Raw genomic sequence first — 144,179 nt, forward strand, 5'->3', positions numbered from 1 at the left:
GCCAGTCGGTGAGATAATCTCATCTTGAATGTATGATTGAGTATTGAAGAAGTATGATGCTAAGCATACTTTCGCTTGCTATGGGGCAGTCGGGCAGCAGTCATATCCCGAGGCAATCGTCCTGTCATGGCACGGCGTAATCGGATTTCGTTCCATAGGAGCGATGTCCGAAAGTACAAAGTACGTCCCACGAAGCGGCCGGCATCCCGGCAACGCGGAAAACCGCTCGCCTTGTCCGTGCACCTACGGTACTCAGCAGCTCCCGACAGTCCCGGGATGCAAATCGTCTCACTTCACAGAAGAAACAGGCACCGTTCCTCCTGAGGCCCGTGCCGTGCCTCCATGGCAAGCGTGTTTTACCACTTTTCAACGAACGAATGGAGATATAAACTAGAAAAAAGTTGCCGTCCGGCGTCGCTAGCAGCACGGTTACCATGGCAACCTCTCAGGCCCAAAATGGAGATCACTATCGGCGCTTCTGACGTCATGCATCTAGATAATTTTACGTCGTGTCGCTACTCTGGCAGCTACGCTGCCATATAGAGTGGCTCTAGTATTGACTCCGCAAGTGACTACGTCACAACATGGCGTATGGGTCCAAACAAACCGTTGCTAAGGACGTTGCTATGGACTAATGCATGGAGACTCCACATAAGGCTAGATGTTTACTTACAAGTAAGTAAGTAATTTTTTGTAAGCAAGCTAACTTCTTTATATCTAATCATGAAGATGTTCGTGTCGTCTCAGTGTCGTATTGCAACGATGGAAGCCATTTCTGAAGTATTACACGCCGCTTTGCTTTGGTAGCAAACGACACGATAGATTTGTTGGCCTCTGTTGCAGCGGGCGTCTTCATTGAATTGCGTCAGTAAACGAGCAACAAAAACAAGTGCATCGCCATGGCCGTAGAGGCCTCCGCAATGTGCGTTCTTTTCTGTGTAGAACCCAGCTTAGTTCACGGGGGTGAAAATGCCGTAAAATCAAACCCCGTCAGGCAAATCAGTTACAACGACGACCTGAAGTGCATTACCGGCGTAGTGCAGGCCAGCATGAGAAACAAATCGTACGCCGTCGAGTGAAGTCGTTTTTTGTTATTATTATTGAGGTTGTCACGTTATTAAAGACTTGCATGTCTATCGAAATTTCGCAGTATTTTGGTTTTTGTTTTTCTTTGGTATACATCAAATTCCGTAAATGTGTTCTTTTGGTGAAGATTATCATCGAACCCGCGATGCGACTACAATCTGTAATAAACTCACCTTATGTTTTTTATCCAGTTCTTTCGTGCTTTGGGGTCTTGCGGAAATCTCAACAAACTGCAAGAATCTTTCTCCACGTGATGGTTACAACCAGCTACGAAGCACCCTTCCATAGCGCGAGGCCGCAAAACAAAATTTGGGATCTCACCCGATCGCCCGAAGTGCTTTTCTCACGGGTGCAATGCGATCTTTTAGCAGATCATCTCAATCGACGCCCCGACTTTCGGTAAAAAAAAAATTTGCATCGCACCCCACTAGAAATTCTTATAAGTGTCTGAAACTTATTATATTTCAAACAAATTCAATATCGGAATATTGTCTCTATTCACACGATTCAGACGCCGGCGCCGGCTTAGCCGGCGGGCGTGTGGCAGACGGCATATTTCTTGCATTCGTCGTCTGCTGCAGGCATCTTGAGGACCGGAAGTTGCAGTCGTAAATATTTCAGAAACAAGCGATTACCGGCATCATATATTACATTCAAGCTTTCTATATCTGTGATTTTTAATGTTTAAATCCTACTCCTGATTTTTGAACGGTCGGAGTTTCGTAGCGAAACCTAGCCACATGTATTTGTGCATAACGACGACCCTAGCAACGGTCTGTTTGGACCCATGACGTCACACTTACGGAGTCAATTCACTGGACGCCATATTTGAGGGCGATGTTTGGAGCGCATGCTCAGAACGAGCTCACATTAATAGCCTGCTAAGACCGGCAACCTTGATGGTGCTAAATTCACGCTCCAAATGGACTGCGGAAGCTCGCCGTCAGCACGCGCTCAGCAGCAGTGCACACGGATATGGGAGCGTACGCGTCTGGATATGGGATGCACTATGAGCCAACAATGGCGACGCGTCGCCGACATCCAATAGAAGCGCCCGCGGAACGACCAAAATATTGCGGTACTTGGATAAGTCAGGATATCCAGCGCTTTACTCTTAGATAGCTATTGCAGACGCCGCGCCGGGAAATGCTCGTTTCTTTCGCTAGAAATACTCGTTAGTAGTGCTCTTCCCGGAAAGATAGCCCCGTGCGTCCAGAATACCACGATGGCAAAACGGCAAACACTGCTTTTCTCCCAGATGCATTACGAGATGCATTTTTGCGAGAAAGAAAAAAGAAGAAAGCCTCCTTTTTTTGCCGTTCCCGACGACGACGACGACGACTGAAACATCGGCTGGCATATTCTTCTGTTACGTTAGCCACATGTCCAAAATCGACATAATTTAACTTTAGAAAGTATTTTAAGGAGTGCTCGCACGCGATATTTACCCGAGGAGCCAGAAAGCACCCGAATCGCAGCTAACGCAAGCGGACGACGCATCTCAGTATCGACAACAGCGCCACTGTTTCATCCTGAACGGCGGCTCCTCTCCACAACCGTGCATATATAGTATTTTGGGGTGTGTATGTTTATACAGCCTAGAACTTAATCTGCCTCAACGGGCAACTTGTCTCACAGCTCTAGATGAGCAATTTAGACAGTGTAGTACAGCCGCTAGCCTGGGGTCTTTAGCGTGCATCACGCAGTAGTGATACACGACCGCACGTCGGTACGATGCTCATGCAGATCGAAACGGGCAGGGGTGATGATTGAGCCCAGAATCCCTGGGTTTTACAGCGCGAGCTTTCGCTCCAAGTGCTCCGAGGTGGTGTGCGTTAGCCCACTCGGCCACCGATCCCCCTAGATAGAGTTTGGTCAATGGGAGGAGCGGGCAGAGCCAGGGCGTGCACCAGATACAGATGGACGAAGCTCTCGGCCAACCAGAAGCCGAAAAGAATCCACTAGCGGTGGTTACGAGGAACGGGTTTAATAAGACCGTAAGGGTCAGAAGTAGTAACTCTTTATGGTTGAAGATATGGTGCACGTGATGTTTTGATTATGATCATGCAAAAATTTTTAAGAAACCGAAGTGCCGCTCAAACTCTGTTTTGCTCGGACAGAGTGCGACCGCTCGGACGGCAGATCCCCGGCCTTCGGCGCCTGGCGTACTGATTATGCCGATCGTTCCGCTAGTTGCGCTCTTCCACCATCATTTTGGATGACCGTGATTGAAACATCACGTGCATCATATTTTCAGTCACCGAGGGTTACTCCGACGCACATATTAATTTCGTTTCTTGCGCCTACCTCCAGTCTATTATTTCCGGCTTCTGGTTGGCCACATTCGAATTTGTGAAGACGCCCTGGAACCAGACTTGTACGTAGTTCAACTACTCTGCTCAAGTTACTGTAGTTTAACTACTTTTCTGAGTAGTTTAGTAGCTTTCAATTACGTCTTTATGTCGGTGATTAGTAGTTTACTCGAATTACTTTTTTCAAGATCTTCTACTCAAATTACAAATTACTTTCAAATGTTAGTGGTAGGTTTGCTTATCAACGAATATTCCTGCACAAAAAGAGATAAGATGTTCGATGATCACATGATATTTCAAAGAGGGGAAAGCATATGGCGCAGGCAGGGAAATAAAAGGGCATAAGAAAATATTATGTTAAAAAAGTACTTGTACTTTATTTTGAAAGAACATTGTATTTATAATACTTTACCTCAATTACATTGCACCTGGAGTACTTACTACTTTAATTGAATTACATAACCTTTCATTTACTTTGTACTCAAACCTCAAAGTAGAAATTATACATACGCAGTACATAATTGGTAAAAAAAAAGTACAAAACAATTAACCACGGAGAAGGAGAACCAGCTATTAAAGCATTTTTTGTGAGAACACAAGCCGCTTTATATTTGGCTAGCAGAATTTCGCTAATGGATCGAAACCTATTTACTTTTTGTTACCATAAAATATATATATAAAAGTTACTTTAAAAGTAATTCGCTAATTTTTCATTGTAACTAGTAATGTACTCAATTACTCTCCATTAGCATAATTTGCACTCAAGTGAAATTACTTTTGAGGACAATACTCAGTAACTTAACTTAATTACTTTTATCTGGTAACTTGTACATGTCTACCTGGAACACGCCTATCCCGCTTTAGGCCAATGGCACCCTCCTGATTTGCCTCCTATACTTCCCAATGAATGGCCAAACTCTCCCTATATACGGCTCTGCATCTCTCGTGAGCCGATGCTAACACCTATCCTTCCAGTAACCGTACCAACCAATGTTGGTACCAACCGTACCACTATCCCAAGCTCTTTGCTTACGGGGTCGGCATAACACATGACGTCCCTAAATGTTCGTATTCGCTACTGATCAGTGCTGCGTCAGTGTATCCTTGGCTGCGTTTAAAAATGTTTTAGTTTTCGTTCCTTTTTCTTTTTTTTTATAATTTCGACTGTAGAAGAGGAGAAAGCAGCTTCTGCCTGTGCACGCGTGAGCGAAGCTGCAGAATTCGGGAGACGCAGACTCATCTCAATCTAGGCTACAGCTATGTTAGAAGGATCCCAGGCGTTCCTAATGCAGTCCCAGAGCGGCGGCCAGGCCTTCGACCGGAACAAGCCCCTGCTCTCCATCCAGAGCATGTACATCTGCGTCGGGGTTGGCGTCATCGTCGGAATCGGCCTCGTCATTGTCATAGGATTCATCCTGGTCCAGAGGCGGGTCATCTTCTAGCCCGGCTCTGAGGTTCCAACTGAAGGCACCCCGCCACGACACAGATCAACCGAGCCCACAGCCCCATGATGATCTCGCCTCCTTCCCGGAGCAGGGGTTGTCACATGGCCTCCCCCACCACCACGGCATCTGGCTTTTCGAGCGAAGACTGACTTCGGTTCCTGGTTAATGTGACCAAGAGAGTAACCATGCTTTACGATTGTATGTGCTCGTTTTGACACCAGGAGTGAACCGCGTAGCGTTTCTTTTTCTGTAGATGAGTTTCTAGCATTAAAGGGTGTGCCAATGATTTTAGTTGACTTGCGCCTTCATGTTCTACGTACAGCGTGCCCCAGAAAAAAAAATGTTGTGGCGATTTTTTTATTGAAAAAATAAATTATATATTGACAAACGCTCATTCTATGTCCAAATATAGCGCTAGAGAAAGGGATCGGTGGCCGAGTGGTCTAGCGCACACCAGTTCGGAGCACGTGGAGCGAAAGCTCGCGCTGCAGAACCCAGGGATCCTGGGTTCGAGTCCCACCCCTGCCCGTTTCGATCTGGATGAGCATCGTACCGGCGTGCGGTCGCGTATCACTACTGCGTGATGCACGTTAAAGACCCCAGGCTAGCGGCTGTACCGCACTGGCTAAATTTCTCATCTACAGCTGGGAGACTTGTCACCCCTGTGAGGCAGACCAAGTTCTAGGTTGTATAAACACACAACCCAGTTTTTTTAGCGCTAGCTTTTTAGCGTGACAAACATGCAAGAGGCAGCCTCGCAAAACAACCACGAGCCGCAGTTTTTCCGGTGCCCTTGTTCTTGTTGTGGTTTGGTTGCTGTGGATTCAACCGACACTATAAAGTGCGAACCAGTCCTATCGTTACTGTCAGACGATAAGTGGGACCTGGCATTGAGCATGCGATTGCGAACGACGCGCTGAAGTATGACGTCCAGTGCCACGTCTACGTGGCTCGCCCGTCACGATATTTCTCTGTGATGGTTGTCATTCTTATGTATTTTTTGTTTCAACGTAGCAGTTAGAACTTAGGTGGTGTATCTATTAGATGAATGCCCGTGGCACGCAGAGACATTAGCAACTTGATCACCAAAAGCCAAACTCAAATTTGTCGGTATATGTTTAGACTCCTTGACGTTAGTGAACATTTGAAGTATGTCGATATTGTTACACGCTGTTGACGAGAGAGAATATGTTTTTTTTTTTCTATTCAAATAGAAAATGCTAGAAGTGGAGCTGTTAGCATCTATAGCGCCACCGACGGCTACTGCAGACCATAGATTGAAATATGATCAACATATATAAGTACCATAATAAAAATATATTTACATATACACAATAAAATAGTCGCATACAATGTACAATGAACCCGGAACCCCACGTCACAACACGACCACCCATCTCCGGTGGGGAAGCACCGTTTTCTGAGCGAGCACTCGTCCTCAATATGAGGCAGTGGACACGTCACTCGGTCGTCCGACCGACTGCTCCGAAGTGATGCCCTGTGTGAGTGAGTGTCTGATCTTTTGTGCGGAAAAGCAACCGCATAGGGAAAAAAGAGAGGAAGGAACCTGGAAGAAGAAGGAGATGGCCGCGAAAACCTGTAATTGAGAGTATTAAACTTTACGTTTGTTTTCTTATTATCTAGAAGAAGTCATGCGACTTAAATATCTAAAAAGATAACGAACATGCATTAAAACTTGGGGTTGGGCTAGTTGGCCCATCACTGAATAAAAGGTTAAAAAGCGCGAACAAACGGTTACAATAAAGAAACACGGACGACAGGACAGGCGCTTCACTCTCAACTGTTTTTTTTATTTACACCATTGTCACCTATACGTACACATTGCCTAAACCACATCGGATTCAATCACCACAATCAGAGCCAACCTTCCAGAAACACCATCTCACTCTGAAGCAAATACAAAGACGGAGCGCTGACGCAGTTGTTTTCTTCTTTTTTTTTATGTAGAATGCCTCTATAATGTCTCATTCCGTTTTTTCCTTTGCCTTTCTTAAAAACTTTGTGCCAGTCAGGTCAGGCGTACACCCACATCACCTACAATGGTCAATGAGATGGCACCCCGCGTTGTTGCGCACACACAAATTACCAGTCTTCCCAATGTAGACTCTGCCACAACTAAACGGAATCTCGTACACCACATTGGTGACGCACGCAGTATATTGCACCGCGTGTTTTCTGGAGTACGGTGCTTTTTTCTGCCTTGTCGAACGTGTAAACTTTCCAGGATACGTCCAATGTTGACAAGGCAAAAAAAGCAGCGTGCTCCCAGAAACACGCGGTGCAATATACTGCGTGCGTCACCAATGTGGTGTACGAGATTCCTTTCAGTTGTGGCATAGTCTACATTGGGCAGACTGGGCGCTTCTTCAATGATAGAGCACGAGAACATAATTTGTCTGTGCGCAACAACGCGGGAACACAAAGCAACAGTAAACTTTCGTCTTGCAAGATGGACCATCGAGCTTTCTGACTACGACTTCAAGATTTGTCATCGTCCAGTCAAGATCAACAAAGCGGACGCCCACTCTCGACTTGAAGATCTGGGCAGAGAGCCGGAGTCTCTGCAACTCAATAAGACTGCGAGCAGTGGAAACTTCATTTGCATGATACTACAGACAGACAACAGTTGCTTACGCGAACACCAAAAAAGATATGAAGATGCCAACGTCTACAACTGACAGACGAGGACAACACAGAGTTTGTACAGAAACACGGCATCCTAGTGAAGTTAAGTACAAACGGAAGTGGCCCCAAGGAAGTGGTACTTGCTGTGTCAAGGGTCACTGTAGGGATGAGCGACGGTTCAAATGAACATATGGATGCAGCGCACCCTAAACCAGTTTCAGAGAAGGTACTGATGGCCTTGCATGTCGCGCCACGTGAGATCCTATGTGCTGTCCTGCCACACATGTCGAAGAGTCAACCAGAGGACCACAATCGCAGAAGGGTCTTTGCAACCAATAACCATCCCAGCTGTACAGAACAGGGTGATTTCGCTCGATCACTTCGGACCTTTAGAGGAATGTCATGTTTACCAACATGTGCTTGTGTGTATTGACCACGCTACACGTTACATCGACGCAGTTCTGGTGCCTTCAACGGCTTTGACGGTCTACCGCGACTTCTTGATGAACCGGGGGGATACCAAGATTCGGTGTTCCCAAAATGGTAGTGACCGATCAAGTGAAAGGTTTTGTCAACAAGAGGACAGCTGCAGTACATCGACGCTTCGGTATCACACATGTAACGACTCCGCCATACTGGCCGCAGGCTAACGGAGTGGTGGAACGGGCCGTTGGAGTACTAAAGAATGTACTTCGAAAGATCATCGAACCACACTCTGCCTGGAGGAAGATGCTTCCCGAAGAAATATTCGCGATTAACGTCACTAGGCAGAAATCGACACAACACACTCCGTTCAAGCTAATGCACGGGAATGATCCACGCCTACCTGGGCAGCTGTGTCTGTCCGACGTCGAGGAAGAGCAAAAACGAAGCATCGAGGCTCTCTGAACTTGCACAAAAATGAGACAGAGCAAGAAAAAACTTGGAAGGGAGTCAGGCATCAGCCGAAGAGCGCTACGACGCCAAGCTCAGGAAGCCTAACTTCTAGATCGGTGACACTGTATACTGCACACTGGGATCTCGTTCATCGACTCGCGACACATTCTTTGATAGTCCATACCGACTATCACTGATTTTGGGAGAAACTATCGTCCAAATGGTGAACATTGACCAGAGCGGCAACCGACGGAACGAGAGAGTAGGAAACGTCGAACAGCTGCGTAGACGCACCACATGAAACATTAGTTGCCCCGAGTTGGCCGACACCACCCTCGGGAGGCACCTTCAGCAGGACCTCGATTACAACTTCGAAACAGTCATCCGAGCCGCTTCAGAATCTTGTTCCATCTGTGAGACATAAGACCCAGAACAGAGTCAGCCACGTCCAGATCACGACTTGGAGGAAATCGAGCCAAGTGGTGACGTCGATTCCGGAAGCCCAACCAGAGATGCCGAAGCGACAGGTGTATTACCCAAACGCCCGTAAAGAACTGTCAAGAACTCGGCGAATCCCTGCTCATTTGAAGGACTTTATCATCTGAGGTCAGAACCAGATTATTTAGGGGCGTGTGACCGATTGTCTGATCTCACGCGGAAAAGCAGCCGCATAGCGAGAGAAGAGAGGAAGAAAGCTGGAAGAACGAGAAGATGGCCGTGGAAGCCTGCGATTGCGAGTATTAAACTTTATGTTGGTTTTCTTATTAATCAAGAAGATAGCTATAACGATAGCTAACACCTGGTTCCTCAGAAATCTGCCGCAACACAGCGACAGTAAGCTATAGGAGAGCTCTACTCATGACAATCATCGTATCAAATAGTTTCACTTAGTTTTGTGTTCCCAAGATAGTCTTCAAGGTATCTAATCTCGTTCTGTTGGGCCCTTAGTGTGCTTCATGAAACTAGAAGTGTTGAAAAAAAAAATGAAGTTGTTTGAGTGTTTATACAGCCTAGAACTTAGTCTTGTATCAAGGGGAGACTTGTCTCCCAGCTGTAGATGAGCCATTTTGCCAGTGGAGTACAATCGCTAGCCTGGGGTCTTTCACGTGCGCCACGCAGTAGTTATACACGACCGCACGCCAGCACGATGCTCATCCAGATCAAAACTGGCAGGCGTTGCAATTTAAGCGTTGAGAGGGACAAACGGCGGTTATAGCCGATTCACACGACGAACCAAATCGCGTTTTTCGTCCGCGGACCGTGTATCATGTGACCGCCACGTCACCGATTCCTGCGATCCGCGCCTCGTCCACGGACGCGCGGACTGATAAATTCGAGGCCTTTTCACTCGCGAATGTTTGGCGGGAAATTGACGTGAAAAGCGTCTAGTCCGGCAACGGTACAATGAGTGCTTGTATTCGTTTTTTTTTTTTTTTTTTTTTTTTTTTTTTTTTTTTCTGGCGAGTAAAACAAAAATGGCGCATCGTTGTGCAGTGCAGCGTTATTGGAGAAAAGCTCAGTTCCGCAGCTCCCTATTGTTGCCTGCAGAGGCGAATGGCCCAGGTGGCGGTCACGAGAACTAGCGGCGCTGCAGTCGGATCTTACTTCCCTGTCTCGCGCGTCGTCTGCTACCATCGCGTTGAGATTCTCTCTTTTTTTTTCTTTTCTTCCTCGTTTTTTGTTTTTTACTTCCATGTGTATAATAGCAACAGAAGATGATGAAGATGAAGTGTAATACACCACAGAGTTGAGAGTTAGCGCAGTGTGAGAGTTCTTTCTTTGAGTGTTTGAAATTTATTTTTGTGTGCGTCTGTTTCCTTGCTCTGTGAAGTGTTAGTATGAATCACCAACTCGCCCAAGCTCAAGTATTGCTATTCAAACTTGGCGGGCTAGACGATCTGGAAGTAAGACTCGACTGCAGCGCTGCTAGTTCTCGTGACCGCCACTGAGCCCACGTCGCAGGCGGGGCTGTGAAACTGAGCTTGCTCCAGTAACGTTGGTGCAGTGTGCGTTCGATGGTCATTTTGTCGCGCGATTCTGGTTCCTCGCGTAAGAAGCTGCGGAAAGTTCGCCTGTCGGACGCGACGCAAGTTCCGGTGCACTCCTCCGGTAGGTATCAAGAAGCTTCCGTCAAAACTTATCTAGCACGCCGCGATAATTCTTGCCGGTCCAATCAGCCTTTCACCGAGCAAGACGTTTCTTGTGGCTTTAGTGTGCATGGGCGCGGTGTGCGTGAAGGCACCTCCAAACGCCTCTTCGCGAGCCCAGAACTTCGTCGTTTCTACGCCGAAGCATTTTCAAGTACGATCATGCCTGTGTTACTGTCATGCCTTGGGTTAGTAAAGCTAGTGGCGCTTCGTGCGAAGCCTATCACGGTGTAAGTACTGTCTTAATTTGTACGCAACAGCGGCTTACGATTCTACATCGTGGTAGTAAATGTCGATTTCTTTCTTGGACAATGGTGACAGGGTGCAACGTTGGAGTTTCGCGGCACTGTGAATTGGCGAACAGGTTCGGTCCGTCCTCGCTGGCGTCTGTTCGTCGTCTCCCTCGTGTGGATGCGCTTGGGAAACGAACGAACCGTGGACATGTCATCACGTGATCAATTCGTCCGCGGATCAGTCCGTCATGTCGATCGGCTATTTTATCGACGGCGGACATTTGTTGTTGAAGATTGTCACGTTCATCTGTATAGCGTCGGCAGCTAATCAGGATGTGTTCTCTGTCTTTTATTTCGTTACATGTAGTTCAAAGTGGTGAAGTAACCTGACGTATTCTATGAAGAAAATGTTTCCGAAAAGAAATATCCAATCGAACGTTGTGTGTCAGGTTTTCACAGGCTCTTGAAATGTGCCGCGGCATCCAAAACTTCATCTCAGGGTAGATCCGTCCATGGTGAGAGTTCTTGGTTTGGAGTACCATACGCCTCCAAGGCAGGTTCACTCACTTATATACGTTGGATTCATAAACAACAATCAAAAACGACATCAACGACCGGGGCACCATTACTTGAGATAGCTTCACGAAGCTACATTCTGCATTGATTGCCACGTTGGGTACAATGAACAGAGGGTAAACATGTCGTTGCTGTCGTTTTGGATGCTCTGAACACAATCAACGCGAGTTTGTGAGCCAGGCTTCAGGTGGAACACTAAAAGCATAGAAAAATCGCTGGCGTTAATAAATCTCCAGCATCACAATTTAATGACGTCATTGCAACATATTTATAGCTAGCTGGCGCTGACGCCATATTTTATGGTATTTTAATAATTTTCTGCTAAATGTGCTAACTACTGCATTAATTTTACACCATGGAAGTGGTACCATGACGTAAGGAATAATAAACATTACCTGCAAGCACACCACAAGTATCTCCACAGCCACGTGCCGGGCTGTGAATTTGCAAGAGAGTTTGTTCGTGAGATGTTATCAAGGATAGTGCAGTTTTTACAGTTCTGTAACCTCGCGCTGCTTCTACAGCACTGGGATTTGTCTTGTGTCTCATTCCGCTAAGGATATACCCGAAACGAAGCTACGCTCTCCCTTAAGCTGCTTGGAGAGCACTGTAGGTTTCATACAGGTCCTTCTTTTTAAGCTGAACAGATTTGTTCAAAAAAGTCGTGAAAGTTATATTTACGAGGTTTTTGCAGGTGAGTTATACGGATAGAGGACGTAGTATAGGGGGCTAATAGTAAGAATCGGTCGGTTAATTAAAGGAGCAATGGAGAGGTTTTTGTACTTTGCGCAAATACTGCTTAGAACAAATCCCTGACGTTAATGATTTGTCGAAAACCCGTTCGTTTTCACCACACGCAATCAAAATCACAAAAAAAGCAAAAAACAAAATATACGAGCAGCGTTTATTCCTTTAACTCGCAGCCAGAACAAGCGGACACGTGATCTGGTGCAGATCTTATGGCGCCAATGATGAATATAGCCACGGGCTCAAGTTGGAAAGACACGCGCTGAATTCCAGATATTGTTGTGGTTCGGCTATTGTCGCCATTGCAGCGATTGGACACGGACTACTACCCGGATGCTTCTTGATCTATCAACTATCACGAGAATAAATCGAGTGCCCACGCAATGCTATAAGGTCCAATCTATGAGCCGCATTCAAATGTCGTAACTGGGCAGTACTGCGACCACCCAGCTATGTTATCAAGTTTTTGCGAGAAAAGATTGAATGAAAACGCTCGCTTTAGTCCTTGAAATTACACCGCAACAAAAGAGTATTTTGGCCAGTGGCGTTGCGTGCGAGTATCCTTCAGTAGTGTCAGTAAGCTCGCTTAAAGTGAAAAACATCCCAATTGAATATCGTTGCACCGCCCCTTTAAGTAACATTTGTTATTGAACGTTTTAATTAGGGAAATAGATATATGGTTTCAATTAAAAACTTACTGAACGACATCGAAGGCCACTAAATCAGTAATTTTTAGAAATACGTTAAGGCGTGAGAAGCGCGCACTAGTGCGCTAAATTTACCACTAGTGCAGCAGGAGCAAGTCTATCAATGCGATAATGCGCCCGTGCGATTTTTCCGTCTTTTATCATAGCCCCAGTCAAGTACCTGTTGCACGAGAGGCACCTTTAGCGCACTATACCCGGCTTCCCGCGCGCTCAAAGTACTTCTAAAATTATTCATTTAGTGGTTTTCGATGAGACTCAAAAACTTTATACTTTAAACCATGTGTCTATTTTTTCACTAACTAAAAATTAATTAATTAAACTTAATTAGACGAGGGATCGTCACGAATAGCCTCCTATACTATGTCCCCATGGCCATAACTCACCTCGACAAACCGCATAAATGTAAATTTCATGGCTTTTATAAAAAAAAACTAATTTGTTAAGCTTAAAATATTACCCTGTATACTCTAATATAGTAGATTATAGTATAGTATCGCAGCCGAAACGGACGGTGTAGAGGAAGAAGCAATGGCGGGCCCCCATCCTCCTCCTCCTTGAAATGCGCCAAAACATGTGGACCCGTGCCTCACGCGTTCCTTTGAAGTAGAATTCCTCGACAAAATTCACGCTTTCAAGTCCGCCGACCATTGCTGGGGGAACGCGCGGGACACCTGCCACGAGCCGGGTGCTCCGCCGCCATTCACTTCCAAGGGCCACTCATTTCAGGTACTGCGCCGCGCCCTTAGCCTCCAAGGGCGTCTCGAGACACGGGCCTCGTGCATTAGCGCATTTGACGCTAGTTGCGAGAGAAACGCAAACACATCGAGAGGCTTTACTTCGAAGCTAAATGGTGGCGCAGCACCGAAACAAATATTTTACTAGGGGGAATACATTACACTCCGCTCATTTGCATTAGACAGAACCCCTACACTCTTAGAAAAAAGGGTATCGATAGTCCTTTCTTAGGGGAGGAACGGCCTTGTAACCTATGTTCCTTTAGAAAGGGAGAAACTTTTGTCCCTGAAGCAGGGGAGCAAATAGTTCCTCCGTCGTCTGCATCGCATTATGGCGGCCCTGAATCGAGCAAATCGAGCTCAATAAGGCTTAATGAGGACGCTTCGTCTCTTGAACGGGACGAGGGGAGCAGCAAATAAAAGCGTAACACTAGCTTTCCGCGAACTGTGTTTATTTCCGAAGCCAGATTCCCCCCAGAGATACGGAACCTTGCGTTTCGAAAGCAGTTACTCAGTCTTCTCGTCGACAGCACTGCGATGTTAAACGGAGACAACCGATACCCAGTAACTTCGCGCACTTTACGAGTTACCTTTGGTGTTCCTCGAGTCACAATTCCTTCTTCAACCGCACATCACGGAGGAATGGCTAACTCCACCCGCGAAACCCAAAAGCCGCTCTGAAAAGAACTCGAAGCCGCTGTTTATCGCGTAGCGTCAAAGAAGGTTAAATCGCTTGCGACCAGGTGGCAGGTTAAGCAGAGTATAATTGCAAATAGATAGGCTAGGTGGCGCTGGGTACCGCCCAATTCATGTTCTACAAAAACATATTTTTATTTATTTAGGTTACCTTTACGCATCGGGATCTTCGGGACCCTCTGCGACCTCTGCTATACACATATAGACACATTACGCATACTACAAGCATCAGGGGAAAATACATTGAGCGCATACACGTACAAAGGCACACTAACCCGAACACTACACTCAAGTCAGCCAGAGTTAGGGGTGTCGCGAACCGGTCGCGGTTCTAGTTCGGCCAGGTTCGACTTTTTCGAACTTTTAGTTAAAAGTTCGGCGAACCTTGCATTGAGGTTCGACTCGTGTGCGCATGCGCGACAGGCTGACCAGTTGGCTTCGGATTGGATGGTGATGGCTAAGTGATGAATCAAGGGCAGCCCTGATTGGTTCTTTCAGTTAATTCAGTACAAAAAATTAAGTTATTAACTTCTTCAGTGATAAAAATTGATTTCTTTTAATTGCAACTGTTCATAAAATAAAATAACCCATTGGATACAAAAAAAGTTCTCCAAACCTAGACATGCTTGTATCAAGGTCTGGCCACAGTGCCCACAAAATCGAACCGGTCGAATCTGGTGAAAAGGTCGAAGGTTCGTCGAACCGGTTCGAACCCCGAAAGTTCGACCTAAAAATCTGGTTCGACAAAAGTTCGTGACACCCCTAGCCAGAGTCTTGAGAGAAGGAAATCAAACGAAGTGTTGCTGAGCCGGAAGCTCAATATGTCACCTTTAAATACACTCAAGCTCAGCGTTTTTGTATTTTATACTGGTCGTTTTGAACGTACGGAATTTCTCGGTGACCTCCTAAACAATAAAAAATATTCACAGCATGTTCATTTTTTTCCAGCAATGTCATACCTCTGAGAATATTTCGAATGGCCCAGGGGACGATTCTCTTATTAAATTGTAAACGCTCGATAATGCCGTAATTATTTGAAAGCCAATAAATCAAGCGGTTCCAATGCGGTTCGAAGCCATGAGTTTGTTTTCCCACACGGCACGTCGTAGCCTGTATTTCTATTGTAGTGTTTGTTTTTCTATTTGTGCTGTTCGCGCAAGGCTGCAATCGCCGTCTTGAATTAATCTCTGTAGAGCCGATATTCACTCAGCTGGAAGTGATGCTTCACGGGCTGAGAAATCGCTTTTCGATCAACTTGAATGCAGTCAAAGCCGTGACTTGCGGCAGGTGTTAAGTGTACGGAGCTACGCCGTGGCGAGCTCGAAAACTTCTACCGCTGATCCCAGCGCGCCACTTGGAGGGCAGTGTTTCCAGGAACCGTAGTATATTTAAACAGCAAAATAAAGGGTAGCTTTTTTTTTTACGATTTTACCTACTATTCGCTTTTAATGCTAAAATTCCACACTGTAAATATACGTACTTCCCGTCACGATTTCGTACTGTTCAGTCTTTTCCCCAGAGCGCAATCGCTCTCGGGGACGAGACAACCGACAGTCACATTGGTCACTCTACGATAGGAGCTTACTGTTCAGACCAGCGTTCCAACATGACTATCCACACGCCGATCGATTGCACCTAATCCCTCAAATGGTATTAAACCTTTTAGTGTAAAGCGGAATGTCAACCTGCGACACCCCACCCCCTCCGATCACGGTCCGACCAGCGGCATCAATGCCCGACAGTTTACGTCATCTCATCTTGTTGTTACATCACTGATACGCGAACGCTCGGTCACATCGGCGATAATTCCAGGCTTCTGCTCACAACCCACAACACTGCTATCATGATGTTGCTGCTATGTTGCTGACACGCACAAATACAGAACCATGTTGAACGCCGGTTGCACTCGGCATCGAAAAACAGAACCGAACTTAGCACGGAAGGCACCCAGGCAGCCGGCAGCAAAACCTGCCTGTCTTGGACGGTTCCTGCGATTTCCGTAACGTCGACAAGGTCGACACAGTTCCGCGTGGTTTCGCTACTGCAATTTCGCATGAGTCCCGCAATTCGGAGACGGCCATCTTACCCAGTGTACGTGGCGCTGCTGGTACTGCTCCGAAACTTCGCTGTTTCTAGCGGCTTCGTTTGCTCGTTTGATAAAATTAGTGATAAAAAAACGTCAATGCAACCAAAATGTTCTGCACGTTTGGACTAGAAGACGGAAGTACAGGCGGCTTTCGCTGCCGCTGAAGCTCAATCAACTCAACAACATTTATTAAACAACTTGCGCGACCTGCTCGAAAAACGAAACCGAAAGAAGATGAGTCGGGAGGGCGAAAGCTTTCCCGTCTGCCTCGAGAAGGAGAAAAACGTTTCGTTCCTCCCCTTTTTTCGTGTCCGCTTGGGGGCGCGTCAGTGGAAGGGAGGAAGACGCGCGCTTGCTACTTTTTTCCTCCATTTTTTCTTAGAGTGTACAGCGCCAAATCCAGCCCTGACGGAGGGGAGGTCCGCTTCAGTCCACGCGCATGGGCATGTGGATGTTCGCGGCGGCCGCGGCGGTGTCGTCTCCGATTCCAACTAAAGCCCCTTCATGTTTTAAAAGCATAGCGCAAGGTGCGTTGATGCACGAGGCACGTGCACCGTGCGCATGTTATTTCACCGATGTGCGTCACTAGTATGGTGTAGTTTTGGAATAGACCAATGTCGTTAAGCGTTCGGCGCATGCGTGACGCCGCCATAACTTTAGTTCACAGAAGGCAGACGGCCGTGCATGCGAGGGCTTGTGCCGTCTCGTGCTCTACACGCGCAGAGCTCCAGCGTGGTTGCCGCACGTGCAGAAAGACTAAAGTTCCCCCGATGCATTGCGTCAGCGGTAACGTGGTCAAACTAGGGTAGGTCAAACTGGCTGGTGAGATCGGTTTATTTGTATTCTATAAAAGAGGAAACACTAGGGAGTTTTAGAATAAGGTACGCAATTTTAGCGCACGCTAGCGCTAAAGTTAGCGCTTGTATTAGCGCACGCGGCGCAGGGAAGTTTTAGAATAGCGTGTCTCCGCCGCGACGCAAAAGCCCAAGCATCTCGCGCTTGCGACGCCACCAAGATACAGTCAAATTTTTATTTCACACACGAAATGATGTAACTTTAAAAGAAAACGAGTTTTTTGGTCCAGAGTAGCATTTTAATGTGTTCAAACATGAGAACACGACGCGAGCGGTTCACCGGTCGTGTCCGCCTGCGTCGCCTCGGCAAGAGAGGTCTCGTATACTGACCTTCGCACATCGTTCCTTCGCCGTGAAATGTTCGCGCGTCGCAAGCATCAAGTTGCCGGTGATCGCTGCCAAACCGAGTACAATGTCGTCCCGTATTGAAAATTGCAGTCGCGAGGATGCCGCCGACGTCGTACTCACGACGCCGCCGAAGCAGCCGCCGACATAATCCTGGAAGCCGCCATTTTTTTTAACTGTGCTCGTCTTGGCTTTAGCCAACTTCTCATCACGAATCCTCCTTGGAGAAGCGCAAAAACTCTTTGCGTACGCACGCTATTTCCGAGAAATAGCGCGCGCTAAAATTGCGCACGCAAAGCGCAAAACCTGGTTTGCGTTCGGAGCATGCGCAGTGGCGACGACGCTATTCTTTGCGTACGCAAAGCTTTAGCGTGCGCTATTCTAAAACTCCCTACTATTGCTCTATTTTTAAGGTGCTACCGGCTGTTGGTCAGCAAAGCATTTTGTCTTTAGTCTTTAGTCCGCAGCACCGCGGAAAGGCAGCAGCTCGTATTATGGAGGCCCGCGGTGCCGCGTCTAGTGTACATGATAATGTGATGAGTATATATGTGCGTAATGACGACGACATGGATTGTGGTATTGGGGAGGATGGCAGTCCGATTCGCAGAAGTCCAGATTTCGTGGAGGCGGGTTGGGCGGGTCAGCAGCAAGCCATGGGGATCTGGCACGCCGTTCGATCGGTGCATGAAGGAGCCCCAGGAACATGTGGCACTGTTGCTCACTGGGGTCCACTGCGGTCGAAGCATCAGGTTTTAAGGAGGTAGCCCAGTCAAAGTAGAAGCTGCCGCCTCCGAAGAACCGAGGCCCAGGGCTCAGATTCAGGCACCGTCGTCACCCGGTGTGTCGTCCTCTCAACGTCGTCATCGTTGTGTTCTTAATTTATACGCGTATATATGTTTATATAAAATAAGATATATAAAAAGTCACAATCTAACGGCCAGCGGCGCGCGCACCGGGCGCTGCCTTTGAAGGAAAAAGCCAGCCTCAATATCAAGAACCATTATCATCATCAATTACCGCCCGGTAGCCGAGACCTCCCCAACGATAGATGGCTCTTGCGAAGTCCAGAAAACCTGTCCGCGCCGAGGCTATCGTATTTTCGAGGAGTAAAATGTATTCCCCCTAGTAAAGTCTTTGACCGAAATGTACCGCACCGGGAAGCGAATGGCGAAGCAGCACTCGCTCGAGGCACCGGCTTGGCACGTTCGCGCAACAGTGCTTGTGGCAGGCACTGGGAACATACGCGAAGCGTGAATTTCATCGAATTATGGCGAATAGACCCTTTCAGAAATTCAGTGCCATCTGGTGGTTCGTAAACCAGTTTAGGTTTTGCCCTATCAATGGCGGAAATGAACTTGTATCGGCACCGTCACTTTCGCAAGTCGACGGCACGCGAGGAATTGTTCAGTGTGAGTTCTTTCTCGATCACTTTCAGGTCGATGGTGACCAAGAACGTGCATTCAGAACAAAGCTCCAACCCACTGAGATGCCTCGAGAAAATTCTATACACCAAAGTGCTTTAAAGCCGATTGTGTGCCACGACAGATTGACTGAATCTGAGCAATTAGAAATAAACGCTTACGTAGCTCTTGTGTTCCAGCCCTACTTCGCTTCGTACTGACCCCCGAACGTACAGGCCTCGCAATATCCGCTTAGGAGCATCTTCAACGTCTTCCTTTATCAGTCACTAGAAGGCCGCCATTCGTAGGGCACAGATGCCGTTCCACAGATGATGCTAGTGATCAAAGTGGCCAGACTGAATTTCGGAAAGGGTCTATTCCACGGGGCGTTTTGGAGCGCGCCTGGATCAGTTGACCAGATCCAGACTGGAGCACACGATCCGAACGGGGTCGCGCCGCCTACGGATCCCCAGTGGAACATGACCACTGCTCCGGGATCGGCGGATGCCTTCCCGTCATTCAACTTCCCGGTAATCCCCTTTCCGCGGCCGCCGCGGTCGTTTCGAAGGCATTTTCGCAATTGCGGCGCTAACACGTGTTCGACGCACGAGCGGCAGGAATGGCTCAGGCGCTTCTAGCAAAGATTGCCGGAATACCCGTAGCGCCGGCAAATACCTTCTCTTCTCCTTCCTGGAAAACGAACCGGCTGTCGAGCCAAGGGGTAAGCAAGCGGCCATTACGGATTCTTCTGATGTCGAGACAATCTAGGAGCCCAGTCCGCGACGTGCTTCTTCTTCTTCTGAGGCGAGATGGGCGAGATCAGGCGAGATGCCCCACGAGAAAGGAATTGTCACGTGTGTGTGCCGAGGGCTGGCCCGGCTGGCTTCCGGTTGAATCTCCCGAAATCGTCGGAGCGACTTTTCTCGGATCCAGATCGAGATCTGGAGCGGGAGCTAATCCAAAACGACCCGTGAAACACGTCGGTCTCGATCCCGATCGCCCAGTGAAATAGGCTCGCTCCAAAAACGTCGATCCCGGCGAGCTCCAAAACGACCAGTGAATTCGCCTTTAGATTCGATGCGCTACAGCCGTATTTACGTAAAAGCAGCCTTCTAGGCAACTTTACGGGAAAAAGCTACACGATCTACGGAAGGCGACTACGTGTAATACGATAGCAACATGCACTTTTCGAAGTGATCAAATCACGGCTTCTAAAAGTTCCCGAGTGCCACAGCTGCAATGAAAAGTGCCGGGTGCCTGTCCTCGACCTCCAGCGTGGACACTCGCGTATCGCTCGATGGCTCGTAGGCAGCCGCGAATAGACAAACACACGTGCACTCACTGAAGCCGCGGCCACTATACGAATGCGTCGAACAACATACTTTTTGCAGACACCGTCTGACGCGTGGTATTTATTTGTACGACGGGCCTCTGACATTGGTCATGCAAAGACTATCTGCAGAGGTGTTCGTAACATACATACAGATATCTAAAACAAATATGCTTCGAACATGCTTCAGACATGTCCGCAGATGACTTTGTCATCATTTTTACAGTGAACACTGTTTTTATATAATGTATTAGCGATCCGACTGTGGCCTAAAGATTTAATCCGAGCATCACCAGTAGGTTTATGTCGAGGCATGTAATTAAACGACAATTCGAAAAAAAAAAAGCAACGACGGGGCCTTGCCATGTTACTTTTTGAAGAGACACCAACACTTTATTCGAGGTTATTCATATCAAACGCTGAACAAGCAGTTTGAAATCTTCCTAACATTCGACGCCGTCTTCCTATGACTGGGAATTTTCCCTCGGTGTTATGTTCTCTCGTAAACTAGTCTGCAAAGTGACCTTAGTTTGACGGATGGCCAGCACGAGTAGGTAGACCTGGAGGTCACATACCGCACGCAACGTGGCCTTTTTGGAGGGCTTTGGCCTCGCGCTGTAGCCTTTGCTTCGTTCTACACCTAGATAAAACTAAAAGGTAGTTAAGTTACACGGACGGAGCGTTGTTGCTCACTGGCGCTATAGTGATATTTCGAAAGTGCATTTCTATTCCTTTCAGTTTTCGAATGTGGCCGGGCCGCCGCCAGTCCGAACCCCAAACGTTTAAGCCAGAATCTCACTGCTCGTACATCAGACGAAATGCACACGGTGTTATTGACTGCAGACACGATGACAAAAATTATCGGCGTACACACCGCACGCGTGCTCGAAGAATGTTTTTTCGTACTTCTGCATCCTGCGAACACGTCTGCAGAGGCACTTTTTGTTTGACTAATGTCTACCGACTGACTTTTGTACAATGTATAAGCAGTGTGACCGCGCTTTTACACTACTATTGGCTTATCTCCTCTTCGATGTAGATTTACTTCTGCCAGCTCACAGAAACAACAATTTTATCGTTCTCACTTGCATTTATTTAAATGTAATCGCACCTCAAAAAAAAATTATTTTTCGTATTAAGTAAAGGTGTTTTAAACTCTATGAAGCTTGAGACGTTTTTGTGTTTGTCCCCCTCTTCGGCAGTCGCCTCCGTTTTATATATTTTTTAATATGTGTTACATGAACGAGCTTGCATGTTTACTATCTCTTTCTTTAATCTATGAAACTGTTGAGTGTTCAAAATAAATCGGTAAGATTAATATCCAATGCACACGAAGATGTGTCTTCCCACTAATTAACAGTATACAGTTCGAATCTTCTTTTCAGGGAATAAAATTTGACTGTTGTTATCAAATATCTAAGGGACGAGGTATATTATAAAATACACTATTAGCTTTTCTCGCGGATATCGAACGCTGCCCTCCCACGTGTTAACAGCGGTCGCCGAGTCTCTACTCAAAGATATTAAGAGCAGGCGTGAAGAAGAGGCCAACAACAAAAAGAGAAGGGAAAGAAGAAAGATTGTTGTCATTTTATACACGGCTTGGCCCACACCCTAATACGGATTGCAGGCAGGTGTGACGTCAGCGTTTTACTCTGTGCTTCAGTGTTGTGCCGCAGCTTTTACTCCTCTTCGAGGGAGGTCACGGCTTGCGACACGAGGCACCGGGATCGCTTCTTCGCGTTTTCTGAGGGGGTTGTTTATTCTCTCCCTCTGACGTTTGGCGAGCGTTACGTTGTCCAGACGGGCCGCGGTCTCAATTGCAAGTTAAGAGAGCACGCCTACAGTGTCTCCACATCCGTGTCTGGTCATCTGGGTATTCACTGCCGCGACCGTCGTTGCCTACCCGACTTCAACGGTGTGAGGTTGTTAAGCGTCATAGGGACCAGCTTACTTGTGAAATTCTGGAGGCTGCTGAGATAGCGAGGTCCTTCTGTGGCCTTATCAGGCAAAGAGATGAATTTTCCTGAGTTGCTCGTTTTTTAACACGTGGTCTGTACGGCTGCGTCATGGCTCCTTTTTTTCTTTTTTTTTTCTTTTTTTTGTGGTGATGTATCACGTGGGCTGAATTCCTCTTTTGGGCTTTTTTCTTCTTTTTTGTTCGCGACAACGCAAGTATATATTGCAAAATTGCGATCAATAAGCTCCACAGAACAGAGACGATCGACGGCTCGCTTCGAGCGGGTTACGAAGTTCGGGCGGTCTTTTCTTTCCGTTTTGCAGAAGAGTTTTCGTGTACAGTGTTGCGTCGTCAAGCGTCGTCAAGCGCATCACCGGGGCGGTTTTTCTTCGTACCGGAGCTAGCAGATTGTCTGACGACGGACAATCCCTGCACCACTGAGCGGCGGGACCGGCTGACAAGCATGGCGGCCACTTCGGGGGGCGCCCGTTCAAGCCCCAGCCCCATGGATGAGGACCAAGGCCCACCGGCTACACCAGGTCGGCTATATCGGAAAAGGGACCGCGACTTCAGCCCCACTTCGGCATCGAATGCGCCAGTAGCATCCTTTTCCTCCAAGGCTGAGTCTGCACTGGAAGACGGGACGAACGTACATGCCAGCAACAAGGGCGAAGGGGACGACGGCTTCACCCTCGTAGGTCCGAAGAAAAGTCGACGGGACTCGACCAACAGCGGCGACACAGTAGTCTCCAAGGAATCGCGACTGGCTGCCAGGAACACTGAAGCCCGGCTCACAGTACTGTTCTGGCCTACAGAGAAAGCAAACGTCCGGAAGCTCAACAGGGTAGGACTAAACGCTCACTTCGACGTCATCGCTCCTCACCAAGTGAAGGAGATACGGGTCAACGGCCGAAAGAACGTGATAGCGGTCGACGTTCACATGAAAGAGGCTGTGCCTAAACTTCTACTCGTCAGGAAGCTCGGCGGCATACCGGTTGAGGCCCGCGTACCATGGACGACACATCATATCGCAGGAGTTGTTCGAGACGTAGATCAAGGCTTGTCTGAGGAAGACATCTACAACAGCATGCGGGCCCCAGTTAACATCCTCGGCGTGCGGCGCCTGGGGAAGTCGACGACTGTCAGGGTCACCTTCGAAGGCAAGGACCTTCCGCAATATGTCCACATGGGATACGTGCGTCACCCGGTTGCACTCTTCGTGGCTCGTCCTCTGCAGTGTTTCCGGTGCAATAGGATGGGCCACATCGCCGCGGTCTGTGAGAGAGAACGAACGTGCGCGAAATGTACAGGAAATCACGAAACATCGACGTGCGAAAGCGAGACCGTTCGATGCGTCAACTGTCGACGGGACCACGCCGCCACTTCGTCGGAGTGTCCAGTCCTGAGGAAAGAGAGGAAAGTGTGCAAGCAGCGCGCCAGGTCGGCCTCCACCCACGCGGAAGCGAGAGCAGCGGTACGAAAGCAAAACACGGACAAGGTAGCCAGCCGGCGTGGCGCACATCCTACAGCAACCTCAGAAGCTGCGAGTGCAAAAGGACGGGCAAGACTGCCAGAAGACTATTTCCCGCCGCTAGTAGCGCGACAATCTGGGGCGAAGCAGATGGCGGGGCACAAAGACGCAACCCGCTCTGAACCAACGGAAAGTAACCGAGCACGCGAACCAGAAGGCACTGCGCAGGTGGAGAGGCGCCGGTCTTTTGCCCATGTGGCACGAGATGGACGCCACAAGACCCATTTGACGGGAGAGGCTACAGACGCCGCCCTACTAAGAATGGTTTCACGGCTCTTCAGGGCGGTGCGACAACTGGCACAAGCACGACGCCACACACCAGAAGCGAAATTCGCACTCGAGGTACTAGATGCTGTCGGGGAGAGTCTCGAAGGAATCATCACACAGAATGCTTAAGCCGGGTATCGTGAGTCCACAGAAGCAAGAAAACTCGACAAGCACCCCAACTTTGAAGGAAGGGCGACAGCCGAGCCATAGGACGGGGGGACGGGACGTCCCAACCGTGCTACAGTGGAATTGCCGTGGACTTACGGCCAGACACAGCGAACTAACCCTGCGTCTGCAACGCTACCCAAGCCCAGTGCTGGCACTCGTAGAAGCCGGCCTTCCGGGAAAGCGGACACTACCTGGGTACGTGAAGCTTACTACGCAATCCATCCCCAGTTTTCCCCATGGAAGTGCGGCGCTTTTTATACGGCAAGGAGTGCCCTACTTTCAAGTGGACACCAGTCAGTTGTGTACCCTGTCGGCGGAGTTTGTGGCCGCAAGAGTCAGCATCGGCAAAAAAACTTTCCATGTGCTCGTGGGTTACGTTCGGCCGGATGGCACGGAGTGGCCGACAGATGATCTTCTGACATGGTGCAAGAACATCGACGGGGACCTGCTTCTGTGTGGTGACCTCAATGCGCACAGTGAAGCATGGGGCAGTCGGAAAACGGACAAACGGGGGGACGCAGTCACGAAAATGCTGGAGGAGCTGCACTTGGTCGTGGCAAACGACGGAGGGCCCACCTTTTTCAGGCCTCCCAGCACCTATAGCGCCATCGATGTCATGGCGCATACACCAATACTCGAGCTGGCATGGGCAACTGCCCCGGACACCAGAGGGAGCGATCATTTCCCTATCCACATCACAGTCAAGGGGTGCCAGACGGCCAGGAAGGTTGTGCGGTCATGCACAAACTGGGACGTTTTCCGTGCAGCTTTGAACACAAGCCGTGCAGACATTGCGACAGCCATCGTTCAGGCTCTGCAGGAGGCAACACACACGACGAGCATCTCTGAATGGCTGCCAAACCCCGACCTCACCTTCCTAAACCTGCAGGCGGCGCGAACAAGGGCCCAACGAAAGTATCGACGCACGAAGAACCCGGAGGACAAGACCCAATTTAACAGAGTGTCGGCAAAGTTACGAAGACACGCCAAGGCGCTGGTGAGAGCTCGATGGAAGCTGACGTGCAGGAACATCAACGCTCACTCATCGCTGCCCCAACTCTGGAGAGTCCTAGGTGCAATGACTGGGAGCTGCAGAACAAGGCATGCGCTGCAGGTGTTAGCACTTTCAGCCAACATAACAGAGCAGCTGGCAGCAGAAAGATTATGTGCTCTATACGCCCCTGCCGAAGCGCCAGAAAAACCGGGAACTCCAAATCTATCCCCGGGGCCCCTAGACGCACCCTTTACCGTCCAGGAACTTGAGAGTGCTCTCCGCAGATGCCGAAAAAAGAGTGCAGCGGGACCCGATGGAATCCCATACCAGGCACTCACGAACCTTCCGGATGACGCACAAGAAGCCCTCGTCGCCTGGTTCAACACCATATGGGACTCTGGCGACGTACCCGACGGGTGGAAACTGGCAACCGTAGTGCCCCTACTCAAGGCAGGAAAGCCCCCCGGCAAGGCGGAGTCCTACCGCCCGGTGTCGCTAACGTCATGCGTAAGCAAAGTGTTCGAGAGAATGGTGCAAGCACGCCTTCGCTGGTACCTGTATGCACACTGTCTCCTCCCGAGTGCATGACTGGTTTCAGGAGAGGTCTGTCAGCCCAGGACAGTATATTGGACCTTACGAGTGACCTGGAAGAAAACAAGAATAAGCGAAGAAACACGGTGGCAGTTTTCCTCGACGTGGAGCGGGCTTACGACGGCGTCCCGCTTGCCGCCATCCTCTGCAGACTGACCGAGGCGGGGATCACAGGCAAAATCCAAGCCTTCCTGGCGAACTTCCTGACGGGGCGAAAAATACAAGTTTGCTCTGGACGGACAGTATCGTCACCAAGGGTGCTCCACAGAGGGTTGCCTCAGGGAAGTGTGCTGAGTCCGGTGATCTTTAACATCGTGATGGCCCAGCTACCGTGCTCCATCCCACCAACGCCCCTGCCGGTGCATGTATCGCTGTACGCAGACGACGTATGTCTCTGGGTATCGGGCATTTACACCACGCAGATCCATCGGAGCATACAGGACGCCATCCATGCTGTGGACAAATTTCTGACCAATTCAGGGCTGAACCTCTCCAGAGATAAGACAGCCTGGATGTCCATACGGGGGAACGGACGCCACTTTCGCCCACCAGACATCAAGTTGGCAGGAGAAAGAATCACACCCGTAACAAGGCAGCGGTTCTTAGGAATCATCCTCACAGACAGACTGCGATGGGCACAAGCCGCGGAGGCGACCATCACAACCTGCAGGCCGGCCACGAATGCTGTCCGCCGCATGACTGGGGCCACATGGGGCTGTACAGAACGAACCATCCTGGCCGCCCATACAGCGCTCGTCACGTCAAGGATACTGTACAGGCTGCCCTACATGTCCCCATCCCCGACGGACCTGGAGAGGTTGGAACAACTGCACCGCCAGGGCCTTCGCACGGCGTTGGGGATCCCGAAGGCTGCCAAGAACAACCTGGTCCTCCAAGAAGCGGGGTTAGAGTCGCTCGAGAGGCAGTCTTGGGAACGAAGCCTCTTCCAACTGGCACGACTGTTGACAACCCACCCAGGTAGATGGTTCCTGCGTAGAATTCAGGGCCGGACGACAGCGTCATGGAGCAAGGTGGTGGAAGTTTTCTTTCGAGTCGCGGACCCCCTAACGATGCCACAGAGCGAGTCAAGGGCACCACCATGGGAAGTGCCGAAGATAACTAGTGAGGTGCGGATTAAGTACCTGCGCTCCAAACAAGACAAGCCACCCCTTGTCATCAAAAAAATAGTGGAGGCCCACCTCGAAGAACGTCACAGCGGAAAGCTGCAGATATACACTGACGGGTCGGTAAACCACTCACGAACCTCCAGCACGGCGGCTTATCACATACCGAAACTAAGTCTGGAGTGGAGTGGCAGACTCCACAAACCCACGTCGTCAACAACGGCCGAGCTGGTGGCCGTGGAAAAAGCTCTCCTAGAGGCCGCCAAGTTACCGCCCCAACCGATGGTCCTTCTCACGGACTCCCGGTGCGCCATCCAAAAGATAGCAAATGCCGAGACCGGAGACCCTGCAACGGCCGCTGCAAGGAAGGCCCTGGCTATCTTGGAAGCGCATGGCTCTTCAGTCTGTTTCCAATGGATCCCAGGGCACGTCGGCATCCAGGGAAATGAACGCGCGGATGACCTCGCCGCGGAAGCACATCAGTTTCCCCCCCAGGTCCCCACACCTGCACACCCGCAACAGGCAGCTCTCGGTGTCCGCTGGCATCTCCTGCGGGAGAAGCCGGAGAAATCTTTACCCAAAGGCACCTTGACCGGTCTCTCCCGGGCAGCGGAGACACTGGTGCGACGACTACGGACAAATACGGCATACACAAACGAATTCCTTGCTAAAATGGGAAAACGGCAGAGCTCAAGCTGTCTTCAATAAATGCCGCTGATGCCGGTCCGTTCCCCTGGCTCTGGCAAGCTAGATAATTTTCCTTTTCTTACCAAATCGGCTTACACTCAAAAATACTTTTGGCGATTGCCCGATTCATTTATCTCTCGATCGGCTTTAAGTCTGCAATGCTCACGCGGGTGCAGACGGGGAACTTTTATTTTCCTTTGATTTACAATCCCCACCCCAATTCTGTCTTCAATGCAGGGCAGAAGAGACGATCCACCACATCCTCTGCGTCTGCCCGGCATACGAGACCCAACGGGAAGCGCTGCGTCAACGGGTTAAGGAGGGCACCCAGATGACAACAGACAGCTTGCTCTTTCCCGACGGGCCCAGACGAAAGTGCCGGAGGATTTTCAAGGCATTGTTGGCGTTCCTACGACACACAGAACTGACTGAGCGCCCAGGCTCATGTATTTTTCTTAATGCATTACCCTCGTTTTTTTTTTTATTTTTTTTTTAGCTCTATTGGAGTTTGTCACCTGCCCAGGCCAGCACATCAGAGCTAGGCTAACCCAGGAGACGTTAGACCCAACAAACTACCACCACCACCACCACCAATAAGCTCAGTTGAAAGTGAGCGCTGCGTCCGTGTCACCTCTTCGTCCGGTCCTCGCCTCTTTGCGCTGTTTTTAATTCCGAACCTACTCGGGCCTAAGCCTCAACTTTCGAATCCTTTTGCCAAGTTCTTACAGAGCTAGTACTCATTATATTGCTTACGTACACGCGTACGTTTCTGCTTGGCGTTCTGTTCCGCTTGATCAAAACTCGCCACATCTTTTTTTTTTTAATATACAAGATTGACATTAAAAAATAAAACAGAATATGATACCGGGCAGCTTAGAGTTTGACCGCTCTGGGTATAAAGCACGCACTACCCGTGAGGGCAGTGCACGCTCCAGAATCTGGATGATGATGAAGGTGCGCAGATGTCCGTATAGTGCCCTTACGATTATGGTATACATGTCTCTAGACTTTAACCCGTGTATCGTCCCTTCTTTATCGGTTGTTAGTTGTCCTCGTGAACTGACGTTTCGCTTCTCACTCCGTAACGATCTTCATTTGAGATAAGCAGTACTATTACAATGAACTTAGAAAAATATATCACCGATAACCGATGTTGCTCACGCTGTTAAAAAGGTTAGCTGATAGTCGGACAAGTGTGGCGATGCCATAAGCAATAAAGCAACCAACACCGCTCTCCAACATAACAAAAAAAAATTTCGGTGACAAAAACAACAAAAATACAATGAAAAATTTAGTTCTTTATCGCTTGTACTTTACATTCAGTGCAAAAAAAAAACTCTTGTTAACAACTTGACAAGTTTTATTCGCGTCACGTCTGAAGGCAGTGGTTTGTAAGTTTTTCACTTAGTAAGAGTAGTTATTAAAGCCCCGGACGTCTTCAAAAACGTCGGACGTGGCTGCCCATTCTCATTCCACTTCTTTATTCATTATAACGCGTTCTTATCGACTAATCTCACAACTGATTGGCTGCAGTGCGATAATCATGTGATCGGGATTTACCACGCCCTACGTTTCTCAAGCTCTCAGTAACTATAAGAAATAAACAAAAAGCAAACAGCAAAAAAAAAAAAAAAAAATTAAACCGTTACCTTTTGTGTTCCTCTCCCGTAGCATCTCTTCGAGGAAGGAAAAGAAAGGGACACAGGGACCATTCTTGTTTGTTTTCATGTGAGAAAAATTGATTTGTTAAAGATCTTTCAAAATACATACATTCTATCGTTCTTCTATTGCAGCCGTGCGGAAGAAATAGCGTCATTTTTTTAGTATTTTTGGGGTATTTTGTTTTTGATAAAAGTATGGACTCTAGCGTGCCAAGTGCACGTGAAAGGAAGAAAGAAATGTAAGCCTTCCTCGGTGCGAAATTGCTCAGATAGTTCTAGGTAGTATTACTTTAAGAAATGCTCAAGAACCTCTGGTAATCCCGGGAGAGATTGCCATTGGCAATGGTGTGTGTGTGTGTCTCAATGAAGGCACTGAATGTGTAAGTGTAAACGGTCGTGTGCGCTCAAACAAAAAAAAAAAAAAAAAGTCACGCGTTTACCGCCATATCATATGTCATATGAAGAACGAATCCAGGAAGAAAGTATGTAACTATATTGCTATATCTTTTAACCGCTGGTGTAATATTATTAATATGACCTTTGGTTAGCGCCACGTTTGAAGAGCTTCAGCATGACATTGTCTTTTACGCTTATCCTAACAATCGGGACACCTTTTGCCTACCAAGTGCGCCTATAATATATTGATACATAATGCCATCTACACTGTGATGATATTAAAGTTTATTGTATTCTATAAACTATAGTACGCATAACAATACCGGCTAACCTGTGCTTGTTGCGCGTTAATGATAAAAGAAACTATACAAGAGAAATAGCCTGTCTCATATATTCTATGCACGAATATAACACTATAATATAATTGCACCTCTGTGTAAATATATTTGTATGGGTAATTAAACAGTTTCAACCCGAAGTTCAACGTTGTAAATGCACCTCACATTGAAAGTTTGACTAGAGATAATTTCATGACCATACTTCCTGTTTTGGCGTACAACATTAACTCAGATCTTAGGGAAGCAACAGGACTACAGAATTTCAGTTTTGGAAAGTACCAATGGCACTGTGTCCTCGACATCCTATTCACACCACATCCATTAGGATGGTTCAAGAAATCGCTGCCAGGAATAATAGAGAATCGAAAGTCCAGGCTTCTCAAGGTTAAGGAAGTGCACACATAGACAATGAAACGTCTAGAGACTGGCTACGAACGTCACATTAAAGACAACGTCACATGAACGAGGAATGACAACGGACACGCGTTTTGTTTTAATATATTTTTTCAGTATTCTTTTACTTATGGCTAAAAGGACAGTACTCAGAAGCGGGCGTTACACGGTGGGCATCTGAATGTTAGGGTTACGTCTTGGAAATATAGTTCATTGAAATTCCACAAAGTTGTGACATACTGACGGATCAATAAGGTCAGAGTTTTAAGTAAGCTTTAATTAGGAATGAACAATAAATACTAAATTTAGTACGCACAATGTTTTTATGTATAACATAGCCAGATGCTCATACTATGCATGTCGAAATTACACCGCGATAAACCGATTGTCTGTGAACTCAAAACAAATGGAGAACAATACCAGCCTGTGCGAAGTGATCTGACTTAAAAACGGAAAAGAAGGGCGTCCTCAGCACAAAGCAAGTAACTATGAAGATATAGCGGGACACGGTTGGAGGACGAGAATGGGAAGTGCTTTAACAGGAATGTCTACATGTAGTACGCACTGCTGAATTAACTTTTCATGCACGTTTTGTACTTGTGGTGACTCTAAGTGATCCTAGGCATCACGGGAGCATCCGCATTCACGCATTCAAACATTGATCCCATTTCAAAGGACCGTGTGCTTGGGTTGGCCTTTGACGATTCTCTATTTCCCTGGCTTTCAGGTTGTATTAATTGCATTCATCCATATGCTACTTGACTAACGTTCACTGAGTAGTGTTAAAAAGGAGCAATTTTAAATATCATAACTAATACGCCAGAGGTTTATGACGACTGCTCCTATAATTTCTTGTTCTTAAGAATCTTCACAGAGCAGAGCTTCCTAACCCTTATGCTTTTAAAATGTATTAATTCATAGTTATACACCATAGTATATATAATATATCTCCAACGAGTGAGACGGTTTAACTTGAAATTTCAGGTGCCTATTGCGTTGACCTCAGTAAAATTGGGCTTCATGCGCACCCGACACCAAACAAAGTACGACAAGTTTTGAGATACCTTCTAGTAAAAGATTCAATGTTGTTAGCACGATAACCGGAAAATATGTTATAATTTTGTGAATAAGTGGACTAAAATATACGCTTTATGCGCAAGTGGCACCGAAAGCAAAGCATGATGAACTAACACCACTGCTTCTCTGCCCTTCCTGCGTTTGAAAATTGTGCAGTCAACGAAAAACTTCATGACTGAAGGCCGGCATAACTTGAAGCCATCATACGCTTTGTCTTGATATCTCTTGCCCTGCAGCATTATTGGCTAGGTAAGCAAACTTTGTGGATGCGAAAATAGAGCTCCAACAGTGTCTTACTCTAAAACGTGCCTGGGGTGCGTCCGACACTTCATGTGTTTCGTCCTATTTTCCGCTGCAATGTGTGCGGGTATATTAATAAAGAACTCATAAAAAGCCCCCGGTCCCCTGCATTTTTTTAAACCTTTGTATACTACTGGTATTTTCTTAAGTAACAAAAGTGTACTGACAAACTGGTTCAATGGCAACATTTTTATTAACCCTGAGACTGGGGAAAATAGGGTACTTGTCTATTTTTGCTTCTCTGTTAAGTCTTGATCTCCTTAAACATTTTTGTTCACAGTCAAAAAAAGAAAAATATTAAAGCAATTTTTTAAGTGACTTATTTTGACCTTTTGCTGTGTCGCTTATTTTTGTGATATGAAAATACGAAGAATCAAGTCAGGCACCGACAATGAAGCAACTCAGAAGCAGGGTGGAGGGTGAATTGCACGTGTGGGTTCTCCGCCTGAATAATTTCGAAACCGAGGAAGGCACTACATGCGGACTAGTGACAATTATCGTAGCGCTAGGGCAAACTCCAGATGTGTTCAGTATCAGGTATAGATATCGCTACGCTGTCTCCTTTATCCTGCACGGCCGGAATGACCTCCTGTCCGTCTCCCTCGCCCTCACTCATGTGCAGCGCCGTCACGTTTTTCGAGGCCCGGTAGTCGTCCTCGTGAATGGTGGTTTCCGTCGACGTCTCGGACGACGTCCCTGTCTTGCTCGAGGAGCTCCTCCGTGTCAGGGACAGCTGGGGTAGCGACGCGGCGCCAGCGTCCGCGAGACAATTTTCGCTATAGCTTCTCGAACCGCTAGCTCCAAGTTTCTGGACGTTGCTGTCGCGACTGGGCAGACCCGCATCTTCTTTGATGGTAGGCAAGCAAGGCGTAGATGGCCATCCCGCTATGTATGAGCTGGAAGCATGTGACTGCTGCGGCAGCTGATGCTGCTGCCGGTGTTGCGGTGTCTGGTCGGCATGCCAGAGACACTCGTTCGAGAATGAAGTCTCTTGAGCGCTGTGGTGCTCACTGGCGTCTATCACATTTGTCTCACATTCTTCGTCCAAGCTCCGCCAGGCTAGAAGCCTCTGTTGGTCCTGTCCAGCTGGAGCTTGGCAGGACAGGAAAGAGTTCTGGCGCTGCTTGGACTGCCAGAAAGCTCGCCGTTTGAGCGCGGCCTTCGATGCTGGCCGCAGCTGGTCGCTGGAAGCGCGTTCGGGAAAAGGGTCAAACCCTGGAAAGTCATCTCCCTGGTTAGTTTGATGAAGATGCCTGTACCGGTGATACCGGGGCATGTCCAAGGAAGCAAACCTCGTTAATTTAGGCCTTACATCCATCGCTGGCTGCTTGGTTGCTAGGCTGCGCAACATCCGGTCGTCTCGAAGGCTATGCTTCCGTCGCAAATGCTTCCTGCGACCTTCTTCCTGCGATCCGAACGGCGACGCTGTCGTCATTTGGCGCCTCAGGAGATCACCGTGGTTGAGATTTCTCGACAGCACTCTGTTCCATGATAATGGATCGTAGCACGAATGGCGGCGACTGCCCTCGTCTTCTTGAATCTTTTTCTCAAACTCTTCAACGAGCATTTTGACTTCCCAATCATCCGAATTCGAAGATGAGGGAGGTCGCTTGTAGGTCAGCGGTGAAGTCACGCTACTTGCTCTAACCGGTGGGCTGAACTGCGTCGGGAAATCTGGCAGGGTGGTACAGCTGCTGCTGCTCAGCCTGCTTAGATGTTCCATGCTCGTGGCCTTGGATTGCTCCTGGCTTGCGGGAAACTCAAGCTTCCACAGGTCTTCCGGTTTGAGCCTGGCAGCAGCCATCTGTCGTTGAAATTACAGAAAGTCAAAGAATGTTCTCTTAGATCAGACTGCGGACGCCTGTGAGAATTACTGTGATTTTAGACAACACACGAATTTCTTGCCAGAGGAATTGTACAATTAACCCCAGTTAATTAGAATGTTCAAACTCGAACATCAAGCATAAAAATGGTTTGCTATGAAGTCGTCAGTAAGTCTTTGGTCCACAAAAAGTCTGTAATTTTCTAATAACGTCACTTCGCATTTTACTCTGAAGAACTGCCATTGGTCTTTTGTTCGATATATATATATTTTTTAAAGACGCTGCGCCAATACAAATGTACACATCGCTTACATTTACGTCACAACAGCAGCGGCTGTCGTGGTGAGCATGCTGCTGCGTGCGTACTTCTGCAGCATTCATTTCACACAACAGAATTTGCTTCTCTTGGCAAGAACAAGTAAGAATGCCTTCCAACATAGTGTGATGATGACAAGTGAAAGCCATTTGTGCTTCGGGGGCCTCGAAGTTAAGCGGCGCGCAGCGCACGCGACAGTTCTCTTCTGCGGCCGTCCGACACGTACCCCACACAGTGCAGAGTCGGATGCCAGTGCCGAGAGTGAAGGCTCATGCCACGACGAGCTGTGGAAGGTGCGGTGCCGGTGCGAGCGCGAGTTGGGGAGGTTGGGTCTGGGCCAGGAGTAGAGGAAAGGCCGGCCCCGTGCCGGGATGTGCTCGGGAGGGACGGCGGGACAGGCCTCGGCCTCGGCGTCGGCCCGGTCCTCGTCCTCGGCATCGTCCTCCTCCTCCTCGAGGAGGGGCTCTGCGCGGGCGCTATCCACAGACCCGGTCTGGTGGACATGAACAGAGTGCGGGGTGCCCATGAGGTACGGGAGGCGCACAAACCACGGGAGAAGGACTAAATGGAACACCTGGGCTGGTTTTTCGGTGAATGCGGGTACCCCTCCAACGCTTAAAGCAGCCGCTAAAGGCCCTGTCACACTGAGGCAACAGTTGGACAACTCTATCCGGCAACACGAGAAAATAGTTTTACCGGCGACCCTGTCACATCGTGGCAACAAAAACAGTCGGACAATATGTTGCAGCCGCCCGGCAACCGTGTTGGCCGATTTGCTGTCTGACCACCTTGTCACACCACGCTGACTGCGGGGACAACACGAACACTCCGCCACGTTGATTGTTTACCTTTGTTCGTGTGCAGCGCGGCGTCACTGGAAGTGTGACTCTACAAAGTGCTTGTGCGGTCGAAGGGCCGGAAACTACCTCGAGACGACATCGACCAGTGATTGAGATTATAGAAATTGACACAGTTTTCGCCCTTTATTTTATCAAAATGTACTTCATTCGTTGACAAATCAGATAGCCCTAAGCGAGGAAAACCGTATGAAGTGTTTCTGTCGGGCTCTTTCCTTCATGCTATTCCTATTTCTACTGTAAAATTGAGTTAGTACCGGCAGTAGCCACAACGTCTCTTGTAGCGGGGTGTTGAACTGAACTGACAGTGCTTAAACACTACGACACCGACACGATCGACCTTCATAACAATCGGTGGAATAAATAATTTTCAACGCTGCCTATTTGCCTATCACCCGCTATGTGGTCGCTTCATTCCACAAAACGTCCTGTGTATTTTTTAAACAAACCAGGTCTGGTTGCGCTGTTTCCAAGTTCCAAGCATCAACAATCAGGATCAAAATGGTCATTTTATTGCTTAGATCTTTTAATGTTTGCCTTCCTGAATTATTTTAATTATACTTCATCATCGGGTGAGTAGGCATGCAATTTTATTTCACTAGCAGTAATGTGAGCTGGTCTCTCGACAGCTCTAATTTTAACATTACTCTAAACATTCACGACCACATCTGTGACCATTTCGACAATCGCTTTCCGTAATTCCGCAGTAAAAACATTTATCAAAGTATTCTAGCTGCACGCCAGCCTTAATTATAGTTAAATAACGTTTTAGAAGCCTTTATTTAAGTAAGCAAGACGTTATTCATAGGGAACCAGCTCTGCCATGGAAGCTATATCTGTGGTGTCGTATTGCCGGCCCGAAATTCACTCAGTCAGCGATCAGGGCAACACACGCTGTCCAACACAAGTTGCTACTGTTTTTGCTGCCAAAAGTTGTCATGCCGAGTGAACATTTTTGTTGTCGTCCATGTTGTGCTGCTGTTGCCGCGATGTGACAGGTTTTTCGGACAACACGGGGAGCGAGCAACAAGTTGCCTGACTGTTGGACAACGTGTTGTGTTGCTGTTGCCGTTGTTGCCTCAGCGTGACAGGGCCTTAAAGGGATATTGAGGTGCTGTGACCGGCTTCGTGGGGACAAGACACTAAACGTAGCGAGCGTTCAATTCCGAACGGCTGCCGTAAGTCCACTCTCACTTCAATTATTCAAGTTTGATTTGGTACGCTCAAAGACGGTGAAAAGGCCTCAAATGTGAGCGGGATGAATCGCAATCGGGCACTCTAGGTACGGCACGTAAGGTTGGGGGAAGGTCGCGTTCCACGAGAAATAAAGAAAACGACCGGCAAGGCTGACGTCTGCTGAGCGGAGTCGCCTGTAACGCTGGCTACTTCTTCCCACGGAGACGGTCACGTGACCTCAAAATCCCTTGTGCGGATATTTTAACCCCCGGGAGAGACACCCAGATTCGAACCGGCCAAGAATTAAAAGAAAGCTTTAAAGGGGCACTACAGCGAGTTTTCAAATCGTTTTTGTATAACGCAAACTCAATGTACGCGCCATAAGCACCCTAGAATATCTCAAATTACAAACATGTGTGTAATTTTTTTCCACAATAAAACGCAACTAAATATCACGACCCACCTTTTTTTTTTCTGCGATATATTTTAGAGAAAGGACGTAACGCGGCATTCTAGGATGCTTATAAGATATGACACGTATATAGTGTTTACGCCATAGAAAGGCGATCTCAACATCCGTTTTAGTGACCCCTTAAGCAATAGAAAGGTGAATGGGTGACTGATCAGGTGACAGCATGCAGGAATGTTTCTTGCATTTCCACGGGCATTCGAAGGAGGCACCTTGCGGGAGCATGTAATGAGGAATCTTAAGGAGGAAATAAAAATGAAGTTAACATATTCCCAACTTTGAATAATCCGTTTTTTATATTTATAAAAATATTTCAACGTAACTAAAAGCAAAAAAAAAAAAAACAACAACCAGAAGGGCGATCGGCAGTTTTTCTGGAAAGGCACCTGCAATCGATTAGACGTTTCTAAAGCATCATGATTTTCTTTCCTTAGCCTTTATGTCAATTTTTCTTAAATATTTTTTCTTTGTTTATTTGTTTTTGTTCTCTAATTAAGTTTTTCTTAATAAAAACCACACATGCCTCTAGGAAGTTACTCAGTCCCATGCAGTCCGATCTCTTACTAGCTTCACATATTTCATACAATGGAAGCTAAAGAACATCGAGAAGGCGAGGATGGAAGAGCTGTGGAAAAAAAGGAGTTGAATGTTCGGGATTACTGCGATCGTAAAACTACCCTTACTAGGTATATCCTCGCAAAATGCTACTCTCAAAAGGGTTCTAAAAATACATTAAATAAAGGAAAGGATAGAAAGTGCAAATATAAACAAGCTTTTTCATTTAAGAACATTTTAGGGAATGTGCACAGTTACATAAGTAGAATAAACTAAAGGGTGTTTACGCATGCGGAAGTTTCAGACGCGTGATAGTTGACAAAAAAAAAAAATTAAAGACGCTCATGCACCGTCCATATTCAGTGCCGTGAAATGGAGTCGGACTTTCCTCCGTGCCAAATATGCTGGAAGTAGAGGATAAGGTTCTGGACAGAGTGATCTATGGCGAATTGGATGACGACGAATGCCGCATATGTCTCTTGACGGTCATGTAGCCGGGACTTACTTGGCAGGTATAGCAAAATTGAGCGTGATTAGTGACATGGACCTGAGCTCTAGAATGGCAGAAGCGTGTCTTCTGTGGATTCATAGGGTCCACGGGAAGCTCACACATTAACTCTGCAGGTATAGTTGGGGCTAAATGGCAGGATTCTTTACAACTGCTTGCAATTAAACGGCGGATCGTTTGCTTTTATTTAAAATAAAATCATGATATTGACGGTTTATTTTCTTGTTCTTACGTATCAAGTGCGCCTCATTTACAATCGCGAACGCGAAAAAAGGTCAATAGCTGGTGTGTGTTTTACCACTGTTTTACATTATTCACATACACAGATTTCTAGTCTCTATAATTTCAAGGTTAATAAATGTTTGTTAGCGTGATTTGATTAGTTGCACCGAGGCTTACGTTAACCTGATCGGTGCAGTTGAGACGTAAGAATACGTCCCGCAGCTGTCAACTCAGGACAACCAATTTTATAAGATGGTTAAAAGTGTCATGTGTTCAGTTGTTTAGTTCATTCAGTTGACCTAATTTTATAAGGTATCTTTAATTTGCCGTTTTCTCAAGTCATTAAAAAGTGTAAACATAAATAACCCATCAACACGCTAAGTTTTGCAGTTTAGAAGCCTGAGACGTCATATCCGTCAGGCTATTCTTCCGACACGGCGTTGCTTCCCTTTTTGTTCATGTACGTTTTTACCGCTTGTATTTTAGAGAAATTATACGTAATACTTGAAAGCATTGACGCTCTCATCAGAGTTAGTGAAAGGCCTCACCGTTAGCACGAGCTCGTCTTCATCGGACCAGGATAAACTGGTATCACTCAGGCTGCTCACTTCTTCTAAATAACTTAGTTCACGGCGACTGAGCTCTTGTTCCTGCAAGCAAAGATGTCACGTGGAGGTCAAATATAAGCATATGTTCTATCGGAACGGATATTGTAAACACTGATATAGCACGTGGCGATCAGATGAAATCATGTTTTCTCTATGGAAAACAAGTGCTATGACAGGCAATGTGATAATCAAAACCCAGAGTGTACTTCCACAAACGGTTTGTGTAGAACCTTGACATATTTGTCAATATTGTTCCTTTTTTTACGATGCCGCCATTGAACGCTGTCTTAGCAATCAACGAAACCGTCAATAAGAAAATACGAAGGTTTTCAAAGCCGACAAAAAGTACATGAAAATGAGTATCTTAGAAGCTGCATCATGACAAACTGTCGTTGGAAGGATTCAAGGACGCACGTTATTAAAAACAATAAAGAGCAACCACAAAAAAGTAATTTTAATAACCACGAGAAAGTGGGGTAGAAAACCAAGCTCAAACTAATTACTGCTCCAGAAGCATCTTAGGCCTGTTTTCACGAGGAACACTCTCGAAAAAGGGGGGAGGACTTGGACACTCTCGGGCCTAACAGTGCTGTCACTGCCTTTAGTTCCTCTTGGGATGACAAAAGAAGTAAACGCTAAACCATAGTAGAAAAGTTTCTAGGTCGTATTGGTACATTGTGGAAGATGATTACTTATCAGTAATTGTGTTTCGTTGGAAACGGTAACCGCTTACTTACTTGAAGAAGCAGTTTCCTTCGTAGGTCGCATATCACGGCATCTTTCTTTTTGATGTCTTCCTCGAGTTGCGAAATCTTGGAGTTCAGCTGGAGATGTGTTTCATGCTATGTAGAGTAGCACAACAAACAAGTATTCAGGCAAACGGAACTTGGTTGACAATTTATAAAAATGTGCGAAATTTAATGTCTACCTATATGATACGAGGGTATATTTTGATCTTGATTTTGATTTGTGATTGGCTCTGATCTCTACGTTGTTAATGTGTGTAATGACTTAGTGCTAGAGTGGAAGTGAACGAGGGTGATAACGGTCCGGACGTTATAAAGCGATAGCGACCGCAAGAACAGCGTTTTTTTTTTGTTTTGTTTAATACATCTTGTTTATGGGCAGGCATCGAAAAAATCCTCTAGAGCCATTTTTCGCCACCCGATATGTTCACCGTTGATATTTCCAGATATAAAAAGAAGTGTTCATTATAACGTAGTGCGAAAGTATAGGCTAGATTAAACATTTCAGCCGTCAAGAAACGAGAAAAAAACTTCAGTGCTCCCTCCCGGTTAGCAAACTATCAATTTTACATTATGAAGTTTTGAAGTGTAGGTTTCTTTAAAATACATAGTTGAACGGAACGAAAACAACATGTTCACTGTTTGTTAATGGCAGACTGAACCAACGCCTTCTAGATAACAATATCGTAGAGCTGGGTTTTTTACGGCCTGAATACGAGTGCTGCGCCAGTATTTTCGGTTGGGACTCGTGCTCAATCAATGGCAATACGAGGGCCAGCCCTTAGCTGATACTCTATTTTTTTAACGGTAGAGGCCGTAAAAAATACAGCCTCACGTCCTTTCATCTAGAAGGCGTTGGCTGAGTCACGTGGGTTGCCTTGCTCTTTCAAGTTAAACGAGCAAAACACAGACAAAACAAACCGACATCTATGAAAATATGGTATGTCAGCCCAGATGGCCGAACGGTGGAGCCCTTGAATTATAAAAAAGAAAATAAAAAACAAACGACGATTTGTTTTTTGTTGGTAAAGGCAAACATTTTTATGGTACCGTATTCATCGGGTTTTATAATTTTAAGCTAATTTCCCAATTACTTTTTAAACTAAATGTTAGGTTGCAAAATGTATCTTCAAGGTATCCCAAAGTATAATTTATCAGCTTTCGAAATAAAATGTATAAACTACTATACTGATTCTGATACGTCAAATGAATAACTGGAAAGTAGTCAACTTTGGTGAAGCAGATTTCCGAGAGACTTAAAGGTTACTTAAACAAGTGCGACGTAAACTAACTAAAAATAAACGCTCACATCCATTTCAAATGCATTATTCATAAGATAGCTTGACCACGCACCAGATACGTTTTGAACGCCAGCTTGATGTGCTTCATGGCTGCTGCGACGTACTGCTCGATGCCGTCCTCCTGACGCAATAGTCCGGACACAAGGCTCTGCTCCAGATCTGTGTCTGGAGACTGGCCATCGATGACCCCCTTTCGGAATCTTTGTCTCGACGGTCCGTTGTTGGGTGACCTCAAGTCATCGACGTTCCCTCGCAGAACTTGGGAAGCGTCTTGAGACTCCATTTCAACAGCTTCCATCCTTCGAAGAAGGCTCCTCCTTGCTGCATGTCCTTCCAAGCTGTTCCTGTTCCACAATCTGCTTCTGAAGGACGTGGCTGAAGGTCGGGGCGCCATTGCCACTGCCACTGGTGCCCCCTGGGGTGCCGCCATCTTCAACGTCCTCTTTGCTTGGCTATCGCTCTGTGAATTTTGTGCTTCCGTGGTAGACGAATCGAGAGAGCTCGGCTGTTCTTCCAAGGTTGCCAACGTGTGCGCCGTGTGCAGTACTTTCTCGTGCGGTTTTACGACTACCTGTTTAAGAGGTGGCCTGGAAACTAGATGCTCGCCGGAAACACTGCCAGTTTCGTGGAACGAGGACCGAATGTCGCGGTCTTCTTTTTTTGGACTTGGACTACGAAATACCTCATCTTCCAACTCGAATTTGGGGGATAAGAGACGACTTTTAGGCGGCTGCGTGGCAGCTGCGCTCGATGTATCGGGTAGATGTTGTGGTTTTTCCTGCGAAATTAACGACAGGGTGTCTGGTCGTGGGGGCGACAGCTTGGTGAGCGCGGCTTTGCTTGAGGCACTTGTTTGTTCAGTGGTAGTAGTGGCTTGAGGATGCGCTTGCTTTTCCCTATCTAACTTTTCTTCCATCGCTTTGAGTAGGAGCACCCTTTTTAGCAACGGTATGTTCTGGTTCGTGACGTCAGCTGGGGGTTCGACAGGTGCGTGAACTTGAAATGTTACCGGAGCGTGTTTGGCCGATGTATCGCTACCGGACATTAGCCTGTGGAGATTCTCGGCAAGGCTTTTTCGAGGCTTGTCTACCGACTTTGCTTCTGTAGAAACGGCTTGCGATTTCGACAGTCTTCGCCTTTCGAACAAATTAGAATGAGCGCTGGCTGGAGCTTCTAACCGCGAGCTTCTCTCGTGAGAACCTGGAAGAAGCTCCCTCCGCGGTTGAGTTCCACCTGAATTGGATGTATCCGAAACTGGTTGCTTGGACGATTTTTCTGCTTCCCTAAGCATTCTGATGCGCGTTAGTAAAGGTAAGCCGGCGCCTATTGGCTGCGTTGGAGTAGTTTCTTGGGAAGAAGCCATTGAAAGCGATGTACCTAGTTTACGAAGAGTAGTTTTTCTGCTTTGGTCTACCACCTCTTCTTCACCTTTGATGCACGAAATACTTGTTACAATGCCTGCAAACGAATAAACACTTCATGTATAGCGGCGAAGAATAGCAATCACCTACGTTCCAATACCAGCCACCCAAGTATGATCTAGCAATATCGCGGTGGCTTTTACAGAGGTCGGGACCCTCCTGCAATAAGCGGACAGAAAATGTCACTGTTTTTTAAAAGGTACATAACCTGTGCCTAACTGACCGCAGATGTAGAAACATCCTTTGACTTAACGGTGAACGGTGAATCACACGGCTGAAGGGAAAGGGCAAAGTTTGGAAAAACCGTGGTTGTCGCTGGCACAGTTACATTGAGCGCCGTTACGATTGGCGTCGATTGACATTTTTCTTATTTATCCTTAGCACATCAGTAGGAAAGAAAAAGTATTACTATCTTTTTCCTGCTTTTCTTAAATCAAAGCAATTTACGCATGTGAGTTAATCGTTCTCTGTGTCCCTGTACCGTCTGGTTTAATTACAAAAAGGTCAAAACTCTTTTAGTGCACCTTTAAGATTTTTTTCAGAACTTAGAGGTCCAGAGGGCTTTACTTCGTCGAGACTACTCTGCACCAACCCTGACCAAGTAGATTGGCTTCAATCAGATGTGTTTTTACCTTTGAGTGCTTGACCACCTTGTGATTCCTGGCGGCTATGAAATTTTCTGTAAAGTCATAAAGAATAATGTATCAGATGGCTATCATGCTTGTCCAAGGTTTTATAATTAAAATAGCTTCATCTATTTCTGCGGAAATATTCTTTAAGCGAACTTTAATTATTGTAAACAGATTAGTTACTCAACGGTTATTGCATATCCAGATTTAACATAAGGTGTGCCCCGAAGACGCCTGTTGTAATATAGGTCACCAGATAATATATAAACTTCGGTAATGAATTTCTATATTTTTTAAGGTTAGAATCCTAAGTGAAATTAACCCTTTCGCTTTAAGAGTTTTAATTTCTGGAAATCGCTGCAAGGCACTAGTTTCCCAACAAATTTAATATTCTACAATTTTAAAACCCATTGCGCCTACAAAAATGTTTACCTGAACAACTTGTGTAACGATTTTGCTACAGGTGTTGAGGGTGTTCCGACGTCGCTGTCATCATGGTGTTCCTCCACTGATGACATCACAGGCTCCATTTCAAGCTGAATTTCTGGTGGTTTCTGAGTCCTTTTCAGTGAAAAACGAAACAATTCATTAACAAAAGTGTATACTATTTCATTAACATTTCACAGATATTATTACAAAGGACGTAAAACTATATTACCTTATTGATAGCTGTAGGTCCAAAACCAGTCATTTTATGTTTGTATTTATTTTACTACCAACCATTCAAAGGCGGGCTTGGGTAGTTGAATGTCTTCAAAATATTTCCACAAACTTACAAAATTTGAATGTCTTTTGCTACTACCGCCTTTTATGCTTAACATACAGTATATTTCACTAGCGTGAACCCTCTGAGATTCGGTATAAAACTTTGGTGTTAAACTGTTGTTGCACTAGCTTCCAGAAACGATAGAGCCACGCGTGCAGGAAAAGTGTGAAAAGCAGGCATTGCTAAACCGGCGTCTGGTGTAGATTGTTAAAGCCGTAAAGTGTTTTCTTTACTATTACTTTTAAGTTCGAGACACATGCGCGACAAAGCTATTCGATCCGACTTACAAATCATTGTAAAAATGGCTGCTCGACTCGCCGCACGCGACAGTTCAAGACACATGCTTCCGATGCCTCTTTGGCGTTGTTTCGTTCAACCCTCTAAGCTCCAGGTATCCCTTTACCGGATGGATGGATGGATGCTAACTGTTGTATATATAAGGGGTGGTAGCTTGCGCCACCTAGCTTAGAGACCAAAATACTTTTTATTCCCCTCGCCCCTCTAATGTATGGTTTTTCTGGCTTTAAAACAAAACAAACTGTTTTGTTGTATGCCATTAACGTGTGCGTGTCTTTGAAGAATTTACGTGAGGTTAATTTTTTGTTCAACATGAACTAATCACAATGGACCGCAGCGGCCTTTAGGAGCTATCCTAGTGAAACGAGCACGGCATACAAATCACGTGACTACGCACACCGCGTATTGCTGCGTCTTTCCCGAAGATCACGTGACGCCCACACGGCATTGGAATGGCTCGTCATCCGCTGCCGTCCATCGTAAGGTGAAACGGAGCATATTCGTGTCTCGGCGATCTCGAGCGGTTCCAGAAGTCCGGCTTGCTATGGATGCTGGAAATCAGCAGCTCGTTTCGTGCGCTCGGGAAAGCTCCATGGCGCCCATTGCTTTCCTTGACGACTCCTCGCGTGATGCACCGCTTACACCCTGTTCCTCTGGCCAGCACCTCCTCCCCCGATAGGGCCGATTGTCGCATGACAACACGACTTTCGCGTCGTTCGTGCTATCACCGGCTGCGGTCCTCCGACAGTTAGGGGGATCGGTGGCCTAGTGGGCTAGCGCACACCAGCTCGGAGCACGTGGAGCGAAAGCTCGCGCTGCAGAACCCAGGATCCTGGGCTCAATCCCCACCCCTGTCCGTTTCGATCTGGATGAGCATTGTACCGGCGTGCGGTCGTGTATCACTACTGCATGCGTGATGCACGTTAAAGACCCCAGGCTAGCGGTTGTACTGCACTGGCTAAATTGCCCATCTACAACTGGGAGACTCGTCGCCCGTTGAGGCAGACCAAGTTCTAGGATGTATAAACATACACACAACCCAATTTTTCTCCGACAGCTGGACTGCCGTGCGGCGAATGTTAGGCAAGTTGGTCGCATGCAGGAGCCGGACGGAGGCCCGTCCGACGCTCCGGTGTGACCAAACCTGTCGTATCTGATCGTTCCGACAGTTCGCACGTCTGGTCGGACAGTTTTTACGCGCATATGCCTCACGCTTTACTGTTACCATTACTGGTGCTAAGGAAACGAGCGCTCAAGTGTCGACACACATTTCCCGCTTTCTAAGTTTACTCGTTCTTAGTCAGGATGTAGCGTTTTGTATTACACCGCAAAAAGGTTTGCACGCACTATCCCATTCAGATAGCATGGAGGGGCCACAGTAGTACTACTTATGATGCGGATTGCACTTTTGGATCAATGCCTCGTTAGCGGTTTGCAACTCGCCAGATTCCTTCTATTTTTAGCTGTAAACTATATATATATATACTCAGTGCAGCCGATTAGAATATACTCTCACAATCACTTTGCATTTCCAAAACCTAAGCAAACTCTCTTGGTGCCCTGTCAATGCTCGGTTATTCTCCGAAAATCGACTAACAATGCTAAGCTTTCTTATTAGCTGCGTGCAATAGCTCCTAGATAACCAGGCCCCCGCCGGAACGACACGGCTATGCCCCGTCTACGGTTACGGCTTCACAAGTCCCAACTCCGCTTCGGTTAGAAAGGCTTCTGCATTAAAAAGAGCTGTCCGGACATCTCACGTGGTGTTGGTGCGGTTCCTGAGCAGCTGCCTGAGGTTCTTGACGTCCTTCTTGAGCTTGCGCATGGCATCCATGGACTTGGGTCCGCGCGAGTGCACGGAGCCCTGGGGCGAAGGCGCGTTCGCCTCCATGGGACCACCGTGGGACGTGCGGGAGATGATGTCGTCGCCCTTGCGGACGGACGCCGCCCGGCGGGCTTCCATAAGCCTCTTGCGCCCCATCGCCTGCAGGATCTCCTGCGGCACGCCGCGAGGAACACGTCTCAGATACGCCACGCTACACTTTTGAGATTTTTGGGGAATGATCTTCCACGCTGTGTACGCTTGGATAGTCAGTGGGACTCTCCGTTGTGGTCGCAATCTGCAAATAGCTAGCGCGTCTACATTCGAGGAGAACATTAGGAAAAGTCAGTGGCTGTAATCTACCAACAGAGCTCGGCGAATGACGCGGCCTAAAGTTCCTTTGGTCCTTAGAAATAAATCACAGCCAGCGCTGTCACACACTACATGACGTTTCACGGGCTTATGTCATTTGCAGTGTAAAAGTACACACGTCATGTGCAGTATAAAAGTACAAAACCACACATGATTTCAGCCTGGTCATTCGCCAAGGTCCTTTCGTAGATTGCAGTGATCGGACCTCCCAAGTGCTCTGTGGGAGACTAGATGCACCAGATTCCTTAAAATTCATCATGGTGACTCCTGGGAGAGACAGGATTAAGTGTAGTGTACACGTTTAAAGTTGCAGTCGCCGTCTTCCCCATAGGAGCCAGCGTGACGTATGTATTGTTTTCAAGTGTTCCCGAATGTATGTTTATGTACGTATGTACCAATAATAGAAAAAAGTTTCAAAAATATGTCGAAAAACAAGTAGAAAATACTTCAACAAAAATGTGTTTAATTATAAGTCCAATTACAATTTTAATGCGGAATTATTAACTTCACCCCGGAGCAAAGCCGTCGATCGTTGTCTGTAGCAGAGAAAAAAGGCACCTCGATTCCCATTGGCTGAGCGAAACGGCACCTAAAGTCCCATTGGCCAAAAGCACAGCAACGCAGATGCTTCGTCACGGAAGCCGCCAGGGTGCTCAAGGTTAAAGCGGAAGGGCTCCAAAAATAAAACACAAAGAAAAGCACAGCAACGCAGATGCATCGTCACTGAAGTCGTTGAACCAGCGCGGGCGCTGCGCCTGCGCAATGGGGGAGCGTGATGTCACCGCCGGAGCGCTGTGTGAAGACGAAAGACGTGGCATGGGCTGCTTGTAGAAATGCGCTGCGTGTAGGAATGCTTTGGCATTCCTACACGTAAGCAGTTTTAAGTGTCTTCGTTTAATATTTTGAGAAAATGATTTAAATACAAGATACAAATGCAACGAGAGCATTTGATCACCTTACAATATTTTTACAAATACATTTTGCTCCCATAGGCCGACATCTCAAACTTAAATTTAACCACGGATAAAAAAAAAAGTCTGTGTGCCCAAATAAAGAGTGGAGTCTATATACAACAAGAATCAAGCGCTTAAAAGAAAAGTTGCTGCTCTAAATATAGACGTTGGTTGTCATAAGATAGGCGGGCGATACACAAGGGAACAAAATGTATTCATAGTACGAGTTTAATCTGAAAGGTATTTGTTGAAGCAACGAAGCCTTTTCAGACAGCATGTGATTAAAGCGACGTCTTTTTAGATGCCGAAAAGTCAATAATTGTACTCATTCTGTTCGTTCCAAGTTCTAACTTTCCTTTCTTTTTTCTTGCGCGTTTCTCATGAGTAAAGCGCAACATGGTAACGCTCTTTGCCTATGACTGCCACCGCAAAGAGTGTATAATATCGCATTTGATTGAAACAACAAAACAAAAGAACAAACAGCGCCCGAAATTGAATTTGGGCAGTATTTGATATACTAAATTGTTTAATATTTAAATACAGTTGGCACATACATTTGCCAATATCTAATTAAATACGATATAGAAAATAGTCAAAGTATTTTAAATACGTATTTAAAATACTTGTATTTGTAATACTGTCGATTCCTGGTATGTATGTATGTATGTATGTATGTATGTATGTATGTATGTATGTATGTATGTATGTATGTATGTATATGTGTGTGTGTATGCATGTATGTATGTATGTATGTATGTATGTACAGAGCGCGACACTGTTAGCGCGAACAAGCGATCGCTAGTTTTCTGTGCTTTTCACTTAGAACCGTAAAGTTGTCATCAAAGATATTATTTTTATAGAAAGAGCTCATCTAGTGCTCTAATATAAGGGGTAAAAATGTGTGCCCACTAATGCTCTTTGCTGATAAAATGCGAAAAGGCGCCGATGTCGTGTTCGCGCTAACAGTGTCGCGATGTGTATGTATGTATGTATGTATGTATGTATGTATGCATGCATGCATGCATGCATGTATGTATGTATGTATATATGTATGTATTGCGCCTACCAACGAGCCTGGGCCGATAACGGTAGTGCACAAAAAAATTATTATAACACAACGCTGCAAAAATACACTAACAAGAGCGGGCTCCTTTACGACAGCAAAAGGTCGTAGTTAAAAATGTAAACAAACAATGTCTCTAGATGATTAAAGAAGTTTTAAATGCGAACTAGTAAGGACAGACAATGCATGGGGTTAATTTCAAATGTTCAATTGCAGCGAAAATGTCTCACATGGTCGTTAATCTGGATATAGGATATTATAATAGAGCAGTCATAATAGGAAGGCACGCACTTGAACAAAAATATCAGGTTACCACTTCCTCGCCTAGATTTGAATTTCGTCAAACTTAAAACATGAATTGCATTTTGATAAGAGTAGGACTGAGACAAGTTCTATATAGCATGAAACGTTCTGGCACATCTCTTTTCGACTCGTTCTCACGTCGCCACAGCAGTGGCCTTGAGCAAGTTGTTCCGAATAACTGATGCAAAATCTAGTTTTGGCAAAATGAGGTTCTGAACAAGACATAAAAACAAAATGTTGCGAAACACTAAATTGGGGCGAGTGACAGTACCCAACGCTCTAAAATATGATAAAGGGATCACACGAACACGATTATGGAAGTTCAGTTTTTCAACAAGCATTACACCTAGGTGACGCACAAATGACACACGCTTTATAATAGCTGTACCGAAATAGAAATCTGAGTAAACGCCGAGAGTTTTTGGTGATAGCGTTATCACTTGTGATTTTGTAGAATTTAGGTCAAGCTTCTTATATGCACACCACTGACACAGCAGTCGCGATTGTATAGCTTTAGTAGGGAAGGGCATCGCTTTATAGACAGCAGCTAGACTTCGGGGTTTTATGTTCTTCTTTTGAAATCGAGGGAGCCCTGTCTTAAATCGACGAGGCTCGAAGAACAATCCGGTCATAGCTAGCAGCGGGTTTCAAGCAACCAGGGGTGCCCTTTCATTATAGGGTTACGCTATTTGTGACGCCGACAAACACGTGCTTTCTATGTTGCTGCTTCAAAGCTGAGACTTAATGATCGAGCGAAGCTGACGTAGAGTTTACACGGAAGTCTTAATTTTTTGGTCAAAGCATTAAACATAGAGGTTCGCTATGGAGTGCCTTTTTAATAACAGTAAAGCGTGAAAGAATAATCGAATAACCTACGAAATAGGAAGTGAACAATTAAATGTTTACATTAAATTTGGGTTAGTTGTGAGCCATTTCAAAGCGTCCTCGCGGTAACGAGGAAACGCAGTTCAAGGCATGGCAGGGATGGAAGTTACCTCCGCTTCGGGGTAGTCCTTCATGGCAGAGAGCACGTCTTCCCTGGACAAACTGAACAGCTCGGAGTAACCCACCGAACGAACATCTGCAGTTCTCCTGGAGGAACAAAGAAAACGACAAAACTGGAGGAGTTACTTCCTAGCATTAAAAACAAGAAAAAGTTTAGATGTTAGTTAGCAATCAACGTTTCGTTCAATTTGATAGAGCGTTCAATGTACTGGCTTCACACGGAGTTTAATTTGCATATGATTTTATTTAAGCTAAAAATTGCAAATGTGCCTTCAGTCATTCGTGTCGAGTATACACAGCGCGCTCGTACAATGTTTGTCCACTATTACCTCAAATATTCACCGAAGCACGACTGCCAGCCAAGTACTTTTGATATGCATTATGTTATAGCAAACTACAAGACTGCATGCTTGTACAACGGAGGTTTATATCAAAACCGGCAGGAGTAACTATCTGAGTTGCGAGCTTTATCATCATTTGCTGTTGTGAGCATGTTACTATGTTACCCACTCGAACTTAATTAGCAATAACTCTCAAGGCACAACAGACAGTAGAGAAAGTGCGTAGCAACAAAACTATTTCTCCAACATTGATAGCGTGACAACATAGTTGCAACTGAACGGGACCACGCTCAAAGCAAGTGTGCTCCAAAACACTAAAGAATGCGGAGCTGTCATTTTCTTTTTGTCTTTAAGTTTACATTAAACATGTGAATTGCCTTTCGATCCTGAAATTTCTTATGGCTTGGTTACGAATAGTTCCTACACAACGATTACTTATACAGGAATATATTTTCTGAGTAAAGTGAAATATGCATGTACTAATTAATACCTAACATGAAACAGACAATTTGTCCAACTCATAGCTTTCATTAGTCAATCGGAGATAGGGCCCTGCCCAGGTTGAGGTAGCACTTGAGGTAAAGTTACATTTCCTTCCATTTATATGTCCGCGCGGTAAGTAAAGGGAGGGTAACGTTCTTACACGTACCTGTTGAAGCCGTCCAGGTTCAAAATGCCGATCTCCCCGAAAAAATCGCCCGCCTTCATTTGCGTGAGCACTTTGCCACTTTCACTGAAAGAAATAAAGAATACAAACGTACGTTATTGATCCCACATTGAACATGGTCTAATTCTCTTGAGAGTAAGGTGTCGCAATAATTCGGATTGCCCAATCTCCGATCAGAATGCCACCTGTTTTAAAGAACGGGGTACGTAAAATAAATATAAAAGATTGCCGTACTAATACATGTGCGGTAGAAAAACGTACTTGAGATGGTTGTTTTATAACATATCATTTGTAAAGTTCGTCGACGTTTCGGCCTGAGACAGACATTTTTCAAGACTGAACCAGCCTCGCGCAACCAGCCTCTGCTGCGTTGCGTGAGGACAGCGCAGCAGAGGTTGGTTGCACTTTTTCTCCACGAGGCGCGGTGCCGTCGGGGCCGAGGTGCGCTCCGATTGCAAACTGAAACTTAAAAACTCGTCGAATTTGCGCGGCTTTTCAGAAAGCCGTAAAATGCCGCACGGGCCTTCAGTCGTTCTACAATTTGTTGGTTTAGTGTTTTTCAATGATGCTGGGCAATTTTCTAACTTAAACCACGCCCTTAAACACAGTATTTAAAAAGTTTATTACACGAAAATCATTAACAGCGTAATTATCCCGGACTTTAATAATTTCACTAAATAGGATCCTGGCCCAGGACCAAAACGACACAAGCCTTTTTTTCGTTTCGACGAGTAGTTTTCGCAATATTGAATTTGTCGACTTTTCGTGAAACACTATATATATATATATATATTATGTGTTTCATAACGATTATAAAGAATGCTACTATCGTACACGGCTATTTTGAGACAAATAGAGTGATTGTCTCGAAACAATGTCGAGCTATGGTGAACGCGAGCCAGCAGACGTGCTCGGAGCTACAGGCTCGTGCCTTCGCGTTAGTAAGGATTGGGTTTGAAATATATTTTTCTTTGTCTCGCCGTCCCTACTGTGTTTTCATAAAAAGCGTTCAGTGAAAATAATATTGTTTTATTGTCCATTTAATAGTTTCATAAAATTTCTTTAGGCGAAGAGAAACTGTGCCACTGCTTGACTGGAGCACCCTCGGACGTGCACGGTACTCGTACGATTTACAAATAATCAAATTACTTGCAATCGATTACCTTTTGAAGTAATTTTATATTCATGTGAATGCATTTTTATGAAGTAATCACAAGAGTAATCGGATTAGTTTTGGAAGTACTAAAATTACTTCTAAGCGCTACTATTTCTCCTTCCCCTTCTTGAAGGCCCATTCGTACAGGTTTCCTGTCAAGGAATCTTCGAACCAAGGCTGCTTTACCAAAACTGATGGATTAAGGTAACAAGTTAATAATGTAGTGATTAGTATTCAGTGATGCACGGTAGGAAAGAGCCGGTTTAACGAGGTAGAAAGATCTTAATTTGGAATTCTGAGTTAATCGAAAAGGTAGCGTCTACATTTTCAAGTAACGGCGAATCCCTTTTCTTCTCAAATAATAAAATAATCTAATTGAAGTCTATCTAACAAAAAGTATTTGTAATTGCAATCTATTACTTTTGTCGAGCAATCTATACAAGGCTGGCTCCCATGTAATTAATGCTTTGAATTATTTTGAAATTTAATTTCTGGTTTCTGCTGTAATATAAATAACTGAATCCTGAGAGTGATCACGCGCAACAGGGGCTTCGTAATTTACTCCGCACAGCTAACCTCTAAGTGTATGCTGAACGATCAAAGAGCTGCACCCACGAGATTTCTTAGTCTGGAATTTTAATACATCCCTAAAAGTATGTAAAAAACAAAAGGAACTAGCGACCATAAAAACTTATATATGTTTCTTCCAGGAGCACTTTTAGCAAAAGAAGCTGGAGGTACTCTATACAGCTGCGTTTAAATCGCCCGACGTTTCGCGGCCAGCTCGGTCGCTTGTTCACGGGTGACCAACGTTACTAAAACACTCAGTTGGGAAACTCTCTCTTGAAACATGGGCCGCTGGCGTCCTCCGAGATCGAGCTAAATGCGATAACAGCGCCACCTCTTTGCGACGAGTTGAAACATGAAAGTTGCTTTGCATAGCTACTGCGAGGTGGCCCTGCGAGATGGCGCCACCGGCCCTTGCCCGACTCGACATGAACCAATACGCGCAGCCTGCAGTGCCCGGAGTGGACGCTGCGGGAGAAATGGCGGCGTTGCGATCGCCATTGGCTCGGTTCTCGAGTACAGATTGGAGCCACTTTTTTAAAGCAGGCTCCATGGAAGTTTCCCAACTGAGTGGTTCCAGTAACGTTGCGGGTGACTTATTTGGCTGGATGTTTGTCTTTCGCTTCTCCTCGTCGCCGCCGTTAAAATCGTCTCCTTATTTTGTGACTACTCGAAGTCCGTGAATATAACTGCTTGGGAGGGTACCGATCGACCGGTTCAGGTTGTTCTAGGTATGATGGATATGCCATGGCTCTAAATAAAGTCGCTATAAGTCACCCGTGAACAAAATATAAGTCACCCGTGAACAAGCGATCGAGCAGGCCGCGAAACGTCAGGCTATTTAACACATTTGGTTAGAGTACCTCCAGCTTCTTTTCTTAAAGGGTAACTGCAAAAAAAAAAAAGTGTGTTTTAAACAGCGTAATTTGGACAAGCATGTCACAAAACAAATCTTCCGCAAAAAACAATTTTTTTAGCAATATTTACGCCCCAGGACGTAATTGAGCCGGAGTCACAACCTCTCCAGATTTGAAACTCCCGCTCTTTTGACGCGCGCGGAGTGGCTGTTCTACGTCACTCCGTGACGTGCAGCAGCCAGTCCGTGACGTATAATACCAACTTGGTGGCGCGCGATTTAAAACGGACGAAATAGCCGCAAACTAAAATCAGTCCCGCGCCATAAACATTGCTGTAAAAATTTTTGTTTTTGTTGAAAAATTTGTTTTGTGACATGCTTGCCCCAATTAGGCTGTTTAAAAATCCAATTTTTTTCTTTGCAGTTACCTTTTAATACTCACCTAACCAAAGAGATTTTTACTGAAACGTTTACTTTTCAGTGTGCACTTTTCTTGGGGTATACGCCTCTGAAAACCAGAGAGTAGCGCACGTGCCTAAGATGCTTCACAAATATGTAGGTATAACGCATAAAACACGAATAGAGCAAATGCGCTAGACTCAGTCCGTGGAAATGGACCTTGAAATAATTTGAGGTCCCCTTCACCAAAAAGGTGACGAAAACGGGAAGAACGGTAACCGTTACCTGATGACTTCGAGGATGCCATCGGCTATGATGAACATCTCGCGGGCCACTTCTCCCTTTCGACAGATCAGGTCTCCGGGGGTGAATATGTACGCACGCATCTTGAGCACCAGGTCGTGCAGAAATTCGGGCTGGCACTCCTGGAAGATAGTCACCTGCGCGCGTTCGTTCCCGTGTAAGCTGCTTGAGCTTTTTGTGCCATTGTCGATCGAGGTATCGCACGAGAAATAACTTCTCAGTGGCGATTTAATATGATGACACCACCGCACTGTTTTAATTAAAAAAAAAAAAACTCCATTCGAAGGACATAGCATGGTACATTTTTATATATGAAACTCTGGCGCTTAGGAAGAAAATGTTTTAAAATGGCCGCTTTGGTGGAATACCATCATAAAAGTGACACGGGGGTATAAATTCGAGGTTATAATAATTACTTGCAAGTCTCTTTCAAATGACCTTCCAAATGTTTATTCACTGAATACGCCTATAAGTTTATCTTATTTTAGAATTATAACGTCAATTACGGCGTTGATAAAAAAAAAGGAAATACGTAGCTCCTAAAAAAATCGCGATGTCTGGAATTGTTTATTATTTTTCTTTTTATTAACCTTCCAAACATCGACAATTTTAGAAATACAAATTCGAAACCTCCCCTTTAGTGAACTTATTCGTATATTCTTCGAAATTCTTCACCGCAATTGGTGACCGTGTAGGTATTTTTACGCAATTAATACTTTTTGTTCGTTTTGCGCAAACATTATGCGAACCTTTAGTTGATACAGTACTCTAATTTTACCATACCCAGTAAAACATCATCATAACGCTAACTATGCAGGTGTTTTTTTACGCTTTAAATATTTATTTTATGAAAGTCGTGAAAGTTACGGTAATACGGTTTGTGCAGGTGAGTTATACGGCTAGGGGGACGTTATGTAGGAGGCTAATCGCTACGATATCTCAAATATTAAAAAAAAAGAATAAGTTAATTGACTTTTTATTTAGCAAAAATATACATATCTTTCTAATTAGAAACTTGGTGAGCGTCATGGGCAACCACTAAAATTGGTATTTTTCACAAGGACTTTGATCTCGTAGGAAGCGCGTAGTGCTCTAAAGTTACTACGCTCGCAACGCAAAGCGCAAGTTCGTCGGCTTCTTTCACAGGGGCTGCGGTGGTGCCAGAATGCCGAGCTCTGATTGGCTCTAATAGGAAGGATAGGGGGTAAGCCTCAATGCTAGCTGCCTTAAAGTCTACCCACTGTTCTTCCAATCAAGCCAATCAGAGCTCGGCGTTCTGACGTCACTGCAACCCATGCGCAAGGAGCTACGAACTTGCCCTCCGCATAGGGACAAGGCTGGTCGTGAGAAAACGCGGATTATGAGATACTGAAAAATCGCGCGGGCACCTTATCGCACCTGTAGCTTTGCACCTGCAGCTGCACGCGTGGCAAATTCAGCATTCCACAGTGTTTTCACGTGCTCAAAGTCTTTCTACAATTGACCAATTTTGTTTTTTTTAATGACGTTTTACAAGTTTGTAATTAAAACCATATGATTATTTCAATCAATTAACAAGCTAATTAACACGTTTGAGGTAATTAGCCGAGTTATTGTTCCGACTGCTCCACTCTATTATGTTCTCCTGGCTGTATAACTCACCTGCACAAACCGCATTAATGTATATTTTTTACGACCTTTTTTCTTATTAGAGAAATTTGTAAAGCCTAGAGAAATTATACCTCGTATAGGACAAGCAAGGCACTCCCATCAATATTAATAATTTTGCAGAAAATTCGGGTTATGTTGGGAGGGTTTTACGCCATAATACTAATAATTTGAAAACGCACATAAAAGACGAAATGCATAAAAAAAAAATAAAACGAGCAGAAGGAAGAGACAGAGCAAGCGCCAACTTTCAACATATATGTTGACAGTATGCATCTCCTCTTTCAACTCCCCTTTGTCCATTTCCACATCTGTCTTGCTGCGTAACGTTTACCAAACAAGCTCATTCTGATATTATTTGGAAAAGTCTTATACTTTGCATTTTAATTTGTTAAGGTGAATGAGAACGCATATTCACTACGTGCAGACGAGAGCCATTCTCATTCATGTTAACAGTCCCAGATGGAGTGGCTCTACGATATCGAATTTCAAACACTCGAAGCGACTAACCCATAAGAAATCAAATATGAGTATTTTTTTATTTAAATAATTAGCATCGAATTATATATATTTTTTGTCAAACGAAATATATTTCTCCCTACTGCAATCGACTGACTTCCCACTAAAACTGTGAGAATGTCGGGAATTGGGCTTGATGTTATACGTTGAATATGATGGAACCAAAAAGAAGAAACACACAAGACCGTGGTGTTTGATTTTTTTTTATCACGTTCTAAATTATAATCCACAAAGTGGCATTTCAAAGAGAGTTTTGACAAACACGCTTTAAATACTCGCGCTTTGAAGCGTCGCAGAAGTGATTTCGTCGTAAGATATCCTGGCAGGAGTTTTCTTCATCTGTCGATAGATGTCAGCACCCATCCGTAGGCTTAAACCATTCTGGTCCGTGCACGCAACTTTTTTGTTCACTTGCTTTTTCTACATTTTCTTGCCAATCCGGCGCTGAGATCGCATCACCTGATTACGCGCCCCGCACGTAGCTGAGCCCCCCCCCCCCCCCCCCCCCCCCCCGCCCTAAATGGTCACGTGACGCTCACACGGCATAGGATTGGTTTCCATGGCTAGCAGAGTCCATTGCAGTTCATTCTGAAGTTAAACGGAATATAGAATAAACCCAATCCCCTTTTTCTGACTAGACACACAGCGATGACGACTGATGACGTGGAAGTAGTTCTAGATTTTTCAACTCGAGGAAGTGAGTAATTTGGCGCCTTTTGTTGCGCTGAATTTACCCTAATTAGTAGACGTTGGAAGAACGTTGCCTGAATATTTAAGTACTAAGTGAAAAAAAAGAACACCAAGAGAACATTAGCGAAGTTAGCAAGCACGGCTCGAATCAACGTTACTAAAACACTCAGTTGGGAAACTCGCCGTCGAAACCTGGGCCGCTGGCGTCCACCGAGACCGAGCTAAATGCGACAACAGCGCCACTCTTTATCGTTTGTCTGTACTGTGGTCACCTTGAGCTTTTTGAAAGCCTGTTTTCGCGTAAAAACAAACGGAAAAGACTCTTTTTGTATGAAATTGATTGGAGTTTAGTACAAAAAGAGGGGCGCGTTATGTTTTTAAAATCTTTAGTTTGCAGGGTTTTGCGGTACAATTAATATTGTACCGCAAACGAGCGCGTCCCGACCTAGGTGCATTTTAACTTCGGTAGCTCGACGCGGCGCGTCCGCCGGGGAGACGGGGGTGGCACCCCTGTAACCTCTTCCGCTGTATCTGTTCTTAGAGCCAAAATAGAAGTCACGTGCAGTTCCTCGAGTGGCCGCTGCGGGAAAAATGGTGGCGTTGTGTTCGTCATTAGCTCGGTGCTTGGAGACATATTGAAGCCACTTTTTCAAAGCTGTCTCTATGGGAGTTTCCCAACTGAGTGTTTTAGTAGCGTTGGCTCGAATCGATCAAGACGTCCCAAGTATTTGACCGGCCTCTACTTTTTATGACAACACAAATTTTAAAAGCGTTATAAAAGCATTGCTATATATGCATCGTGGGCACAGCTGGCTATCACACGGCACACGCTTTGGCGTCGTCTGCTTTTCCCTAAGCAGACGTCGGATAGATTGATGGGTGATAATGGCTATACCCTTTGTAACGGGCGGTAGCTTGCGCCACCTAGCTTAAGTCTAGAAGGACGGCCATATGATTCCTCCCCCTTTTCTAGGCCAATTTTCTCCCTCTAACTATCATCAGGCAGTGTGGGATATCATCACGATGACCTTTGGGGGATCGGGCAAAAAACTAAAGACATCACCTCCCGCCTATTCCCCCCGTCGAGGGAGTCGCCAATTTTGCTCTGGTCAAACCTTGTCGGCATTACCCCAGCACAGGACAACCGGAAGACAGGGTTGAGACCTGGGGCCGGAGCCACGCGGGAGGGAGTCCCAATTTTCCAAGTTGTGCATCACTCAATTTTCCCTAGATAATTTCCACGAATCTTCTAATCGACCCTTTGTGACTGTAATTCTTTTGTCTTCCGTCCTTCCATCGTTGGCAGCACAACCTATGGCCCCGGCCAAATCTGTTACCCTTTCAGGGAGGGCCGGGCGAAGCCCCTTGCACATCAAAACCAAGTGCTCTGGTGTCTCACTCTCATTATGGCAGGAAGCACATAGTGTGTCTGTCCTGGAATTAAGCTCTAGACGCCCTCCTATACGGCCAAGTGGTGTAGTGCATGGTGGGCAACTGGAAGAGCAAAATCAACGCACTGTGCGTGCAGGGTGTACTTCCAGCTCTGCGCATGGGAATACCAGACAGCCAGCGGTCGCCTGTTATAGCCAGCTGTGTCCACGGTAGTGCAGTCAAATTATCCTTCAGGTGCCCCCTTTTCATATTGATCCCTTAGAAAAGACACAATTAGAGTCGTTTTAAGTTTCTTTAAGTCTGTCATGACCTGCAACATTGAAATTTTTATTTAATAGATCATGGGAGGATCTTCGTTATGGCCAAGGTCCCAATAAACGCATTGAGATTCAAGGTACACTTTATCAGGTTGTCAAAAACGCGCCTGATAAAGAGTTTCATGATTTTGTCGGTTTGAGAACGGTCAGCTGTACCAATATAAAGTGCGAGCATCGATCAGCGTTCTATGTCACTTCAAAGCAAACTTTATTTTATGAGATTTGTCACAGTTTTTCACCCTTTCGTCAAAGGCGCGCTGTGTAAGCCAACCGCCTCTTTCCGTGCTTAGACCTCCCTGACAAAGCAAACTCTATAGTTGCGCGTCGTAGCACAACTAAATATTCCCCCTAAGCCTTGCAACCAGTGAATAGAATAAATTGCCATCAATATTGCCGTGGCACATCACTGCCAGACTTCTTTTATTCTCTTAATTCTTTTTTTTTTCTCTCCATAAAACATCAGTTATCATCGCGCCGACTTTGTTATCGTTGTTTTTGGTCACGCCTGCTTCGATTTGAGAAACTGTATTGTTTTATTGCGATTTAGTACTTTAGGGTATTGCCGCCATGGCTTTTAAATTTGTTTGTTACTCTTATGTCTGCGTTAACATTTACATAGCCCCCCCCCCCCCCCCCCCCCCTGGCTATCTACAAAAGAAATCTCGGGGGTAAACAGATAGAAACAAATATATGAATAAACACATTTTGGACATAAGAAGTGCCTCGCGAAGCGAATAATGAATAGTAAGTTGGTTACAATCTACGTTTCTGAAGCAGTAACCTCATCCGGGGTGTCAAAATAAATGTCCGCGGTTCTACGGAGCGATCTGGCGAAACACCTTGTATATATATACATCATAATATATTCATTGCCAAATTGTCTGAACTAAATTATTACATTTAAGCTTCCAATGAGTATCTTGCACTTTTTTCTAAATGACGGGGGTGGCGCCTGTCCACCTAGTTCAAACCATGTTCTAAGGATGCGCCATAGTTATACAGGGCACATATAGTTCCGTCATCGTTTAATAACTTTTAGGTTTCTCCTGACAGCCATCGCTCGAATTTAGGAGGCAAGCCTACCTTTTTCAGGGTCTTGAGGTTCACGTGGAGCGCCAGCTCAGTTTTGAGCTTGTCTGGCAGGCAGCCTAGGGCCGAGTTGATGTCGCCTCCTCCCTGCATCCGGCCCCTGAAAGTACAAGGACAGTTCCTTCCTTTCTTTAAAAAAATTTTGACATGCATTGTGTCCTGTTTTTTATTAAAGTTACGGTTGCACGGAACAAGACATTGCTATGAAGAAAAAAATTACGAACCTCTTTATGCGCTGATATTATTATATGATCGAGTGCACGTCGGCAAAAGGTCTGGTCAATAAAAAATAATTCAGTTCTGAATTTTTAATCTGTTTTTCTAAGACGGCGCTATTTCAAGCAAATATTAAGAAAGCAAACTTATATAGCATTACAAGCTGCTAAAGCAATTTTCAGTTTTTAACATCTTTTTGTACAAGGCCTTGTGAGGTATTTATAGTTTCTAAATACTTCTATTTCATTTCTAATATCTTTATACATATAAAACATTTTCTTATGATGACCACAGTATTGCTTTCAATATCGGTCCTATATTAAATTCACAGATAAACTAATGGTCATTATAAAAAAATTACCCTTAAATTGAGACTGGTGACCGTAAGCGCTAACCTATAAGAAAACATTTTTACTGATGAAAATTGAATTATCATAAAACCTTCAAAATGATTTCGTTATTTAATGCGCTGATTAAAGTAGTAAACCGGTCAGAAGTAAACTGCCCTATCTGGACTGACATCGGCCCATGGTACTTATCGCATTCACAGGAGTGCATCTCCACCGGTCACAAGCGAATTTGAGGATCAGAACGTCTGAGCTTGTCGGTTTTGAAGGCAAGTAAAACACGTGCCTCATTTACTAACCCTGAATGCTGGTGGACCAGCAAAATCTGAGCTTAGCATTCAGAACGATGTTCGAGAGTCGGCACTGATTACACAGCAAGGCTTTGGTCATAAGTTTTACGCATGTAGAATTTTTGTTTTGTACAAACAGATGGTATGTAGGGTGTCTAAAAGACCCAGCCTCAATCTCAAATGTGCCGTAAAACTCGACGCCTGCACGTAGCCATCTAAACTTTTTGCCAAAGGTTTAGTTAACAGGTTCGTTTTATCTTGTAAAAGTACAAAGCGTTGCTTCCTTTCTGTAAAACACAGGAATCAAAAAATTGCCACAGTCAACGGCGGACGGCGATGCAGACGACCGAGTCGAGCGGCAAAGCGCGTTTGGAGCACGTACTGATATATCGCGTTACATTCTTATCGACACTGCTCACGACGACCGTGGTCTATTAAAATTAACATGATTTTATAACGATGCACCTTTCGTTTAAATATAAACGCGGACAATGATAGGAAAACTTAAAGGGACCATGAAATGATTTTAAAATCGAATTTCATCCACCGCACGTCGTAAAAGGTGGGAAAAGGAACACAAAAACACAAGACTAGGGAGCCAAAAAAAATTATTTGCTATAGAACTTTTAAAAGAAAACTGGACTCTTTTGCGACTTCTTTCCTTCGAAAGCTCTGCCTTTTCACTACGATGCATACGCAGAATCGGTGCACGTCAGCCGAATCCACATCGCCTATTGGGTAAGAGCCTACCTCACCAGCACCGCGATCGTAAACAATAAATATCCGGCGAATGTTTCCTAAAAGTTTTGTTAAATAATATTCAGATCCACATTTTGTAGCATAATTAGAGATGTGTGGCGAAAATTGCCAAATTTGATAATGCTGAGAGCCAAGCGCCATCTATCGTGTGGTAAACGAAGCAACTACTGCGCGTGCGCAGCAGGGCAGGGCGACGACCGACGAACGTTTATTTCCATTGATTTCCTTCCTCTCAAAACTCTGGCTGACTGAACGTTTATTTTTCTACGTGTTCATCTCGCGCGTGCCGACTTCAAGCAGCAAGAAAGAAATGTACCTAAAACAAACCACGACGAACAAGAACGCTGGATCCACAAACACCCGAGAAGAGCGACAACAGCCGCGAATCCCGCTCCGACGAAACTCTCAGAATATAGGCCTAGCAGGCACTCCGACTCGGCGCAGCGTTGCTTCGTCGCAAGACCGTCTGCCTACGACCGGCTGGCGTACTGAATGGAATATGCCCGCGCTACCCTTGTGGACCCTTCCGTACTATAGTTTGATCGCTGACCTCAATTTTAGGTTAAGAGGTGAGGTCAATCTCTTCCCCTTGTTTTCCGAGGCAGTGTTGACGAACACTCGTCGAAAAGGGACCCTCGTCGATCCTCTCCTTGTTTTGTGTGATATAGAGCTGAAATAAACGCTGTATGGATTACCTTCGTAGCACGGTATGTACACTTTGTTATTGGTATGCCATTTTTATTCTGACAAACTGCACGTCACTGTCGAGCTGTAACAGTTCGTGGGAGGTATACGTGCAATACCGGTCCAACCTTTCTTTGCCGAGTGTCGCGTCAGTATCGAGTTGCAATTGTAAAAGATCGGTCCCGAAGCGCTTACCAACAGCGCGAATACAGCACTTCATCAAACGCGCGCGTCCGCTCCGAGTGTGAACAGGTATTTACGTGGCTCTTGCTGACAGTTCAAACGTATCTTTTTTAACGTCGGCTCGCTCCTGCATCTCCGAGACCGCGAAAAACGCCGCGGCAAATTGTTCCCATCTGCACTTCCCAACAGGCATACCGGCGTATGGGACTAGTCCCATGCTGTCGCTGTAGCGCAACGTATCTCATTGAATTTCGTTCAGCTGCGATGCGGCAGCGGCGATGAGAGGCGCCGATTCAGAAAATACGTCGGTGACATCGGCGCAGTAAAACCCACCGGCGCACCCCAACTCGCTAACGCTCCCATCTCCTACTGCAGAGAGAACTTCCGGTTCCGGAAACATCGTACGTCACGGCTTGTTTTGCGGTCAAGAAAAAGTCGATATTTCATTAATTTTTTGTGTAGAAGTTAATAAACCGAGACGAAAACGGATGCCTGTTCGGCATTCAGTGAACATTGACGGTTTAATGTATAAGTTATCTGGAAAAAGTAAAAAGGTCATTTCATGGTCCCTTTAAAGTAACAATAATAAAAGAAAACGTGATTGCATAACAACGGCACCAACGGCGCTCTTGCTGCCGATGGATTTCAACGGGGTATCGTCTGCTTCCTTTCGCTGGTCGGCCATACCTAACGTTGGCTACATCGTCCGATGTATTCGGACGCTGCTCCCGACGCCATCTGTCAATACGTGCGCCAAACGCGCCCCGCCACTCGACTCGGTCGTCTGCGTCGCCGTCCGCCGTTGACCGAGGCAAGTTTTTTTACCCTAATTTTTATGAAAAGGGAGCTAGGCTTTCTAATTTTGCATGATAAAATTGACCTGTGAAATACATCTCTGAAGAAAAGTTTAGATTGCTACGTGCGAGCGCCGATTTTTACGGCCCATTTTAGATTGAGCCTAGGTATTTCAGAGACCCTATTTTTGCACTTGCCAAAGATATCTGCGAATTGGGCATACATTTCTTTATTCTTACTAATAAATCTTAAACGTTTTCATTACTTCGGAACATCTGTCTTGCCCCGTCAGATTTCTTTCTTCCCACCAACTTATGTTATTCAAACACTTTTAACCTTGGGACATATATTAGGTCGGGCAAAGTCGCAACAATCTGGATTGTAGCAGTCACGGTTACTGTAGTCACGGCCATAAAGGCGGTCCATTTTCAACCGACTCGCTCCAGCGATGCTTTTTGTTAAAAAAACAAGAATAAATAAAACAAAAATATGTGTGGCAAAGTCCTAGAGCCCATGCAAATATGCACTGCAGATACACACAGCGCAATCACTTAAAAGTGAACGGACCAAGCATGATATAGAGAAACAAGCACTAGCCTCAGTAGGCGTGACCCGGTTCACGTCCCTCTCGGCTGTGCCTCCAATGAGTTTATAAGTAAACATAGGAGAGAAGATACTGCTGAGCGGGTGAACTTTCAACACTGCATTGTACGCTATACCAAAACTCTATGCCATAAAGAAAAGAAAAAAAAGACATTTGCAGCCACAATACAAAGCTGCTATCTAAAAAGAGCCCGTGCGTCTGCTTTCCTGCACAACACTCGGAGAGCCAATCACCGCAACTTACGGAGGCAGCTGAGTGATTGACGAAGCCGAAACATATGTTTAGACCAAAAAACGCAGTGTGAGTTGTGACCTTAAGCAATGCAAAACGTCACGCTTGCATCGCTTAATGTCACCACTCAGACTGCGTTTTTTGGTCTAAACATATGTTTCCGCATCGTCATTCGCTGAGCTGCCTCCGTAAGTTGCGGTGATTGGCTCTCCGAGTGTTGTGCGGGAAAGCAAACGCACGGGCTTTTTTTTAGAGTGCATGCCCTGTTTAACATTGAGTCCGTCCGCAGCTAACGCTACAATCCGATGACGCCAATGAAGCAGCCTTTTAAAGTCCATTGTCATGGCGCTCATCAGTGTGATGGGTTTGTATAACCTGCTAGACCAATCGCGCACATAAAAAAGCGCACGATCACGCCACATTCACGTGATTGGTTTAGCCGGCGGAGGCAAACGCCCAAACACCAAGAGTCATGACGATATACTTTTGGCGCTGCTCGATTGTTTTCATGGGATTGTAGCATTGGCCGCGGATAGGGCTTAATGTGAACTCTTAAAAACAGGGGGTTGCAGTACTTACACTCCTTGTTCCATGTATAACACCCCAAAAGTACACTTCGACATTCAGTCCATCTGACGTCAAAAGGACGATACCAACTCTTACGAGCGGCTTAATAGCTGTGTAATGTAAATTACCAAATAGTTAATGTGCGCATCAAAGGGTACAGGAAAAATAGAAGAAAGAAAAAAAAAAACGCTTGAGGTTTTGCAGCAGGGCGAACAAAACCTTAATTTTTTTTCGTTGTCTTCAATGCCTACATTAGTTATTTTAATAGGTTGTACCACTCAACCATCAAGTCGGTCGTGAAGGATGGCATCGTGAGCTCGACGTCGATGCACTGAACGTCGAATTCTAGTCTTTCGGGGTGGTATATATGAGACAAGGGGTGTAAGTACTGCACCCTCTATTTCTGAGAGTGTGAAACGGAGTCTAGATTGGTAGGCAGGCTTTTTTTTTTTTTTTGCAACGCCGAACCTCGATTATTAAAGACTCAAGCGTTTGCAAGGCGTCACGCGCCAAAAGTTAATCTGGTCACCGTGGAAAGAAAGTCATTTGTTTGAATGCCCGTCTGGTAACCCTGGGCACGCCTTAGCAAGCCTCGACTATATATCAGACGATCCGCACATTCAAGCAGCAAGATGGTGGCGCCCGCAGGGGCCGTACGTGCAGACGTCTATATAGACGTGCACGTTATACCGACTCCAGATTACGAGTATACTTGGAGATCCTTTGACTAGAGCCACTGTATTAAAGCTACGTTTACGAGTGTATAGGCACTTCAGCCGTATTGGTGCTTGAAATCGAGGTTGCGAGTTATCTGCAGCTTTACATGAATCGAAAAAAAAAAAACGAGTTTCCATTTCATAGAAATGTTAAAATAGTTCGCAACTGCGCAAAACTACATCGCCCGAGCTTAAAGCTCAGTAAGTCGCATTTTCGGATCGTAGTTAAGTTGCGTTGAGAAAAAGTTTCCATTTAATGCTATGCATGGCTGCTGCCGGACACCAATAGAAATTTTCTAAATGTCCGCGCATCGCCTGTCGGCCATTGCTTGATCACGTGCTCTGAGCATGTATTGGCCACGAGTGCTGACGTCAGCGTTCGGCGAGGAGTCGGATATCACGCGCTTCGTGTCCAAGCAATGGCGAACCCCAATGCGGCTTGATGGTCTTTTGAAAAGGGTCTCTTCTGCTCGGCTCTACACTAAACACCAAAATGGCGGCACCCAGAAAAAGAAATACAGGATGAAATTCCGATACTGTAAGCGTAGGTTTTTCTAGTGGCTCTAGACGCCATGTTTACCGGCCCGACGGCTTGATACCAAAAGTTCACTTTGAGGTCGTTTGATTTCTCGCTGCTACACTTGACGTTACGTTTTTTTGTTTTTGTTTTGTAATATCGTTATAAATTGTTAAAAAAAAAAGGAACGGAAGGCGTCTTGGGCGACATTGACTCATTAGGAAGTATTCCCAATCTTGTGACCGACTTTAAAACGGTGGAGAGTCCTCCGACGCATCTCCCATGGCGGTTACTTCCTTTATGCGTCCATACCCTCTGCATATCTAACGCTGTTGCTTCGAAGATCTCATCTTGTGTGCTATGTACATTATTGCTCAACAAATTATGCTGAGTGCGTAACGTTGCTCCAAGTGTGTTGTTTTTGTCAAGAGGGTTATAGTTTTTGGTTCTTTATCTGCAGAAGCCTGTTTCCGAAGCGTGTACACATAGGTTTACAGAATAAAATATATACACGAAAATAAAACATACTTGCTGCGGGCTCGCCGCAAGACTGTTTTGAACCGAGTAGCGACGCTCTTTTGAATTAAAAACTCACAATTTTGAAAGCTCGGCTGCAATTCTAGTGCACGAATTCGCGCGGGGAAAGACACAACGAAGAATGATTGGCTGAAAGTAAACTAGGAGAACATTATTCTCGCTTGTTTTTGTTTCTTTTTTTCTAGTTCGCAAAACACGATAGATCGAACCATATCGCGGAAATATATATATAACTCAGGAAGCAAAATCGCTCCTATATAAGCGAAGTGCAGAACGAAGAAACGCAGTCTGAGTTGTGACATTAAGCAATGCATGCATGACGTATTGCAGTGCTTAATGTCGCAACCCAGACTGCGTTTTTTCGTCTAAACATATGTTTCGGCATCGTGATTCGCTGAGCCGGCCCCGTAAGTTGCGATGATTGGCTCTCAAAGTGTTGTGCGGAAAAGTAGACGCACGGACGTTTTTTAATGTCGAAAATCTACGTTAGGTAAGTCCCAACATGCGTTTCTGAAATAAAAAAAAAAAAAAAGATTTCTTTTCGCATAAAGGAGGTGAACGACGGTAGCTTTATGGATGTGGATGTAACATTGTGCCTATAATCACTGAAAGTAGAACCAACCGTTGGGCGTGGTTTTATGCTTTATTGATTCGTTTTTCGGCGATCTTATTGGTCATTGTCGCAGTTTCATTGGCTGCGCCAGCGTATGGTGCCCGGAGCGCGTCTTCGACTGGTGTGTTTAGCGTCCTACCCCGCCCATACATCAAAAGTGGTCCCAAAGTGGCAACAAATGACGTCACAGAAGCCAGAGTGTCATGCTGTTGCCTGTCGCGATCCTGGCGGTTGGCCTTAGAAATGCTGGCGAAAAGCACGAGCGAACGCGAGTGTCGCTGTCGTCACGGCGTTCCAACTTCCGGCTGCTTTAACTTCTGTGGACTGTCACAGTGGAGAGCGACCTACAGCAGAACAGGCGTCTGCCATACACACCACAACTGTTGAGACGCCGCCAGGATCGCGATCGGCGACAGCATGACACTTCTATGACGTCATCAGGCGGAAATCGAGGGACCACTTTTTTGGAGGCGGTAAACACACCAGTCGGAGACGCGTTCCAGGCACCATACCAGCGGAGCATTATAAAAAGATACCCGAGGATAGCACCGTCCCTGCGTTTCTTAAATTGTTAGCAATGGTAGGCAAATATCCTTCGCGCTTAAAAACAAAACACTACCAAGACCCAATAAAAAATTGCCTGCTCTAAAAAAAAAAAGGCGCAAAATGAACTAAGCAAGCTTTTCAATTCACAAAGAAGGGCCAATCAAAATTCCTCGTTGGATTAAAAAATGCTTAAAATTCGTGTAGGACTTTTACCAGGTTTAAATTCCGAAATCCTATATGGTACTGAAACAAATAGAGCGCACGATAATTGTACAATGCACTATGCATACGTAGCAAAACGAAACCTGTATAAGATCGATTTTAGGATTTTTACCCATTAAAACTGCTAAAAAAAAAACAAAAAAAAACTTGGAAATAGCACTGTCAACCAAAAACGAAACAAGCAGACATCGCATTTATTACGTGACATCTCTGACTTGGGGTATATGTGACCCGTTTGACACATTTATTTGACAGGAGCCGCAACCGACTGGCAAGATGAACTGCGAAAGAACCATATCTAGCTTCTAATTAATTAAATTTTGAATTTAACATAAAAAGGAACCTCGCCGTGAAAAAGCACACATTCAGTGTCAATGTGGCAAGATCGATTTGATGCGATGGAAGAACCATGCTCGCGCTGTCAAAGCGAATCTGCAAGCGATTGGCCAAAAACAAATGAAAAAAAAAATACCAACGGCAATTTAACATTTAATGACAGTGTGGGTGAATCTCACTTTCGAAATCGGAAGGCCCGGGGACATCCTTTATCGATTCGAATATCTCTTCGCGTCTATCCGACAGCTCCCAGATAAAAAAAGCAGTAGTGCTAAATTCATTTGGCGTGACCTAAAGAAGGCCAACGTAAGCTGCGTTAGGCCCGCTTCAGACGGAGCGATTTCACCCAGCAACTTGACGTCGCAACAACAGCAACACCGGCCGCCCGCGTTCACACGCAGCAGCCGAATTGCTCCGACTTGCCATTATCATCATTAAATTTGATTCTTCTTTTACTATTTAGACGCCCAGCTACGCGCTAAAACGCGTTCTTATATCTTTGAACGGCGTTGAGAATACTAACTACTTTTTCTGAAACTGTTTATTTCCAAAAACGATCCATTCAAAACCAGAACTACGTCTTTAGCTGTCATCACCACCACCACAGGGGTGTCACGGAAAAATATCGCGTCCCTGATTGGCTGCGACCGCTTCAACCGTCTTTGAATTGCTCCGAGTTGCTCGCTTGTTCGAGCCGGACCCGATCTCAGCAATTCGCGTCGATCTAGGGAAAGCTAAGGAACAACCCGCCAGCAACCTCAAAATTGCTGGAAAAGTTGCCCCGTCTGAAGCGGGCCTTAGGGTTCAGCCGATGCCCGTGTCCAATCAGCGAGGACACTACACCTAGCCTGCGATCACAACTTTACAGGGTAACGAAACCTAAAACTATCATCTTTTCACCTTTTATTTATGGAGCACCGAAATTAGCCCACCCCTTATTTTCATCCAATTTGCTATCGATGTTAGGTGGGCTATTTCTCGAGATATTACGGTACTTATTTTTATGATGATAGCCTTTAGCTGCAGTCCTTCGAAGCCACCTCTCTGGGTGCACAAAGCAGAGTGAAGCCCGCCTTCGGTGTTCACAAAACATGAGTCACCCGAAGGCACCGTTCCCAACACGCGCAGACTGCTGAGCCATCCAACAATTTCTAGAACTTCAGCGTAAGCTCATTGGCTGTGTTGATTGATGGCAACGAATAGAACATTAGATTATTGTAGAAAATAATGTGTTGCTTTAATTCAAATGAAGCTACGATCATTATTCAACCAACACTAAATCCCACCGCGCTTGCCGAGTCAACTGACCCAAAAAGTCTTGCTGCTGCTAATGACAGAAGGGCGCCTCAGTACTGAGTATACATCCCAAGCTAGATAGCCATGTGCGGATACGACATCTATCTGCAATAGAAGCAGCTATGTACAATCGCGAAGGTGTAAAAAAATTGAATAAACTGTCAACAAATGAAATTCCATGCTTTCTGTGACCATTTGCCCTGCTGCCAACAGCACCAATAAGGCGATATTAGTCAGACAATACGTCTACAAGGTTTGATCAAGTGTGAGCATCTAGCGAAGCAATTCATGCATGCTTATGTCGACAAGAGAGCGCAAATCACAGTAATCGTGAGTAAAAGGCTAAAGGTATATGATATGTTAGAGGAACAGAAAAGTAAAGAGTGTAAGCAAGTGATACAAAAATTTGCGAGGGTAAATATTGCTAGCTGAAATAACACTAGGTACGGTAGTGACGTCGTGGTAGCCCGGATTTGGTTTTGGCATTAAAATGTACAGACCCACCACCGTCTGGCGGAGAGGGGTGCATTTTCTACGTATGACGCTGCCGTCTCATTGGTAAAAACCGAAAACGCTCCGGGTTTTTTCAGACTTGTCTTTTTTTGCGTTTCTTGAAGTGACAGCGGACAGAGGTGGTGTTTGATCCATCGCTCTGCAACGTTCAGCATCTCTTGCAATGAGTTTATGGCGAAGATATTGTCATATAGGGAATTAGGTTTTAATCGGTTTCATTTTTCGGTCGATTGAAAGACCTTATTGTTAAATAAAACAAGTCGTCACTCAAAGTTTGTCGGCTCTGGGGAACATTAGATTGAAAGTTAACCGTCACGATTAGTTGGCTACTATGTATTTTAAATCAAGTTATTAAGTGCCGGGTTTAGGAGTCAGGCTACCATTGAAGCTTTCAATAGAGTCATTACATAAGGCGCACTATACCCGAGTAATGGCCATCTCCTTTAAAAGATGCCTAGCATATTAGAAGCCCAAAATAGTTTTAAGCATGCATTTTCAATGACTAGTATGTGTATCGTTGGGAAGTACATTGCTATAACGGCTAAAACCATAATCACCTCAATTGTAGTAAAAGGCAATGCTGCTATCAAGCTCTCATGTCCGAGTTTCACTGAAACGGCAGACAGAACAAACCACCCACAAACAACCTTAAGCACGTCCAGCATACACGGCAAGGTATGCGTATTCGTCAGACTTGCTATCATTCTTGATTACTCCATGAGAAACAAGAGTTTGAAATCCAGCCAAAGGTACCTTCGCGAGCCTGTTGTATGTGCTTGATGTTTGTAGGCGTCGGTTATTTCTGTTTGTCACCCTAGTGAGAGCCTCACTAGAGTGACTTTGATACTCGGGCAAAAGGAGCTTTGGTCGCGGGGGACCGCCGAAGCGGCGTAGATCTCGAAAGATCGCAGCGGAAGCGCGCTCTTTCGCCAAACAAACAACATTAGTTCCGTCTCTCTGGTACCGCTGCTGTCAAAGTAAGGGGTATTAATTGGACGCCATATTTGCGGTCGTAGATTGGAGCGCATGTTCAAAACTATGTCCCATACACCGTCCGCCAAGAACTAATTTATGCAAGTTCAATGTGCGTCCCATCTAATCAGGATTGTTGTTATAACCCGGCGATAAGGAAGCTAGTTCTGAGCGTGCGATGCAAACCTCAAAAGCCGCCTCGCAAAGCTATTTAATGGGAGACTTTATCTTTACTTAGATAAACGTATTTACTATATATTATTTTGTTTGTTCCGTCCCTCAAGTCCTATTTACATGCTTTGAAGTGCTTACTGCTTTGAAGACGGCTGACGAATTCAGAAAAAAAGCGAATGTCAATAATATTAACGAATGCGGGAGTGCCGTACACTCTTTACAGTCGCTGAGACTACGGTTAGAAATTTTGACATCATTATCTGTGTCATCTTCATCTTCCTTTGCATTTCTGTCCCATATTATTTTTTGATAGCTGGCCTTTTTTCTTCTCTGTTTAGTTGCATCAGAAAGGCCGTGAAATTTAAGTCAGTTTTAAATTAAGAGCACAACCTTTTCCTTTTCTGTACACATAAAAGCTAATTTAAAAGTTCCAGCCAGTATTCAAAGTTGAGGCATATGATTTTTCTACAAGAGAAAGACATTCGAACGTTAAAGCTATCGAAAAATTAACATGTGAACTCAATTAACTAACAAGCTTTCACAATGTTGCTGGTACATGCTGGTCATACAAAATAAAATGCTCTTCCTCTGGGCAGTGTTTTGAGTGTAGTCATGGCTACTTTTTGTGAGAGAACCTCTTATTAACAAATGTTTGGTGCAAATTTTCTAAACTGTTAGAAACTGAGGTTGGCCTGCTGTTGCATGTTTACGCTTTAAAATCTTAAACTTCATCACATATCCAGACAATATTGATAAGTTAATATGATTAAAGAATCTTTTCAGGTGAACAAGAGTGTGATGTGAGGATTTCAACCACTACTTTGATAAAAATGTTGCAGGATGCAGCAGAATAAGTAGCTTAACTCTGTTTAGCGCAAGTGACACAAACATAGCATCGCAGCACACGTGAACGGGCTCAGAAAAACTTGGGAATACTCAAAACTTCTCCTACTACAAAAAAAAGGGGGCTAATGGCATTCGTTCATACCGACGTCAACGCAAATTTGGGAAGAGCCCGATTTTCGTTTCAACAAGGATATGCTGATTACATTACTTTTGGTTCAGCGGCGTCGCCCTTTCGTGTAAAAAAAACGGTAAAAAGAAAAATACTGTAAATTCAGTTTCGATCAAACACTACCAAAGCCCCATAAAAAAACTTAATACTCCAGAATTCAAAGTGTGACATTTTTTTTATTATTTTGCATGGACACGAAAGGGAGGCAAGTGTACATTGCTTAAAGTTTCTTGACACAAGGCCTCGGCGAGCAAACATCCTGGCACCGGCAGCTCTGTTCCCAGAACTACGCAAAAGTAGCGTTGAACTTTATCTCGCCTAAGCTGTGACAACGCCCTTTGAGGAGAGCGAGCAATGAACTTTGCGCGAGTTGATTGCTTTGTCCGTGTTTACAGTTCAGGTTAAAGGCACTTAGTTAATTTTTCTTTGGTTTCAAATAGTTCTGAGAGTGCTGACCATTCGTCATGATTTGCATGGGACGACTAACCAGAAGGCTACCCACCTTCAATGATGTCGAAATAATAACGTTTTTAGGTTCTTAAAGGTACATACCTGACCGCTTAGAATGGAGCATAGTATGTCATTCAGCGTCACATTAGTTCAATATTAGTATGTTATAAGTGCTGATTTTTGAGTATGATACAGGTCAGGTTTCGTCAATCTGCTGCACTATCAGGATCATTAGTGTTCTATTTATTATGGTAATAAGGGATTTTTATTGTTTACCCTGGCTAGTGACCTTTAGACACGACAATGTCCTTCTCCCCGACACAAATATCGTGGCTTCAGTGGCTGCGCGTATCGGTGATTGAACCAAAGGTTAGTCAGTAACGGCGGCTTAAACCTGAAGCTGAGAAGGAGGTCTTTTTTGCTTGGTAATCCGATAAATTCAGTTTTCTGGGTTCGCATTTTCTATTTCCGACACTAAATATTTACTGATACAACTAACAAATTCGTGTTTTCCATACTTTGTGCTCTTTATGATGCATTAGCTCGAACATTAAATTAGCAAAAAAATAAATATATGTACTGGCACATATTCGGAGAGGATTCTGTCACACAAAAAAGACAACAAATGAAGCACACATTTTGATGGGATTGCCTCCACCAATAAGATCAAAGGAAAAAAAAATTGCGCAAGGACAGTTTGTGCTCAATGAGTGCTGCCATCTCCCAGAGTTGATTGTTTTCATTGCGGCACGAATCTTAAAGATTTTTGTGTGCTTCCTTACACGGAGGCGCACAATTCTTTCCGATTCACAAAGAGGGTATTCTGCATACCGACGCTGAAAGAATTGGCGAGGGACTAGAAGCGCCACGCGAATATCACAGATTAAATGCAAAATGGCATTCTCATATCTAAAAAAAAAAAGTTCAGCAGCTGCCCTTAAAGGCGTCTCAGTGTTTTGTCAACGTTACGATGCTGCTCGTAAAATCCTTACCAGCAGACGGCGCTTTTGGAGGATGCACTATCAGAGGAATAAAAGCCGGGGAATGCATCGAGCGCGATTTACATACACTCGAGAAGAAGGCGATGATATAGGCACGTCAGGAGAGTTCTCTCAGTCCAAATATTTTTAAGTTCTCCGTTTTTGCTACGATTCTAGTTTTCAAGGATTTAGGGCTGAAAGATGCCGATGACAGCAATAATAAAACAGGCTTTGCTCTCGCACAGCGGACTTCAAGGGCCGCCGGCTTGTAAGCGGACTTATTCGATGCGAATCGCTTCTCTCTGAAGGAACATTTTTCAGTTAGAGAAAGTCAACTTAATGATACTGGGGTCCTTCTGGAACGGTCGCTCTTGTAAGGAGCTGCATTTTGATTCGACGGCCCTACAGAGAGCTCGAGCGAGTTTCAAGTGGTTCTGGGTTTGCTCTCCTCGCATCCGACTCTTTGTAAACGAATTTCTACGGCACTGAAGCACTATTGCGCCGATGGACGGTGGAAACTACATCACTCACCAGCTATCCACGGCGCACTTTTAGTTGATGCCGGTGCAGAAGCCTCTATATGTATACTGCCCCACGGCGCCTCGTAGCGTAAATTATTTTCTCGTCACAGATTCCTTCCTGGTTTTTACTATACTCCATCCATATTTAAGCCGCTTTAAATCCAAATTTTTAAGTACCGAGTCCAACTCCAAGTTAATCTGTCAGAACTGCAAATGTCAGAGCGTCTGGTCAACTCCAATATGCCTTCTGCCGTGTCGACACTAGGCCCGGTCATCTCGTTACCAATGCTGTCTTCTCAGTGCGTGCAACTAGACAGAAACGGCAATCGTTGGAAAAAATAAAAATAAAATGTTTATTTCTCAGTTTATATAAGGGTCCAGAACTTCTAAAGTAGGGTTCTAGAACCACTGATATACATGTGCAGGTTAAAGACAGGGAATAAAAAGGTTTGCGACAAGAACATATAATATGCATATGGCCTTTCTCGAAACGCGAGCAAAATCGTTTTTGTGAAAAGTACGGATCGCACAAAAATGTCATTTTTATCTCTACCAAAGGGCCTGTTGGAGAAAATAAGTAACGTTCCGCATATTTAGTTTGTTATTCGATTCGATTGCATAACTGTTTAAGTTGTAAATTTAAGGGAATTATAGATTCAGTTAGAATCTTTTAGGTCAGCAACGAAAATCACTAAATCACTTTAATTTATAAATATATAAGGTACGTAAACAATCTTACGGAGTTGAAAAAAAAAATTAATCTAGAAGCGTTTCTAGGCTTCTGTTGCCAATCAAAGTGTACCATTGTAGCGGAGCACGTCTAACGTGCTCCGCTACACATTCTTCCCATGACGGCAGTAAACCCAAGAATTTAAGCTTAAAAGGCAACTCCAGTCAATATTCTTGAATTTGGAATTATGACTGTTTTCAGCTAAAGCAAAGTCCCTGAATTAGAAGGTATAATCTTTTTTCTCCATATTGAGGGTCGTTTTATAAATATCACGTCTCAAAGCTTGGTTTCGGGAGTCCACGGCCAAACCGAAACTATCTGCTAGAAGGATGGCAACACTGATCATCAGTCATATGGCCGCGACGTGACGTCACAAGGGTGCTGCGCCAGTGTTCCTAGACTAAAAGCTAACCCGCTTGCAGCCCGCTAATGAGCAGCTGGTCGTCCCTTTAAAATCGATTTTAGTGGAGTACGTGGCTTAACTTCAACGTAATATTCCGGTTGTGATCATATTTCGTGCCACTAAAGTGATGCCAGTCATTGATTTCGGTTTCGTTTTCGACTGGAGTTGCCCTTTAACCTTGCGATGTTATTTGATAGGAAACCCGATAGGGAACCGAAACCTAGTAACGCGTCTAAATTTAGTGTTTTCTTTTTGACACGCCGAGAAGTGCTCTACGTACTTCATATATTTCTAAAACAAGAGGGTTTAGGGGTTCTCGATGATGCCCAGAAGGTTTCTCATTGAAATCATGTCCTTAAACTTACTTATAAAAAATTAACTACATGAAACGAAAATGCAGTAATACCAATAACCTTTTTTTTTCTGATTGTTTTTTTTTTTGCATAGATTAATACAACGTTAGTTCTTATTTTCTGTCCGAGAAATACCTTGTATAATAAATCGCTTGCTTCTTTAATGTCAGACCGTCTTCAATAAACGTTCCCACTAAAAGCAAAAAAAAAAAAAAAAAATAATAATAATTTGAACCCGAAGGTGTTAAAAAAAAACCTTAAAAAAACGAAATGTTTTTTTTTTTACATTCTGGTTAGGGTACGCGTGTCGAGAAATTATTTTACGCGAAAAATATATATATATTTTTAGAGCAATATTGATGGTGCGAGACTTATTTTAAATACTGGGCGCAGTCCATGACGTCACCGAATGGTCATACTTTCTTTCCACCTCAACGAGATTGTCATTCACTCTCTCCAACTCAACGTGTTGGTCAAGCCGATCCATCTCCCCTCCGCACGCCCCAAACGCCGAGAGAAAATAAGTGGAAAGGATGTGATTGCCGACTAAAGCACGAGACACATGGACGGCAGAATCGTCCGTTCCGACAGTCCGAACGCCGCTCCGAACTGCCGCACCCGACAGTTTGAGACACACGCTTCCGACCTTGCATGCGACGCGACGATCCGTTCGGCTCCGCCCAGGAGATCCAAGCTCTCCAGAGGAGGTCCGCGTTCATAGATCTCTGGTTCCAGATTGACGGTTCAGCTCGCACGAGCGAAGTTAGGAGCTCGTTCTCGCTAGCGCGTGCGTTCTCTGCCGGGGCCATCTATTTCGAATGGGTCAGCGGGATCTCCACGCGTCCGGCTTCCCGTCGCCCGTCCCGTTTTCTTGTTCGTCTCGCCAGACCCAATACGTCATCATGGCGTTCGCGCTAGCTGCGCTGTCATTGGCTCACGCTTCCGACAGTCCGTCCGCCGTGCGAAACTAACTGGCACGTTGGACGCACGTCGGATCGCCGATCCGACGTCTGAAGCGACCAAATGTTTCGGATCAGGCAGTCGTGCTGCCGGATCAGACGTCGGATCGGATGAATTTTGTCGCGCATGTGTATCGCGCTTAAATCGCGTCTCGCGCCGTCAATATTGCTTTAAACTGTTTTTTTCGCATAAAACTAATTTCTTGACACGTGTGTCTCAACCAGACTGTTTAGAAAATAAACATTTTTTTTCTCTTCACGGGCCCTTTGAGGAGCTCGTGTCGCAGAAAAGCCGGCATCGGTGGCGTGACGCGAACCCTGATTGGTCGATGGGGTCATGACGTCAGAGCCACATGACCTCACGCTGGAATTGCAAACAATCCACAACGCTCACGTGATACGTGACGTCACGCGTGAAATGAAAGTAAGTAAAAGCATGGCATGTTATGCGAATATAAGGTCGCCGCGTGTTTCAAATGATTTCACTTTATAAGGTAATTCATTTGCCTTAAAGAAAGATTTGAAGACATTTATGTGGGATTTGAATCTATGACCCTCTGTTGCGAGCTAGACACGCTAACTACTAGGGCACGCTTGCACGGCGAATGGAAAGGCGTTGCGAACTGGATCCGATAACGCATTCGCGTTCCACTCTTAAAGGCGACGCTTAAACGCCCTCCAAGTTTTATTTTGTTTGTAAAACAAGAGATGCGTGATTTGCGTGGCATTACAAAAACAAAATCACGGCCAATTGCGAAGATGATGCATGTGTATATTTACGTAATGCAAATGTTTCAGAAACATACGTTTCCAAGGAAATTTAGGGATGAACTGGCCACCAGTATTTCAAGTGCATAAGTGTAGAAGAATAGCAAGGTGGCTTGACGACTTCATTTAGTGTTGAACCGCCTTGATCTCCATAGCTCACGACAAACAGACGTTTGGACTTTTAACACACTTTTCGGCATTTGCAAAAGAAAACACGCCAAGTTGTTCTAGCTACCGCGGATACTGCTCTGTCAAATTCCATGTCCTGGAGTCGCATAAGAAAGATTAACTACTAGTGGCTGGAAGCAGGGTTGGGCAGTATCGCGATACAAATGTATCGCGATAGTATTTCAGAAGTACATTTGGTATCTGTATTTCTGTATCGCGATACATCTTTTTCACCAGTATCTGTATTCCTGTATCGAAATATATTTGGAATGTTTCTTTGTATCGCGATACGATCAGGATAAAATGCATTTCGTTACATTTCTTAAAAAAAGACTCCCCCCCCCCCCCCCAAAAAAAAAAAAAAAAAAAAAAAATCCAAGCGCATTTTTTTTTTTTTTTTTTTTTGAGGGCACCAGGGTTAAGGAGGTGCTGCGGCATTTTTACTATGCTGACCAAAGTTCCTTTCGATTCTGCAGATTATTTTTCTGTACGTCCTCTTCTCTCTTCTGAGACGTGTTCCGTAGTCGGGGACTCGAACCAAGTGGCGTGGAAATGGAGTCACAGGATCTTGTGCCCCAGGTCTTTAGGTAGGGGGTTCTTGAGTCATTGCTTGCTGGCATCCAATGCCTGCTGCTAACCGTCTCTCTTGCCTTAGCGTACACAGTACACCCAGCCGGCAAAGCTGATTCACAGTCCGTTGCAGCACGAGCCTGGTGATGGTTGAGACTTGAAATAGTATGATGACTCACGCAATGAAGTTCCACACACATTCGAATGTGTCTGCGGCTGCGCCCGTAATATTTCACGGCTCAAGGGTACGTCATCAGCTGACGTGAACGTGACCCGATGCTCTGGTGATCCGAAACCCAGAAAGGAGGCCAGACGTGGCCTCGCTGTGCCGACCCAGACTTCGTACACCTGCGACTCGTCTTGAGCGCGCTGTTTTTTTGGAGAGCTCGCACCAGTACGGAGCAATATCAGGTCGAAATCCACGATGTCTCTGTTTGGATTATGTAAAGCGAAACTTGAGGACTGCAATGCATGCGTCGGTGGCGGAGGGTCGCCATGAAGGACCTTCACAACAGGGATGCCACCGTATGGTTTTTTCAACCGTAACAGAAGATAAGACATGTGTTTCAGAATGCTTCAGGTGGTCCACTATTCTCGAAAATTACAAATGACACTGCCTGCACGATCTTCAACGAGGTAACCTACAATGAAAGTACGTATTGTCCTTTCACTCAGCAGCGTGGTAAAGTTTCATATTCAAGGCCACACCTACAGATAAAAAATACCAGTTCATTCCACCGTGACGTCAAGTGATCATTCTTGACAGGGTCGGGTGTCCTTATTGAACAGGGGCATGGTGACGTATTGATGGGATTTAGGATGACAGAATTTATTTAGAGGTCGAAGTATCCCTCGTCAGACAGACAGGATGTCAGGGAAGCGACCGCGGTCAGTCCTTGATGGACCTTTTTTTTTTTTGAGCCCATTCCAGACTCCTTGTCGTCTGAAATTACTACACTCGAGGCAAAGTGCCAAGTCTACGGAAAAGTAATTTCGGGATCAAAAACTTCCACTTCCAACTTCAAGCTTCATCTCGTTTGGCGTCTCAAACAAATTAAAAAAAAAAAAATTGTATTGCTGTATGAGTATTTCTGTATTTGTATTTCTGCCCTCCCTAAAATATATTCCTGTATTTGTATTTACAAAGACTTTTTGCCTCTATTTAAAATGTATTTCTGATACGTATGGCGATACACATTTAAAGATGTATTTCAGTATCAGTATTTTAGGTACTATTTTGATGTATCCCAGTATTTGTATTTCCAAATACATTTTTGGAGTATTCCTGCCCAACCCTGGCTGGAGGTGACTAAAAGTGCCATGTTCACGGGATCGTGTCAGGATACAAAAACCACGAGATTTAGGGCCTGTCTCGCCCATTTACTTGCAGTTTAAGACCTAATCTGTTTCACGGTTTATTTCCTACTTGTAAAACCTTCGCGCCAACAACGCAGACAAAAAAAAAAAAATTTTTGAGCCTAAAGCTTTAGAGAACAATAAAACATGATTAAGTGAGACATACGGATTACTGAGCTGCTCTTTTCCCTATGACCAGAAAAAAAAAAAACGCTTACAAACCTCCGCGATGGAAGTACCGGATGTTTTGTTCTAAAAAACACGACCAAAACGCGTAAATAAAATACGCGCTCTTTCTTTCCTTTTCTTTTTTTTCGACACGCGAGTTATTTTTATGCCCTTTTTGTTACTGATGCCAAGGTATCAAAAAACAAAATATCGAGCAGCGAAAAGCTTACACGTCTTCCAGATTATCGAAATAGTGCGCCTTACTGTTTGCGCGAGTGATATTTTATTTATAGAGAACTGGGAAGTCTAAGGTCTCTTCTTATTTCCGTGATCCACTGACCACGGCGCCTTTCCGGGAAACAACGAGACTGAACTAGGTTCTCCATGAAGTCTTCCACTCCCAAAAATCTGCTTGAAAAAAAAAAAAACAAAAAAAAAAAACGCGAATCTGGCCGTTTGCCAGATTTTAGGGGACCGAGGAACGCGTCATTATCAACGGATTCCGTCGTGCTTTCACAACGCACTCGATTGAAATTTTTGTTTTCGCGCATATGAAAAAGTTAGCGAGATCTTAATCAAATAAAATAAATTGCCGTTCTTAGGAGCCAACGTTAAAAAGTGTCCCGTAAAAAAATAAAAATAAAATAAAAAAATAAAAAAATAACATTTTCGTGAGTTGTCTCCGACATTGAAGTTTTTTGTGTTTTTTTTAAATTAGCTTTTATCAAACATGCGCATCTTTCGAACATCACGTGACAGTCACACGGCCCAGCGTAGGCCTCGGTGTCTCGTAGCGTCCTGCGTAAATCGCAATAAGAGGAAACGGAATATCGGTGACGTAGGCGACCAAAAGCGTCGCTGTAATCGGAATTCTGCGATTGTCAAACGCTTACCTTGATCGTGATCAATTCTACTCTTTCAATGATGGAAATAAGTGCAATGTAAGACTGTTGACTTTGACGCTTTTGGTTTAAGGAAGCGATGTCTTCGAGCTTCCACCGTGCTTTTTACACACACCATCGAAAGTGTCGATGCCAATCGATAATCCTGCCCGTGCACGCCGTCACAGGTAGAAACTATAAGAGCGATCCACGGAAACATCTCGTCGCCAAGTGACGAGATATGCTATGGAAAAAAAACACAAAAAAACTCGGTATACTGGTACTGAATTGTGATGTTCATAGGTAGTGATACTGGAGGTAAAAGTAAATGACACACTAATGATAAGAGGCCGAACAGCCGGTTGGTTGTCTGTGCGGATTAGAAAAGAGTACGCTTTTATGCCTATCGAGTCTTGACTACCTAAAAGTTTCTACAAAGAATTTAAACTAATTATAGTTGGTTATCCTCCTCTGCGTTCGCGGTCTTTTTGCAGTCCCCTAATGGTAGACGCGGATAACCTGGTCAATAACCGCTCAAATGGCCTTGGGGCTGTTCGAACGAATGGCCAACACCATATTTTATAATGTGTAAGTGAAACGTTCTCAAATATAGTAATATTTAATTGATCATTGTCACGTTATATATGAATTAAATAAACAAAACAAAAAAAGCTTTACCTTTAGTAGTCCGGACTGAGAAAATGACGCTCAAAACAAAGCATAGTTCAAGATGAACAAAGATCTGCATAAAACAGAGAAGCCGTCTAAATAGGTAAAACGACCCTAGAAAACGTCTATCGTGGAATCCGATGCCCAGAAGCGTAGCTTTGTAATCCGAACTCCTCAAGACACAGAAAAGAGAGAATCACGTTTCCTAATGGCAGATTCCTACGCTGATAATAATTCAAACGAAAGCTGCGTGTGTCCGTATTCCTCCCTCGCCACCTTCCTGCGTTTTCGAAGTGCATTATATATTATCACATTTACTTGTGCGAGTTTGTTTATAGTAAGCATAAATAGGCATATATAAAGGAACTTTACTGGATCATAAAGGTATAAGCAGAAACTTTGAGGACAAGAGCATAGTATCATAATGTACTGATACAAAATGGAAAATTAAACCAGTTGGTTTATTAGTTTCTGCGCTCAAAAAAGATAAAACAATGACGAATACAAAACGTTTTAAACAACTCGCGGCACCATATGTTGTACAGACTCTCGTTTTTTTATTTGTAGGTGTTTTAAGTGAGATGAATAATAGATAACAAATGCTCGATAAGGAGGGGCCTGCTAGACACTTGCGTTATAGGACCATTGGGCCATTTCCCGTTAATAAAGAAAAGCGTAATCACTGAAAGTTATGCCCACGTTCTTCAATGGTTGGTTGCTAAATATTATTAACAAATCATAAGGTAATACAATTGAGCGACCCGGAATAGGAAGAGCATGGGGCCTGGCAGCGACCAAACAAAAACGGCACGAATAGTAATGCATAACAAAAAGGAAGTAAAATCAAGAGCGCGGGGCTGGGATATGGCCACACCACCATCTGTCACTACGCTTACATGGCTACTCGTGCCTACAGTGCATGTCATTGGCATTTTGTAGTTACTTCAGTTTTGTTTTGTACGCTCCCGTTTGAAAAAAATACGCTCTGCAAAAAAAGAAAAAAAAAGAACCTTATACAAGAAGGCAATGCAGTTGATTATATCATTGGATGCCATGTTTGTTCACCACATGTCACTGTCAAAAGAGCACCAAGAACAGCCCGGGGAGGATCCAGTACCGACCGAGCTGTCAGCGAAGAATCGGTGTATTTTCCTAGTGGGATCCCATTCACGCTTTCTTGTCTTTCTGCATTGACTACGAAGGCGTTCGAGGCTATATTTACTCTCCACCTATTCCTTCAGCCCCGCTGGGCCCCGAAGACAAATGAAGCCGGTGACGCGTGAATTCGGGGAGCGAAAGTGTATTATTCACACGGGACTTCGGGCGAAGCACGAGGTAAGCTGATGCGACTTCCACGACATGGTTCGCGAGCTTCGCGCCGAACCCCCGGGGGCACTGACTAAAATGGGTACATCAGAATTTCTCGTCTTGAATTTCTTAGGAACTGGTCAAGACATCTCGTTCCGTCCGCGAGAGTAGTGGAAGTTTCGCGACTTCTAAGAGGACACGGAATTTGACTAAATCAAGATGTCTAGTCAGACCATCCTGAAATGGTTATTTGCGCACGAACTTATGCACATTTTACTCGTATTAGTTTGGTTAACTATAAAATGGAGTGCCGTCGTAATTCTAAATTGTAGTATTGCTTTTGGAGGTTGTCAAAAGGAAGCATTTTCCGCGATTAAATATGTAAGGTTAGGTGTTCGACGCTAAATACGCAAAGTACAACTTAAAACACGGCAGCCAACCAGAAGCGAATCAGGATCGCCAAAAGTTACGAATCTTTCCGAATATTGGCAATAAAAGCCAACTGGATAGCATACTAAAATTGTATAAACTTCTTGGTGCTAAGTCTCGAGGAATTATTAAAATAACTATATAAACAGTATAAAAATAGCACTCTTTTCACGTCAATATCGTATGAATAGCGTGTTATCAAGAAAAAAAAAGTATAACACGTCGCTTACACTGAACTATCAAAATGAACCAAACTGACCTAGGATACTTCTGCTCAAAATTCCATCGGCCTCTTCATCTCATACCTGCAGATAATAGAACATTTGTCGATTTTCAGTTACTTAAGGCTTAAAGGCGCCGTGCAGTTCTATTTAGGCGTCTATCTTTTTTGCTGTTTCCACATCTCTTGCGGGTCGGGCAACCCAGCGGGCACGGAGAGAGTCCCTAAATATCGGCGCGTCATATTTTAACCGGACGACGCGGAAACCTCCTCCTTCTACGGAGGCGCCCCGTGGTGCCGAACGCGCGTGGTATATGACGAATTCGTGACGTCGTCAGTCCCGGTCCATTGAGTTATTCTGTCGAAAATTGAAGAAGATAGCAACCAGTCGAAAATTAACTCTCGGAGAAAAAGTGAGTGCATTTTCTTTCCGCCCTTGATTATAAAAGCAAATATCACGAATAATTCGAACGTATATACTAGGTAGCTTGGAGCATATCTCAATCAGATGGACAAACTAATTTGTCCAGTTATGGCGTTTTTTTTCAAACTCATTGCGTTAAAAACGCTGCTAAAACAGCCTTGTACATGTATTTTTGTGCAATTTCAGACACTGTTAGCGCGAACATGACGTCGGCGATTTTCAGCGTGAAGAATATACGTGCCAAACGAACGAAGGACATCTGGAAAGCCAAAAGAGACGCTAAGAACTACGCAGTAAGACTGGACCATTAACTACCCGTGCATGTACGATCAAAATAAATTGAAGTTCACGTAATGTATTCCGATTTTAAATAAGTACAGCTTTGTTCTCTTGGTTCTGTGCAAAGTTACTTGTTCCATGTTCAAAACATCACCCGCACTCTCGAAATCTTTGAGAACAAGTGCCCGACAAAAGCTGCACGGCAGATAAAACAATACAACGAGACACCTTTCATAGCTCACGTACTTTATTTATTCTTCACGTTTTGAATGTTTTTATCCGCTCATAATGATGCACGACGGGGTTATTTTCATGCAACGACAGGACTGGCATATTAGCAATATATATGCATCACCGCGATGCTAGTGAACCTTGAACACACTCTACATTCCTTTCGATAGTTATTTTGTTTTGAATCGTCGCTTGTTTTTACGCACCGGCTGCGGAGGACATTTTCGGAACTAAAATGAATCAAAGTTAAACATTGTTTACTGATGAAGAAAAATGCACAAGCTAAAACAATTACACTTTTACGATGTTGATCAAAGTGCATACTATTCGGTACGACCGAAATAACCAAAGTGTTCTATGTTAATTTCCGACGAAGAGACAAAATGCACGCGCGTTTTCCTATAGGAATGCACATGAGTACCGCAAAAGTAGACTGGTTGCTGTCTGCTTCAGTTTGCGCCATGTAAGTTACATAGACACTAGCGCCCGTTGAACTTCTAGTGTACATAATTATAACCCTATGTCCGGGTGAGCTCCTGCCTTACAAGTGCTCAAAGCCGCTAAAAGCTCTTTTTTCTTTAGTCGAACTACAAAATATAAATGGTCGAAACTTTCCAATTATTCATCAAATAACGTTTTATTCAGTATTTTAGATGACAAAAGGGACACATGCTGCTTAAAAAGTACGGAAAAAGAAACAAAGCGCGATGATAGGTCGACATACCCGCCACCAAGCGGTGGAAGAGGCGGCGCAGTTCGGCGCAATCGTCCCCGCGGGTCCTAGCAGACGACTCACGACGCCGGCGGCACATTTTGCAAGAAGCGAAAGTAGGAATTTGTCTCCCGTGGTATCGCGCCGCAGGAGAGCCACCCGAAACTTGCCCGGATCACGAGCGTCGTCGAGTTGGGGCCGAGAGGCTTCGCCAGCGCGCTCCGGGCGCGTAGGAGGAATGTCCTCCCAGCTCTGCACTTCTACCGGGGATTCGGAGCTCCAACTCCGAGAGGCACGGTAAATTCATGCCGGCAAGCGCGGTAGAAAGCTGAAGCAAGCAACGAGCCACTGACGCGCATGCGGCTGCAGGGGAAGCGACCATCAACGTAAGCCGCAGCCGATTGGACAGTCGATTCGGTTCTACCCTTGGTCATTCAAGCCAGTACCAGGGACGTCATGAAGGAGGTTATTTTTTGCTCGTTTTTGTAATATTAATTCGCCTATAACTTTTAAAATAAAACAAATTTCTAGAAAAGAAAAGTTTCCCTAAGTTACTGCGTTCAGAGCGCTCAGGTTCGGTGCAGATTAAGACCAGTAAAAAGGTGGTTGCATGACCCCTTTCAGAAAGGCCGTACGTGGCTAGACGTGGTCATCATATTATTATTCCTTATACAGTGTAATCGCGGCATTTATTGATGATAACGACGAAGAACAAACTAGGGGAGCGGAAAGTGTAAAGATAATAGCATTTTTAAGCCATCAGTGACAATAGTATACAACTTTCCAGCATTTTTCGCCCCAGCGAAAAATTAAGTAAAAATGCCAAGTCAATGGGCTGTGAATGCAAGCGCGGTCACATAGTATTTTGCAGGAGAGAGAGCTATCGCGCATGTTAAAAACGCGCTTTGAAATCTAGTAGACAAAAGACGGCGCAGGAAGCGATGATCGTAATGGTCGATACAGACCGATGTGAAATAAAGAATATCCCGAGTCTGAGATAACAAAGGTAACCTAACTTTTTGAAATTCAGCATAAGCCTTCTTTGCTCTTGCAGCTTTAAAGAAAGGTGTAACGCCATAATGAGCTTACCTGGACCAGGAGTAGTCGTACCAGCGTTGAACCCTCCTCTGCATATTGTGCGGAACCTTGTGGTGCCGCATGTACAACTTCGCGCCGTCCTGGAAGATTACAGAAACAACGCTTAAATGCTTATGTTGCGTTTGAAGTGCAGTGTGCAGCTGCAGCACCGAACATATCTAACAGCGTTGCCGGGCAAACACAATTTTAATGAAAGCATCCGAGGTCATTCAAGGAGGTTATCACGGTCACAAAACAAAAATGATGTCAGCGCTGCAGTGTTGAAATTGTATGATGGGATCTAGCTGTTTTGAACCACAGGAAGTGTGCGAGGCATTCGCTGAGCCCACAAGCTCATGTTTTTCGAAACCTCACCCTTTTGAAGATTTTTCTGGCTGTTTGGCATACCAAAGTGTAACAGAGAATAAAGTGATGTGCTCTGTTCAGAAACTCAAACCGAAATTCTCAAGTGACTGTGATGGCATTCCTAGGTTTATCATCAAAGGGTTTGCTGAAATATTGGTCCCTCTCTTGACGTATTTATTTAATTTGTCTTTGGAATGTGAGGTTTACCGTTCACTCTGGAGAATTTCAGTTGTAATACCTGCTCTTAAGAATCTGGGAATTCTTATGGTGCTAATAACTTTCGCCCTGTGTTCCTTCATTGTGGATTTTCAAAGGTTGACGAAATGGTGGTTTATGAACGCTTGTATTCCTATCTTGAACAGAATATTTCACCTGTACAACACGGGCTTTTCAACGGCAAGTCAGTAAAAACAGACTTAATTGCTTTCCTTTGTCACAGAGGAACCGCCGCATGTAACATCAGTCAGATGGACACAATTTTCTTTGACATAAAGAAGGCATTCGATCAGTTCGACCAGGAGATACTTTTGATGAAATTGCAAGAATATGGATTTTGTTCATTGTATTGCGCATGGTTTAAGACCTAGCTATCTCGATATTCGCCAAAATCAGGTTAGATTTTCAAATTCTGTGTTTGAGCCATTTGCATCCTTATCTGGCGAACTACACCTTGGAGCGTTTTTGTTTTTGGCGTTTGTAAACGACTTACCATCGTGGATTAGGAACTCAAAAATGCTATCGTTCGCCGATTACTTAAAACTGTTCCGCAAAGTAGACAATCAGGATGACTGTTTCTTGGTACAAAACGACGTCCGCTCCATTGAGCAATGGTGTTTAATTAATAGGCTGCAGTTGTACCTAAAAAATACGCTATAATCCGTTGCAACTCAAGAAGGTAGGGCGAGGGAAAGGAAGGCTGGGGAGGAGGAAGCAGACGGAACGCTGTAGAAAAGAGGGGAAAACTTCCTCCTCTCTTTAGTGTTCTGTCTGCTTCCTCCTCCTGATCGTTCTAATCCTCTGATAAAAGCAAAGGTTTATTATAATGTACTCTACACTGTAAGAAATGCCTGCGCGTCTTCTTACCCGCAAAGCACTCAAGGAGCCAATCTGTGCGATCTAAAAAATCAGCTCAGCGCATGATGATGCGGAACATCCGTTTAGACCTAAAAATGACGTTTGCGCTGTGGCATTACGCAATGCAAAGCGTCATGTTTGCATTGCGTCATTCCACAGCGCAGACTTAATTTTGAGGTCTAAACAGATGTTCCGCCTCATCATTCGCTGAGCTGATTTTGTAGATCGCATAGATTGGCTCTTCGAGTGTTTTGCGGGTGACCAGACGCGCCGGCATTTCTTAGAGTGTAGAGGTGCAACTGGGGCTACACTCTAAGAAATGCCTGCGCGTCTACTTACCCGCAAAACACTCGAATAGCCAATCTCTGCGATCTACGAAATGAACTCAGCGAATGATGAGGAGGAACATCCGTTTAGACCTAAAAATTAGGTCTACGCTGTGGCGTTACAAAATGCAAGCATGGCGCTTTACATTGCGTAATGCCACAGCGCAAACGTCATTTTTAGGTCTAAACGGATGTTCCGCATCATCATTCGCTGATATTCTTTCGCAGATAGTAAATTTTCGCTCTTTGAGTGTTTTGCGGGTAAGTAGACACGTAGGAATTTCTTAGAATGTGCTGTCGCAGGTTGAAGCAGAGAGCAAGTCGAAAATTGACTTCCGGTAATGCATTTTTACGGCAAAAAGTGAGTGCATTTTCTCCCTGCACTCGATCATAAGAGCAAATATCCAGAATAATTGTTACGTACTAGGTAGCTTCGAACATTTCTGTCAAGCAGACGGAAAAATTGGTCAGTTACGGCGTTTTACTTTCAAATTGATTGCATTAAAAACTGTGCTGAAACGGCTTGGTACATGTATTTATGTGCATTGTCGGACACTGTTTGCGCGAACACGACGTCGGCGCTTTTCAGCATCATATATGTGCCAACGAAAAAAGGGCGTCTGCAAAACCAAGGAGACGACAAGAACTACGCAGTAGCACTTGATCAGTAACTCGAGGTGCAAATACGATCAGAATAAATTGAAGGCCACGTAATATAGTCCGATTTTAAATAAGTACTGCTTTATTCTTTCTGCTTTGTGCGAAGATACTGGTTCTACGTTCAAAACATCACTCGCACGCTTGAAATCGTTGAGAACAAGCGCCTGATGAAAGCAGCCCGGCATAAAAAATAATGAAAAGAGAGATCTTTCATAGCCCACGTACTTTATTCTTTACGTTTAGAATGCTTTCAACCGCTCGTAACGATGCAAGACGGGGTCATTTTCATGTAGTGACAGGACTGGCATATTAGCAATATATCAGCAACCCCAGAATGCTGGCAACCCTTGAACACACCCTATTTTCCTTTCGATTGTTATTTTGCTTAGAATCGTCACTTGTTTTTACACACCCGCTGTGAAACGCATGTTTGGGCCCGAATTGTAGCGAAGATAAACGTCGTTCACTAACGAAAAAAAAAATGCGCTAACTAAGGCAAGTACACTTTTACAATGTTGATATGGTAGTTACTATTCGGCACGAGCCAAATAATAAAAGTGATCCATGTTATTTTCTGGGAAAAAAACAAAATGCACGAGCGTTTTCCCAAAGATCTGGATAGGAACACCGCAAATGTAGACTGGCTGCTGTCTGCTTCGGTTTTTCCCCGCACTCTGAAGTCGCATAACACTAGCGCCAGTTGAACTTGTAGAGGTCATTATAATAACTCTATGAACAAGAGCTACCAAAGTCAGTGGCAGCTTAAAAGAACGGAGAGCGCGACGAGTTATGAGAGTCTCATTATCGCTCATCGGTCAATAAGACTGCGGTATTTGAACCAAAGAACAAATCAAGAAGCAGGAAGCGTGATTCCAATGGCACACTAACTTCCGTTTCATCAGCTGTCAGTGACTAGCGATGAAAATAAATGATGAGTTGGGCTCGCTAACTATAACGATCATCGCGCGTCTGTTTAGGAAAGCAATCCCATAAACGACGTCATCTAGCTAATAAAGGTTTCCACAACGTGCACGACAAAACGGTCTGGTTATTACGCCAGATTCATTTCTGAAAGAATATATAAATTATTTAAGGTTCAAATGCGTGGTTTGGTCCTTTAATCCTTTTTTGTTTATCTTTCATTATGTACGTTGTTGTTTTATGCAATATTTTTAGATATGTACTTCTGTAACGTTTTTAAAACCCGAGTTTGACTCGAAAAGCTTGTATAGGACGATTAGAAAATGTTGAAAAAAAGCTGACGACAAAAGCATTCAAAATCTGGAACCTTGATATAGGGAACAAAAACAAAAACAATAGCGGGCGGTGCAACATATAATATCACTGACTACAAAACCTTATTTGTGTTAAGAAAACTGAACGGGTGTGCACTCTTTTGTTCCGAAAGTACACTCGAGTGTTTAATTAAGTTCTTTTTACACTGGACCAACGCGCTCGATTCAAAACGTGCATATATATAAAACCTAGGACTAAGCCAACATTGACAAGTTCGTCAATTTGCTGATTTTTCACTTTCCCGAGTCCTTGTCACTTCGTTACCGCGGCAAGAGGTACGATGAAGCTGAATTATGAGAAGTATTATTTATGCTCGGTGCTGTTGACGTCAAGAATATATTTTCTAAGAAGGATATATTTTGTTAGTATTTCCACTTAAGGCTACAATACGTGTTAAACGGGAGAAGTTATCCGGGGCTTAGGGTAACTTTAAGATAACAATAGAAAAAAAAAAGCCACAATAATATGAGAGAAGTGTCGTCTATCAATATTTATTATACGTCCTGTTGAGCTATAAAAAAAAAAAAAAACTTCTGCTGTTGATTTACATTGTGAACTGATGTCCCACTCTTGCTGGCTTCGATAGGAAAGACATTCAGGCGGCGCAAATTTAAAATAGATGCTCGCCCCCCCCCCCCCTCCCCCTCCCCTCCTTATCAAGCCGACAACCCTGACTGACATAAGGGCGCACACCAGCGTCAGGGAAGGCATGCGCCCCAAGGCATCAGAAAATCGGCGCCACCATGCACTGCGCAGGATAGTGTCACGTGACCTGACGTCAAATGGCAAAGTGTCATGTGACCTGACATTACATTACAGTGACGTCACGTGACACTGTACGACTTCGTACCGCTTGTCGCGTGACCAAACGTCAGCCAACGTCAGATCACATGACGTGCCACGCATGCCACAAACGATCACGAAATCTGAGTTAGCTTCTGTTAAGGTATGATTCCATAGAGGCCTCGGGGTGGACACCAACGCAATAAGGTCATTAAGCAGCGTGAATATATTGAATACGAGTGAATAGGAACGACACATCTATACTAAACGTTGCCTAAGACATCCTTAGCTGTGAATTAGATGTGCGTGGTCCTTAAAGTTCGCGCAATATTATGTAATATTGAAGCATTCAAAGCAGATAACGTGGAATATAGACTGAGGAAGGTGAAGTACTTACCAAAAGTCGTTCGAACTCCAGTCGGCTCGCATTTCGGTTAGTAATTACATTGCCTACTTGTCCTGAAATGAAAGCGAACAAGTTGTTTCACACAAAGGGATGTTTCACTGTTTTGGTTGATTATGCTGTGTCGCACTCTGATAGGACCCTGTTCGTTGACTTTCTCAGATCTTTGATGATTCGGTTGCAAACGTTTCGTGACGATATTTGAAATGAACATCATCGTCGAATCCTGCGAATCCTGAATTTTCTTTGATGCCGTTGTGTGCGAACCCTGATTTAAAAAGGACGTGGAAAGGATACTAAAACTTAAGACTAAAATTAGTGCTGATAGCAGTAGTGGCAGTAAGAGTAGAATATGAGTAGTACAAGCAGTAGTAGAAGTATTAGCAGAAGGAATAGTGTAGGTAACAAAAGTAAAAGCATCAGTAATAGCAGTACAAATCATCGTTATATATGGAGGCATTTCTGAGTGTAATAAACACACCACGCTTTCTGCGCTATATTTATAGGTCATTGAAATGGCTATTAGGCCACCGTTTATGGAATTAAAGATAATTTCTAATCACTATATAATCAACATTTTGTTCAAGGTTATAAGCTCTGTTGGTGGCCTGAAACACTTAAGATATGTCTCAGCTTCAACGTTTGCTGAATTATAATTTATTATACTTCACTTAATAAACAAAGTGCTCCCAAGTCAGAGACTATACATTATTAACCAAGGTCCCCTTGTATAAATTCCTAACGGTTTATTGCAGCACCCAATCAGTCAAAAACAAAACTACTGTAAACCAGATTAGTTCATGTTTCTACCAATCCAGAAAGGCTATGCGCGAATCAATGTTCATAATTGATAGAACAATTTGACGTTTAGCTACATAAAAGTCAAAAACCATTTTCATATCACTAAAAGCAGTTCACTCTTAGGATACGCAAAAATTCCACAAGAATTTGTTTCGCAGGTTCATTTCCCAATTAGCCAAAACACTTGAGTTCGACAGAGGTTAAAAGTGTAAACTAATCAAGCTGTTAAACAAAAGAGATTGGGAAACAAGAATGGATGCTTTAAATCTAGGAAATGTTATAAATGTTACAGATCTTACATAGGAATCATTCATACATACCTACAATGGTCGCAAATATGAATACTCCGATGAGATAACATAAAATGGTGAATATGTATCTGAAAAGAAAGAAACGCAAAATATGAGTTATCCCACTCATTCCTGAAATTATTCCTTCCCAATCACACTTCATCATATTCTCATTCCGCAGCGGTTGAGTTGTTCTCTTATCATATACGAATTCCACACATATGGCAGGCGTGTCGCACATATAGAGTAAATGACGTTATTCTCTCAGTTGCTTGTTAATTATGTCGCGTAATTGGCTGGATTCTTCTATTTGGTTTCAGCGTCTATTTTTGTCAATGACAGCACTACTACAATATTTGTGCTTTTCAACTTTACAGGCAAAACTTACGAGTTTAGATCTTTTGTGGTGCCTTTTATTTACTCTTTTATCGCAACCTCTTCGTAAATGAAATGTTAAACACCCAGAGAGTGCACGCTGGGCTTATGTTAAAAGATACAGAGCTTGCTAACCAAATGAACTTAAAATGCGGGATTTAGCGAGCAAATACTGAACTCTCTTCGTGCCATCTTCAAAGGCGTAGTTGGGGTATGTTATGAAACAAGGCACCCAAGTCACCATAAGAGACTCCCGATGCTCGTATCAGGCAACGGTAACGATCTTGCCATTTATTTTGCGGAAACCGGGCGACGTATCGCCTATTATCCGTTCCCCCTTAAGTTGACAGTACGGTGTAAGTTATAGGCGGTCGCCGGACCAATGAGCTGCCTCCCTTGTACCACCTGACCCTGCTCTTTGCGCGTGGGTAAGGGTGGGCTGCGCTATCACGTGGCAAAGGATAGACGTACGACTAGTCTAACGAGCACGTGGCTTCCACCGCACAGTCAGCTTGGGGGTGGACGAAGTATAGACACTACGCGTCTCCTCGCCACTCCCCCGCAGGGGAGCGGAAGGATCGAGAAGACAGGAGTTCGCTACTCTACACCGCGGTATCTCGTTCGAAGCACCACACTAAGCCTCGCTGCAGGGAACGGCGCTACGCCGCGTCTGTCCGTCGTCCTTGTAGCAAGCCGTATATCTCGGAACAGTATTGGTTCGGTCGTTACAAGCGAGCCTGGGATTCAGACCCGAGTAGGGAGCGGCTGAAACCTATAAGAAGAACAGAACAAAAATTAAAGCTAGGCTGTAGGAAGAATGATTACTAAGTCCTCCGTTCGTTGACCGGTCGAACGGATCATTGGGGGTTCCGAGTTGCCGATGACGGTCTGATTAGAGAGCTTCCGGCAGCGGATGCCAGTGGAGGCTTTCAGCCGGAAGGAGACTTCCGGCTGGCTTTTAGATTAGCAAAATTCACAAAAACAACAGCAAAACAAAAATCAAGAGTGACGGTCGAGAGTTGGCAATTTTGTCCAGTGAAGCCGTGCACATATGTCACTGTTAAGAAGTAAGCGACTAAAATACACCCACCTTTTTTTAAAACTACGCGCCGTCTAGTGACTACTGCGCAGACACTTTACTAAAATAAAGTAACTAAATACCGTCACCTCTGGGTGTACATTACTCGTTACCGAGATGTAAAATGTAGAAGTTGCATGCGCTTTAGAGTAATGCGTTATATGCTGGTGCTGCGTTCCTATTGGGCTCGCGTGCGCGACGGGTAATAACCCAGACAAGCAGGAACGTTACTAAAACATTTACTTAAAACCAAACCAATGTAACTGGACAAAGAACGTGGACGTCCGTCGGTCAGCAAGGATCGAAGGTGATCTCTCGCGCCTTCTGCCTGTTCCTTCAATCCTCGCGCATCCACCGAGTTCGGGTCCCTCCTTTTTCTCGTCTTCAACTTGTCGATCCCCGAGGCCTGCAGGAGCTTCGGCGAATGTTGGTTTGGCAAAGGGCACGTGCCGCCACACTGGTTCAACTGAATGTGTCGTTTAGAGGAAGCAGTAGCCGGTGCCGATATTTGTCTTCGTTGATAATTCCTCGATTTTGATCGCGTTATCTCGAGGATAACTATAGTCGGTTACAAGTCAAGAAGGTAGGAGAAGCTCCTCCCACAAGTGTGATGCACCCGTTTCAAATCTCTCCGCAGTCGAAAGAAGAGTTCACTGGAAACGCTCCTTGTTCCGCTTCAATGGATTCCCACTTGTCTCCGATCCCACTTTTTAAGAAAGCGACCTTTGTATTCATTGGAGAGGGAACCGAGCCCCTGAAAGCAGCCTTTGTATCCATCGGGGGGGAAGCTAATCCCCGAAAGTCGGATTTGTTTCCGTCGGTGGGGGAACTCTAATCTCCCTCTCGTGGCTTCCACAATGCTAAGTCAAAGTCGAAAGGTAAAGCAAATATGTACAGAAAGGCAAGACCCTCCTCGCGCGTTGGCCGCGACGTCACGGAAATGGTGGGACGCTATTGGATGCGGAGGTGGCGGAGGGATATCCGATTCCCTTTGAGGGGCATTTGCCGCTACCTTCTTAACCTGTAACTGACTATAGGACCATACTGACACACCTTGTGTGAATCTTTTTATGGTTTATCTCACGTTTTCACGTCGTGTACATTAGAGGCGCTAGCTGAGACGAGACCTAGGTTGTGCGCTTGTGTTCCACACGTTCCCCCTCAGAATTAATACTTTTACTCGTTATTTCGGAAAAAGGTAACGAAACTAGTTAGTGTCGTCTCTTAAATCGTATAAGTCGTTATTCCGTTACTGAAAATGTAACTAGGATCAAGTAATGCGCTACACGTAACGCGTTACGTACAAGTCTGCTGCTGCGACAATAGACTATTTCCAAAACTCCGTGCACGCAACACCGCGCGCGTTACATTATGGGACCACTTTGGCCCAAGAGAGGAGTGGTGTGGTTTCGGTTTCAATTGTGCCATTGACGAATTTAAAAAAAAAATTGTTGTGTGTATGTTTATACAGCCGGAAGTTAGTCTGCCTCAGTGGGAGTCTGGTGTCTCAGCTGTAGATGCGCAATTTAGCCAGTGCGGTACAACCGCTAACCTGAAGTCTTTAACGTGCAAGACGTAGTACTGATACACGACCGCACGCCGATACGATGCTCATCCAGATCGAAACGGGTAGGGGCCTGGGTTCTGCAGCGCGAGCTTTCGCTCTATGTGCTCCGAGCTGGTGTGCGCTAGAACACTCGGCCACCGACCCCCCCCCCCCCCCCCCCCCCCCCCCCCCCATTAGTGAAGCTCAGCACTGTGTAAATATAAAATCAGCGCTCGCTTGAATCACAACTATTCATATTTTTTTAGAGGCTCCGTTCAAACACGGATCTCCAGCGGCCTGAGGACCTGACTTAGCAAGGGGTTTAGGGATATTGCCAGCCGCCTACCAAATCCTTTCTGGTGGCCTGGATACCTCTCCAGAATGCAGCATGACTCTCCCGACTCACGAATCATTTACGAAGCTTGGCACATTCAGGAGACAATACGAGTAGAACAGGATGGTTGGTCCAGTATACTTCTTCCATCTGCTATCGTAGTCATGCGTTTACGTGAGCAGAGAGTCTGGCCCGTCGGGAGCACCCCAAAGCGTTTCCATGCCTTCTATCCGTATGGGTAGGCGATACCAATTGTATTAAGCAGGGTGCAAGTCTGTCGGCTTTTTGCGTACCTCGTGCATTTTTTACTCTCCCCCCCCCCCCCCCCCACCCCCAAATGCAACCACGTGCGTTTGTTTCCCGCCGGCCTCAACCAATGACTGTGCGAGCTCGGCTGCCTCGTCATCGCGAGCTGTCTACGTATTTTCTACGTTGCCCTTTGATTGGAGTGCCCCTCTTTGCGTTTTGATGCACCGATTTCGCATTTTACAACACTTACTCGCCGTATAAACTTATGGAAAGTTATTCAAAAAGGAAAACGCTGTATTTGTTTGTGACGGGATAACGTGAAGTGAGATCGGAAAACCGAAACCGAAGCTGTAGCCAACGAATCCCACGATGCTTTTCGCGGCACTACGCTGCTAAAATCGCATTAATCCTGAAAAAAAAATTAGGTGGCGCAAGTAGCCACCCGACTCAAAGGGTTCAGTCTCATTCATCCATCCATCCATCCGGGTCTATTATCCGCAACGAGGTAGAGGGACTTAGAGTGATAAACCGGAAGTTCGAAAGTAGCACCTCCCCCCCCCCCGGGTTGCCGCCATGTTGTACGCAAAAGTGACCACCCGTCACGTGACCTCACAAGAGTTGTGACATCACCGGTAAGATGGCAGCGCCTAGAGCTGGCGGATGCGAGTTTGTTCGGTGCGCGGTAGCCGTGATGTGAAGCTGCTTTCCGACGAATTCGGGCTTTTTTGTGCTCGCTGACGCAGGTGTAACGTTAAAACATGAAGGAATGATACCTTTCACCATTTTTGCGCAAGATCGCTCTTGATCATCTGGATATTAACGCCTGTGAGACAGCATCAGCCGTATCGCCGTACCGGTGCTCGGATTTCCGGATGTGTTCGAGGATCAATAGAACTTTGAGTGCTTTTAGCGTAAAATTTTCGCATTCTCTTAGCTTTGTTTGAACGTTGGAAAGTCTGAGAATTGACGCGAAATGTATGCGTCGGACGTACGGCCAGGGGAGTTCCCTTGGGTAACTGCATAATCACAGCCAACTTTTAGCGAGGAAGCTTTTGCGAACTTTGCGTTTTGCACTTATCAACAATTTTATGATATTACTCCTATCATAAAATATTCGCATTTGTCTAGCTTCGTTTGAACGTCTGAGAATCGAAGCGAAAGTTATACGTCGCGTTAGGGTCTAATGGAAGTTGTTTCAGCCCTGCGTCACTGAATAACCATGGAAACTTTTAGCGAAGGAGCTCCTGCGATCTTTAACCTTTTGTGCTAATCACGATTTTAAATTCGATCGTTTTTCTTCCTTTTTTTTTGTAAGTGCGAAGTGCACAGTTATTTTCAGCTGCAAGGATGACGTTTTATTGAGTGTGGGGATGAATAAATCGTTGCAGGCACCTGTTTCAAAGCTATTCGACTTGCTATAAGAAAAACCGTTTTGGTGTACGCATAGATTAACTGTACATTTTTCTCTTTCGTAAGATTTATTGCAGCAATACTTTTTTTCACCAAGAGTGCATTGTATTAGTCGGTCAATAATTTACTTGTTCTCTTTAAATGGACAAGAGTATTCATATTTGTGTTCATCCCTTGCCCGAAGAGCAGTCTTGTTGAAGAATGTTGACTACCATTTATTTAGGTCTCTTCAATAGATGTTTTTTCAAAAGTGTGGGCTGCCGATACTTCGTATCACCGTAACTTGAAAAAGGGCAACCGCCACAGCCCCCTCGAGCCAATCAGAGAGACGGAGTGAAGGCGTGTGATAAATCTGTGCAGACGAGCACTCTGACGATATGTTGACATGTGCCTCTCTCCAACGTGCATACTGACTCAACGAGAGTGTAGCCTTTGCCGTTTGCCAAATTGTGATGGAGCGAATTACAGTAGCTACAACTCTAATTACCTCAGGCTTTCATACTTTGGGTATTTGTTCGACAAGAATGCTATGTCCGCCATCACTGTAAACCGCCTATTGGACTCGAATGATTATAATGCTGCATTAGCGTTTGACGTGAACTGGGGCCAATTCGTGTGCTTCACACCGAAACAAAAAAGGTGACAGTTGTGTTTCTTGATGGGGTTTTACAAAGGGTCTGTTGTGTCATACGTATAGGAAGCATCCTGCTATGTAACAATGCATCAACACCTATTATTGAACTAGATACTCAGAGCTGTGTTTGTTTTTGCAATTAACAAGTTATAGCAGTGTGCTTTAAAATTATTATCATGTGTGTAATTTTAAGTATCCTCTCTGCAATGCCTACAAAGGCCCCTGGAGGGAATAAATTAATAAATAACATTTTCACATCACTGGAGTTGGTTTTTGGATGCGTCACATGTTCAGGAGAGGTGGTACGAGTGCAGCCCAATGCAACCAGTCTGCCAGTCTGGTATGTCCCATTAATTAATATTGAGGGGTCAGAGATGCTAGTGTCCTCAAAAGGTCCAACATGCGTGGTGAACACAATTCTTTTAGTATAGACTCTGAAGGCGTAAAGGCGAGCGGAAATATGTTTATTTGGTTAGTGTATCAAATATGTTTATTTCAATTTGATTACATATTTATTGGTTCTTTGCAAATGGTTCCACAATAAGTTCTTTCTGCGACAGTCTTGTGTCAGGTGTTCAGTCGTAGTACCTGTGGCACTCTTTGTTGTCGGATGACGCTACTGGCACGTCGGTGTTCAGTTTGGTCGAGTGGCAACTTTGACCGACTGATGCCGTCTTGTAAACATAAGTCATGTGCGGCCACTGACATCTGACCCACTGAAGCTGCAGGGCTGGCTTCTAATCCGCCAATTTGCCGGGTAGTTTTCTGCATCAATGCAGCAAGCTCGGGCATGTATTGCTTACGTGGCTGTGACTTTTGCTGTACCGTTGACTTGATAGCTGGCAACAATGTTTGTTGGCTCTCCAACCCATTTCACTTCCATTTCGTAATGGCGATGTTGTCTCGTGTGGCAAAGTGAAGTCTGGTGATGCTTGGAGTCCACTTTTGAGAACAATTAACCATTCTATTTCTTCAAGTCACTCAGCGGCACTCTCCGTCAAAGTTAGAAATTGCGTGCTTCGTGGCGTGGACACAGATAATTAGTGTCAGCAAATTATTAGGTATTGTCCTTGGACGACGACCAACATCAAATCAACTGTCCTTGCATTGCGGCTCACCTGCTTTGTCGTGCTTACTTCCCGCCGAAGAGAAGGGGATCAGGAGCTTGGGGGGTAATGCCGGCACCAGAGACAAAGGCCGCCGAAGAAAATCCTCAATGTTTCGCGGACGCTCGTCGAGGGTCGTTTGGCACGAACCCTTGCAGGCCAATTCATTGGTACGGGCACCTCCAGTAGACATGGTCGGCCTCATGCAGTGGTAGCAGAATGGTTTTTGGTCGACCATTCGCAGCACCTTCGTTTTCCCCGGTGTACTTTGTTCAGCCCGGACATACACTGGTTCTTCCCGATGTCGGGAATGCTTCGGCGTTGGGGTGTCTCGTTGAATTGGCTTTAAATAGTAACGGGTAGCCGGTGGCGGCCGTCATGACTTTGTGGCATAACTCGCCCTCGGTTCGTCAGATGCCATTTCGCTCGAAGGAGTCTCCAGTTGAAATGCCTGTCGAACTCGTTACGAAGCAATCTCTGCAATCGAAATAAAAGCCGGACAACTGATGGCAGGAAGTAGCTTCCTGATCTCCTCCCGGGCAATGTTGTGGATGACGTCGCAGATGTCTGTGAGGCTGGCATCGAAGTTGCAGCTGGACGACTCGGGTGTCGAGACGCTGGGGAGTTGTTGATATTGACAGGCTCGGGCCTGGCAGTGTACATTCAACGTTGGAAGCCTCGGTGATATGAACCCTTCGACTGTTGTCGTGGGGTTGTGGACGAGGCTGCCGAAGGTGTTGTCCCTCACATGAGGGACATATGATTCTTAGCTTCTTGTCTTCTGTAGCATCAGAGTTGGCGTGGGTGCTCGTTCAGGCGCGAAACAAACTCCTCGAAGGCGCTGACACTCGCGTTGGGGCCGTGTCCTGGAAAGAATCAGAAATTCGGCTCTCTCTCGTCAATGTTGGCTGAAGAACGTGCACTTCAGCTCGATCTTGAAAATTTCCCACTACGTTAAGGAGGATTCGTGGTTTTCAAACCAGTGCCTGGCAGTTTCTTCCACGAGAAGTATAGGTTCTGCAGGCGCTGGTTGTCCGTCTACCCACTGTGGCGGGCGACACGGTCATATTGTTCAATACACCATTCGACGTCTTCATACACCTTGCGTGAAAGGGCATCGGAGTGTGAGGTGCGACAGGCATGCAAACGATGGTGGGAGCGGACGCGGTTTGCTGCTACAGGTTTGTCATTATTGGCTTAGTCGGCTTCGGTTTTTCTGGCAAAAGACCGAATTCCGGCGGTTCTTGCTGGTAGCAGCGACTGGCTCGGATTTCAGGTTCTTCGTGGAGTATTTCCGAGGCTCGTCATTGTGGTACTCGTTCGTTTTGCGGTTTTTCTGTCGGGCTCGGGATAGGACTTGGTTCACGCCTCGCCGGGGGTTTAAGACGCGGGTTAGTCCACCACCCGTGTCCCCTTATCGGGCAACTTGGCCGAGGAGCCGCCTAGGTGCACACAGAGTGAAAGGCTATGGGTTGACACAATTACAACGACTCGCCGTGTAAAGTTTTCAATAATACTTCATGATTACTTGGCACATAGGGCAGATGAACATTACTGCAGGAGTAACTGCGGCTCGTTCATAACGAGGTCCCTTACTTACCATATTTACTCTACTCTGCGTTGAGGTTTGCTCATGCACTAAAACTAACAAGCGTAGATTTACCAGAACACACGAAGAACCAATGATGTGCTCTGTGGGAGAAAAACAAAAGAAATAGAAAGAAGTCTTAATACCAACGTGTAAAAAAAACATGGATGATGTTGCGGCTTGGAAATAGGATCCGTCCTGAAATTCCGGCCACGAAAAGCATATGATCAGTATTGCAGCAGGGGTCACTTAACTCATGTAAAGGTGTCATTTTCGTCTCGTCATTTTCTTCACTTCATTCCGAAATGAAACAAATTATCTGGCGTGCTTCACGAGGAAAAGTAGAAGTCTATCTCTGTGCAGAAATCAAAAAATGCAGAAACAGTCTAGCGAGAATCTTTTGTAGAATGGACGCCGCCTCTACTTTGCCGCATATAGCCCTTGCTCCAAAAGCCAATCAATATCGGTCAATACAGTAATTTAAAATGGGAAACTGAGCAGAACGTTTAACATTCCTCAGTGTTCCCTCGCATACATTATTCTTAGGTATAAACAAATTTTCGGTCTTTTTATTGACTGAATTATCCCTGTAGAAAACACTCACTCTCTCTCCTGTCGCCTTGGGGAAAAGTAAATGCACGGGGCATTTTTTTAATGTCAAATAGATACAGCATGCGAGGCTTTGCTTGATTGTTATAAATAAATGAAACGAACATAGCTGAGAGCTTCATTTCGGATGTGTTAATGCTTGAATGAAGCTCGGAATTTGTTTTCCTCGCTTTACAACATTGTATCAGTTAAATACCGTCGCGCCTCAATGATTTATGTTTTCCAAGCACAACGTTCCTTGTAACCGTTTGGAATAAATCAAATGGGGCAGCTTTAATTGTATCTTATATTTTATCTTTACAAGACGATGCAGAGTGAGTCATCGTGAAAATGACTATGCGGGCATTATAGATAATAAATAAAAAATTTTAGAAAACTGCTGTGCTAGCGATCGTATCAAACAGATGCCCGGACGTAAAAATAATTACTCACTAGATACATTTGTTTTTAAAGATACACAATCAGCAGTTGCGCTAATTGTATTCATTACAAGATATTTTAACTAATGTAGTATTAGCCTCCACCTCGCTTAGGGTAAGGCTCTGATTAGCATTCTAGCATGCTCACCAGAGCTACTCCAGCTCATAACACGCACTGTCTCAATCGGCCATCGAGGGCACTTAAATAGTTCTAACGCCACACAAGAAACTATTAATTTTTTTTAAATATTTATATCGGAACATTTCATTAGATCAACAATTCAGCGCACATTTTTTTCTCTAATCACGCAGCTTCCCTTCTATCACCAAGAAATCACAGAAGGAGATTAGCCAAAAGCTAGAAAAGTGCTGTGGGGATTCACGCGATCATGTCACGCTTAGAAAAATCAGGGAACGAGCGTGCTTCGTATTTCTAGGATTGCTTGACCGTGCACGTTAGCCATTTTCTAGAATCATAATCGTTTCCAATTGTCTCGCTTAGATTGAGAACTGTCAAACACGCCTGTGATACAGAAAGAATAAAACACGTAGAAGACGAACACAGACACACACAGTTCTTTCAATGAGCAACGAACATTTATGATATGCCAATGACGCTACGACCTTGAACTCCAAAGAATTAAAAGAAAACGAAATAGCGTCACGGGCATTTCGTAAATGTTCGCGGCTCATTGAAAGAATTGTGTGTGTCTGTGTTCGTTCCTTTACGAGCATTAATCTTTCTCTGTATTGTGCAGTTTTTCAACGCGCTCTGCTACGTGTATGTCTGTGAGGTGAATTTCCCGTAGAACACGGCGACTTACAAGGAACGGCGAACAATAGCAGGGTCCCAGCGAATACCAAAGCTTATAATACGATGGAAAAAAGAGAAGAAAGAAGAAAAAAAAAAGAACAAAAGAGCGATGTGCGCATGGACAATGCGTAAGTAATATTGTTAAAAATTTATTAACAACAACTTATTTCTTGAGGGCTCAATATTTCGCGATCTAGGTGAAAGCTGAAGGTTGGAATAATTCGCGGGTTCATATTTTCGCGACTCGGTGGGATCTCAATAGGGATACCAATGTGTTTTCATTTTACCCGAATTGTTCCCGGGACCTATTCTTTGTAAATTTTAGGTGGTTCGTGAAATTCGCAAAAATTAGGTCCTCACGAAGATTAAGTCGTCTATAGTAATATATTTATTTACCATCAAAGCATAGGGGAGCTTGAGGGAAAAAAAAGCTGAAAAATCAGTTTGAGAGGTTCATCTTTCCCAGAAACTATGTAATTTTAAAATCCCGAAGGCCTAAAGCACACTGCGTACATTGAAAAACAAAAAAAAAGAAAACAAACAAACAAACAGAAAAAAGCTGAATTAAAAAAAAAAAAGAAAACACACAGCATTTATATACAACACATTTAAAAAGAAGGAAATTTAAAGAGCACAATAAAAGACACATAACGACTCTAAATTAGAAAATAATTATTCTCAGGTATGTGCGCCAGGCAGCTCGAAAAGGTAGTCGTGAAGATGGGCCTTTGATACCGTCTATTTGCATCAATTTGTCATTTCTTTGATAAACAAGTGCTCGTTCTTCTTATCTAAGGGACCTGGAAGGCGTGTCGATCTATCATAAGAAAATTCCGGGTGGTACCGCAGTTGGTCCTCGGTGGTGAGTCTTTTAAAGTGCGCTCTTCTCAATGCGGGTCCTCAAGAACAAGCTAACACAATGGCTAACAGAAAGCAACATACACTTTCCGGAAGGTCGGCCATGTTTCGTTTTTGTTTCGTTTTCCGTTCAACATCCGGAATAATTCTCTGAGATCCTTGAATTTTTTTTTCCGTGATTCGTTGTTTTCATGTTCTGCAAAAAAGTAAGCTGACTTACTTATTTTTAGAGTGAGCACATGGCTCATAATGCTCCTATGTCGAGACTCCCAAAACAAACACGAGGCTGTCACCAAATGCTAGTAATAACGCGACATAACTTCAATTAAGCGCAGGCTTAGCGTGGATAAACAGTGAACACTGTTCACTGTTTACCCGCGAATCCCGACATATGCAGCCGGCAGTTTCAATCTATTCCGACAAATAGCCACTCCGGACCGCGGCCAAGGCAAACGTCGGTATGTGCACGAAGACAAACAAAAGGCTCGTCTTCCTGGGTCGATTAACGGCTGCACTGACGTGATGTGGACTCAGGGTACGAAAAATGGTATTTTTGTCTCTCTTTGAGGACAGACTGAGTGCTCGTACTCGAGCGTGCAAGGGGAAGCAAATAGAGATTTACGACGACAAAACCCGTTTTTTCATGGCCTTTTTTATTTTTTTACATCGCGGAGGTGCTTGAGGAATATATGATTCAGACTGGCGTTCTGAATTTTTCGTTGACAATGTGAGCTAGTGAATGAGTATGTAGAGAATGTAGGCGGATTTTGTGCAGAGAAGGAGCATTTTCGTTTTTTTTTCGAAGGTCCCTCTTATACTCTCAAATACTGTCGCTATCAATGCAATCAATGGGATGCCTTGACTATTGGTTTTTTAACGTTTTATTTAGACAGGAATATACAGGCTGGTTTTGGAATTGCGGGTCAAATCGCTCCTGCGAAAACTATGCATCGCGCAGAAATAACGTTGATACCGTAAAGGCCTGTGCCAAAGGGCTCATTAAAAATATTACTGCTCAGTATAATAAAAAAATTAATTACTATCTACTAATTAAATTTTATTTATTAAAATTAAAGGTAAGATTTATTTAGAACATAAAGCGAATAATTGAAAGAGACTAAATTCATCTATATTAGAATTACATACAGCACGCGCAGCATTTTACGGCGTAACACAAAATTTCGCAATTTGGATGGTTTTTAGGTTTCGATTTTATATCGGAGCCCATCTCCGTGTCAGCAATCCCGCTCCTTGTGCCCAAGTGCGGCGCCCACTGATCTCTATTCTGGTAGGCTGAATCGCGGGTTGGAAGCCCGTCATTGGCACCACCTTGCGGCCATTGCTTGACACCAGGCAATACACCGAAATCAACGGGAGAAACACACACAAGTCGGAATACTGAAGCTTGCACGGGGTGCTCGAAGGCGACTATTTTATGACGCGCTCCGATCTTTATATCGGGTGTTTGGAGATCGACTTCTTTACCAAACGTTCAAACGCCGATTAAAAAAAAAAAAAAAAAAGCGCAAATGTGCCAGAGCGATAGTGTCTGTGCCGGCGTCGCTTGCTTCACTTGCTAAATAAATGACACGTTAAAAAAAATTAACGACCCGCTCCGAGTTTTAGTACGTCACAGAAACAGTTACTACGCAGTTCAAAGCAAAAGCTCGAACCAGAAGTGCTCTGTACAAGCGCTTGAGACGATGCGCATGTCCCCAGAAAAAGCCACTGAACTTATCGTCTGCAAAGCTCTGATGATTTCGAGGAGATCACGATTTACTCCACATTGACTCTCGGCAACTTGTCTCATTGAACCGCATCACAGTTGACGCCCAACAGTCGCAACCTTCGAACCACAACCCGAAAATATTTATAGAAAAAAAAATGGTGTTTTAACGTTTTTGGTATTTATGCCCAGAATATAAGCTGTAATTCCCGCAAAACACAATAAAGGTCTCATCGTCGAAAACGACCTACTAAGGTAGGACATTTCACTTTTTCCAGTTTCTCCCATCGAGTCCCATGCATTAGCTGACGTCAAACTCGAAGAGTACGTGTTAACACATCCATCGAGCCAATGCATCCACCGTGCCATTAATTACATCAATGGATGTGGATATACTAGCTCGTTAAAAGTGTTGACATATGTATGGATGTAGCTGCTCGATGATAGTAGTTGATCGTTGGAAGTACTGCTCGATGGACGTAGTTGCTCGATGGATGTAATTGCTCATCCTTCCCGTTACGACGCCTAGCGTGCCATTACATCCATCGTGCTAGCGTAAAAAATGAAGCCATGATAGTCGCCATTGGACTTTTTGCGTTATTCACATTGTTATGCGGGGAGCTAGTTCGTCTGCTTCCTTTGCAGGGGCTGTGGAGGCGTCAGAACGCCGAACTCTGACTAGTTCTGTGTGAAAGATAGTGGGTAGACCTCAAGGCAGCTTGCCTTGAAGTCTTCCCGCTACTCTTCACTTAGAGCCAATCAAAGCTCGGCGTCTTTTTAACATCACCGCAACCCCTGCGCAAAAAGCAGACGATTTGCTCAATGCACTGGTTTGGGAGCCACAGGGAACAAACGGCAAGCCCCAGATCGTTAATATATCATACTTAAATTCTATAAGACATTCCAATTTTTCTCTCAACGCGAAATAAAAGGCGTGATTTTGTGTACTGTCCTCATTCTAAAATAAAGTTTATAGTTAGTTAATTTTGAGGGTGAAAAAAAGCAGTAACTCAAGTTTGATCACTGTGGAAATAACAAACAACGAGCCGACGGTGCGTGTTCGACTTGGGTGATGCCGAGGACCGCAGAAAGCGTATGACGCACAAAGGGTTCTTTTACTCAGTTTCGTACATTCCATTTAGCGTATAACTCTTCAAAGTAATGCGAACTATTATACAGCATAGTTAACCGAAGAAATAAACCTGCGTGATTGCTGGATGTAATTTCACGTTTTTGGACGAAGTTGCTCGATGGATGTGATGACACGATGGATGTGATTGTACGATGGATATAAAGGCACGATGGATATAATGGCACGCGTTTGGACGCTCGATGGATGTGATGGCGCGGTAGATGTAATGGCACGATGGATGTACCGGCATGACAGATGTAATGGCACTTTCGATGAACTCGCCAAAAATTGATGTAATGGCACGATGGATGTGCTTGCAGTATGGATGTACGGGCACGATGGATGTAACCGCACGAAGTTGTACGTAATTACTCAGTGGATGTAATGGCACGATGGATGTGTCGGCCCCAAGCCCCGCTCGACCACAGCAAAACAAGCCTCGATCCGCGATCCAGGCCAGAGATCAGTGGCGCCTCCGCGCGCATACCACGTAAAGTTGCGACTTCACACTGGCACCGACGTCAAAAAGGCAAACCTCACGTGGCGGTCCGCAGGCCTTCTTATCTAGCCTCCTCCACGTGTGATGCGGGGCGATACACGTACGTGTGTCGACCCGTACTATGATTACTGGGGCGGAGTTGGGTCGCACTCTTTAGAGGCGCAATGGGGGATAGCGGGTGTATCACTGGATCGCGTGTTAATCCCTCCACCCTTCCCTCGTTTACGACGCTTTGCGGCAACAGTCTGCGGATGGCTCCTTAAAAAAAATATTAATCCATTGGCCCATCCGTACACGCGGCATGGCGGCGCGTATGGGTGGCTACGTGGGTTAACACCTCCGAAAGGTCAAGTTTAGGCGGAAATGCGCGTCGCCAAAAAAACGAAATATACAAAGGCGTCTAAATTTTAAATTTCGTCCGAACGCCATAGAATGCTGCGCGAGCCTTATGTCATTGTAATGTGGGTGGATTTAGTAGTTGTGAAGCATTTGCATATAATTTTTAAATGAAACGACACCTTTAAAATTTATAGTGAAACATTTAATTATTGAAAAGTAATTAATTACGCAATTATACTGAAAGCCAATAATTTTCCTTCATGGGCACTTCGGTACAACCACTACTTTCTTCAAAAAAAAAAAAAAGCTGGTAGTATTTACTAGAAAGTTAGTAACAGCTTGTCACAGGCACGTCGCAGGTATTTTAGTTTGGGGGGGGGGGGAGGGGGGGGGGGCGCCCATGACAAAAGGCTGTATGAGGAGGAAGGGGGAGAGGAGGCCCCAACAAAATGGAAGAGTTTTTTTTTTTTTTGGGGGGGGGGGGGGCGGGCCTTATGGGCCCCCCTCTCTGGCTAGTTGCCTGGATTGTCACATATGTTACTAGGTGCATGGTAACCGTAGGTAGTAACAGTCAAGCTAGTAACGGTTACTAGGTCAAGAAATTAGTAACGGTTACTAACCAACCTAGTAAATGTACTATCTTAAGCTAGTAACTGGCACTAGCTCTTACTAGACCCAGGTGGCGCTAGTCTCTGTGAAAGTCAAAATTGGCAAAAAATTATTGCAGCTGGGAGAGATTTGTTTTCCAGGCGACTTACGTTCACATCTGCAAAGACTATATTTCACATTTTCACACGTATTATGCATTTAACACAAGCAAGAAATTTGGACAAAGAAGACACATGCACAACATACACGTGACGACACGCTAACCCGATTGCTTCCCGTAGTGCCTTCCAAATGCGTATTTTATACTGGTCTTATGAAATAAGTAGGTTGGTCAGTGACCATCTCGTCCCTAAACGATGTTAGAAATATGGTGCTCCGTTCGCACCAATAGTATCCTTCAATATTGTTCCTAAACATTTCAATGCATGTATCTCTAACTAAGAAGTAAAGGTACACAAAGTAATTTGCGACAGTCTATAAAACAGCGTCCCCTTAAGTTCCCAGCAGGCATGTTCTCGCTTCCCTGCAAAGACTGCCCCACTTTGCGCATGCACGTTTCCATGGCAACCGCATCGTCTTATCTCCGCTTCCTGGTAGGTACTTTATGCTTTTACGGCCACTGTCATGACCGAAAGACAGCTCCATGAAAATCATCCAACCACCGAGCACACACAGACTGTGAAGACGTTTTCAGCGTCAATTAAGTAGGAGCAAAACAGCAAATCTTCTTGGGCGACGAAACCCATGCCACTGAACCGACCGAACGATCTCCGTCGAGCGGCAGATCCGGTTACAAGCGGACGCTTGTCACCAGCTCATTAGGCCTATCCCCGAAGCAGTCCACGTACACACTCACTCGCACAGTCGAGCGCACCAAAGTTAACTATGCACACCGACACGCAAACACAAGAGCAGCACATGACGCACGGCAAAAACGGCAGGTTCGGATCGCGGAAATCAGCGTCGCGCTAACTCTGAGTGGTCCCGACTCCCAACCTTCTTGTCGAACAATTTTGCCAAGCATCTCTGGGGAAAAGATACAAACAAACAAACTTATATTGAAAATAAAAGAAAAGGAAAAGAACTATTTTTTGTTTTGTTTTTGGAAATGTTTTAGCGCGTGCTCGGTTTTAACTGGGATGAAATAGTATATATTTATCCCAGTTAAAACCAAAATGAAAATATAAACGCTTCCAAGAGAATGCAAAAGGGAAGGAAGGTTAGGAAGGAAGGCCCCATATTGAAAATATGGGGCACATGATATTTCAATCACGGTTATCCAAAGTCATGGTGGAAGAGCGCGACTAGCGGAACGATCGACATAATCCGAACGTCATGTGCCGAGGGCCGGGAATCTGCCGTCCGAGCTGCCACACTCTGTCCGAGCAAAACACACTTCGAGCGGCACATTCGTTTTTTACATCTCTCTGCATGATCATGATCGAAACATTACGTGCACACTTTCTTTAACCATGAAGAGTTACTACATTTAACTCTTACGCACTTAATAAAGGGCAACTGCAAAGAAAAAAAAAGTTTTTTTTAACAGCCTAATTAACCCCGTAAGTGATGACGTCACAATATGGTGTCTGGGTCTAAACAAACCGTTGCTAGGGACGTTGCTATGGACTAACGCATGGAGACTCCACATGAGGCTAGATTTTTGCTTACAAGTAAGTAAAATAATTTTTTGTAAGCAACCTAACTTCTTGATATCTAATTATGAAGATGTTCTTGTCGTCTCAGTGTCGCGTTGCAACAATGAAAGCCATTTCTGAAGTATTGCACTCCGCTTTAGTTTGGTAGCAGACGACACGATAGTTTTGCTGGCCTCTGTTGCAGCGGGCGTCTTCATTGAATTGCGTCGGTAAACAAGCGACAAAACGTGCATTGCCTCTACAAGCCTCTACAATGTGCTCTAAAAGCCTCTACAATGTGCTCTTTTTTTTGTGAAGAACCCAGTTCGGTTTAGAGGGGTAAAATGCCGTAAAATCAAACCACATCGTGCAGATCATTCACGAGGACGACCTGAAGTGCATTACCGGCGTAGTGCAGGCAAGTATGAGAAACAAATCGTACGCCGTCAAGGAAATTCGTTTCTTCTTCTTCTTCTTCTTAATATTATTATTATTATTGTTGTTATTGTTATTATTATTATTATTATTATTATTATTATTATTATTATTATTATTATTATTAATATTATTGAGGTTGTCAGGTTATTAAAAATTCCGTGTCTATCGCGATTTTTCAGTAACCATTGCAGCGATGGTTACAACCAGGTACGACGCACCCTCACATAGCGCGAGTCCACAAACAAAATTTGGGATCTCGACTGATCGCCTGAAGTGCTTTCCTCACGGGTCCAAGCGATCTTTTAGCAGACGATCATCTCGATCGACGCCCGGACTTTCGATAAACCATATTTTTTATCGCACCTCACTATGAATTCTTTTAAGCTACTGAAAATCATTATATTTAGACCAAATGCAATATCAGAATATCGCCCTTATTCACACGATTCAAACGACGGTGCCGGCTTGGCCTGCCGGCGTGTGGCAGACGGCATGCTTCTTGCATTCGTCGTCTGCTGCAGGCATCTCGAGGATCCGAAGTTGCAGTCGTAAATATTTCATAAACAAGCGATTACCGGCACACTTCTGTCGAAACATAAATGACATTCAAGCTTTCTATATATGTGATTTTTAGAAGTTTAAATCCTACTCCTAATTTTTGAAGGGTCGGGTTTTCGTAGCGAAACCTAGCCACATGAACAACGACCCTAGCAACGGTTTGTTTGGACCCACGACGTCACACTTACTGAGTCAATTGGGACAAGCATCTAAAAAAAACAGATTTTCCACGAAAAAAAAAACATTTACAGCAATATTGATTGCATGAGACTGATTTTAGTTTGTGGCAATTTCGTTCGTTTTAAATCGAGCGCCACGAAGTTGGGGTTCCGTGACGTTTAGCCCCAATTAGCTGCTATACTTCTCATTGGCTAAGAGTTTGATTGACAGCTTAGACCTTGTTGTTAAACCTTTGTTATATGTTCTAATTTCCATTTGAGCGGCATATTTTTACGTTCAAAGAATAACCCATGTGATGAGTTATTATTCTTTACAAAAGGTTTACAAGACGGGCACTTCCGTTTGGATTCATACCATAACAAATCAAAAGCTTCGCCATTCTTTCATGGCCGCCGAAGTCTCTGCCATAGAGTTATTACAATAAACGCTAGAGGCTCAGCTGGCGCTAGTGTGCTGTTGCAAATTGAAGCAGACAGCAAGCAGTCAGAAATTGACTTCCGGTAATGCATTTCTATGGGAAAAAGCGAGTGCATTCTCTCTCTGCGCTCGATTATAAGAGCAAATATCACGAATAATTTGAACGTACTAGGCACATTGGAACATTTCTCAGTCACGCAGACGAAATAATTGGTCAGGTACAGCATTTTTATTTGAAATTCGCGGCATTAAAAACGGTGTTAAAACCGCTTCGTACGTGTATTTATGTGCACTGTCGGACACTGTTAGCGCGAACACGGCGTCGACACTTTCCAGCATGGGGGATATACGTGCCCAACGAACGAACGACATGTGGAAAACCAAGAGAGACGGCAAGAACTACGCAGTTACACTGGGTAAGTAACTCCTTGCGCTTGCAGACGATCAAAATAAGTTGAAAGTCACGTAATATAGTCCGATTTGCAATAAATGAGTACTGCTTTATTCTTTTTGCTTAGCGAAGATGCTTGTTCTGTGTTCAAATCATCACCCGCACTCTCCAAATCTTTGCAAATAGGAGAAAGCCAGAGGACAGGTGCGCGATAAAAACTGCCCAACATATTAAATAATAAGAAAACACACCTTTCGTAGCCAACGTACTTTATTCTTTACGTTTCGAACGTTTTTTTTAACCGCTCGTAGAAATGCACGACGGGGTCATTTTCATATAGTGAGAGGACAGGCATATTAGCAATATATAAGCACCAACGGAATGCTGGCTAACTTTGAACACACTCTACATTCCTTTCGATCGTTGTTTTGCTTAGAATCGTCGTTCGTTTCTACATACCTGCCATGAAACAGAGGTTTGGGCCTAAAATATAGCGAAATTTAGCATCGTTCAGTGGTAAAGGAAAAATGCTGTAACTAAAGCAATTACACTTTCACAATATTAATAAAGGTACATACTACCCGGTACAACCGAAATAACAAAGGTTATTAATGTTATTTTCCGGCGACGAGACAAAATTCACGAGCGTTTTCCCATAGGAATACACAGGAAGACTGGAAACGTAGACTGCATGCTGTCTGCTTCAATTTGCAACCGGAAGTCCCATAGACACTAGCGCCAGCTGAGCCTCTAGCGTTTATTGTAATAACTCTATGGTCTCTGCTGCCGCCTGTCCCGCCTCCTATCTCGACTAATCGTTTCACGAAGTGATCAGTGTTTCGGGCTGACCCAGGTGCTTGAGTGAGACTTCTTGAAGTGAAGTAGTGTGTGTTTAGAAGCTGTCGCAGGTGTTAGTGATAGGAAGCGACGCGGGGTATTGGCTTTCATAGCGCGGTTCTTTTTTTTTCCTCTTTGCCTGCTTAGCGTGTTTCCTTTGTTGCGCTTGCAAATGCTGACTTTTTGGAAATGTCAGATGAGAGATCCCGACAGCGAGCCTTCCAGCAGCCATGTGGCCCCGAAAGGAATGCTATTTAGCTAGAGGCAATCGAGCGTTCGAGTAGCGACAAACCTGTCCAGTTACGTTCTTGTCATATCACTCCGGAGGCCGTCTAGATTCGCACCGGGTGCCCCGGGTGCATCGAACGGCCGCGACCAGACAAAGCTGTTACGTAAAAAACCTGGCACAGCCAGGGGATTACGTAACAGCTGTCCGCAGAAGCCCTCGGACGTTCGAATTCTGCGTTAGCCGACAGATTTTTTTCTCGGCTTCCGAGCTATCTTACGTAAATTGTTTGAATGAATATCCACTGTTATCGTAAATCTTGGCTTGTGATCGCGGTTTTGTAGATTATCGTATTCGTTTTGCTGGAGAGACGCAAACGACGGGCATAACAAAATCGGTTGCATATTCCGCATGTATACCTTGCAAAAGCACTTCCCCAGTCACCTTGCGAAAAGCGCGAAACACGGAGTCCGCACCGTCCCGACTTCCCAGTCTTTAACCTGCTTTAGAGCAGTTTGTACCAGTTCCAAAGTACTTACGTTTTTTGGATCAACACTTTCAAGATTTGTCGTGGGACAGTTAGTACTCCCAATCGCTGGTGTGCTTGGGAGGGACAACTTTCATCGGCTTAGTGTACGTTTTGTCCGAAATTATGTATCTTTATTTCGAATTTCAAACAAAATTAGGAACATAGTAATATCTAACTCCGAATTTATGAGAATTGGGAATCTAACAAAAATAAACTCCGATTAACCCCGAATTCGCGGCGAAAAATTAACTCCGAAAAACACCCTCCAAATTTGAAGACAAATGAACTCCCAAAACACATAATCCTAAATATAACATATACGCATCTTTCCCTTAAAGAGGACCGCAGTGAAGACTAGAAAGTTTAAATACTTAATCTGAGCAAAAAGCATCGAAACACACACACACACACACACACACACACACACACACACACACACACACACACACACACACACACACACACACACACACACACACACACACACACACACACACACACGTGTACGCACACACGCACACACACACACACACACACATTAAATGTGCCTTTACGAGAAAGAAATGCGGACACTGCCGCCGATTTGGTGAGTGGAAGCTTCTGGCTGCAGTACTGTACGATAAGGTAAAAACTTAAAAAATAATAAAAAGGATAGTATTCCGCTTTAATACTTTGAAATGTATGCGCTTAGGTATCTGCGCTTGAACGCCCTGTCATTGCTGCAATGCTTCATCTCTTTACCCCGTGCGTTCCCGAAATATTAAACTAGGCTTCTCTTGAATGTCCTTGTGTTGCAGAATCATTCGGCCCTTTCAAATGATCGACAATAAAACCTTCGACTTATGGGGAAACTCAGGCTTGAGGAACAAAATTGAGTAATAATTTCACTCGGAATGGTTGATGTCGTGTTGAGCTCCGAGGCACTAAGCCTTATCGAGTGGCTGCACCCGTTTCCTGCTCCAGCCAGAGAGAGAGAGAGAGAGAAAGATGGTCCCAATGCGCGTTTTAATCTACGACAAATCGAATGTTGCCAAATTTAGAATCGTTTGAAGGCCGCGGAAGAAATCACGAACCCATTCAGCTCCACAACGACTGGACATATTTTACTTCTGCGAACCGATTCAGCCCGTCGCCCGAGGTAAAAATGTATTACGTGGCCGAGCAGAGAATAAGCTGGACTACAATATTTGTCATTAATGAAAGAAGCCGGATGTTGTAAAAAGTAGTAAACAATTCAACACGAAGTTAGGGCATCCTCATTGAGTGGCGACAAACTCGGAGCTTGTATGATCTTCAATCAATTCAACATTGCCTGCGTATAGAACTACGCCAGGGAACTGGTTTGCATTGTGCAAGCCTGATGAATCCAGATGTATAAGCCACAGTTATCCGTACTATCATTCGTTCCCAGAAACGGTTCTATGATAGGGACACCATGCTTTTAAAGTGATATATATAGACCAACTCAACTCTCTGACGTCACGCCGCTGCGGTGGCGCTGCTGTCGGCATTGGGCATGCGCAGCTGATTCCCCTAGGCCGAATCTGGTTTCTGCGCGCGCGCAGTGCCCTCGCCTGGTGGGCAGACGCGGGCTTGTTTGTAAACAATGTGTTGGTCGATAAATAAAATGTTTTGTAAAGCACCTATTTCTGATCATTTCATGATTCACGATGCCAATATAAATAAGTAACCTCCAGGATCTTACTTATGTGTGTGTATCGCTGAAGAACGTGGCCAGAGCAGGTTGCTCCAACCGCATCAGATCACATATAAGAAAGTGCTATCGTTGAGTGCCCCTGTTAATACCTTCGCGTAATGCTAGACAAAAAAAAAAGAAAGAAAAGGTGTTGGGTTAGTGTGAATGCAGCACGGAGCTCATAGACCCATGGCAGTGAGCAGGAGCGCCTCGGTCGGCTGTTAATCAGCGCGGCTGGTAGCCAAAATGGGCACCTTAGGCCTAGCCACCGAAAGATTGTGCGCGTACTCGGCTTCAGATTTAGGCATGGCACTCGAAGTTTTGAACTCGAGATCGGATTCAGTGATTGCGGCCGCCGGTTCGTTTCAGAGCAGTTAGAACCCCGCATAAGACGGCACATCTTGCCATTGCAAACTTCATGGGCCCGGTGGGTACAGCAATGTCTCGATAGATAATGCATCACGATCATCTGGTGGGCTAGTTGGTTGATCATTATTATTTTCTTCTTCAATGGGCCATTTTCCGTGTATCCTTCCTTGTCGTATTTGCGCTGTTAAGTCCACATAACACTCGATAAAGAAGCACTTACTGCAAGTTGGAGCTTGGCGTCTCCAGGTCCCCGATGGTGGTGAGCGTGAGCGTGGACCAGTACAGAGACGCCAGGTACTTGCGGGCCAGACCTTTCCACTCGGGCGAGTCCGGCTTGTGGTAGGTCCAGGGGCCGTCGTAGTTCTCGAACTGGGACAGCATGTAATAGAAGCAGCCGAACCAGTGGGACAGGAGCAGCAAGATGTGAATCAGATTCACCACACGCCACAGGTTCGGGTAGATGGTCCGAGACTCCACCATGTAATAGAAGCGGTAGCAGCGATACACCTTGATGAACCGAGGAAACCTAAGCAGCGGCGTCACGCCGAAGTAGAATTGGAGCAGGTCTAGTGGAGTAAGCGCCGCCAAGTCCATGAGGAAAGGCCTGGAACGCACGTAGTGGCCGGCCAGCTTCCGGGCCTCGCACACCATCAGACCCTGTTCGAGGTAGCCCGTGCGGAACTGGACGACGATGTCCAGCAGGTAGACCAGGTCCGAAAAGCCGTCTGCTACAAACCTAAAATGAGGACGTGCGGATTCTTATGCTGTAAGGTGCATGAAAATTGCCTAAGGGTGTTTGTACAGTGTTAGGTCCGTGGAGATTGGCAAAGGGTGTTTGCATATTGCAAGGCGCACGAAAATTGATTAAGGTTGCTTGCATGCTGAAAGGCAACGTTTCTGAGTGCAGTAAACATTATAGTATTAATTGTAGAAGCAATTTAGGAAAGCCCTTTCTGGCATGGTAGTATTGAAATCCAGTTTAGACAATAGTAGTAAAAAAAAAAAGAATTGGCAGTTTTTTTTTTGGTAAGCCAAGTGGGAGTTCAGAGTAATGCTGTCAGTTAACTGGGTAATTGACTAAAATAAACTAAAATATGAAAGGACTATAGATAAGGATTATTATATGTCCATACGGCCGTTGCAGCATTAGATCTGCAGGAGAAGCTCAGCGCTAAATTAACCTTAAAAAATGCTCAATAGGGTAGAAAAAAGAAAACAACAACAAAAAAAGAAAAAAACGTGCAGTCGTTTTGTTTCATGGAACGCGACACTGCGAAAATTCTGCTTGTATAACCACAGAACTTGAAAATTAACGTTATACAGATTATGAGGATCAATGAACTACGGAGGTGGCACCTGTCACTAAGAATTAGTAGACCAAAAGATGGCCTCAGACAGGGAAACATATCTTTTCACTGGTCCGAGGAAGGTATTACTTATTTTTTTTTTTGTGGGCGGGTTTTTATTTGCATCATACTATAATAAAAACAAATCTTACACCAACATTAAAAAAAAAAACAAAAAAAAACAGGTGGAGGTATTCTAAAGGGTGGAAGTTATCTTGGAAAATGAACTCTGGAACGGAAGTTTATTAGTACAACTCTTTTATCGAAAAAGCAATTTAAATCCGCGGACCGAATTTTTTAAAATATGTTTAGTTCATATATTATAAATACTCCCAACAACGTTGATTTTCATTATAAAAATAGGAATCAGATTGTTCATTCGTAAAGTGCACTCGGCAAGAACTAAACATTTGCACCGAACCACCCGGAAAGCTTTTTGGAAAAGGCAGCAACGACAATAGCATCATTTTGAGTTTCATACATGAGAAGTACGATCATGCAATGCGTATGCAGGATAAACATAGGAAACCCAATTTACAACGCATCCATAGTGCCCTCATAAATTATAACTGCGTCACGAAGAGATCTTGTGAGATAGTAAAGGAGTAGACTCAGCTTACTTGCGGTCGCCGTTCGTCCCATGACGTGGTTAAACAAGCGTTACTCACCGCTGGTGAATACAGGTATATTCACCATCCAGTGGGTAACCCCTGTTACTAACTGGTGGTGAATTGTAAGTGAGCGAAAGCACAGCAGCTCACCAGAGATGCAGAGACGAGGTATGCAACTCCGTGAATGTCTGGCGCAGGATCAGCGCCCACGCGTTGTACAGCACGCACCAGGTGAGGATCCATAGCCAGACGAACAGGGCGTTTTCGTCCGGATTGAGCACTCCCAAGATGAGTCGCACGCAGTTGGGCTTGGAGAAGAACTTGGGCCGCGGTTCGGCGGCTGGCGACGTAGCCGAGTCGCTTCCGGACGTCCTCGTCTCTCCGATGTGCCTGGTCGAGAACCTCTTGAGGAACGAGTCCTCCCTCTTGAGCGGCCGCTTCTTCTGGATGTCGCTGATGGCTCCAGACAGCTGGACTGTGGTACGGAGCTTCAGCCAGCGCGATCGGCCCGCGCTGCCACCGCGGGCTTCGCCGGCTGGGGTGCCGGCGTTGCTGTCGGGGGTGACGTGAACCGGCGTGGGCTGCTTGGAGGCGTCCGCTTTGTCCGGCGAACCGCCGGGCTTGGCCGATGGCGCTTCGGAGCCATCCGCTGTCGAGATGGCGTCTCCGGACTGCTGGCGGTGCGAGGTCCCTTCGACCGAAGGACTGCGTCTTCTAGTCTGCCCGTCCACCATCATGGCCGGACGGGGCGACGTGGTCACCGGGTCACGGCATTCGCCCTGTAGGCAAAGCACACCAAGGACCCGTTTCACTCCAAGGCACGCATGTCCGTGAACAAGTATTTTGAGACCGGTTAAACATAAAAACGCAGGTTGTGGTCTATGTACACGGACGTAAAGCTCGTTATCGAAGATTCATGTAGTGCTTTGCAGAAATCACCATGATGCTCATCTTGATCTAGACGATAACCAGGACTAACCCATAACAACTTAAAACTGCTAAGCAAAATATTTAGCTAGGATATATTCATTGTTTCGCAAGAACCTTGCGATTTGAATAATCCAGGAAAATGTTAAACGCTCCGCGCTATCCTGTCTTGCTGGCTTTTGGAGAAACAACTAGCACCTCTATCCAACATTCTTTGACGGTCTACGACGAACACCTTCGTAAAATAAACAAAAAATATGTAACTAAAACAACTTCAATGAACCCTAGGCGAGTTATTTCAGCAGACACATTACTAATGACTTCTTCCAGTAAAATGCTTATCATTGTACAACTAACGTGAAGTTCTAGACATCAGGCTCCCGTGATTTTCCCGCAAATGTATGTCATGAGAAGATTTGAAGGTATTTAAGTGATAAATATATATTTCTTTAAATTCAGACTAAAAAATAGTGCATGACTTATAATATGGAGTAAAATAGCAACCTCATTGGTGCATGAATATTTAAAACGCTAAGACGACAAGATACTACCAAGCAATTCGATTTAATATAATCTTAATTTAAATTATTTATTTTTCTTAAAAATGAAGAGCAGGAAAACAAAAAAAGGAATTTAGTAGTTGTTTGACAAAACCCCTGCGTCCCCCAATAGCGATAGCAACAGGAGTTAAAAGTAAGATAAGAAAACAAAGTTTTACAGATTTACGGGCATAAAATATAAGAAAACAAATTAACATACAATAGCAACATACATTCAATTTGAATACAAGTATTTTCAACACTGAAAGATCCCTAGATAAACAGCGCCTGTATAATTACAGACATAAACATATAAGAAACAAACTAACATACAATAATAGCAACATACGCTCAGTTTGCATACAGGTAATTTCAACCCTGACAGATCCCTATGGAAATAACGTGCATATACTCTTTCTAGTTGCACAAATGATATCTATATTTAGACTGTTTAAAACGGGTTAAAAGATAAGGGAGGACGTATATCTTGTATATTGTATCGATCACATAGTCATCACCACTAGACGCGGCACCGCGGGCCTGCGTTTTATTAATATTAATATTATTATTACTATTATCTTAGCATTTACTTCCGAAGTTTCTTCTGGAGTTCGGCACTATTCATTTTTCTACACAGCAAATTTCAAGAAACATTTCTTTTTGCTCAAGGTTGGCTATTTTTAATACATATCTTAATTGTTGGAACAGAATGTAAGAAATGTAAAGCTTGTAATCGTAGAAACTAAGAATTTGTACTATATTAAATTTATTAAACACTGGCTTCGAGGAAGTGTCGTAAGGAGCATGGCATATAATATTAATATATTTCTTTTACTCAATATCACGCGTAAACCTTCTTTTGTGTAAAAAAAAATGGAAATCACGAACATTAAATGCAGATTACAGACAAAGCCCGCTTCCTGCGGCACTCGCGAACTTTGTGTGACTATTGGCTCTGCAAGACTCAAGAAAACGTGTTCAGAGGGAGTTCGACAAGCCATTTCTTTAAACGTTCCGCTCTTTCCGGTGTATAGAAAGAAGTTCCCGCGAACGCATCTTGCACTGACGCTTCCGCTTTAACAAATTAGCAAAAAAAAAAAAAAAGCACGTAACTTACACACAAAAGGTATTATATTTCATAGGGCTCTTGAAAAAACCCATTATTGCGTCGTGCAAAGCGTTCGACAAGATTTGCAGGGAATAGCAATTTGCGTTCTTCACGCCTGAGCTAGTTGTAGAATCGATCACGACTCGTCTCAATAGAGGGGAGGAAAACACAGCTTCGATATTTCATCTTACTGTATCAATGGTTTCTCCAGTATTCTTAACTTTTGTTTTTGATTAATTGCTTAATAAAATATAAACTAAATCGACACCAAAATAATTAATAATAACAATAAAGAACACATTGACCCTAAAAATTGGCCAATAGGCAATCAATAGTTAGTACATGGCGTCGATCACAAATCATAACGTTGATCACTGTTATGCAATACAGGAAATGTCACATAAACGTGCACCGCTTCATGCTATTTGTCTAGCTTGCGTTAGCGCACTGCAACTCGGAGCACGGCTCCCACTTTACCATAGGACTTACAGGGCGAGCAAACGCTCCTACAGCACAATCTATGATATTTTTGCAATCGCTCACTTGCTTCTCCTAGAACCCGAAAGCTGTTCCACTCTTCAAGCCTCATGTGTTTCTATGATCATGGTACCATTTGTAAGCTGGCAGCAGCGCCACAACGGCAACGGACCAGTTATTTGGAAGCTGAGTTCAAAATAAAACGGAGTAGGCGAAAAACGCAAAAACAAAAAGGTGTCGTGTTCCTAGTTACGACTTTACAGCACCTCTACAGAGTGGAATAATTTTGTTAGTAATTTCTTTTTAATTTCTAGCCCTGTAGTGCAATGTATCGCTGTTTCTAGCCTACCGATTAGGTTGCGCTTCATAGGCATAAGATGAGGAACCGTTCTCGCCCGCGCAATTGTCACAATTCCCCATCTGTGGCCGAGCATATTCATGAAAATCCTGGGCTCGACACCCGACCCGGCTCGTTTCGATGTCGATGAGCATTGTACAGGCGTACTTTCGTGTATATACTGCTGCGTTAATGCACAAAAGAAGAAAAAAAAAAAGCAGGCTAGCCAGAATGTTGCACTAACTAAAAGTCTTATGTGCAGCGCAGACGTGAAACACCTTTTTACGCAGTCTAACTTCCCACTGTTGAAACATATAGACAACAAATTGTTTAAGATAGAGAGCTTTATTGCTCTTCTTGTTGTGGTAACGAATGTTTTGTAGTGCTACTTAAATGCGACAACACGTGATAAAGTTCAAAATCACGGAAATGGCGTGAACAGAAACATCCTTCAACGTACCTCCATATACTAAGAGCTCGAACAAAAAGACGCTTCTTTATATGCTCCAAAACGAAAACATCGAAATAGCATCGTGCCATTAGATTCCCCGGTTTCACCGTTCTCAGACAAACCCATACACGTTAAATTACACAATGGTTAACAGCGTGTGCTGCGAAAGCGTTTTCCACATAGTCATACTGCACTCTGTAATTTAGGCATTCATTGGGTCAAAAAGAAAATAGGAACTAACAAAAAGGGGGACTGTAAAACCTTTGTATGAAAAGTAAAAGAAAAAGTTTTATTATGGAAGTCAGAATAGGGCAAGAGCAACTTAAATTATCTAATGAAATCTACTGTACCCATGCCTCAAGTTTTATCGAGCTCAATAGAGCGATTTCATCAGGAGTCGCGCTACGCCACCGCTACAGCGTTGCATTCTGGTACTTGTAGTTCTCCACAGTTTTCTGGCATGGGAGTGCCTATGATTATGGTGGTTTATTTTTTTTTTGTGAAGAGCAAGTGTCGTGGTTATTAATAAGAGCCATTATCTAACACTCAAGACTGTGGTACGGAAATATTAAGAAACTATCGATTCGAAGTGAAAGACTACACTCCCTTGCATTTGGAAAGTTTCGGGTTAGCACGAGACCTATAATCGGGTTTTTACCCACGGTGTTCAGTGGGTGGCTTCCCCTGTTGTGTGCCAGGGTGCTACAATACCAGCACCAGGCAAAAAGGCATCGGACTTTATGTCCTCCCCAAAGAGCAACCTCCGAAAGGAGTAGCTAAGTAAGCTTAACAGAGCCGGGCAAAACTACAGGAAAAAGAGCGTTTTGTTTTGTTTGTTTCAAGGTTTGGTTTATACTTTATATCTACCCCATTTCATATTAGCTAAAGAGTGTGAGGTTACAGGGCAAGAGATATAGTAGGGCGTGCTGAAGTGTTCCGTACGTTAGAATCGTCTTGAGCGATCGCTCCGTAGCGCTCTATCCCAATCGGCACGTCCGCGACAACTTGCGGTGGCAGTTTTTAATTAACTTTTTGCGCGATGTATTTCGGTGGGTAAAGTTTTTATTGCGATACGTTTTAAGCAAAACTATGGTGATAGAGATAAAAGTAATCACAAAAGATAAGCAGTGATTCTCGATATGCATCGCTAGAAATGAAACCAACTTCATCGAACGCAGGCTTTATTTCTTTTTTAAACAAAACCGAAACGCTCATTGTAACGCAATGCAGAAGTGCAACACTTACCACCCAAACGTCAGCAGAAAGAACCTACCCACCTTGTGGTGGTCTACTATCCCAAAACATGATTTTGGCTTGCGTTACTGATCCGTTCAGCATTAACACCTATCAAGACCGCAGAAAAAAAAAAAAAAGCTTCTGCTGTTTGGCAACGATTAGCGTTCGTATTCTTTGCCATTGAACTAGATGTTCACTTGCTTTTATGTTCATTGAGACGTCTGTGCAGCCGAAGAGCTCGAGTAGTGGCGTCGTGTGTTTTCCCGCGGTAGCGGTTGGACCACCACGTGAACGACTCGAACGTGGCAGCAGACGACGAGGCGATTAGAATGAAATAAGACCTGCTTTTCTGCGCTTGCAGAAAGACTAAGTCATCTCAAACAACATAATAATATAAAGTACACTCATGTCAGGAGACTCCAAGCCGATACCGGGGCGTCCCAAACGATGACGTAACGGACGGGAAGCCGGAAAGCGATGACTACGAGTACCATGGCGGCGGCTCCACTTCCGGAATGCGCGCGCCAGCGCAGTTCGCGTGGGGAGATCGGTTTATTGACTGGAAAATGCCGTGAACGTTCAGCTAAAGCGGGCAGGAAACTGCAAGCTGCATCTAAACTAAAAAAAAAAAGATATCTTAGTTCATTTTTAATTACGAACGATCCAACGTACCCTTGAAACAAGAAAATACGAAGGATTGGATTACAAACTGCAATGCTTATCTGTCGCTGTAGATTACATAAATGTTAAGAAGTATAATGGTCGATTATTGCATAAGGCGGAACGGTCAATCGGTGCTGATTTAGTTTTAATTTACCGCTATAGCAATATCAGTTATATTTCCTTCTATCACGGCCGAGGTCCACCACGCCTTGCTCCCACAGACACACACACACCGCATCAAGATGTTGTTTAAGAGATCTCGTGTTTGCTCAACAAGCGATCTTGGGGACACACACATGTAGGGCAAAGTGAGCTCTTGGAATTCAGACCAGCTTCTGCTGAGAATGTCAAGGTTTGCGGATCGACGGAAGTGCCCGGTGCTTCGACGTTATTCTTTTTTTACGATAAAAAATAAGAAACAGCGAGTGTGCAGGTGCGCTGGTGATAATTAATCACAATGAACACCAAAGACTGTGGCGCGGAAAAGTGAATAAACTTCCAAGTCGAAGGAAAAGACAACCATGTAGTCTTCTCTTCCGAATTAATAGTTCTTTAATATTTCCGCACCAGAGTCTCGGGTGTTACATGATGATTCTTTTTGATGGTCGTGACACTTCCTCTTTACAAAGAAATAATAAACCACCGGAATCATAGGCATTCTCTTGCTACTACACAAACCACTCACAAGTGTGCCTCCTCTAAACGCTAGTTTTCCTTTTCAATCCGTTGAAAACAATCATGCAATCAGCGCTTTGTAAATGCACCAGCCACCTTCACTCTTTCTAGCGCTGAATCAACTCTGACCTTGGACTGGGTCATTTGTGGCAACTTGGAATAGATCTTGAAAATGCTTGCGCAAAGAAACGCTCGAAAAAAATCTTTTAGCTAAAGACCACGAAATCTAGATTAGACCCAACGAGAATGCTAGTAGCATAGTAGTCGGGCCACCGCACTCCAAGAAATCCCATTACGTCAGAACTTATAACGGCAGTAATAGATGAGACTCCGAGAAAACTCTCAATCCCCGGCGCAATTCTCGAAACCGCTCACCGCGTTTATTCGAAATGGAGCAGCATTCCCGGTTTAGCTAGACTGCTCGAGCAATTCTCTCTCGTTCATTTTCTCCGGTCCCTTTTCACAGAACATTGCTCTAATGGCAGACATAAATAAAACAAAATAACAAAGAAAAAAGAGCTGTTTTTCAAGCAGCTGTGTGCAGAATGAAAGTGCCTTGCATAGTGAAGAATACTTTCTGGGAAACCTTTAAGTTTTCCATCACCCGAGCTTAGCTAAACAATGTACAGTGTTGCCGGAAGTTTGAAGAGCTTTCCAGAAGCGCACGTCTTGATTAAAGAAATTCGGAGGAAGCAGAAACAAAAATTGGAAATGACGAAAAAAGGACGGAACTTGCGGCCTGATAAAGGCAACGGTGGAGGTAAAAGGGCCTTGCCTTATTTGTATAAAATGGTTGCTACGCACACAAATGTTTGAAAAGAAATGTGGGAGCCAAGAAGTCTAGGGATTTTGAGGATATTTCCCGCACCAGCACCTAATAAAATAGAAAAGGCCGTTTCCCATACAAGTGTAGAAATCAGATGGTGTTGACGGACAGCACGACATACGCGAGTGAAAGCATGTTGCGCGCGAGTATACTTCTCTCCCACAAGTGACACAGAATTCCAATAACAAGTTTCTGGCTCATGTCATCATTCAGCGTTTCGTGCGTATGGGTAAGTGCGTGTCTTGCTCGCCTCCTTGAGCGACGAACACGCGACTGCTGCCATGTGGAGTTATCACGCTCCCTGGCGGCCATGGCTGTGTGCGCGGCTGCTGAGCGCGTGCTGGCGAGCTTTCGGAATTCTTTAGCGACGTGCGTTCCGCACCATCAAGATTGCCGGCCTTATAGCAAGCAATAAATGTGAACTCTATGTGAGCACGCGCTCTAAACATCGCCCTCAAATATGAAATCCAGTGAATACCCCTATAAGGAGTATTCACTGCGCGCCATATTTGTGGGTGCTGTCTAGAGAGCATGCTCAGAACAATCCCCCATTAACAGGCTGCTAAGACCGGCCATTTTGGCGGTGTGGAGTGCACGTTGCCAAAGAACCCTGGAAGCTAACCATCAGCACGCGCTCAGCAGTCACGCACACAGCTATGGCCGCCAGTGAATACTTCCTATAGGAAGTATTCACTGGTGGCCATATCTGTGTGCGCGAATTCTGAGCGCGTGCTGATGGCGAGCTTCCACGGTTCTTTTGCAACATGCATTCCACACCATCGAGAGTGCCGGTCTTAGCAGCCTATAGATGTGAGCTCGTTCTGAGCATGCGCTCTAAACAGCAGCCACAAATATGGCGTCCAGTAAATACTTCCTATACGAATGCATTGCGACGGTGCATATCAGCGATTTGAGATAGCTATAGAGGCCTGTTGATATTTGATGGGCTCGTGCGGACTGGCAGGTGAAACCTGGTATGAGAGTTTTGGGTTTTAGCTCAACCATAGGCATCGATAGCTTAAGAAACGCGTGTCTCATTGTGTTCACGCTTCTGGCTCGGTGTTTCGCCCTCTTCGGTGTTTTTATTAGCCAATGTGCCGCGACCTCATCGGCTGCGGAGCGACGTTATAAGGTGCGTGGAAGTCGCCACGCCTCTGCGCTTCTAAAGTTGTCAGTGACTACACGGCGAGCATGTGCTTCAAATGGCGTCTCTGGTGCATCCGAATGCAAAGAGGAACATGCCAATCAAAGGGCAATGTAAAAAAAAAAAACGCGTACGGAACGAGCGATGACGAGGCAGTCAAGCGCGCAACGTCGTTGGTTGAGGTCGCGCGGGGGGGGGGGGGGGGGGGGGGTACAAAACACATATAGGCTCATCTGGAGGGTAAACAAGCGCACAGGTGTGCACAACAGACGAACTTGCATGCCGTATACACTCTAAAAAAAAGCCCGTGCGTCTACTTTCCCGCGTAAGACTCGGAGAGCCAATCGCCGCAACTTACGGAGGCAGCTCCGCGAATGAAGATGGAGAAACATATGTTTAAATTTAAGACAAAACACTCTGAGTTGTGACATTAAGCAATGCAAAACGCAACGCTTGCATTGCTTAATGTCACCACGCAGCCCGCGTTTTTTGGTCTAAACTTACGTCTCGGCATCGTCATTCGCTGAGCTTCTTCAGTAAGTTGCGGTGATTGACTCTCCGAGTGTTGAGCGCAAAAAGTAGACGCACGGACTTTTTTTCAGAGTGTGACTTCGAGTTTGCAGAAGTCGCTTCCACTGCGTTACTTTTTTACCGCCGTCTTCTCAAGTTCGTATCGTATTTTTATTTTATTTTTACAAAGGGATGTTTTAGTTGTAAGACAAGTCAATCACACACAAAAAAGCGCAAGATCCCGGCGAATTCATTGTGCGTCAATTGTTAAAGACAGCGAAAAATATGAACGCCGTTTTTGCTTGTTTGAATTATTTCAGAATCCTGGAGATTTGTACAGCCTTATCGTGCTGCCCTGTATTCTAAAGGTTACGTTTTTGGCTTGTTCTCGTTAGAATCTAATCATTCGAGACCGCAGACGCTCACTGCGGTATAGCATGAAATTTAGTAATATATTTCGTACCTGCCGAATCGCCCCGCCGAAGCAGATATACAAATAGCTTTCTCTTATCGTAGATTAAAATTACAGTGTCCAGCCATTCGTGTTCTCAAGTTTAACTGCAAATATTGCGACGTCCAACAGGAATGGCAGGCTAACTGTGCTTGTGGACATGGCGAGGTCGCCTTGCTGGCAACCTTTTTTTTTTTCAAATTAAACGTCACCATTTGGTCGAAAAAGAACATCTGGAAGAGTTATATATACACAGATAAAGTAAATTTTCAGAAAAATGAAACACCTGTGTCTTCTTTGTTGTCCTTAGTGTGCATTTCGTTTGTTAATAAATGACCCGCCGAACGCCGCCGCGCGTGCCCAATTTGAGCTCCTCCGCTGGCCGTCGGCGAGTGAGGTAGAAAATCCAGTAGTACAGTTTTATTATCGTGTAGGTGTTCCAGAGAGGAGGGGACGTAGGAAGTGCCATGCAGTACCGCGAAGGATTGATCGGCATGGGTCACAGAAAATCTGAATTTATCTTGTAGGCGCCAAAAAGCTGAGATTTGTTTCGCATGTGGTACAACGCCATGGTCGTTATTGGCTACGTACAATCTGTTTTTGTACTTAGCTTATTGTGAACCCCAGTCTCCGACGATGCTTTAACACATAATCTCGCCAGTTCACGTTCTACATCTACGTACAGAGGGCTACAATAGAAACAAACGACCGCCAACCCTTTTTTAATGTTTTTGTTTTTAAATTTAAACGTTGCCTTAAAAATTACTATAGTGTTTTGGAAAGTCCTAATTAAGGGCATATTCTACGCGCAAGCGCTAACGTTTGGTGCTCGTCATTAAACCGTCTAAGCAAAAAAAAAAAAAAAAAAAAAAAGGGCCGATGCGATGTTGGCATTAACAGAGTCGAGAAATGTACCGTTACAACAATCAGCGGCGACAGTATAAAAGCTGTGTTCGGTACACTTCACCGAACACGTACCTCTTCAGCTCGGAGGTGACAGTCCCCCCTCTAAAAACGTACCCAGAGGTCCATCGCCGTTATACGACATTTTCCCCTTCGCTTTTCCCTGCGCGCTATGCTGCCAATCCGCGAGCCTCTCTCCTCCGGCTACACCCGCAGGGTCATTCGTCCTGGCGAAGCACGACATAAAAGTAATCCCTTTGCTAAACCTCCGTGAATGGCTACCGCGTAACTGCAGCCCAGCAAGACACTGAGCACTTTCGCAAGAGCGCTGTTCGGCGCAGCGGTGACGGGAAATGGCGACAAGCACCGCAATATAGGCCGTGGAGCGCCGTAAAATGGGCGGCGCCCGGCGGGCAGGGCTTGGCGTTCGGGTTTTGAATGCCGGGCTGTGGAACAAAACAGCTGTTCGATCATACGACAAAACAAAGAAAATAAGGTAAGTCTTGCTATGCGGAGAGCTAGTACTGGGAGGAGACCGCAATCATAGCAACCGTACAGAAAACGCAAAATATTTATTTTTTCAATATTTTCTTATTGAGGATAGCTGGTCTAGATTTTGAGATAGCTGGTAGTTGGGAGTTTTCTTCAATGCATATTCACTTGTCAGTTCAGCGCTCGTCCTGTGCATTTTTCTCCCGTTTCCGTTGTTTTGCGCACTGTTATACATATATTGCATAAACATGAACCAACTTGCCCACATCGCCACTCTAATAAATCGTGTTCAGAATAATATTTTTGCTTCGTTTGTGCATGTTTAAGAAACGGAAAGCTAATCAACCTCAATGGGCGTTTGGTGTCTCAGGTGTAGATGCGAAGTTTATCCAGTGCATTACCACACCTTGACTGGGGTCTTTAACGTGCACCGAGCAGTAGTGATACACGACCACATGCCGGTGCGACGCTCAGAAAGATCGAAACGGGCAGGGTGGGGGATATTTCCAAGAGCAATCGAACAAGACGACAGCCAGTGACCTCGGGCTGGTCCTCGAGGAAATACGATACTATTTTATTTTTTCCATCTGCCACAACGGGAAGGAGAGAGAGAGAATAAGCGTTTATTACAGCACCATGGTCCGGTGCCCGACGATAGTTAACACTGGTCCCCAAACAGCACGAACGTGATGTACCAGCAGGGACAGTAGTGTGGCAATGAGGTGGTGTTGGTGGGCACGCCAGCTTGCCAAGTCAGGGGTTTGGGAAAGGGGTGCAAAAGTGGAGAGGAGCAAATTCCTAAACGGGCATTGTCCTGTTTGATTCCCGTTTGCAGTCGCTAAACAAAAAATATCGTCCGGTTATTTCACAGCAATTTCAGTGCCGAAAGATTCTGTCAGATAACTGGACGGTCTTACTGGTTAAGCGATTGGAAACGTAAATTTAATGGGTCGAGGACCATTAAGGGATCGCGCTGTGACAGATGGAAATAAAATATTAACGTGCTGCGTCGGGAGCAGATCCGAGGTATATTCTCACCGTCGTCCTCTTTGAAAGCTGTTGAAAATTTTCAACATATTACCGCCACAGGGTATGCTGCGTGAAGTCCACGTAAAAAAAAAGAATGACTGAACATTAGAGACATCATCGTGACTTTGTTTTTTAATCTAGGCGTTTTAAACCGGCGGGGAAACTTGGACAGATTATACAGGTACATCCACGACGTGATACCCATATCCGATCATGAGACGGAAATTTAGCGAGTGAACAAGTCACCCGAATCGATGCTGCCAGACCCGTTTATCGCCGCTTCATGTCAGCCTCCATTTTCTTTCTACTCTCGTCAGCGCGCATCGAGTCCTGTCAGAGCAGAGCAGAGCAGAGTCAGAGCGCATCGAGTCTGATGAAACTAACATCCCTCTCGGCTCCCCAACGTTCCTGTGAGTGCTTGAGTCGGGGAGGGAGCCCCGCTGGTTCCGCCGATCACCGACGTCACGCACATCCCCCCCCCCCCCCCCCCCGCCCCCCTGGGAAAGGTATCCTCCGTGTGGATGCACCTAAAAGTAGGGGTGCCATTCCAAGTCACATGTTCTCTGCTGGAAATCACAACACCAGTTTACAGAATATAAAAGAAATCCCCGAAATATGTATCAACGTTCAGAAACAAAACCAGTTTTTTTTTTTTTTTTATATATGGGAGCCCAAACGGTGATCTCATTTGCTGTAGTAATGATTACATGGCTGCACGTTAATTTGTATCACGAAGGGTCGATAATAGTGCGCAGTTGCTCCCCCAGAGTGCAACGTTGACCGTAAAGCGATTAAACGGAAGTATGTTGGTTCAAAACAAACTAAAAACAAATTCTTGAGGGTAAAAGTGTTATCGGAATACTTAAATACGCAGATTAGAATAGCACAAACGCGGCGATGTAGTAAATATTCCATTAGTTTCACGAAGCAACAAAGTTATTTCTAAGAATAGATGTCGGATCTACGAGTCATCTGGTACACTGTTCTCATAATGTGAAATTGCTCAGAGTTATTTTATCCTGTTCATCCCTAGCTGACAGTGTGGTGGGAGCTTCGCGCTTGCAAGAATAACCAACTGCCACCCTTTCATCACCTTGCCCCCCTCTTTGCAAGCGGGCGTGGGCGGGGGCATTATAACACGCCGAAATATAGGCGCATGGCTGGTCTTAAGTGTACCCAACTTACAACCAACTGTCAGCTTAGGGATGAACAAGAGTACGGTATGTATTACCTTGCAAAAACGACTCCTTGACAGCGTGGCAAAGTGCCGGTCTACAGATCCAGAGCCGGTTAAATGCCGGTTAAATGCCTGACTTTTAGAAAAAAAACAAGAAAACTCAACGCGTATTTTTGTCGCTTGACAAACGATCTCTGGGTGGTTTTATTGAATACTCAGTCATTTGCTAAGACGTACCAGATGCCTTTGGTTCGTATGGCAGTGAAAGTTCCAAACATTTCGTTTCATAACTTCACGCAAAAAAAAAACAAAAAAAAAACACGAAAAACAACAACAACAACGACGACGACAACGACGAAAGAGTCAGCTTTCGCAAAAACCAGATAAAAGACTTGGCTGTCCGCAAGCTGTACGCAACTCAAACAAGAGTGTGCCCCAAAAAGAAACGGTTAGAAAGTTTTTATATTAGTGCAATGACATGAACGGTCAAGTTGGACACATATGAAACGGAGTTTCTGAGGGCATTCCCGCCAGCAGATGGATAGGTCATTTCTGTTAGCAATATGAGATGCCCTGAATTCAAGACAAAATACACACACAAAAATGCTTTATGTCGTAGTCTGCAAAGTGTCAAGTAATATCCTCGTTTTGTTAACAGGAGTTTGGAGCGAAACCCCTCGCTGCAGAACCCAGGGATCCTGGGTTCAATCCCCACCACTGCCCGTTTTCATCTGAATGAGTATCGTACCCGCATGCGGTCGCGTGTCACTGCAGCGCGACGCACGTTAAAGATCCCCAGGGTAGCAGTTGTAGTGCATTGCCTAAATTTCGCATCCATAACTGAGACGCCAGACGCCTGCTGGGGCTGACTAACTTCCGGCTGTATAATCACACACAATACAATTATTATTCATACGACTATGGATTGTTCTAGATATGTGAGGGCCATTTTATTACCTATATACCTTATTGGTCAGTAAAGACCCTATGTAAAACGACCAGAAGACAGTTCGATGTTTTTATTTTATAAATAAAACATCGTTTACTAATTTATTCGCAGCTTTTTTAAAACTGATATTCATTATGAGCATTGAGAAATCTGCGGAAAAGTCAGCCTTCAGTTCAACTAGCTTTGCAGCCCCCACGCGGCTGAAAGAACAGCCGGCCGAGCGATCCATACTCATCATCGAGTAGAAATCCCAAAGGGCTGGGTATATGGTTTTATTGTGTGCGCATGTGTAACTGTGAATGTCATGCGAAGGCAGTTTAAATGGATTCTAGTAATTTAGGTATCTGCCAATCCTTCAAAGTTCGGAGGCGAATGCGTGTCGGCCATTTGTTTTCAGTAGTGTTAATTATTTACATTTTTGTTACCCTTATGCACGCACTCTTTTGCTTAATTAACATTTTACAGAATTGCTCGAGCAGCATGAAGCACGAGGCGAGTGTATTTACAGGCGTTGCACGCGCTCGCGCCTGCAGGACTAGTCATTGTTTATTTATTTTTTATTTACGACTTTAGAGCTCCATTAAGAGGGGATAGGGGATATTCCATGCCGTTCCCCGGCTGGGCAAGAGGGAGGAAAAAGGGGGATGGGGAGAGAGAATCATGACATGGAAAGAGGTTTGGTTCATGGACATAATCCACAAAGCTACTGCATATCTTAAGTTTTTTGTTAGGAGAGCCTGTTGTACAAGTCCTTTCAAAAACAAAAATGATAAAATATATCAGTTTGCACGTTCATTCGTCAACGCCTCTTTTAGTAATTCACCTCAAATTTAATTTACATAAATCAGGAGCGCGCTTGTCGCACGTGTATTCATATGTCCAGCGTGTTCCTTGGTGCTTCAAAAACCTAACAAAAGTGTGTTGATTCATAAAGTGATTTTCATAAGCGCAGGGTGCGAATTTCGCATCTAGGCGTTCTTCCTTTTTTAGTATGTGAGAAAAAAAATATAGGACAGAGACATTAGATTCTGCAGTTCAGGCCAGCTCCTCTATGCAGTATTGAAAAAGTACACATAAAAAGTACTTGAAGTAAATTACAAAGTACATGAGAGCTTATGCTCGTCAAGTTAAGAAAAAATTACACCGGGCGCAATCTACTCGAAGTAAAATGTACTATAAATACAGTGTACTTTCGAAGTAAAGTACAAGTACGTTTTAACACAATCTTTCATTTCCCTGCACATTTTTCTAAAAGCCGGTATGCATTGCCCAAGGCGTTATTGGGGGGTTGGGGGGGGGGGGGGGGGGGGGGCATCAGCTTTTTTTTTAGAAATGGCGAATATTAGATAGTTAAGGGACCATAAAGTAGTTGTTTTATTATCGCTGACAAACTATTTAACACAATCAACCTATAGAGCACTTGTTTGTATCGGTCTTATAGCCGTCCTTAATTCACTCAGCGAAATGACAAGTTGCTAATTTGAAAGATGAAAACGCGTTTGCACATGATGATATGCTATTTTTTGTTAGAGGTTGGTGAAGACTTATATTCCACCTGCGTATAGTAATAGGAAAGTCAAGGACGCGAGTCCTTGGAAATACCTTAATTTCACCGAACCAAATTTGGGGAATGTACTTTGAAGTAGAGAGTTGTACTTTCCTCGGGAAGTACCAGAACTTACTTTAAGCATTGTTCCAGTACGTACTCAGAGAATGCACTTCGAGTAAAGTACAGTCGCCGGCCATATGAGCTCCCTCGGCCGAACGCCGACCGGAGCAGCGAAAATCCCGCATGGGGCGCGTCGAGCGTTGCCGCGTTTTGGGAGCCGGGCTATTGGGACGAAACCATTCCGTTATCGAAGGGATGGACGTAGGAAGTTTAATAGCAATCCGCGTTTTGAAACGTGAATCTGAAGCACGGCCGATTACAATCCCTCTTCTGGTTGTAGGTAAACGCGGACGGCTTATCGAAATTCTTCACTACATAATATCTCTGACGTGTTATATGCTACTTTGTTATTTGCAAAACCGGTTTGTCATTTTAGATATTTCCTACCCGAAGAGTAGTCCTACGCACAAGCCCCCCTTTTTTACAATATTTCTTAAACCGAGACTAGACAATGACAAGCGATTTTGAACTAATTTAGTTATTCTATAAGGATATGCTATAGATAACAAAAAGAAAATATTTGTGTCGAAGCAGAATAAAGATTCAGGCGCTTTTCTTGAACGCGCTTTATCGAAGAGACTCCATTGTTCTGCGCTCAGTAGCGTGTTGCTTCGCCAAGGGTAATTCTCTACACGATGACTTTGCAGATGGCTTCCTGGTTGTTCACTTCTCGCTTTACGAGGGATCATTGTTGTCATGCCTAATATCATATCAAACATAGGGTTCTTACATTTGTAAGCATCGATCGAGCACTGCTGCTTTATCTACGCCTAAGGCAAGCTCCAGTTTATCAGCAGTTATAATACATCATCTCCAAATACTTGGGGCCAACACCCGAAAACGGCAATTCTAATCGCCCATGTTTTTGTGATTTACACTTCTAAAGGCTGGAATCCCGATAAAAGCTATGCGTCCACCCCTTTGATAAAGGAATGGTTTGGTTCCAATAGCCCGACTCCCAAAACGCGGCAACGCTCGGCGCGCCGCGTGCGGGATTTTCGCTGATCCGGTCAGCGTTCGGCCGGGGGAGCTCATATGGCCGGCGACTGTACAAGTTTTCTAAACCCACTTAAAGTAGTACTTTAAGTGCAATGTACTTGAAGTACTTACCAACACTGACTATATGGCACATTATGGATTGTATATATTTTGTAATCTGAATGTATCGACTTTTTTTATCGCTTATCACCAATGCGAAAAATGCTGAGTCACTGACTGGGCTTTGGACTCCTAGACGGCGTCTTGTATTTCGCGTAAGAGAGCTACGGCGCGCGCTCAGAATGCCTCACACAGCCCAGTAGACACAGATGGCAGCGCCCAGAAGGCGATCAATGGAAAGGTCTATATATCTAATCAAGATATCTTATACCGGTTACATGAGGCCTCGAATGTTGACAATGCAACCAGAAATAATCTTGTATGTGGTCAAATATAGGTAGCAATTTTTTGAGATTACATTTGATACTGATTAGAGTCGATTGGAACCATAAATATATTAATTTCTTAAAACAATTATTTATTTCTCAAATTAATATTCCCATAGAGACTGCTACAAATGCACATAGCCTATCTCCATATATAGACATATCATATACTGCGTAACGTAATAAAATTGCATAAACGAGGTGATTTTCAACTATATTTATGGCCCTTCTTTTAACTTTTAGAATGTTGTATGGGCTCAAGGTAAGCCAACTGAGAGGGAACAACTCAAATACACAAACGACTTGTCAAAGCAGTTTCTTAAATATTGTTCTGAGTGCAAACCAATTTATTAATATTACTCCTCTTCCTACTACTACTACTACTACTATTACTATGGCTACAACTACTACTCCTACTACGAATATTACAGTACTGTTACTACTAGTACTACTGCTACTTCTGCTACAACTACAATTACAAACACTACTTATTTTCAAATATTTTAGCAATAATATATTCATATTTGTGAGATATGCGACGTGTAGAAGCATTAAGGGGATAACAAAAAAGAAAGTGGAGTGAGCGGATTTTTAACTTAAAGCTATTGAATATAGGCGGGGTCTGATCTACAGTTCAGTTTCGATTGTTTTATCTCGTCAGTTCGCTGTGTCGGCATGACAGGAAAGGTAATATTTTATATACCACCATCACGAGTTGGATGAGTATATAGCATATAATTTATACATGTAGAGCAACGTTTCCGTAGCCATCGCATACGTTGAGAGGGTTATTGCTTGGACACCATACCTAACTAATTATACAGTCCCTCAGCCCCTCAAGTGGTTCTTGGAGAAAAATAGAAGAATTCACTTTTAGTGGGTATTTTAAGAGTCATAAAACATTGACGAATCCAGCGTCCTCGGAAATAATAGTTGCAAGTTGTCTGCAACGACGAGTTATTCGTCCTGTTGTAAAACATTAATTTTATGATTTTACGCTTTTCCCTTTTTTTGGCAAACAGTTTGGACTGTTTTCGTGATTTTCAAGAAACAAACAAACACTAAAGACTCAGTTTCCTTACTCATGCTTCAAGAGTCCGCCAGGAAGGTTTTGAACCAATGAATTGAAATGTCCACGTTTAGTTTCTTGGTCTCACAAAAGAAAATAATCGAAAATATGCAGATAAATTAACCGTACTTGATCGAATGAATCAAAGTTTTACGAAACCACCGGAAGTCAAAATGAACTGCGGAGCAGGATTTCAACTCTGAGTCTCCCACTGTCAGGGTCGGTGTGCTAATCACCACACCACTACAACCTTTTTTTCGTCTTTATTAGATGATGTAAGACAAAGATGCAAGGCGAGCATACATACACACAAATAAGATGCTAAACAACCTTAGCCAACTTGGCTGGTGTCGGGAAATGCTAAGAGTCCTCTAGGGCAGAGAGATCATCAAGAAGAGGAAACCAAGCCGGTGGTGATTTCTGGGTTTTTAACAGTTCCCTAAATATATACATCTGTTCTACGAAGTATTTATGAACGGGACACACATCAGTATCCGCGTGTCGCACAGCCATACGGCACCAACATACGCTGTGCAGGCCCAGCGGTAGGATCATGTCGTAGGGAACACCATTTTTACCTTTGACAGCTAAAAGCGTATGCCATATGGTGTTAATGGGAGGTCTTTTTTGGGCGTCCTTTGGATGACGTCCTCAATAAGAAGAAAAACAAAAACGCGTCTGAACAGTTTAGAAAGCCGTGTTTAATGGTTTACTGTTTTTTGCAAAGAACGCAGTTGTCAGACCATGCCACTGGTGTGCCTTTTTCAGTCTACCAGGCTACTGGAAGTGTCTGACTATGCAACTTAAAAAAAACGTTTTCGCGTTCGGGGGCACCATTACTATTTAAATCGTTTTAACACATCCTGCCTTGGGCCTGCATTGCACAAAAAAAAAAAAGAAAAAGAAAACACGATACATGAAAAGAGACAAAGTAAATCATTAAAATTTGCGTTAGTCTTTTGCGTGACATTTGAGACAAGTACTCGAGCGAGAACCGTGTGACTAAGAAATAATACGCACCAACAACTTCATTCCAACAACCTCGCACACATGCACTGCTGTCCTCACTCGATGAAACAATAAAACCAGGAATCGCGCTGCTCAGTCTTACTTGACTGAAGGTTCGCGAAAATTAACCTTTTTGGTCACGAATGAAAATAAATCTACTGACCAACTGTCTCACAAAGAAATGAGACAGGAAAAGACCACAGGCTTTGACATCACGAAAAAAGATTAGAGTGACTCAAGCGCCGTTCACACTCTTGCAACCCAGTATGACCGAGAGAGACCAGACCGGTTTTTAAGCCTCTTGCGACGTCTTAGAGCCGGGTGCGCTGCTGCGGAGTTGGTCCTAAAAAGTCGTAAGAGGCTTAAAAACCGGTCTTGTTTCTCTCGGTCGTACTGGGTTGCAAGAGTGTGAACGGGCCTTTACACTCCCATACAAAACACACACACACACACACACACACACACACACACACACACACACACACACACACACACACACACACACACACACACACACACACACACACACACACACACGCACGCACACGCACACACACACACACACACAAAAGAAAAAAAAACACGATGCGCTGTATATTGATTTGCGAGCAGTGCAGAGCCTGCAAAACGTACCACACTTCGGCCGCAAGAAACGCAATGCAAACACACGCTCGAGCGAAAATGGATGACCGCCCAACTGCCAACTTGGTCGCTTTTGCGCGCAAAGAACTTGAGAACGCCAATATCCGTCGTCTGCAAGGTAGTTTTCAAGGGGAACCCCAAGGTATATCGGGACGGTAATTCGGTCCATACAACGCGTTCAAAGACTGCCGGCGTTGAAAACCAAACGCCGTGCCACAAATCTAAACAGTTATTCTAATTAACAGGACTGCTGGTCATGTCACAAAACATTTCCATTAACTCTATGGCTTTTAGGACACTCTCTTTGTCTACACAAAAAATCGCCACGTCGTCCTCGTTTGGCAAAATACGCACTTCAGTAGATTGCAACTTAAACCCGCGAATGAAATTACTCGGAATAATACTTAAAGGAGCTGTGCAACAATTTCAGGGCTTTGCTTAAATAATTGTGGAAGTTGATGCCTGACACTTCTGCAGTGAACTACAGAAAACAGATTTTGCCTGGATACCCTAGTTTTTACTTAAAAAAATGAAAAAGATCCAGGTTTTTGCCGCCTCTCAACTCGTGCATCGTCTTCCGGGTCACGTGCACAGTGACGTCACTAGAGTAGGCGCGGAGTTCCGGAAAAGTTCTCTCTTTAGAGCCATCAGCGAGCAGCGAGAACTCATCCGCTGCCGACCGCGTGACCACCCGTCCTTGCCAGTGTGGCGCTGTCCCCCTCCCCCTCCGGCTTCTGGCGGCTGTTCGCGGTTTTGTGGACCTAGGATAGATGGCGCCACTAAAACTCCGTATAATAAAAGTTTTGTCGATGATACCAGGGTGTTGGTACGACACCCTGGTATCACCCTGGTATATGTTGGAACGACAAGATTTGTAAAAAGAGTTACCTTTTATCGAGCAGGTATTCGCACAACTTGCTATCTTTCTTACAACGACCCAAGTGACGTCACGCCGCTTGTTTCTCATGGCCGCCGCTCGTGGCTGCAGGTCGGGAAATATTCCAAGTTTTGCCTCGCTATTACGCGGCGGAATCGCAACATTGCGATGAAAAGAGGTGTGTTTTCTGCCATTTGTGACACAGTGAACAATATCAAAAGCAGAAAATGCCAATTCCTTCAACGTTAAAATCGTTGCACAGCTCCTTTAAACAATATGGCTTTAGAAAAAAGAAAAAATTAAAGGCGAAAGTGGACAACCCTGTCGCACTGAAGAACAAAGCCGAATGCGGTCGCTTACACCCTTGCGTAAAACAAGATTGGTCGCACAGTTTTTGTACGTCGTGCGCGCACCATCGCACAAAACAGAACCTAAATTTACATGGATTCGTATGGAAAAAAGTATTTCATGCGACTCGTGGTCGAAGGCCTTTTCTAGACCGACTTGTAACCATAGCAACCCTTCGCACCATAGCGTCGCGGCACTCCAAAATACTGCTAGTCACATGTATGTTTGTTACTATACTTCGTTCCCTTATTGCGCACGTCTAATGTGGGCCCACGATAATGCTAATAACCGTTTGCAAACGCTCCACTAAACCCTCTGTCAGAATCTTAGAGTCTACGTTTGTTAAAGTGATCGGGCGGTACGATCCAAAAGAAACAAGTTTCACGGGATCACCACACTTTGGTATAAAAATTGCGTGCGAGCACAAAAACGATGGAGGGGAAATATTAAGTTTGTGCGCATCGCTAAAGACGCAATGCCCAAATGGGGCAAGTTGCTCCTTAAACGTTTCGTAAAACTCGGCGCCCAAAACTTTGGGTCCTGGCACTTTATCTGCAAATTGTCAAACGCCTTTTCATCTTCCCATTACTCGATGGGTTGCTCTAACGTTTCCTTCAAATCATCCGAAAGCTGCGTCAATACCGATAAATAAAAGGCTCCAAACCAATCCTTTTTTGGCGCGCGACATTTGAGAAGGTCTTCATAATAGTCGACGAAGGCGTGTTCGATGGCATTTGTATCGCGCGACAGAACTCCCTTAATATAAAATCTCGCTGATGTCATTTCTACTTGCGTATTTTTTCCCGCCCCTGTCGCCCTTTACGAGGGTATCTCCCCGAGCGATAGCCGCGCTTACACCGCGCGCGTTCCATAGCCCCCCCCCCCCCCCCCCCCCCCCTATACATGAATTCAACTCTGTTACGTCACGGCGCGATGGTTGCGCGTCGGGCGTACATCCGGTCTGAGGCTATGGGCGGAAGTCACCATGCGGGACGAGCATTCCTGTGTTGTTTTAGACCAAACCAGGCAAAAACCGGCCATCTCGTCAAAACGCCGCTACTTGGGTTGTACCAAAAGAATCGGGAAACGTTTGAAGGTCTGTTTTCACGTGTTTTCTGCCTGCTCGGTTCGTCTGAGAACGTGGGTAAAAGCGGTAAAAAAAGAAAATCAAACGCCGTCGGACCACGATTGCTTGCGCGGGAAGCACTTTGGGTTAAATTCACGAATACTTGTGGTTGTCAGATTTATTTGTCTTGTTCCAACATGAGTGCGGGAAAACCGCCAAGGTATACCGACTACCTGCGGACTAGGTTCAGTTCATTTTCAAGTTCAAACGGCAGCCTGATCGTTCGGACTGTTGTCTGCTCTTTCAAAAGTTTTCTTTATTTCTTTATTTATTTATTTCGAATACCCTCAAGGCCAGTTGGCATTACAGAGGGGAGTGGGGGTTAGTAAGGCGATTAGATATAACGCTCTGAAACAAGGTGCCGTCGCTGATGGTGACGATATTCTCCGAGAGGCCGTTCCAGCTCACAATGGTGTCCGGAAGGGCAGATTAAAGGTAGGCCGTTGAGTTGCATTTGCGCCGGGCTATCTTGCAGGGATGATCAAACCTCGGAGAGATGTAAGTAGGCGGGTGAAGCAGGGAGTAATCTAAGGTTGGGTGGTAATAAATCTTGTGCAGAAGACATAGACGGGAAATGTTACGACGAACAGAAAGGTTGGGGATGTCAAGCTGGGCTTTCATGGCAGACACACTGGAGAAACGTGAGTAATCAGACAAGATGCAAAGAACGGCGCAACTCTGGACAGACTTAATTTTGTTTTCTAAAAGTAGTTGATGAGGACTCCAAATTGACGATGCATGTTCTAATTTAGGGAGGACAAGGGTAGTATAAAGAAGACGTTTAAAAAAAGTAGAGGCAGACTTGAACTTGCGGCGTAAATATCCTAAACTGCAGTTAGCCGATGCTATGATAGTATCGATATGAGTATGCCAGGAGAGATCAGAAGTATTGTGAACACCTAGATACTTATACTCATTAGTATAAGTAAGGGCTGTACCATGGAGAGTGAGGTTCGGCTGGGGGCGAGATGGAGAACGGGGAAAACACATGCATTTACATTTCTCAATGTTAAGAGTCATCTGCCACGTAACGCACCAGTCGGCTATTTTAACAATGTCTGTTTGTAAAGTTAGGGAGTCATCGGGGGTTGTTATTTTTTAGAGCGCAGCTCTTAGGGGCCCGTTCCCGGCTTGAGCGGCGTCGCCGTCGGCGTCGGCGTCGCCGTCGCCGTCGGCGTAACCGCAACCCTCGTAACCCTCGTGAGGGTTACGAGGGTTACGAGGGTTAATCTCATGAGGGTTACCCTCACGAGGATCACGAGGGCCACGAGGGTTACTTACCCTCGTAACCCTCACGAGGGTTACGAGGGTTAGTTACCCTCAAAAGGGTTACCTTCACGAGGGTTACCCTCACGAGGGTTACTTACCCTTGTAACCCTCACGAGGGTTACGAGGGTTAGTAACCCTCGTGAGGGTAACCCTCGTGAAGGTAACCCTCTTGAGGGTTACGAGGGTTAGTAACCCTCGTGAGGGTAACCTTCACGAGGGTTACCCTCACGAGGGTCACGAGGGTTATGAGAGTTACCCTCACGAGGGTTACTCACCCTCGTAACCCTCACGAGGGTTACGAGGGTTAGTTACCCTCACGAGGGTCACGAGGGTTATGAGAGTTACCCTTACGAGGGTCACGAGAGTTACCCTCACGAGGGTCACGAGAGTTGCCCTCACAAGGGTTACTAGGGTTACCCTCACGAGGGTCACGATGGTTACCCAGGTCGTGACCCCCCCTGGGGTCACGTGACCTGGGGATACCCCCCGAGGTCACGTGACCCCCCCGTTGACGTCATAGGCACTGATGACGTCGTCAGTGACGTCACTGATGACGTCACCGGCATCCGCATCGTCATCGTCATCATCACTGATGACGTCATTAGTGACGTCACTGATGACGTCACCGGCATCCGCATCGTCATCATCATCACTGATGGCGTCATCAGTGACGCTACTGATGACGTCATCGGTATCGTCACGTGGCCCCAGGGTCACGTGACTCCCACAAGGTCACGTGACCCACAAGGTCACGTGACCCCCAAGGTCACGTGACCCCCCGCCCCCCGAGGTCACTTGACCCACCCCCCAGTACCCTTGCTTCCTCCTCCTCAAGAGCTGCGCTCTAATTCGGCGTTACAGGGAGTTGTAAACGGCTTTCATTTTTTGTACACAACACAATCATCAGCGAAGAGACGAAGAGAGAAAAGAATGTGAAGTGGCAGATCATTTATGTATATTAGGAAAAGGAGAGGCCCAAGGACAGTTCCTTGAGGGACTCCAGAAGTAACAGGAATGGCGGTGGAAGTTGTGTTCTTAGCATAGACAGACTGAGAACGATGAGATAGGATAGAAATAATCCACGCCAGTACTTGAACGTCAATGCTTAACGTAGATAATTTATAAAATAAAAGGTTATCTGGGACCTTATCAAAGGCTTTAGCAAAATCGAGAAACAGCGTGAGTAGGATAACCCGAGTCCATGTTCTGAAAGAGGTCGTTAGTAAGGCAGGTAAGTTGGGTCTCACAGAATAGGGACTTGCGAAAACCATGTTGAGAGCTGCAGAAAAAGTTGTTTGAATCTAGGAAGTTATGAAGATGTTTGATGATAATATGCTCTAGAATTTTAGAAGATATGCAAGTTAGGGACATTGGCCTATAGTTGAGAGGGGATGTTCTAGCGCGAACTTTGTTAACCGGGACGACCTTGCCGAATTCTGCTTGTTGTCGTGCGCTCGCTCAAAATTCAAACGACAACGGCCCGAAGACCAAAAGTTGATCCGGTAATTGCGATAACAAGTAAGTGCAGGCCTCAACAGACTTTTAAGTTTGAGGGTTGGTTGGAGTAAGCAGGCTCGGTGTGAACAGTAGATACAAAAATATGTTGATAACTGTTACCAGTGGCCATGACAGACTTGTTATGCCTAATTTACTTGGTCCGATTCTGCTCGAGATTTTCAGTATCGGCGTTAACCATCTTAGCGACGGTTCACGCTTTTGCAGCCCTAGCGACGCCATGACTGAAAATAGCGAGCAGAGAATCAAATCATGTGAATCAGGCTTTAGCGTCCATTCTGCGGCGTCCACGCGGAAGGATTCGCTGCATGTCACATTATTCTCGTGAAGTCTTGAGGTATAACAAGCCTCCTTAAAGGGGCGATGCAACAATTTTTGTACTTTGCGCAAATACCGCTTAAAACGGATCCCTGACGTTAATAACCTATGAAACATGCGTTCGTTTGTCTCCCCACCCAATAGAAGTTCCAGAAAAAAATGAAAGAAAAAGTGAAAGCCGCTTACAACTCCCTGTAACGCCGAATTAGAGCGCAGCTCTTGAGGAGGAGGAGGGAAGGGCACTGGAGGGGGGGGGGTTAAACTAACCAGGGGGGGTCACGTGACCTTGGGGGGTCACGTGACCCCCAATGCCGATGATGTCATCACTGACGTCACTGATGACGTCATCAGTGACGATGACGATGCGGGTACCGATGACGTCATTAGTGACGTCACTGATGACTTCACCAGTGATGATGACGATGACGATGCGAATGTCGATGACGTCATCAGTGACGTCGCTGATGACGTCATCAGTGATGATGACGATGACGATGCGGATGTCGGTAACGTCATCAGTGATGATGACGATGACGATGCGGATGTCGGTGACGTCATCAGTGATGATGACGATGCGGATGCCGGTGACGTCATCAGTGATGATGACGATGACGATGTGGATGCCGGTGACGACATCAGTGACGTCACTGATGACGTCATCAGTGATGATGACGATGACGATGCGGATGTCGGCAACGACATCAGTGACGTCACTGATGACGTCATCAGGTATGATGACGATGACGATGCGGATGTCGGTAACGTCATCAGTGATGATGACGATGACGATGCGGATGCCGGTGACGTCCAGTGATGATGACGATGACGATGTGGATGCCGGTGACGTCATCAGTGATGATGACGATGACGATGTGGATGCCGGTGACGTCATCAGTGATGACGTCATTAGTGATGATGACGATGACGATGTGGATGCCGGTGACGTCATCAGTGACGATGACGTCATCGGGGGTCACGCGACATCGGCGGGGGTCACGTGACCTCGAGGAGGGGGTCACGTGACCTCAGGGGAGTCACGTGACTTCGGGGGGTCACGTGACCTCGGGGGGTCACGTGCCCCCCACGAGGTCACGTGACCCCGGTGGGGGGCTCGCGCGGTGCATTATGGGACATTTCCCATGATGCACCGGGGTCACGTGACCTCGGGGGGTCACGTGCCCCCCACGAGGTCACGTGACCCCGGTGGGGGGCTCGCGCGGTGCATTATGGGACATTTCCCATGATGCACCGCGCGGTTACGCCGACGCCGACGCCGACGCCGCTCAGGCTGGAAACGGGCCCCTAAGAGCTGCGCTCTAAAACGAGCACCGTTTCACCCCCTCAACTCGCAGCTAGAACAAGCGGCCCCGTGATCTGGAGCGGATTATATGCCGCCAATGTTGATCAGAGCCACGCGCTGGGGTCAGCAAAGCACAGGACACGCGCTGAGTTCCAGACATTGTTGTGGCTCAGCTATTGTTGTCGTTGCAGCGATTGGACACGGGCTACTACCCGAATGCATGTCGAGGCATTGATTGTCACGAGCCCAGATTGAAGGCGTACGCAGTCTTCGCGTCCACTGTGTGAGCACCATTTGAATATCGTCACCGCAAAGCTCGATGACGCATTCCCGGGGATTGTACTGTTGCCATTGTACCCAAAGCTCCGTCATCAGATTTAGCGAAGAATGGAAAGGCGGCTTTGGATGGAGTCACTGAAAGAAAAACTCCGCTTTCATCCTTTGAATTCCGCCGCGACAAAGACGCTTCTTGGTCAGTGGTGTTGCGTTCGAGTATTCTTGGGTCCCACTAGTGCCAGGAAGCTGGTGTAAATTAAGAAATATTCCTACCCAAAGTCGTTGCACAGCCCCTTTAATTTCGCTGAGGCCGCTAAAGTAGTCGAAAATTGCCAGGAAGACGTAGAATCAACAATTCGAACGCGACAGAGAGCACGGCGACCCACACCGACGCCGACAACATCGCATTTAAATGGTTTGTCTATGGGCATCGGCGATCCTCTTGCCCGAACTCCAATGCGCGCGCGGCGCCGGTGGCGTCCGCTAGGGGCGCTCCGGTTTGTTTGCAAACATGAGTTGGTCTATACTGTTCGGCATCGAGGAACTCGGGGCAGTTTTTGATACTGATTATTTCGTCCGAAAAACAAGCCGGGCGAAAGGAACTCTTTCTGCATCAGTTTCTGGAGCAGGCTATTTAACTTACAAGCTTTTTTCTTTCCTTCGTGATTCAATAAACTTTAGCGCTGCATAGCTAACAACTTGGTATCTTGTTTAAACCTGTCCTACTTAACGTCGACCTCCTTCCCTTTCGCGTGTGCCAGGTTTTCAAAAATTTTACGAACCGCCCTGGAAAAACAATCGTCTTCTAGAAGCTTAGAATTTCACTTCGAGAAACCCCAAACAAAGGTCTTCGGTGCTTTTTTTAAAGGAATAAAGCACGAAGGAAACAAGAGCGTGATCACTAAACGACAAGTGAAGGACCCCGTATACCTGCTTGCACGCTCGTACAAGCTCGAGTGAAATGTACGTCCTATCCAAACGCGCGTAACTGTACTTCCTTCCCATTTGGAGCGCAATTTGCAACGTCTTCTAAGTCTCGACGTTCGACCACATCACTAAAAAAAAACTTGTACTCACGCCCCTATACCGCACGTTATTCGCTCTATCCTGCGCTGAACACACGCAGTGAGTTTCCTAGCAAAATAAGGGGGCGATACTTTTGCACCATACTGTTCAATGCACTCGAAAAAAATAACCCGTTCATCCGCCTTCGTAGGGGCGTAAATACAGAGCACGCAAAATCTGATGTTTGAAATATAAAAAAAAATAAAAATCACACAACACAAAGCGGCTTGCTTGCTCTACGGTCACCATTGACTTTTCTAAAAAAAAAAAAAAAAAGCCCCCCCCCCCCCCCCCGACGTAAACATAGCGTGACTGACGCACATTTCATATCTCGATTTAAAAAGCAGTACCATGTTCTCCCTTTGGGCCTCGCTTTCCATTTTCGTTTCCTGAACCGCGACTATGTCCAGGTCCTTCTTTATAAACAAGCGGTTCCCCTGGCATTGGCGGCGTCTGGCACAAAAGCCACGCATGTTTAACGTGCCCACACGCGGTGACCTTTCAAGGTTCGTGAACAGCTAAAATAAAGGCTTGACGAAGAAAAAAAAAAGCAAAAAAAAAAAAGCTGCCCGAGCAAGAACGAAAAAAAAAAAAAAACGTTTCGTAAAAAAAAAAAAAAAGCATGAGACGCCTAAAGCTTCGAAGGCCGTTGTTCCGACCAAAGAGCTGCCCAGGCCGGATGAGGCCAGGACAGCCCAGGACAGGAACCGCAGTACTACTTCAGGTCAGGAACACACGGGACGGAGTGTCTCTCACGATAAACTCTGTTTTTTAAAGGGACACTGACAGGGTGTTTATGCCCGCCGAGGTTTTTAGTTGTACGTGACATATGAGAGCTCAACTACCCAGAACAGAATTTGCGGCTCGAAATTCGGTTTCTTTCCGCCCGAAAACCGCCGATCAAGAACTGGCCGGTTCGAGTCTCGCTCACTCTCTTTTTCGCGGTCACGGGCCGTTTTCTAAGGTATCGATGCGACCACCAAATTTAATCAAAGTCGTGGGTCACTGAAGGCACACACTCAATATTAAATATAGAAAAAAATATGAAACCCATTTTTTGTGGCTTCTAAAAAGCTGTAAACACGTTGATTGAAAAAAAAAAAAGTTTCACAGACAACCGGAAGCATTCTGTGCGTTCGTCGTTTCGCGACTCGCGGGGACGGCGATGG

At 44.9% G+C, this 144,179-nt stretch overlaps 1 protein-coding gene across 1 annotated transcript; it reads right to left on the reverse strand.

The window, feature by feature from the left end:
- Positions 1–31,320: 31,320 nt before the first annotated feature.
- On the reverse strand, positions 31,321–115,944 carry LOC8028771. Its single transcript, XM_042290292.1, has 17 exons — positions 115,361–115,944; positions 113,474–113,989; positions 90,681–90,739; positions 89,554–89,615; positions 84,664–84,752; positions 58,857–58,962; positions 53,191–53,345; positions 49,910–49,993; positions 48,910–49,006; positions 45,162–45,397; positions 42,771–42,899; positions 40,971–41,337; positions 40,341–40,859; positions 38,979–39,083; positions 38,182–38,283; positions 34,073–34,339; positions 31,321–33,511 (listed from the first exon to the last, which is right to left on the reverse strand). The coding sequence occupies exons 1-17, from the start codon at positions 115,942–115,944 to the stop codon at positions 32,213–32,215; spliced, it is 4,776 nt and encodes a 1,591-aa protein (XP_042146226.1). The 3' UTR covers positions 31,321–32,212.
- Between the last annotated feature and the right edge of the window lie 28,235 nt (positions 115,945–144,179).

The sequence above is a fragment of the Ixodes scapularis genome, unplaced genomic scaffold (assembly GCF_016920785.2).
Source record: "Ixodes scapularis isolate PalLabHiFi unplaced genomic scaffold, ASM1692078v2 PGA_scaffold1__304_contigs__length_218370807, whole genome shotgun sequence".
NCBI classification, from domain to species: Eukaryota; Metazoa; Arthropoda; class Arachnida; order Ixodida; family Ixodidae; genus Ixodes; species Ixodes scapularis.

Coding starts and splice junctions, on each gene's coding strand:
- LOC8028771 (XM_042290292.1), bottom strand. CDS start 115,944: ATGGTGGACGGGCAGACTAGAAGACGCAGTCCTTCGGTCGAAGGGACC. Junction 90,740..113,473: donor ACGCCAAGCTCCAACTTGCA/GTAAGTGCTTCT, acceptor CTTTCTTTTCAG/ATACATATTCACCATTTTAT. Junction 58,963..84,663: donor TACGACTACTCCTGGTCCAG/GTAAGCTCATTA, acceptor TTGTACTTTCAG/GGGCCGGATGCAGGGAGGAG.